This window comes from Bradysia coprophila, assembly GCF_014529535.1.
Source record: "Bradysia coprophila strain Holo2 chromosome X unlocalized genomic scaffold, BU_Bcop_v1 contig_35, whole genome shotgun sequence".
Classification (NCBI taxonomy): domain Eukaryota; kingdom Metazoa; phylum Arthropoda; class Insecta; order Diptera; family Sciaridae; genus Bradysia; species Bradysia coprophila.
The window spans coordinates 2,729,814-2,873,992 of NW_023503325.1; the positions used below are offsets into that span (position 1 = coordinate 2,729,814).

At 35.5% G+C, this 144,179-nt stretch overlaps 13 protein-coding genes and 1 long non-coding RNA gene across 20 annotated transcripts in view; 6 read left to right on the forward strand and 8 right to left on the reverse strand.

Annotated features, from left to right (window-relative positions):
* Positions 1-7,081: 7,081 nt before the first annotated feature.
* LOC119069543 lies at positions 7,082-7,721 on the forward strand. The gene is made up of 3 exons (XM_037173618.1): positions 7,082-7,329; positions 7,395-7,546; positions 7,637-7,721. The coding sequence occupies exons 1-3, from the start codon at positions 7,102-7,104 to the stop codon at positions 7,689-7,691; spliced, it is 435 nt and encodes a 144-aa protein (XP_037029513.1). The 5' UTR covers positions 7,082-7,101; the 3' UTR covers positions 7,692-7,721.
* A 4,792-nt stretch (positions 7,722-12,513) lies between these two features.
* LOC119069544 (protein PFF0380w) lies at positions 12,514-37,145 on the reverse strand. Of its 5 annotated transcripts, none has more exons than XM_037173620.1 (7): positions 36,966-37,145; positions 17,426-17,843; positions 16,949-17,346; positions 16,717-16,882; positions 14,403-16,607; positions 14,165-14,329; positions 12,514-12,786 (listed from the first exon to the last, which is right to left on the reverse strand). In XM_037173620.1, the coding sequence occupies exons 2-7, from the start codon at positions 17,821-17,823 to the stop codon at positions 12,762-12,764; spliced, it is 3,357 nt and encodes a 1,118-aa protein (XP_037029515.1). In that variant the 5' UTR covers positions 17,824-17,843; positions 36,966-37,145; the 3' UTR covers positions 12,514-12,761. The 5 variants fall into 5 exon arrangements, with proteins under 5 accessions (XP_037029515.1, XP_037029519.1, XP_037029518.1 ...); XM_037173624.1 differs by lacking the exon at positions 36,966-37,145 and adding an exon at positions 32,380-32,806; XM_037173623.1 differs by lacking the exon at positions 36,966-37,145 and adding an exon at positions 22,208-22,220.
* Positions 37,146-37,625: 480 nt separating this feature from the next.
* Positions 37,626-48,190, forward strand: LOC119069547. The gene is made up of 3 exons (XR_005086352.1): positions 37,626-37,637; positions 38,893-38,894; positions 48,056-48,190. It is a non-coding gene; the product is annotated as an uncharacterized LOC119069547 (long non-coding RNA).
* LOC119069546 lies at positions 39,279-39,927 on the forward strand. The gene is made up of 4 exons (XM_037173626.1): positions 39,279-39,438; positions 39,500-39,561; positions 39,632-39,746; positions 39,804-39,927. Exons 1-4 carry the CDS (start codon positions 39,404-39,406, stop codon positions 39,874-39,876), a joined length of 285 nt encoding a protein of 94 aa, XP_037029521.1. The 5' UTR covers positions 39,279-39,403; the 3' UTR covers positions 39,877-39,927.
* LOC119069545 (endoribonuclease Dicer) lies at positions 41,291-47,237 on the reverse strand. The gene is made up of 11 exons (XM_037173625.1): positions 47,058-47,237; positions 46,652-46,865; positions 46,418-46,595; positions 45,851-46,349; positions 45,664-45,774; positions 45,022-45,593; positions 44,689-44,961; positions 44,441-44,609; positions 42,683-44,379; positions 41,782-42,615; positions 41,291-41,713 (listed from the first exon to the last, which is right to left on the reverse strand). Exons 2-11 carry the CDS (start codon positions 46,846-46,848, stop codon positions 41,381-41,383), a joined length of 4,863 nt encoding a protein of 1,620 aa, XP_037029520.1. The 5' UTR covers positions 46,849-46,865; positions 47,058-47,237; the 3' UTR covers positions 41,291-41,380.
* Positions 48,191-51,011: 2,821 nt separating the features above from the next.
* Positions 51,012-54,317, forward strand: LOC119069549 (modular serine protease-like). The gene is made up of 6 exons (XM_037173628.1): positions 51,012-51,412; positions 52,187-52,253; positions 52,322-52,719; positions 52,781-53,344; positions 53,411-54,058; positions 54,124-54,317. The coding sequence occupies exons 1-6, from the start codon at positions 51,358-51,360 to the stop codon at positions 54,297-54,299; spliced, it is 1,908 nt and encodes a 635-aa protein (XP_037029523.1). The 5' UTR covers positions 51,012-51,357; the 3' UTR covers positions 54,300-54,317.
* A 1,500-nt stretch (positions 54,318-55,817) lies between these two features.
* LOC119069548 (peroxidase) lies at positions 55,818-84,816 on the reverse strand. Its single transcript, XM_037173627.1, has 11 exons — positions 84,542-84,816; positions 64,743-64,948; positions 58,876-59,052; positions 58,599-58,810; positions 58,157-58,539; positions 57,888-58,095; positions 57,674-57,827; positions 57,502-57,608; positions 57,015-57,434; positions 56,844-56,949; positions 55,818-56,782 (listed from the first exon to the last, which is right to left on the reverse strand). Exons 2-11 carry the CDS (start codon positions 64,946-64,948, stop codon positions 56,668-56,670), a joined length of 2,088 nt encoding a protein of 695 aa, XP_037029522.1. The 5' UTR covers positions 84,542-84,816; the 3' UTR covers positions 55,818-56,667.
* Positions 84,817-94,674: 9,858 nt separating this feature from the next.
* On the reverse strand, positions 94,675-103,213 carry LOC119069550 (peroxidase). Of its 2 annotated transcripts, none has more exons than XM_037173629.1 (14): positions 102,358-103,213; positions 102,149-102,271; positions 101,030-101,129; positions 100,783-100,947; positions 100,559-100,727; positions 100,116-100,487; positions 99,219-99,414; positions 96,377-96,673; positions 96,010-96,121; positions 95,782-95,920; positions 95,510-95,692; positions 95,272-95,368; positions 95,021-95,204; positions 94,675-94,823 (listed from the first exon to the last, which is right to left on the reverse strand). In XM_037173629.1, exons 2-14 carry the CDS (start codon positions 102,225-102,227, stop codon positions 94,778-94,780), a joined length of 2,139 nt encoding a protein of 712 aa, XP_037029524.1. In that variant the 5' UTR covers positions 102,228-102,271; positions 102,358-103,213; the 3' UTR covers positions 94,675-94,777. The 2 variants fall into 2 exon arrangements, with proteins under 2 accessions (XP_037029524.1, XP_037029525.1); XM_037173630.1 differs by having other exon boundaries at positions 100,779-100,947.
* Positions 103,214-106,764: 3,551 nt separating this feature from the next.
* LOC119069552 (solute carrier family 22 member 16-like) lies at positions 106,765-111,172 on the reverse strand. Of its 2 annotated transcripts, XM_037173632.1 has the most exons (11): positions 110,865-111,172; positions 110,647-110,800; positions 108,845-109,003; positions 108,598-108,775; positions 108,432-108,535; positions 108,201-108,355; positions 107,967-108,135; positions 107,750-107,891; positions 107,536-107,692; positions 107,172-107,354; positions 106,765-107,107 (listed from the first exon to the last, which is right to left on the reverse strand). In XM_037173632.1, exons 2-11 carry the CDS (start codon positions 110,754-110,756, stop codon positions 106,779-106,781), a joined length of 1,686 nt encoding a protein of 561 aa, XP_037029527.1. In that variant the 5' UTR covers positions 110,757-110,800; positions 110,865-111,172; the 3' UTR covers positions 106,765-106,778. The 2 variants fall into 2 exon arrangements, with proteins under 2 accessions (XP_037029527.1, XP_037029526.1); XM_037173631.1 differs by having other exon boundaries at positions 110,647-111,172.
* Positions 109,003-110,658, forward strand: LOC119069553 (probable flavin-containing monoamine oxidase A). The gene is made up of 3 exons (XM_037173633.1): positions 109,003-109,432; positions 109,518-109,703; positions 109,760-110,658. The coding sequence occupies exons 1-3, from the start codon at positions 109,056-109,058 to the stop codon at positions 110,637-110,639; spliced, it is 1,443 nt and encodes a 480-aa protein (XP_037029528.1). The 5' UTR covers positions 109,003-109,055; the 3' UTR covers positions 110,640-110,658.
* A 7,417-nt stretch (positions 111,173-118,589) lies between the features above and the next one.
* LOC119069556 (organic cation transporter protein) lies at positions 118,590-120,787 on the forward strand. The gene has a single exon (XM_037173637.1). The coding sequence runs from the start codon at positions 118,932-118,934 to the stop codon at positions 120,612-120,614; it is 1,683 nt and encodes a 560-aa protein (XP_037029532.1). The 5' UTR covers positions 118,590-118,931; the 3' UTR covers positions 120,615-120,787.
* A 6,977-nt stretch (positions 120,788-127,764) lies between these two features.
* On the reverse strand, positions 127,765-130,336 carry LOC119069555 (damage-control phosphatase ARMT1-like). Its single transcript, XM_037173636.1, has 7 exons — positions 129,932-130,336; positions 129,710-129,812; positions 129,123-129,219; positions 128,928-129,057; positions 128,701-128,863; positions 128,039-128,636; positions 127,765-127,969 (listed from the first exon to the last, which is right to left on the reverse strand). The coding sequence occupies exons 1-7, from the start codon at positions 130,009-130,011 to the stop codon at positions 127,815-127,817; spliced, it is 1,326 nt and encodes a 441-aa protein (XP_037029531.1). The 5' UTR covers positions 130,012-130,336; the 3' UTR covers positions 127,765-127,814.
* A 2,260-nt stretch (positions 130,337-132,596) lies between these two features.
* Positions 132,597-144,179, reverse strand: part of LOC119069554 — an 11,672-nt gene continuing 89 nt past the window's right edge. The window contains exons 2-5 of the mRNA XM_037173635.1: positions 141,056-141,064; positions 133,951-134,237; positions 132,863-133,880; positions 132,597-132,791 (exon numbers count right to left, since the gene is read on the reverse strand). Of these exons, the coding sequence (XP_037029530.1) occupies positions 132,743-132,791; positions 132,863-133,880; positions 133,951-134,218 (1,335 nt within the window). The 5' untranslated portion in view covers positions 134,219-134,237; positions 141,056-141,064 and the 3' untranslated portion in view covers positions 132,597-132,742. The remainder of the gene's footprint in view (positions 132,792-132,862; positions 133,881-133,950; positions 134,238-141,055; positions 141,065-144,179) is intronic.
* On the reverse strand, positions 135,532-140,516 carry LOC119069451 (ferrochelatase, mitochondrial-like). The gene is made up of 5 exons (XM_037173506.1): positions 140,415-140,516; positions 140,140-140,340; positions 139,924-140,070; positions 139,742-139,858; positions 135,532-135,540 (listed from the first exon to the last, which is right to left on the reverse strand). The coding sequence occupies exons 1-5, from the start codon at positions 140,514-140,516 to the stop codon at positions 135,532-135,534; spliced, it is 576 nt and encodes a 191-aa protein (XP_037029401.1).

Sequence of the window (144,179 nt, forward strand, 5' to 3'; positions counted from 1 at the left end):
TTTTTGTCGCATTTAAAATAAATGTATTTTCTAGTAAGAATCCCTTTAGTTAAGATCGTTGACCTCGGCTTCACCTCGGATCAACAAAACATCTCACGCACGTAGTTCATGTTGTCAAGATAAATACGGTGGAATGTTGTAAGTGTGTGCTTATGACTGTGATATGATTCCTTTCGGTTTGCCAGATATACGAAATTCAAGAGATGGACTAAAGATCTTGAAGAAATCGGATCGTATGTTTTCTTGCTCGTTTTTCTACCGTTTGGAGAAAAAGAGTTAACATTCATATGCTGACACTATTCGCAGTCCGCACTATTTCTTAAGCAACCAAAAAGTGGAATTTTGTCGAGACAACCGAATATTTCATTCGTCGAGAACAGGGTCAAACAACCTTCACTGATTCTAAATTCAAAGATTTTATTTCATTTATCAATCATTACATTTGAGCCGTGGATTATCGTTCGCTTCCATTTTCAGTGACTCTTTCGGTACGCCCTTTCAGCAGAAGTAAGCAATGGGGTACTGAAACAAATGATACAAAGACATAGTGTTAAAGCAGAGTACATCAACTGAAGTTATGCTAAAAAGTCGAAATAAATTACCCGCTGTATGCCTTGATGAAAGTTTCAAATTGTTGAACGTCTGTCAGGTCAGCTTCAGCGGTGTAGAGGCTACATCCGAACCAAGCACATCTGCAGTTCGTCGTACCAGCATAAGCAGCACATTGGCTACTAGTAACACATCCGCCACCACACTGTAACGTGATGGATTAATAGTCACAACAAAAAATAAATTTTCTCATTGAATTTACCGGGGCTCGTTCGTCGTTCTGGGCATATACTTGTTGGTTGGTTGTATCTGATTGTGTTACGATTGATGAAGTACGGTAGGCCTTTTCAGCAGAAGTAAACAATGGGGTACTGAAACGAGTAACACGAAGACACAGTGTAAAACAGTGTACTGAAGCACTGAAGTCATGATAAATTACCCGCTGTATTTCTTGACGAAAATTTCAAATTGCTTAACGTCTGTCAGGTCAGCTTCAGCGATGGTGAAGCTGCATCCAAACCAAGCACATCTGCAGTTCGTCGAACCAGCATTCGATGCACATTGGCTACTAGTGGTACATCCGCCACTACACTGTAACATGATGGATTATTAGTCACATTAAAAAAGTAGATTTTCTTATTGAAATCACCGAGGCTGTTTGGTCATTCTGGATCTCTACTTGCTGGTTGATTGTTTCTGATTGCAGTACGATTGGTGAGTTACGGTACGCCTTTTCAGCAGAAGTAAACAATGGGGTACTGAAACAAATGATGCGAAGACACAGTGTAAAACAGTGTACTCTTTTCGTGAAGTCAGAATGAATTACCCGCTGTATTTCTTGACGAAAATTTCAAATTGTTGAATGTCCGTGAGGTCACCTTTAGCAGTGGAAAGGCTACATGTGAACCAACCACATCTGCAATTTGTTGTACCAGCATAAGCAGCACATTGGCTACTACTGTTACATCCGCCACCACACTGTAATCAGTGATGGATTAATAGTCACAATGAAAAATTAAATTTTCTCATCGAATTTACTGGGGCTCGTTTAAGGCTCGGAACGGGTCGGGTTCGGTCAGACCGGAACCCGAACCTGATCTTGACCCGAACCGGAACTAAGACTTCGGGTTCAACCCGAACTTGACCCGAACCTAAATTTTCGATTTCGGGTTCCAACCGAACCCGACCCGAACCCGAAGTTATTCAACCCTTACTTGACCCGAACCCGAATTTCCATTTCGGGTTTGACCCGAACCTGACCTGAACCCGAGATCTTCAAATAAATCAGGTCCGGTTCGGGTTAACCCGAAATTTTTGGCATTTTTTAGTGTAAAATTTTCGGGTCACCCGAACCGGACCTGATCTATTTGAAAATTTCGGGTTCAGATCAGGTTCGGGTCAAACCCGAAATGAAAATTCGGGTTCGGGTCAAGTACGGGTTGAATAACTTCGGGTTCGGGTCGGGTTCGGTTTGAACCCGAAATCGAAAATTCTGGTTCGGGTCAAGTTCGGGTTGAACCCGAAGTCTTAGTTCCGGTTCGGGTCTAAGACCGGTTCGGGTCATAACCTGAACTGATCAGGTCAATCCGAACCCGTTCCGAGCCTTAGGCTCGTTGGTCATTCTGGATATCTACTTGCTGGTTGATTGTTTCTGATTGTGTTTCGTTTGGTAAGTCTTGCGGGGTTGATGGTGTTTCTGGTAACGTCGATCCGTTACAGCATGCAATCAAAAGTATTGCGGTGATTGAAACTTTGAACATCATTTCTAAGTAGTTTTGTTTTGACGATTGTAACTTGAGACTTTTGAAACGACAAGGTGCGTATGGTTGATGTGCAGATTCAACGAGTATTTATATCGACTCCGAAGATTTTTAGCCCCGTACGAAGTACTGGGGGCTTATAAGATTAATATGCCGTTTGTAACACGTCGAATTGGAAGCAGACAGTAAGGGCAAAGCTTTTGGTTATGTTCATAGATGACGAATCCGCAATAAAAAAAATGTCCGTCCGTCCGTCCGTCCGTGACCCCTCTAGCTTGAGCAAATCACAACCTTTTTTCAAAATTCTTTTTTCCCCGATTGGTATCGACAAAAGTAAGGTCAAGTTCGAAAATGGGCATGGTAGGGTCGGCCCTTCCAGAGCTAGGGCCCTATAGGTGTTTTTCAGTCTTTCGGACGATATCTACCGAAATACGCACGTAATAGCTGCTTGTGATATATCAAATGAAAGGTATTGACGAGTAGAACAAAGTTGCTGAACATTGTTTTTGTGTAGGATGCAACGCGAGCTTGTTGGGAGGGCTCAAAGGTCGTTACTCGGCCCTAAGTGTTTTTTCCACATAAATCGAGTAAATCTCATCAGATTTTGCCAGATTTAGTTTTTTATGGAAGGTAATTGAATACCGAAAAGAACGTGGCGAAAAAAGTTTCAAATTTGGGCCCTTGGACTAAGGCCGCTACTCGGCCCTAAGTGTTTTTTGCACATAAATCGAGTAAATCTCATCCGATTTTGCTAGATTTTGTTTTATTTGAGAGATAATTGAATGCCGAATAGAATGATGGCAAAAAAAGTTTCAAATTTGGGCCCTTGGACTAAGGCCGCTACTCGGCCCTAAGTGTTTTTTGCACATAAATCGAGTAAATCTCATCCGATTTTGCTAGATTTAGTTTTTTATGGAAGGTAATTGAATACCGAAAAGAACGTGGCGAAAAAAGTTTAAAATTTGGGCCCTTGGACTAAGGCCGCTAATCGGCCCTAAGTGTTTTTTGCACATAAATCGAGTAAATCTCATCCGATTTTGCTAGAGTTAGTTTTTTATGGAAGGTAATTGAATACCGAAAAGAACGTGGCGAAAATTTTTTCAAATTTGGGCCCTTGGACTAAGGCCGCTACTCGGCCCTAAGTGTTTTTTGCACATAAATCGAGTAAATCTCATCCGATTTTGCTAGTTTTTGTTTTATTTGAGAGGTAATTGAATACCCAATGGAAAGTTGGCAAAAAATGTTGGGTTTCTAAAATAATGTCGTAAATTGTTGGTTTTATTTGAAAGGTACTTCGTACGGGCTTTCGTAATTGCGCTATGCGCAATTTTAAAAATGAACAGTTTCAGTAAATTTGACAATGCCCAACTTGACTTGCATTTTGGTAACAGACGCATTAGAGGGTTGTAGACGTATTAGGGTTCCGGGCTTATTAGGGCTACGGACGTATTATGGTTGCGGACGAAATAGGATTACGGGTTGTACGGGGCTAAGTCGCAGCAAACGCTCCGACTGTTCTGATGCCTTGTTTTGTCGCAATTCATTGAAAAAAAAAAACGAAACAGAAAATGTGTCGGTTTTCAAAATTGCGAGAGTGTATCCAACTGCTTTTTGTTATGTGAATACAGTCGATCCGCTTAAATGGTTAAATTCATACAAATCAAAAATTTAATTTGAGTTTTATGGAGATAAGATAGTAACACCATTTCTTATTGTATCGAGCTGTTTCTTCAAAAACTTGGTGATAGTACATTTCGTACCTAGGACTAAAAGACTTTTAGTCCGTGGTACGAATAGTATTTTTCATATTGGACAGAGAAAAAGTGCGACTTCGTCCTAGATATGAAAATCAATTATTGTAAAATTTAGATGTTGTTACATTAGAGACGCGCCCTAATCGGGGTACACGATAGTCCTGTATGTGCTTGAGATTTAATCAGATAGGTGTCAGCCACGAAATAACAATTGGAGTAAATGTATCATCTTACCAAATCCGTTAAACGTCTTTTAGGCACCTAAGCACGGCCACCCTGAACAAAAATAAAGTTTTACCGAAAATGCACCCAAAACTTGATTGCTATTCTAAATAAAAAAACAGTTGAATGGGGTAGCATCTGATCCGAATTAATGGTTGCTAGGAATCTCGCGCCGCGTCATTCACAATTATTCACATTTTGACACATTTTGTATAAGGAAGATGTCACTTTGTGAATTATTGTGAATGACGCAGCGCGAGATTCCTTAACACCGACTTAATGGACCACTGCTTTTAACTCTCACTCTATTTAGAACAGCAATCAATTTTTGGGTGCATTTTCGGTAAAACTTTATTTTTGTTCAGGGGAACCGTGATAAGCATCATAATTTGCCAAATTTGCAAACTTTAGACGCATCTGTTGCATAAATAGTTTTATGAATCTCGGTGTAAAGTACTAACTAGGCGCCACTATTTGTGGGTCAGGTCCCTTGACTGCCTTTTTAAATTTAGGGAAATTAAAGTAAATTGATAGGTATTGAATTTTTTTTATTGAAATGAGGAAAGTTAGCAATGACCAGTGATAAACACACTGGATTCTTACTTGTACAATGCTAACTGTAGCACTGACAGCACCGATCAGTGATAAGCTCACAGAATGTTTACTTTTACAGTGGACTTTAGCACAGACTAGTACACTCTTACATTTACAATGCTCACTTTAGCACCGATGTTATAGGTTTCGCCCGAACAATATATTTTGTTTAACTACTGAAATCAATCAATTCATTAAAAATTATTGAAATGAAAAGCGTCTTTCGAATTTTTTAAATTGAAAGATAAGAATAATGCAAATGAAAAGTTGGTATGCGTTGTTTTTTTGTTACTTCACAAAAGTTAAAAGTTATAAAAAAATTGAATATTGTTAGAAATTATTAGTCCACCATTTTATATCAAGCAGTGTACGACATAAATTTTATTATTTTATTATTAGTTTTTGAAAGGCGTTCAAATTTTCCATATCTAGTTCAGGATTTTCGAGTTATCGTGCAATCAAAAACCAGATAAAATTACTTTTGGGAATTACTTCAAGATCATGAGTACTAAGCTGACCATCTATGAATTTGAACCCAAAAACGTTTTTCCTCGTCGAATAAAACCAAAGTTTCCAAATTTGGTTCAGGATTTCTCGAGTTATCGTGAAATTCGAAAGCCAGACAAAAATGTTTTTAGGAATTACTCAGAGCGCATGTGTCTAACATTGACCGTATTCGAAATTGATCACAAAAATGTTATTTCTTATCGCGGGTTTGACCGTTTGACCAAAATGATGGATACCGGGAAATTTTAGTCACAGCGAGCGGGAAGCGATTTCGGCTTACCGATGATGAGTCTATTTCCCGGTCGTATTTCGCCGTTTCCTGTTTAGACTAACATTTCTCAATGATATTTACCTGTTAGGTTTCAACATCCTGTTTAGATTACATTTCCCCATTCCAGACTCATTTCCTGGTCAAATTTCGGTTCCCTTATTAAAGTCTCATTTTTCGGTGAGCCTTTCATTTCCCAATTAATGTCATTTCCCGCTCAGATTTCGGCCTACCGTTTAGTTTTATGAATCTCGGTGCAAAGTACTTATAAACAAAATAGACTTGATTTTGAAGGTCAGAAAGGGTGAATCACTTTTTTACGAGTTTTTGCTGTAAAATGGCCATTTATTCCATTTAAATTAATTTTCTTTCTTTTCACTAGTGCCTAGACGCCATGCCATGGGGGTCATGCAAGTCTTATTTTCTTAAATAGTTTTCAAATTTTTAGCGATCAGGAAATTAAATTTCAAATTATCTGTCCTGTTCTAAAGCACGAAGAAAAGATCTAGGGCTTCAATATCATGAACTATTACCGTTTTAAGTTAAATAGAGATTAAATTGGTGCGAAAAAAACACATAGTTTCGTGTCGCCCGACATTTGTACCGTATAAGTCCCATATAACTTAAAACGGGAATAGCTCATAATCCTGACGTGATAGAATTTTTAATTTTCGTGATTTAGAATCAGGCAGGACCGAAACCTGCCTATGAGTTCTAAGACTCATAACTTACACATATTAAGCAAATATGGAATACTATACGTATAGCATTGCTTATTTCTTCCATGGGGAACTAGTTCCTGAAGCAAGTAAGAATACTTTAGGTACGAATTATCAAAAAAAATAATTGGTAATGTCGATAAAATTTCGAGTTTTCTATTTTTACCATCAAGTCTGGGTAGCCCGCTCACCTCTAGGATACACAAAACTGTAAATTTTCTTACACTTTTCTATTTAATCTTTTTGAAAGTTATTAATTTTCATTAAAAGTATTTGTAAAGTAAAGTGGTTTAAGAGAAACAATTGCGCATGTAGAGTGTTAGGTGAGCAAGGATTTCTATTTTAACTTTTGTTCTGATAGGAAAGAAATGCAAAGTTTTTTTTACACGAAATACTAAACATTACCCAATTTTAACCAGTCCAGTCCAGATCGAATAGATGGGTGTGTCAAGACGAAGTTATGTCATCGAGTATGTATATGGTTTAAAGAAACGTTTCTAAAAATATCTATGTGGGTTATTGCACCGATAAATGGATATCGACGAAAATAGAAAGGCAACCAAAAAAACTGCTAAAATATTCTAATCTATGCAATTCTATCTTATAAATGAAAATAAAGATTCTGATTGTTAATATACAATGCGGTCATTCCGAAAAAGTGCCAGGTGCAAAAAACTCATTAGAAAACTAAAAAAATTGAGAAAAAAAAAATATTAAAAAAATTAGAGATGAGTATAAATACTCCGCTAAATCTTGTTGCATCAAACATTGGTCTTCCGTCAGTGAATCTAAACTTACCTTCGTCGCTTACTTCCAGAAAAAGAAAGTATTCAAAAATGTCTTTCAAAGTTGCCATCGTAGTTTTCGCAATAGCTTTGATTGCTAACGCATCGACTGTACCAGAAACAGAGACAACCAGCCAGCAAGTGGAGGTCCAGAATGACCAACGAGCTCCGGTAAATTCAATGAGAAAATTTTCTTTTTTTTTTAATTTTTACTATGATTCCATAACTGATTACAGTGTGGTGGTGGATGCGTCACCAGTAGCCAATGTGCTGCTTATGCTGGTACGACAAATTGTAGATGTGCTTGGTTTGGATGTAACCTTTACACGGCTGAAGCCGATCTGACCGACGTTGAACAGTTCGATATTTTCATCAAGGAATACAGCGGGTAAGTTCTCTTCTCATAACTTTTTTTTGCAAGACATCAATGGAAGTGTTGCACTGTTTTACACTGTGTTTTCTTCTAATTCGTTTTCAGTACCGCAGTGCTTACTTCTGCTGAAAAGGCCTACCGTAAAAACCGAACCGCATAATTTGGAGATCAAGTGCTAATGTAATCTATTATAAATGAAATAAAATCTTTGAAATTCGAATTGGTAAATTTTAGTTACAAAATCAAAGTCCGCACCGTTTCATGACAAGACTGGGACAGGACAGGACTGGGATATATTCTCCAATTAACATCGAAGTACACACGCGGAATTCTGAAAACCGACACATTTTCAGTTTTGTGTATTTTCAGAGTTTTGTGGTTTTTGCATGTATTAAAGGGAGAAATCAAGGACTCGCGTAAAACACAAAAACCGAAAAAATGTCGGTTTTCAGAATTCCGCGTGTGTAGTTTTCATATCCGAAAACGGCCACTTATTACCTTCGCGACGGTCGTGGAACTTGAAGAAGTTGCAGAATCCTTCGATAGTTTCAACAAAATACAATTTTTCGGTGATTCAACTTATTTGTATTTTACAAAACTTATCTTTGCTCTAACTTACACATAAACTGACGGATCTTCAACATTCAGACAACGTGTACCATCGATAAACGCTTCCGAAAATGAGATTCTCATTGCCAGTTGTAAGAATTTATCCTTCAGAATATCCTTTCTATCATTCGATATTCGATCTACGGTACTGGTTGTCGAGGGAGGGCAGTTCATCATGAAACTGAATCTCAAATATGTCACTTCCAGTTCGGTGACAGCATCCCTATCGACACACACATTCGAATAAAAGAATATTTGAACAGTGTGAGGTAATATAAAGTCGTGTCCAACATGCTTGATTCTATTTTGTCCTAAATTAACAAATTTCAATGCTTTCAATCCAGCGAATAGGTCGCTGTCTAGTGATGTAATTAGATTACCGAAAAGGGCTAGAAACTCTAAATTGGGAAACGGTGATAAATGGCTATTTGTCACCGATGATATGGAATTGAGTGGAAAATTTAGGACTCTTATATCCGGAAAAAACGAATGAATATTTACGGGAAACGATTCCATATTCTGTGATCTTATTATTAAACCTTGAATGTTGACGTTCTCGTGCTCATGTAAATGCGTTCCATACACAGCCGTTATTTTGTCGTCATCATTGCCATCCAATGTAACATTTCCATCACACCGATAAATGACACCAACTATATGAAATGGGAAGATGTCAAACGAACACTTGATAGCTATCGCGTCTGTGAATGACCAATTGATGGTACACACCAGCAGCACAGCGACCACATAACCAATTGATTGCCTGTGTCGTAAATTCAGTTTAATTATTTGGTCAGTCTGGTTGATTGATTTCCTTACATGATTGTTGGTTGATGGTGATGCTACTCTATCCACGTCAACATTTAGTAAATAAATAAATTGAGTGGCGAATTCACAGAAGTTCGAATTTAATCTCAGTTCTATGGAGATAAGATAGTTGCACCATTTTCTTTTTCCATTATTATATATCGTCAAACATTTAATTAGTTATGTAGCGATGATATAAAAACCAATCCTCCGCACCGGTCGATAGCGAGGTAAATAGACTAGCACATGCATTTGTTTTTATTATGGTTAAGTAAAACTGTACTTGAAGATAATTGCGAGATAACATGCTAAGGGTGTCGAAAGCAATGAAAGTACAGGCAAATTCACCTTAAACGCATTAATAAATTATGTCAAAATAATATGAAAATGAGTGCGTTTGAGTGCGTAAATCAAATTTTTATGTCCTCCGGGCGAAAGAAGTGTTTGTATTATGTCATAAAGTTTTGTTTTCGACTCATGAAGCATGTTAAGTCGATCTGTCTCCCATGGTATAAAAACAACAAATAAAATTTATTAAATAGACAGATATTTTATTGGATTTAATTTTGGTTTTGTATACAATAAAAAGCGCATAAAAACAAAGAAACAAAAATGGATGTTTTTTTGATTCGTGAATATAATGAACCGAAAATGAATTTTAACTTATTCTTTTTGTTGATGTTGTTTGCTTCTATTTTGTACATTTTACTTAACATATTTATTGTATACATTTACTAATGCATTTTGGTAAGTATATCGTTACGAACTAGTCATGTCAATGTAAATGTGGGTATGCCAATTCGGTAGAAAACAATCGAAGTTTCTGTCAGTTATTTTTAAATATTTTCATTTTTTTCATTCACATTTTAAGTCTAACCGGAAAAAAAGTAAATTTTACGCTTAAGAATTACATTTCTTTTCTTCATTTTTATTAAATTTTACTTTTTATCATCCACTTTGATTATACAAATTTAATTATTTTTTTTTTATTTTAATTTATCATATCAATGCAATGGCAAAATATATATAAACAGAGATTAATATTGGGCAACAGATAATATAATTAACAGCATTTTTTACGTTAAATTTTTTATTTTAATTTCTTATGCATTCATTAATGGTATATTATATGTACAAAGGGTGTGTACATGATCATTCCATTATTCTTTTGTGGTTTTTTATGGTTTTCTTTCTTTTCATTTTTTTAATAGATAAATTTTTCCTCTTTCATTTAAATAGCTAAGTAAATTATTTCATTTTTTTTTGTATTGATATAGGCTAGCTATGCGTTGAGTTTTCTTTGTTTTTTTGTTCAGTTGTTTCTACTGAAGAATTTTAATTCCGTTTAATGAGTTATACTGATAGTAGATAGGTCAATTTGAAGGGATTGAGTATGATTGATTTTTATATGTATTCTGTCTGTCAGGAAGATAGTTCCTTTCTATTAAAAGGACATTTTAGAATGAAGAAAATAAGAGCGAAAACAATAATGATAGAAAAACGAAATTCTCAAACAAAACGTTTGATCAGATTAATTCTAAAAGAACAAACCAAAAAAATCTAAAGGACACTCAATTTCATTCCCCGAATTCAAGAAAGATCCAAGAAAAACGTTCTCAGCTCCCGTAGTTTCTCAGATACAGGCAGTATCATACAGCGACAGTATATCAGAACTATCGCTGGAATATATTCCTCAAATGGAAGAAAAAACAGTAAGGGTAACGAGAGATTGTAATAACTACAGAATAAAGAGAAGTCGAAGTGCTGGTGAATATTAGTTGAAATTGAATCCCGCTTGATGATGATCAATGGCTTATGAATTTTTACAAAATACTCAAGAGCTACAACTAAATAATTGTTATATGATTTTGAATGTTTTGTAAAAATCCATCTATCCTGTTGCTGTTAAGATTTTACTAGTCTGTTCTACTGTCACTAGATATAGATTCTCAGTTCATACTTACTTCGGTAGTATGGCATGTTGAACAAGATAGATAGATAGAATAAGTGGGTGGCTTTTACGCCTGCACCTAAGCCTCAGATGGGCCTGTTGTGCGTACCCACGGTCGTTTATATTCTTTTAGTCTTGTTTAGAAATTTGAGGATGTGTGATGGAGCGATACTCCATATCGAGGTGTACTTGGTTACGTATGAACCTAGATACTGTGATCGAGCCATAATGGCATGTTGAACAAAGTCTGCTAAGTCTGACTGAGGAGATTTGTCGACGATAAGATAAAATTATAAATCAACGAAATAGGCTAAATGAAGTCTGGTTCAAATGGCTTATTTAAATCAAGTCGAAGTAAACTGGATTATAGTTCCAGCACATTTCAGACGGCAATTACTCCCAATGTGGGAATCATGTCCAAATGCAACCTTAGAAGAAAAACACAATTGTCAAAGACTCAATACGATGTATCAAGAGCCCAAATATTCCATGAAACAGTAGCAACGAAACGCAATTTAATATTGTGATGACGAGAAGCTGCAGCTCAATTATTTCATTGAACTGTAACTGCTCGTCGATAAATTGCTTTCAATTACACTTCGAGACTATAAAACGAAATAATATGAGGGGAAAAAACACATCCAGTTGCGAGAAGGTTTTCAATTCATTTTCAATCGGAATTGCTGGATATATTGACGTAAATGTCAGACTTTAAACGGCTGATTCGTCTAAGGTGATCTCATTCGAGTCATCACATTTTATTTGTTCGAATTGTGGTCAAAATACAGATTCATGTACGAACAACGTAAGACAGATCAGATCTTTTGCGGAAGTTTTGAGCATTTGAATGAATTCTCACTGGCACTGGTTGCGTATTTTATCTTTGTATGTTTTTCTTTCCAAATTCTAATTAAAACTAACAGAGAATGGTGTCACGGTCCATAAAAAATAAATTCTATCCCTTTTGATCAATGTCGTTCGTTTGATACTTTTAATCATGCATCTCGTCACCTTTTCGCACGTCTTCACGAATGCAATTTCACGCGCATTCAAATAAACAATTTTCCTATTTTAAAAATAATAATTCTATGATATGATTGTTGCACTAAAATTCACTTTAACCAGAGTAAATTTTCGATTAAATAAAATTGGGATTAGCGAAGTCGTTATTTTATAACACAAATTGCAAATATTCTATATTTATGTGGTAGCTAAGAATCAAGTCAATAAGGAAATTGTCCGATAACTGAATGGTATCACGATCGTATCAGGGATCAGGAGACACTGGTTATTCACTTATTCTCGATTCTCGTAAAGTTTGTCGTTTTGTAATGCAAAGCGAAAATGTAAATTAAAGTTACGTTCCCATTATTGAAATTATATGTTTTGCTTTAAAGGGGTAAGATAATTCATTCTTTCATCAATTTTATTTTTTTTTAGTTTAGTTTTATAGATGGTTTTGTTTTCGTATTTTGTAGATATAACTTTTAAAGATACATTTTTGGTAGTAGCCATTTTTTATCCTTTTTTTTTAATTAAAACTAAAAGCAAGTCAATTTTGAGTTTTGTTTTTTTTAATTAAATCTTTATTCTTAAAATTAATTAATTTAAAATGAAACTTAAAACTTATGTTTAAAATTAATAAAAAAAAAAGAAATTATCATTTAGTAAGGACTGTAATATCAAATATTTTCGAGATATTTTTCTTACTTTTCTCTTTTTTTCTTCACTTATCTACTTCTTTTACTGCAATTTAAATGTTAAGTTACAGAATGTCGTCCCGTAGCAGTATAGTATGTATATAAATAAGGTCGACATCTTGCTAATAACTAAGTCTGCACTTTGATTCCGAGAATGAAGTTTCTATTTTGAACAGCGCGCTGTATTCCTGAAAATAGAAGTGCAAACCAAAATTTATCACCTCGTCTGTATTGTCTTAAACTGTTCAATAAATTGACAAAAAATGCGTCCATTGTACTGAGAATTACTGTTTTTAACTATTACTTGGTCGAGATGGAAATCGATTTCTTTTTGTAACATTAGATTACTGTCATGCCAACGCACACTTTTTTATTCTTTAAAATGTATCTATCTAGCTAATGATCTTAATTGCGTCATTGCACTGCCTTTGTCGGAGTGGTATTAATCGGTTCTGCCAAATGTATGATATTTTTAGCGCAGAACGGCAGTTCAATGGACTATCTGACTTATCTGCCTAACTATCTCGCGATAGTGCGATAGTTTAATGCGGTGTATACAGTGTGAACAGCTTGAAAATATTTTTTAAATTTTTTAGGTTTTACCCCGGGAAATATGGGGTGTGTACAACGTGACGGTGACAGAAGTTTTGTAAACAGGCTTCTGTTATCGACAATGGAGTCTAAGACTCATCTCAGACAAATATTTTCGCATACAGTGGAATGGAGGCGGAAGAAGCATCAGATTTAATGAGCCCATCTTGAGTCATTCGTCGTTTGTAAGGAGCTAATTATTAGGGTACATCAATGTCAATTGTTTTGTTAATTGATTCCGGATTCCGACCTGCTGCAACCATCAAAAATGAAACGATGCTGTCGTAAAATTTTCGCTCTGCGACAAGTCCAGTGGGTCCATTAAGACGTATAAAATTTGTAAAAAAAATTACAAAATATTCTTACAGATAGTTTTGGTGTGGCATCAGGTTACATCGAGGTCCAATTTTCAAGAATTTTATAAGCGGAAGTGGCACCTCTTATGCGTAATTTCTTTTTCAAACTTTTTAATGAAAAGTTTTCATGTGATGGCTCATTGTCGGGTATTTCAATAGCGCATCCAACAATAGAACAATTTCGAGACGTGAACTTAAATATACTGAGGTATCGCTGTTGGAAGGTCCAGCAAAAGCAACACCTTGTTGAATGTCCCCAAATACCACAGTTTTTATAGACTTTAATAAACTGCAACGTTTTTCTGGTTGACCGTGGTAGAACTACATCAATGGAAGCAGAAGCAGTATTTTGAAGTGAAGCACTTTAAGTAGTTTTGGCGAGACTATCAAAATCTCATCTAGAGATCGGAAATCGACAACGACGACACGAATGAGCGATAATTAGTGTTCAAAATCCATTTGTGAAATGCATTACACTAGTGAAACAATAATATTGAAGTAATAGATTTTGAAGATTTTTGGAAATACTTTGCACTTTGCTTACAAACGCATTCTTCTGATAGTAAATTTCTCAGAGTTTTGAACGATTGAATTGAAACGTTTTTTTTTGTTGACTTACCTTTGTACCGGAGCCGTCTTTTTTGGAGTATTGTAAAGTTTACTAGGAGTACGTGGTCGCGGTGACGCATTTGCAGCATTACTTGTGATCGAAATTCCATATTTTTTTGGTGGTACCAACTTACTGGGGGATTGAAGCGTCTTCGCAGCAGATTGTGGCGATACTCTGCAATAAAGAATGTTAACAGGTTAGCGGTTCGAATTTGAAAACAAATTTAATTTTCCCGAAATTGACTTACTTTGTCGTCGGATAGCTGACCGGTCTTGGAATTCGAGATCGTAAGCCACCAGCTGATGTTGGTGTTGAACCACCGCTACGCGTTTCTTTCACCAATTCTTTCTCCAATACACTAGCCTCTTTGCTCAGCAATTCCCATTGAATTTGCAATCGTTTGAATCGATTACTTTGGATTTTGTCTTGTTTTTCCTGATCGGATCGTCGGGTCTTTTGTTCCATACGTAGTGCGGCTATGGAAATATTCGGCGAATTCGGCGGCGTTGAGAATTCCTTTGTCGCACACAACAAATTTGGATTGTTGTTGTTGTTGTTGTTATTGTTCATCGAATTGTTTCGATTGAATGAAACCTTTTTCTGGGACAATGCTCGACTCACTTCATTTCTCAGCTTGTTTCGGTCGTAAGGCTCACTAGTATTTTCGATTGTTTCTAAAATGTTTGCGATTTCCGCGTAATATTTCAATTCAGACTTTGGTACGTTGCTTAAAAACTGTTTCGCTCTGCTACGAGCATCGACCGTTCCGCTTAACTTATTGGAAGTTTCAGTTTGATCGGGATAATACTGACGATACGACGAAACTCGACTGTTGTTGAGCCTTCGTTCCATATTTTCACCGGCATTCAATTCTGCTAGATAGTCCTCAATGATATTGTACGTGTCGCATGCATAGTACGGCTCTTGTAAGCTGCGTCGCTTATCATTAATTTCTTTAACGGTGTCGTTCTCCTCGAACATGCTGTTCCGTTTCGATTTTGTTTTCGTGCTGTTTCGCCGCAATATGCCACGCGGTGTAGATTTCCCGGTAGGAGGTCGTTCAACCGACTGAGAATCATCCGCTATCCGACCATTGTCGTACTGATAGACGTACAGATTTTTCAGCGGATCATTATTGCCGGTAGAACCGTCAAATTCGGAATCGGTTAGTAAAGTGGATGAGCCACGGAAACCGGAAGATGGTTGTTGACTAGAGCCCGAACTACTTGTACAATAACTGGCACAATCACATGAAGAGGGACGATGACGGCGTATCGGAGGCGACATACAAAACATTGGCCGTTGTGATGATATCGATTCTTTGTTGGTAGCATCAATTTCCGGAATGTGTTTTAGCATTTTCCTATATTCGAGTGGCAGCAATGGCCCCAGCGATTTCCAGTCTATTACATGCTTATATTGTTTCTTCTTCAAATCTTCAACATCGGCCAGAGAAACGGGACGCTGCTTTTTCGCAACGGCTTCTTTGTAGCCCATTGGAGATAGAATGATATCACTTTGGTGTGTTTTGACAAAGCCTAAATCGGGCAATGCATAGCTCGGATAGATGACATATACGGGTGCCCGGCGCTTTTCACCAATTTTGTTGTTTTGATTGAGCTGAGCCAAAAATGATGGAGGAACGATTTTCACGCTGTCCTTCAGCAGAACTGACGTTTGAATGGATCGAGTTATCATGTCCAACGGTATGCTCGTCTTCGTGAACACCTGAGTAATATTATCAGATGTTCGGCTAGCATCCGATAAGCTTTTGTTCGTCTCTTTCAAACTATCTTTGTCCATTGAGTTGTTGTTGTTCACACTGAAAATGTGTTTCGGATAGTTGCGTATGTTCAGATTGAACTCTTTGTAGTTTCTGTGCGAAGGCGAATCAAACACTTCACGATACAAGTCGTTTGATTTGTTGACAATATTCTTGCCATTGTCATGATTGTTGCTCGGTACGTCCAAACTGTCGTATTGGAAATCAGTTTCGATATCTTCGTCATGTCGGCTCAATGCGGAACCTTTACCCGAATCGTTCATGCTTTTCTTTCGCTGTCGTTGCTCAACGGACGAACTAGAATCACTCGGCCAACAGCCCGACGATACGTCCATGCATGTGTCGGTTGAACTACTTTTCTGCTTAATAAATAATTTGACTAGATTGAACGATGGTGGATTCAGTTGAGGTTCATTGCTGGAATTCGAATTTTGGATCGGTGCAGGACTTTCACTGTCTGATGTTGATATGGGCATCGGACACATCGGCAATAATGTACGCATTTTGCCGTACGAGTCAACGGTCGACGTACTGATTGCTTGAGATACGTGCAACGGATTATTCTGATCGACCTGCAGATTCGGTAGACTGGCACTTTTCCGAACGAAACAATGCGGAGCATGTCTTGGTACATGATTGATTGAGGTGTTGTTATTGCCGGATGGATACCTGAAAGTTGATGTAATTAAAACGATTGAATCGGTGGACAGACAGATTGATTCAATAGTGGAGAAACGAGTGCGAATGACTGACGGCACAGAATAGAATCATTTCTTACCTCTGAAGTTGTTGAGAACAACCTTTCTTCAATTTGCTCCATGTAGTAAAGCCGGTGTCTGACCTGGACATTGAAACTTCTAACGCTTTGCGCTTCACAACATCATCGATGTTGTTTACATTAATCGAATTTTGCTTCAATTTCTCTTGCACGTCATGCTGTCCATCTGAAGTTAAAAATAAAATTCGGTTGCAGACTGAGAATACATTTCGAATAACCAAACAAAATTTACCGTAAAAACTTTCATCTGAGTACACTGTGCTTCCTTCGAATGCGATTGTGTAATTGTTTTTGTTCGCTTGGCATGTCAGGATGATATCTCCGTCGTCTGGATAGCAGTCCAAGTCCAATGAATCGACACTCAGCATTGATTCTTTGACCGGGGAAAACAGTTGCTTTGATTTACATATCGAATTGTCGAGATCATTGTCCTGACGCTTTTTATTGTTCTCTTTGCGATACGTTAGCAGCGAATGGATATCTTCAGCTCGAAAGCTTTCCATGTCCACTTCCGCCAAATTGGCGTCGATGTTCTTTGCCAGATCTTCATAATATGATAATTCACCTATGCCATTGTACGATGCGGATAGCGAAGACAGTATGGACTGATGAGTTACCCCATCTCGATAACTGGGAACGAAAAACAAAACTTAGAACTTGGAACCGGATCTGAACGTCGAGAAACGGTATTTTCTATCCGACTACTCACCCATAATCCAAAAACCATTGATAATCCGAATTGTCGTGCGTAAAGTCTTGTGATGATGCTATCGAACATCCGAGCGGTGCACTGATGAAGCCACCGCCAATGTTACTATTACAATCAGACTCTGGACTGGACATTTTCTTATCCGAATTGTTATTTACTCTTTCATTAAAATAGTTCCGTAGAATGTTTTTGTTCAGATTCTTAAGCACAATCTGAACATTGCTCTTCAAATTGGACTCCGTCAATTCGGTGAATAGTTTCTGATCAAAGTTTGTTTGCTCATTGTCGGATAAGCCATTGTTTGGAAAATTTGATAAGGAATTGATATTTGTTAATGGTCGTTTATGTGGGGTATTAAGTTGAGGTATTTGTGATTTTTCGTATGGGTGTTCTGTCATGCCACGGATGAGTTTGGTTCCTGCAATTCGAAGAAATGGAAACGTTAATGGTAATTGAATTCAGCAGATCGTTAGGAATTAAAAACAAACAAACAAAAATTAATCGAAAAAAAAAATGAACAAACAACAGTAGTGTGTTGATTAATAGAAAACTTTGATTAATGTAGATTAACGCGCGGTGGATTTCAGTGTCGTATGGAGACGATATTTTAATTTGCTGAAAATACTATTGGATCAACATGGAATGTATAAGACAAAACGGTTTGAATAAATTCAAAGTGAAAATGCTAAACACATTTTATTTCTGGTTTGCATTTCGTTAGCATCACAACAACAACAACCACAATAGAGATAACATTAACTGACGAATTTTTTGAGTGTGGAATAGAGTGGAATGTTAAAAATTTTGCTGACAAACATTTCTGAACACATCATTCGGATCCATATGACTGTAACATTCAGTGGATTAACAATTTTGTTTATTTATTTAGTTTTTTGTTTATTGTGTAATGACTTTGTCTCCTGAGTTGTCTTCCGTTACACTCGAATATTGATCACTAAATTTGCAACCTATTTCAATCCGCTTCTATCGTCTTAGTATATGGATTTAGAAATCGCTTAATCACATTTTCGTGTACAGTACACTCATCACACGTATCGCTAGAGCTTCAATGAAACTATTTTTGACCGACAGTTAATAATTAATGTTTCATAATGCCAGTAAATAGTCATTGTACCTACTAGTGCCTAGTATTATAACAAAGCAATATAATCCAATTGCCACTGTCGAACAGTTCAGTTAATAAAACTGCTGAAAATACTTAAATCACACTGAACTGAACCCAATGATTTAACGATTTCAAATGAAATTATTTTTAATTTCTACCAACCCGAACATTTTTCTGTTCGAAAATGATAAATGAATCATGTGAATGGGTCGTCAAAACTATATGGAAAATGTTTTTGTTATCGGAAATGCACAAAACGAAGACTCATTTATTGTCTCAGCGAAATATGTGTCTAGATATATACTATGGGTTGCACAAGTCACACACATACAAGTGTCGGTTTTATCTTTTCTCTGTTTAAAATAAAATTTTATAAATCGGTTATGCTTTTACTATATGCATACTTTACACGACCGCTTAATATAATAGCAAAGGTTATATTTGTAAGAAATGGAAATTAAATTTTTGTTAAGATACCAATGGGAATGGCATGCAATGGCATTAATGGGTATATTAAGCGATACGGAATTTTTAGTCAAACATTTCATTTTATAAAATTGGATTTAGCCGGGCAAAGTTACCATTTCTACTTGGAAAGCAGTTCCTTAAATGTCCATTTAGGGCACGATTTTCTTTTTCGCCACAGCGTCGTATACGATTACTTGTCATTTTGATTAACTTCATCAAACATACAATCAATAAAAAAAACATTTAACAGATGAACTTCATAAATAAAATCAAATATCACACTCGGTCGACACGGTTTTATAATCACAATGTTTGTTTATCCACAGTAAACGGTTTATCATATTGTTCATGTACGACCTAACACTCTGGTATACCAATTTTAGCATCCGTCGTCAAAATGTATTCTATACGGATAAGATTGATTAACAACGATAATCCTAGGCCCATGTACAGTGTAGCTAGTGTGTGATTCATTGTTACGTTTATTTAATCATGGGTGCATTAGAAGGAGATGCTTCATTTGAACCGCAGACACGTAATAAAGATTAACCTCGTAAGCCTAAGTTTGTTTTCTTTTTTGGTTTAATTTTCATGATTCAGGTTCGGATAAAAGCGCAGCGGATAGCAACGGTTTTATTTCCGCGGAAAATATGAAACAATTTTTCTAAGAACCGAAAATCTTATCAATTTTATACATTGGTCGTAGGCTGGGATGAACATTGTTCACCGAACAATTTTTGTTTTTGCTCTATCCATATGAGGCTCTGTTAGCAGCGATTTTTAAAAGGAAACGTGCAACAAAAAAAGAACCGAGTTGATTAATTGAAAATCAAGACGTTTTTGCAATTCTCGGTTATGACGAGAAAAAAAACCCTAACATATGTCGGGCCTCTACAGCAACGACAATTTTTTTTTATGTGAACTAACCGCAGCCATCTGCCACAAAACATGATTAATATGCCAAAGCATATAATAACTTAACAAATAGTTTAATTTCTTCCAAATGTTCAAGCTACCGAAATGTGGCATTAGAGAGGGCTTAACATTAGTCATTGTATGTCAAAGTTTTCATGTAATGTTGCATGTAGCAACTTTCGTCAAATGTTACGCGAGCCATTCTGTATGTCTTTTGATGCGAAAATTTTAGGATTTAAAGTCACACACACACACTTCATTAATTCGATTCCGATATCCGGACGATTTTAAATCAATAGCAAAATGGGACATTCCGAAAAATTTTATGTTTTTATAACGGTCACTAGTTGGAACAGTTCGGCATAGCTTGGAAACTTTAACTGAAACTTTCAATGCAATCGAAAGAACTGAATATCGGAGACATATTCGTGCCTGAAGACACTTCTTATCAGTTCGTTACTAATTGAAATAACTTTTTTTTATCAGAACCACGTCTAATACAATCATGCAATTGTGATACTTTTATAAGTTCGGTTGTGTGACTGATTTTTTTTTTAATTAAATTAAATGTGTAATACATAGGTACACGTACACATCGAGTCTACGAAAAAGTTTTGCGAAGCACAATAGAAAACTCTTGTTGTAAGATTTTCCAATGAATTAAAAAATTTATTTAGAGATTCGATTGTGAAGGATAGTCAAGATACGGAAAAGTTGATAGGAAAGTTGATTTGACTAGGTGTGGTTTGTTTACCCCGTGCAAAGTGCGACTTTATTTATAGTTCTGATCAATGAAAAACATTTATATTTCTATAGTGTTCGATGTGGAAGTACTTTCTTCAGCCCTCTCCATCTCCATTGTAAAGAAATTAGAAAAATTTCGATATTTCGATTGTAACGTTAGATATTCACGGAAAAAAAGAAAATATTTGTAGCTTTCTTAGTAAACCTCTTCTCTCCGGATTACACTTTGACCCTTTAAAAAGTCATCATTAAGTTGCCATTTCTACATCAAAAGTTCATGACACAACGTTTTAAACGTATTTTTTTTTGTATGGCCGAACATTTAAACGTTCTCAATTGCCCACGAACGCACCGTAATATTCCTAGACGGTTTTTTTCTCTTTTGATGGGTAACACACCAACGTATGGTCGTATAGCCGAAAACGGTTTGGCATTATGCCCAAGTCTATTTAATTTAGAGAAAAATTTTCACAACAAAATTTTATAGATTTGTCCTTGATCCTATTCGTGAAAAACAAATTCATGAAAAAGGACTGAATATTCAACAATTGTCCGTTTGACTGTTAAATTTAAACACTATGAACATTGTGTCCGCATCCACCACAAACAAATCCTTTTAATTATATAACGGAAAAATGATCACACCCGGAAGATGATGTGAAAATGATCTCTTCGATTGATTTTATTCACAATGATGATTAAACTACTGAATTGTCTTTTATTTTAATGTTAAATGGAAACGTTGAATCTATTCTCTGTTAGTCGAGATTATTCCCTTTGAATGTTCGCACACATCCACGAAACCTTTGTTTTGAATTTCTTCACACAGAAAATGTTCTTTCTTTCTAACTGAAATGTATTTCATCTCAACCGAACGATATTATTTAACGCGACCGACGCATATACGCTACTGCGAAGTCGTTGAGATAAAATATTATAAACCCGCCATGATATTCTGCTAACATCCTCTAAAAACACACAGTATAGCGTAGAGTGCTTCCACATATATAGATTTTCACATCACTCTACATATTCGGTGCATATACAACACGAAACACACAAAAAAAAAAAACGTTACATATAATGTGTGGTATGCGTTTATCCAACTACATTGGAGGCAAACAGAAATGAGTTTGAATTAATGCCAATTGAAAACAATTTAAAATAGCACATAAGAGTTGTTATTAAAACGAAACGTGATCTCATGGAGATTTCATTGGAAAGTAGTGATGTATGTATAGCATTGTGCTGCAGCATTTTCAATTATAGGGACCATAGGAAAGGTTTTGTGTTTAGGATAGTCACTTTTCTAATGCACTTTTCCGATTTTATTTTCTGTCGTTCTTTTGCAGCAATTACGAAATTCTGATTCTGAACTAAGGACACTTCCCGACAATTTACTGATACGCAGAATGTGAATTGGAATTGGTTGTTTGCGATTAATCGTAATGGCTCTTTCCATATTAACAAACACAAAAGTAGTATTCCGTCGTCGTCGTCAGTAAGTTCATATTATTCGATTGTAGTACATTTATGCTCAACCGCTATGTACTTTCAATTTCGCGGTTTATACGGAAATCGACAAATGAAAATTGTTCATCAATTTGTCGTTGGTAAAAATATGATTTTGTTTTGAACAATAAAGCGTTCAGAAGTATTGCGTGCGGTTGCGTGGCCTATGATTTGAATATCAAACTTTTTCGATATTCAAGTCTTCGACTTTGATTATGACTAAGAACCGCTTTTGTTGTTGGATGGTTTTCAGTAGGTAAAGCGGTAACAATTACATTAATTTAACTTTCCCAATGTAATAAATGGGCAAAGTAGTAACGACTGCCGCGCATATAAATCTCCGTTTCCCGACTAAATAGAGGAGAACAATAGCATCACTTGCCATAAATAATATTGTAAGAGTCACCACTTATCTTTTAGTTGAATGAAATAAAATAAATGAAATAGTTGTAAACGAATCAAATTTATCAGACTAAACCAATAGTTCTCTGTTCGAACTTCCAAGAGCATCTAGTCATAGGTCTTAAAACGAAGTCATAGCACTGCTCCTAGCATCAACACTCGTATGTAGGACGTCAATAAGCCTCAGTATTTTGTTACTTGCATGCATATACACTTGTAAGTGTTGTGTATTTCAACTCAAATGAAGAAAGCATGACTACCGTCTGTTCGAAAGAAATGCAAAACCCATCATCAGCCTCAAAATATTTGTCTATGTTAATGCTAGAAGCAGTGCCCGGCCATGGGAAAATTGGGTTACCAGCAAATTGAGTAGTTGGAGAACCAACCCACCGAGAAAGGTATAACCGGGAAGTCAATATTACATTTTTGGTTACCGAGAAATACAGCCTCGGGAATAAAAAGTTGAAAATTTCATTTCGAGTGTGTTGTCACCCGAGGTCAACACAACATTTTTCACAACGAAAGCCCCCGAAGTTTCAGTTGAGGTAAGAAAATGACTATTTCCTAACCAGCTTTGTGAAAACATTATTTCTATGCCCGTGCAGTGCTATGACGAAGTGCATTAGTTTAGCGGACGTATAAACGTGCGACCCGAAAGGTAATAAATATGTCAAACATGTAAGGAAACACAAGCACATAATAACCCATTCACAGCCTACGTAATTAATTAACGAAACCATAAACAAATTTTCAAATGAAAATCTTCTGAGACCGACTGGTGGATATCGCATAGTATGTTTATCTAAAGATCATAATTAGTTCTAAGGGAAATACTTTCAAAACGATTTATGAACCCTTGGGAAATACACTTTCAATTTCGAGAAGAAGAAAAAAAGATCTGGCCGTACATATAACATGAACGTACAAAGTGTATTTATGTGTGTTCAGTAATTTTAATAAAGTGCTACTTAAGAAGGGTGTGAGTGTAAGCAGACAGCATGTTCTTTTGGTTTCTTTTTTTTTAAATTTTTTTAATTAACCAGAAATCCACACACATGTTTCAATGGTGTGTAAATAAGTATGTATTTACGATTTGTTTAAATTTTATAATGTGGGAAGGATTTCTGTTTCTTGACAGGCGCACCAGAATAAAAAATAAATAAAAATAAATAGAATTAATGACACATTCATTTATAATATGTTGGAGTATGTATAGATGGTATAAACAAGTTGAAAAGTTTGCAATTAATAAATTATTTTATCCGAACAGAACAAATGGTATACGTTTTGTGGACGTCGGTCTATTAATTTCTTTTCCTGAACTTTTTTTTTTACACTTTTCGATTTTATTACACTTTAACGAACAACAAAAATTTATCAAATCTGATTGAATGACATAATGTTAATCACAAATGTCGACACGGCGCTCATCGATACACTGAAATTTATGCCAGAAATAATGTTCTTACGCAGTCGTTTGAACAGAAAACAAAACCGAAAATTTTCACAACATATTTTCACTCTCACTGAAACGTAACCAGTGTAACCATCTACTCAATAAATTTTATTATATTCCCGAAATGACTCACACATGTGCACTTGTTTCAAATATAGAATATTGAAAAGAAAATCTTCAAAAACAATTTTTACATATTTTTTTTCGTTTCGGGCTCTTCTGGTTATATGTTCTCCCACAGCTAATATATTTTTGCTTTTTTAATTTTCAGTTTTTAAGTCTTATTTTCTTTGTGAAAATACCATGGACAATAAACAAGCTGAGGAGTTAATTCGGTTAAAAATGGAAAAAAAATTAATACGTCAAAACGAAGCGCTAGACGAAAAACGTCCACATCGTTGAATTTTACATTCGTACACCCTCACACACCGAACCACTAGTGGTATACCGAAGAAATAATTTTAAATTAAATTTAAAAGCCGCGACTTGCATGAATAAAACTATTGGATCCTTGCCGTATAATTGCTCGCAACATAGCAGCATATTAAATACAAAAGCGATAAGTGGCCATTCATAAATGACGTCCTATAATTATTTGGTGATTTCTGACTCCCCGGGAGCTAGTTTTCATTATTCTAGGTGATAATTCTCGGGCGATAATGGGTCATTCCCTTGACCTGCACTATAATTACACTGAGGGATTCTTTTGAATTTCGACTGACCGAAATCGGCGCTATTTTCTCCGTGACTTTTTTTATATATGCCTAGTGAGGCCTTGGTGCCTAGGCCCGAAAACCTGTCTCAGATATTTTTGATTTTCAATACCTGGTTGGATGTAAGTGGCCAAAAGTCGAAAAATGGGGTTTCGTAGTCCGGATTTCATTACCGTAAGGTGGCGAGGACACGGGCGTGTATGGGTTCGTTGGAAAACTAATATCGAGTACTATCGGGGCAATTTTTTACTTCAAAAAAATGATGATAAACGGCCGAAAATATGACATCTGGATAACTTCTCAGAATTGATGGAACCTCGATGAACTTTGATGAGAACTGTGACCTCACTAATGCAATTATTTGACTAAAATATTACTTATTATGAATGTGGAGGACCAGAGCTTTACACCGATACCCATATTTAGTAGTTTGGCACGTGACTACGTAACAGATGAAAACTGAAAACTGTGTGTTTCACTCCGCAAAACTACTAAATATCGTATCGCTGTAAAGCTGAGGTCCTCCACATTCAAAATAATTTATAATTTAATCAAATAATTGCATTAGTGAGATCACAGCACTCATCAAAGTTCACCGAGGTTACATCGATTTTGAGAAATTTTCCGGAAGTCATATTTTCTGCCGTTTATCATCAAATTTTAGAAAGGTAATATTTGCCCCAGTAGTACTCGTCCTCAGCTTTCCAACGAACCCACACACGCCCGTGTCCTCGCCACCTTACGGAAATGAAATCCGGACTACGAAACCTAATTTTTCGACTTTTGGCCACTTACAACCAGCCAGGTATGGAAGATCAAAAATATCTGAGACTGGTTTTGGGGCCTAGGCACCAAGGCCTAACTATGCATATATAAAAAAGTCCCGGAATAAATAGCTTCGATTTCGGTCAGTCGAAATTCAAAAGAATCCATCACTATGTTACAGCCAATATTATAAATCTTTCATATGTAAAGTGAGAATTTTAAGACGCTCGGTCGATGTGCTATTTGCAGTGAGTAAAACCCAGTAAAACCAGCCAATCGGGAAAAAAATATGAAAATCGGAAAATAGTATTACGGATCTTGTTGTGTTCTTCTCAAACTATTTACTCCACCTCTCGTCGCATTTTATGGTTCTAATAGCATAAATAGCTATCTCATATGCTGAGTAGCATAGGAACAGTTTGAAACATGAAAAGAAGGGTTTTTGACGCAAGTAGCATGTGAAAATTACGGTTTGATTTTCCTTTAAATTTAATACAAAAGGCAATGAGGTCGTGAAACTTCTATTTACTATTATTCTAATTTCTATTTAACGTACAAAATTGCGAATAAATTTTGGGAAAACAATTTTATTTGCATTAAACGAAAATAAATGCACACCGGGTTCATGTTAACAATCAATTCATTTTCATAGGTTAAAGTATTTACAAAGAAACAGAGTTTAGCGTTGAAAAAAATTAGTTCAGAATTTACAAATATATGAACCGCATACCGTAAAATGTGATATAATTGACAAGAAAAGAGGAGGTGAATATATTTGATTGGACAATAACAATGAACCAAGAATATACTTTAAATTTTATCAAATTGAACAAGAAAATTAGACGTAAGTTAGTATTATGTAACGTCGAATACTATAACCACAACGAGCGGGAAATAATTTGTTAATTATCATTTCAAAGAAGCGGCATTTATTAACACTAAACTAAAAATACCAATTTGAGCAATTTACTTGGAAAGGCTACAATTATTTCGTTATGCCGGTATAGTTGTTATGCCATGCTATTGAACACAACTTTCCAAATAAGAAAAAACAAATTGTTTTTGAATATTATATTCCACACTTAAATTCAATTTGAATACAAAAAAAAAAAACAAAATTTTGTGTGTCGAATACAAATTGCCAATATATTTACTCTAAATAGTAAAATGACATGATATTTTTCACGAAAAGAAAAACTAATGCGAAAATTCTGAATATGTAGGCAGTACGTTGCGAAACGTTACATAAATATCTATCTAACAATCAATCGGCTTTAGGCATATAAGAGTAAAAATAGATTCGTTCTTATAAGCCCAATCAGAATTTAGGGGTTGTTAGTCACACAATATACAAAGAGAGGGTGATATATATTATTATATGTATACGCATAAATCGGTTTTATGTATATCAAAACCGACCTAAGGGATAACCGAATAGAGAGAGAGAAATCGCATAGATGACTCATACGTTCATAGTTCGGAAAAAACCAGCAATTTATTTATGCAAAAAATTACGTGTACGTAAAGATTGAATTTCCGATACAGTTTGAATTTCATTTCGAGTTAATTAACAGCCCGATTCGCTTATCTCAATTTTTTACTATTCCATGGATAACAAACTATATATCTTTTGCTATTGCTGTTGTTGTTTTTAATAAACTAAAAATCTATTTCCAGAACATTTCACTTGCAGCGTCAATTTATTGCTTTAAAATAAACACAATAAAATGTAAGAAAATGAAATTAATGGATTTATCACAGAGAACAAATGCACGGTGCATCTAAATATCAGTATGTATATTGTGCACATAGGCATGCATATATGTATAACTGTTATGTTACACAAAACGTGAAGAGTTGAACTTGGAAATAAAATCAAATATTTAGAGTATGACCAACGTCAACTGGGAAATTATGGTGGAGAGTTTTCTTTTATGTGTGAAATATATGTGTGCCGGCCACGGCGAGCATTGTTTTTGTAGAAAACGGCATTTTGAAGTAAAATAATGGAGCGTTTAGGTGGTAAATAATCTCTGCATTACCGACATTTCGTACACATGGGGAAACGGAGATAGAATGTTGTTAACAGGAACATAAAATCATGGGCGGGTGCACGATGGCATGTTGGGTAATTAGACCCGTACGAAGTACACACATGTTTGTACCACGCCGAATTGGACTCCCTGAGTAAGGGGAAAATTAATATGGTTGTCCATAGATGCCAAATCAGCTAATTCAGATTTCTAAAATTCTTGGTTTGGTAACATCCCGTTTGGTAATGTCAAAAGAAAGGCTAAGCTCGAAGATGGGCGATTTTTTACAAGTGATACGTCAAATCAAAGGTATTTACAATACCAATCGACTAAAAAAAAGGTTTTTGGAAATTGGATGACCGACTCGTGAGTTAGACCCCTTGGTGTGAACCAGGCACAAGGCGGCAAGCAGTTTTTGCTTGTAGGTCGGCCAAAATTAAACATATTTCGTCTGTTTTCGCTTTAGTAGACAGATATTGACCGTACCAATCAGGAAAAAAAAGTTTATGAAATTATGTTCACCGGGGCGTGAGCTCTTATCTGGCTACTCGGCCGTACAGTGAACGTGGAGTATTTTGTCAATATCTCGAGTAAATTTTGACCGAATTTCATGAATTTTTTTTTGTTTGAAAGGTATTAACGAATGTAAAGCGTCGGTACTATTTCCGGTCTCCTAACAAAATGGCTGCCAGCGGCCATATTGTATTTTAGTAAAAGTGATATAAAGTGGGAAAAATTGTACTTAGAGAGTTTCTGTAAACAACATAGAAGTAATTGGTTATGTGTGTGGGGTGCTTCAGGCATTCCATATATGGACATCTATATATAACTATATACCGCTATATTGAGCTATATACAGGCATATATAGCTATATAATAGCATATTCATCTGTGAAATGTTTATTTATAGTAAAATATTTAAATGTTTAAATAGGAATTTATGAAAGTTGACTTCGCACGGGGCTGTCTATATTGCCTCTGGCAATTTATTTGTATATGATAAAAAGGCAAAGAGTGGATAATGTAAGTGATTTTAAAGTGCGAATAGCTTTTCAGTAGAGTAGAAAATGAAGTAAGAGAAATGAAGAGTTCCACATTAAAGGCTTTTGATACGAATAGGTGTTTGGTACAGGTCAACGTTAGCTATGTTTTTTCATTAAAAAATCGGGTCTTAAGCCGCCCGGGCACAAAGTTTTGGTTCGTCAGCTCACCTCTACTCCAATTCAATTCTAAACAATAATTCGGAGAAGCTCCAAATTCAATTCCAAACAGTTCTTAGGAGAAACTTTGACTGAATTTGGGTGGTCTGTTACTTCGAGTTTGGACGGTCTCACAACACCATCCAACCGAGCTCCAACTCAATTATTTTCGAATAAATAAAATGCTCAAAATTTCTGGAATTTTTTTTCGAACCCTCCGGTTATAAAATTCATTTTTAGAATTTCGAAAATGTACTGAGACTTTTCAAAAATTTTCGAGAACTTGTCATTGCCTTGAAAATATGCCCCTGTTAGGCAGGTTATATTTATTTTCGAATCAAATTATTTTAAGATAAAACACAAAAAATACGAAAATAATATCATCTCATCGTTGATCATATGCAACTTGTGCTTCTAATTACACCCTCCCAAATTCAAAATAGGTCATAAATACCAAAACGGATTCCAATAAATATATCTACTTACAAAGATGCCATTTATATTTTTACGATTCTTCAACAAAAGTCAATAAAACCTCGGGTAACATTATCTGATGTGTGTCCTTATTAGTTTTTCTTATTCGAGCCCATTAAACTGCATTTAAGGCAACGAAAATGTAAAATACTATTTTATATGAAATAGTAGACGAGCTAATGATTTATCATTAAGGCGACTAGTTATCTAAAGTACCATGCATTATAAATAAATGTTCCGTATGTATGAGCTCATGTAACTTATTAACCATATAAACGAGCCCAAAACATCGATAAATAAAAGATATTTTCGACATTATTTATGTACACTTTGTTGTGCTTTCATTGCGCTGCTATCTAGCGTTGCTTATTTAAGTGCCATCAAAAGAATTATATTTTCGTTAAATGAATGGTTTTAGAATGCAATTAAAAATGAAAATATTTTCGATTTCAAAACAATTTGTTTTTTTGATTTTCTGTATGCTGAGCATAAATGGTAACAGTTACTGTAACACTGTTCGTATTTCAATATTATTTGAAGCTTGTAATAAAAAACAAAATGACGCAAAATTCGAATAAATTGTCCGTATGCATATCGAGTACATTCAATTCCGAAATGTAAAATTTGGTTTTCAACACAAAAATGTTTAAACATTTGTTTTGATTTAATAAAATATGAATAGAAATAAATAGATCAATGATCCAAAATAAAGCGAACGGAGCAACGAGCAAATAAATAGATGTAAAATGTTTAGTCACCAGAAATTTGTTCGAATTTCGATTCATGTGAATCATTTCCAAATATTTCATATTCCGAACATTCAGCATAATTTAACAAACATTTCTTATTGTAAATTGGCATCATAGTTTATAATTTGAAGCAGATGTTGTAATAACAGCTCTGTTCGGTTGAATCATTCCAAATTTGAAAAAATAGATTCGATCGTCAGAACAAAAAAGTATGTATCTAGACTGAACGGTGTATCAGAGAAAATTGTAAACATTTATTTATGATAATAGCGTTTGAGTCGTGTGCCCACCATTGATTAATTCATTCGAATTTTTTGTTTCTAAAATTTTGATAGAGAGTCAAAATGATCGTAACCGGATTTATTTATGTGTTGTTAATTTGCAGTCGTGATACATTGTTTACTCACGAGATGGTCTGTGTCAAAATGAAATATTTAAGACGTTACTGTAAATGCTAGAACAAATTTGGGAATAGGAAATTTTTACTTTATGGTCAGGTTAAGGCGTTAAAGTTAATTGTTTAAATTTTAAAGTAAAGCACCTTAGTCTGGTCTAATTGCAAAATCGAAATCGTTTTGTTAGATTAAGGTTTTCGTTCTCGCAAAACCTATTAAGATCGAAATGATTGTCTCCAAAAATAAATAATTTTTTCAACGCAGGCGACAAAATAGTCATTTTCTCACTTCAGCTTTTGTGTTGAAAAACGTTGACCCTGTATAAAAAGTAGAAAATTTCATTTCCTATGGTGACTTGTGACACAAACAATTGAATTGAAACAATGAAATCGGACTTCATTTTCCCTTAGTGAACAAATTACAGTATTGGCAGTGAAACATTCAGCAAAACTAATCTTGCAATCGCACCGCGATATAATCATTAAATCTATTACTTCCTTTCTTCAAACAACCTTCCATTTGATATTGAATCTTTTACTTCAATAGTTTTAACACACATTTTACTATAAAAGACCACATTACCCGGATGTCAATACTTGTTTTTTCGTTAGAGATGACATGTGCGGCGTCAGATTTTCTTACATAAATGTAACCCTGAAACACTTTGTTCAAGCTAACGCTTGAAAAATGTCATTTAGTGTCCTACCGGCAGTGTCACTTATTTCTCCTCTGGTACTTGAGACATAATACTTGCTTTGTATACATCAAAGTTGGATGGTCTTCGGTTAATCAGCATGTATGTGGTACAATCTTTGTACTAACGAACAACAACGAACCTCCCAGAATGCATGGACCAAAAAATCAGTGGATGAATACATAATGAAAGACTCTCGGTTAAATGTTGTGCTTTGTTTGGAAAGTCCAAAATAATCAGAAAATTCTTCTAATGTTCCGATAATGATATACGATTGAGGCTTTGTAAATTTAGATTTTAACAGGGTGAGTTGATCGATTAGTGATCATGAAACACAGGTCTGGCGATCCTTTGTTTCTTTCCCGTCACCGACGCTTTGTAAAATGATATTGGCATATGTGGAAAAGGTACGATGAATCAGGAGCTGTTAGTGGTTGGAGGCCCTAATAATAGTAATATACGAACAGTGTAAGTCTAGCATTTCGTAAAGTTTAAAATTTGATTGCGTGAGTAATGCTCCAAGACGATTGATAGAAATCAAAGTAAAGTGCAGAGCAATACTTTAGAATGGTTTATCGGTTAGTCAACGTAATGCAACTAACACTCAAATACAGTGACTGTACTAGTTCACACGATTTCTTGAAAGAGAAAAAGAAAAAAATTGGAATGCTTTTCACACAGCTAAACGAGATTTTCTTTTATTGTTTTCACGGACTCATATAGAACATATTCATAGACCAAAAAAATAATCAATTTATTATCCTCAATATCTAAAAATAAAAAGAATTTTTCTTTTATGAAAATAGAGACTTGAGTAAACTTAGAATGAATTTATTTTTTTGCAGCAAATGGTTAACGTTAACTTTATTTATTTACATCAAGTAAATTCAATTAGGCAATACGCTTAAAAGTAATTGATACAGAAACGTACTAAGCAAATATTTACACAGTTTCTTGTCAATTGATCAAGAAAAAATAATCTGAATTCGATCGATAACACGTCATATAGTTATTCCTCCATCCAATTTCGAAAATGCAGAAATAAACGAAAAGCGCAATGCATTGGGTGGGTTGGGTATGGGTATAATATCTAACAAAACAAAGTTTCTTTTGTATTATCGAGTAAGAACTAACAACCGAAAAAAGAAAATATTTTGACGATTTTTCCCTGTTCGTAGTTATATATACACGAGAGACACTGTGTGTGGGTATGAATAAAATCGATTTTCCATTTATTTATTACGTCACCGAATGTTGTGTTTTAGGAAAGTTTTGGGTCTTTTTTTTGTTCTTTTATTTTAAGACTTACCGGATTGCAAGTATTACTAATCCAACGTTTGTAATGACGAAAATCAATTTTGTACTTCATTTAATTCACACAAAAGCAGCTTCAGTTGAACCATCACATTTAGAATCATAATTTTGCTTCAACACATACGGTCAATTTGTAAAAAAAATATCATTAGACCTGTTTCAGCATGTAATGAGACGCGGGCGGATTTCACATTTTACACTCGACTACAATAGGTTTAGTCATCACCACCAGCAAAACGATTTACAATTTACAATCGTATTCGATAAATTTGTATACAATTTCGGACAGGTAAACTACGTGCACAATAATTTGTTCCAAAAAAGAAATTGTTGGCCCGAATTTCACAAAAAATAGTACGAATAAACGAGCTTCTTATGAAATCTGAACAAAAAAAGCCACTGGAATGGTGGAGTAGTGGGTTTTGTCGAAGAGAGCGGAAAATGACAGAGATTCTCTATCAGGGTAGTTTTCTCACTGTCTGCGAACAATGGCAAGATTTTCGAGAGAATTGACTTGCACAGCAAAATAATTCGCTCTGGTGGTTGATTTTCTCCAGTTTTCATTGGCCTGTACGTTTTACGGGCTTATGAGTTTGAGTCGTTTGGGTGGATGTATTGCGACAATTTTAAGATCATGTGATCATCCAGGTAAATTGCTGTTTTAAGAAAATTTATCGATACAATCAGCAGCTAGCTGCATCTTTACATTAGTGTCTAAACGCTCGTTTTTCTTTGGAAGAATATTTGTGACAATAACGGATCTGATTCATTCGAACGATTTGAAGATCGGGACGTGATTAAATGCAGCTCTTAAAAAGACAATTAACCTCGCCAATTAGACAGCCGGGTAATTTGATTTCTCACGATTCTCTTAAAACAAAAATCAAAAACTGCAGACTTAAAAAAAATCAAATTAACTTCCTTACAAGCATTGCATGTAGGCAAACAATATTTAATCTCAACATCTCATATTTTATGATAACTGACAATTCATTTTAAAAAAAATAATATTAATTTTTGCCTAATGAATGAACAACAGTCCCACGACCACAATTCATATTCATATGTTAACCGATTTGAATAAAAAAATATAAATCAAAAGCTAATTCACACTCCACAATCCACTCCATATAAATTCATGGAGGAATGCGAAGAAAAAAGTCTCTAAATAAATTATAATTTAGCATTTGTTTTGACGATGATTTAATTTCAATGAACTTTTTATTATATCAAAAGAAACAAGCTCAACGACGCCTATGCAAAATCTAATGTTTTGATTACATTCAACGTCATAATGGCGGCAGATCAATAGAGAGTCGACCGTATAGTAGAAACGGAGAGAATTTTTCTTTAATATGCGGGTGAGCTTAAATTTTCATCGCGAAAAGTCGAAAATGTTCCCATTTTTCACTGGTGAGAACAAATGCAAGCCCATCGAACACGAAATAATTTTTGAATCAAACATGCGCACATGTCATTTTTTCCCTCATATCTCATCATCGTTAGAATATGAGAGAACAATATTTATGTTTTTATTCAGCTCATTTTAGATGTGGGGGTATATGGCGGAAATAGTGGCTCCATCTTCACATTATTGCATAGAAGCTCAAATGCTTATTACGATTTTTACCCATCGAACATGGAACTCCGATTGGGCGACATAGGGAAAGCGGATCATTATGAACATTATGTATGTGAATTGAATGAGTCATCTTCGGCATCTGGTGTATAGTACACATGCACAGAGTGTGTGTATTACTGTATTACACACAACAGTCACTAATATGAATGTTAGGATAGGTGGGCTTGTAGCCCCTTATTTTAAGATTTATTAATTATGCAGAGGCACGAACTTTTCCTATTCACTCGACGAATCGGACTGTGCAATTCTACTGCAATCCGTTTTGTTCTACACACAGATAAAATGGAAAATGTAGAAATTGAGCTTAGATAACGGACATATATTATTTGGAGAAGGTGCATGCAGTTGTGATAACTGTTTATTGCAGAGCCAGTGTACCAGATGAGTGGTATAAGGTTTTACGTCAAATGAGGCGAGTAGCGCAATAGCCAGGGATGTCAATTAGTTGTTCAAGATAAAATTTCAATCCGATATTATTATCAATTTAGAGCTACGTTGGTGTGGTGCACAATTTATCTACAAGTTGGGTTGATGAAGAATCATAAAACTTACTGACATATTTCTGGACAAGATATTCTTTAAATCAATTTTTCACCATGAAGCCATGATGGCTCATTTTTGGTCAAATGGAGAAAAATGTAGACCACGACCAGATCTACATTTCTCTCCATTTGGCCAAAATCGAGCCATCATGGCTTCATGGTGAAAAATCGATTTAAAGAATGTCTTGGCCAGAAATATGTCAGTAAGTTCTATGATTCTAGATGAAGGCGAGTACGAGGCAATATGTCATTGAGGGTCTAAGTTGTACGTTTAACAAGGACGTGACGATTTCTACAATCCGTACTTCGAAGAACATTGTCGCCAGTTCGTTTATTTACGATACAATCATACAATCAAACCAACAAGAACAGTGAGACTTATAGGGAAAAAAATTAGACAAAAGCATAGGGAAAAAGTGAAGTTTCTGGAAACCTGGTTGACAATTCGTAAGTATGACAGTATTCATATCATTTAATGCTCTTAATTAAGCCGTTTACCACTGAGATGAAAAAGTTGTGCAACGATAGGTATAATAGCCTTTTATCTGTCTACCTCAACATATCTCCGCAAGATTAGTGGACTGTATGAACCGCCGCACATTCTCCTAATTTTATTATTCCTTTACTTTATCGTCTCTTAGTACTCAAATGACTAAGAAAATAACAAATACTTAGCTCGGCAAACTGCAAAATCACATCAAGCTTTATGTGGATAAGCTATTCCTGTAAAAGACACAATATCGTTCCGAACAATCCAAGAACATTTTATCTCTAATGTGGGAGTTTTCGATGACATCTTTACAACTTTAACATTAAATTAAATGTTGTTTCTTCACTAGTTGGAGCACCATTGCAAAGCCATATACATTACGTTTATTTTCAATGACCAAAAGCTCCAATCATAATTAAATGTCTTTATTGCGTGCGCTTGAATACAAATTAGGCAGAGAGTCAACGTATATATTTCGTAATGCCTAGTCGTGATTCAAAATACAAAATGAAATAATTCGTTTTTTGGCTGTAGACAACAAGTTTAACTTACAATAAAGAGTTGATACTTTTTGGCTTCGATTTAATATTCTTTCTGGAGCATACAAATTAAGGTGCCCATAAAGAATTGTCACTCACGGAATCAATCATACAAAGAAAAAATCGAAATTTTCTTTTTCTTTTTGTTAAATGCAAAAACAATCATGTGACGCAATGGAAACTGACTGGCATAATATGCAAAGCAAGTTGGCAAAATATAAGAATTTTTTCGATTCTTTTGGAGTTGGACAGTTCTTAGTCAAGACTTAATTTCACGGATGGTACGAAGTGAAAACGAGGGGACATTGAGAGACCTAAATTATTTACGTTGAGTCGGTACGTGCGAAGGAATGGAATAATCGTCCCTGTGAAAAGTTCTTCAACTTCAACACTCTAAGCACTCAAATAAATACAAATTATTTTCGTCAACTATATTGTGACCATGTGAGATACACTAGTTTTCGTCGAACATTTTTCTCGTTTATGCAAATTAGGTGGTCGTGGCGATGTAATCAATTCCTTTCCCGATCTAAATTCTTATAATCTTGGTCGGATCGGTTCAGTTCTTAGCTAATAAATAAAATTCAAATTTTTCTCAATTCGTCTGACCTAATTGGATGAATGGAACTGGTATACGAGTGAGACCCTGACAGTCAATTCATATGTCATATGTTAAATTGGAGGTCACACAAAAGATTTCCTTTTCAAATAAAATCTATTCTCGAATTGAATCGATATGAGACGAACGCATTTGGTTCGATCGGAATGTTAAAAGCCTTTACACACACACACACCAAACTCTATTTAATTCACTCCCACGATTTGCATCAGAATGCATCTCGAATTTTGTGGTTTTGAAATCACTGGGTGAAACTGAAACCACAACTCTGTGTATTATGTATACCGACTGATTATATCAAAATAGATCGAGACATTTGAAAAATGTTTAGAAAATATTGTTGAAGGAAAAGTGTTCAGAGTGTAATTTCGCCTCGGAGGTATTTGTCCAGTTTATTATGTCATAATGTATACGGTCGTACGACTTGTTTTGAAAACAAAAAATTTATAGAAACGAAAGAAAAACATTGAGCGCACACACAAAGTCGCTGAACATTTGCATTTTAGTGTGAACGATTTAGGAAAAGCTTTCGACAATGGATTTAACTGAGGTGATTTAACTTGTTGAGTCATTATGCGTTCACAAAAAATGTTGATTGATGCAAATTTAAAACAAAAAATGTAAATTTATTTTGTGCTGCTCCACATATGCACTTTTTTTTTGTTAGTACAGCAAGGAAAAGTAAAATCAATAAAAGTCAACTGCGGTGGTTGGAATACAGTACAAAAAGTCATTGATTTACAACTTACATTTATGCCAACACTTTTATGCCATTCAAAACAATGCGTAATTCAATTCACTTTTATTGACTATGAATAGTCAATAATTGATTTGATCACATTAAAAATAAATTAACTTTTCATTCGTTTTGTGAGCGATGAGATATAACTATAAACCACTTCACAATATCGAAAAAGTAAAACTAAAAGGTGAACAGTGTTGCCATATTTTATTGACAATTGAAACAACCAAGCCACGACGCATATTATTACGCTGAAAACGTTTAAAGCGATGAATAATTTATCACTTGCGAATTCGACTTATCATTACTTACGATGAATATGTCACATTGTAAGACGCTTTACAATAAACGAAAGACACATTCTATTTTAGTTATTTATCGGTTATTTTAGTTATTGATAGATACAACGTTTTTCGCAATTTCGGGACATTACATAATCAACTTTCCAATGCAAAACATGTCTTACATTTTGTACCAAAATTCACGTTTATAAAGAAATTCATTTGAACGATAAAGAAGGCTGCAATATAAAACACATTGCAATGTGATGTAAAGAAACACGTTGAATGAAATCAAGTAGTCAATGTTTAATATACTTATACCACTTATACGCTTCAACAATAAATTCGGTATAATTGTGTGTCTGTTTAGCCGCTGCTTCGTGTTCAAAAAAGTTTTGGTTTTTGGTGTCGGGGGTTCGAAATCCGGTAATTGCAAGATTCAGTTGTCGTTGAAGGTGATAGGTTCTGTAGCGTGCGAAAAAAAAGTATTTCACTGAGTGCGAGAAAAAATGTCGTATGTCACTGTGTCTGGGAATACAGTGAAATAAATACCTTCAAAAACCTTCATTAAATGGATGCGTAGAAAGGTGATGATTATGGCCCGGAATTGCGAAAATGCTATTACAACATTGCTTATAGTACTGGTTTGAGACAAAACGAAGTCATGTCAATTTTCATTTTTTTTATTGTCTGAGATGTCAAGGTGGCGCTGTCATTATTTCAACATGTCTGGTTTCCCATATATTTTGATGGTTTCCTTTTATCGACAGCGCCACCATGTCACCTCTCGAGTATAAATCTACGGTCTTACCTTCTACGAAACCATCAAGGCTTTTCTTCAGAAAAAAAGTACCCTACTTTGGATGTTCAAAAAATAGTTTCTAGGGAGAAATGATTTATCTCTTCCTAATAATATAATTTCAAAGTTATGTACCGAGCCGAATATGAGGTTACATAATCCAAATCGTCAACATAATCTTTTGGGACAGATGTGCATACGCTATTTTTTCTGTCGAAGACAGATATTTATCGACATTACCAGTTTTGCACATGAGAGATAAATGTGAGATTATCGTTCTAGCAGGGCCTAATTAAATTCTTAAATTTTACAAGCGATTTTCGTTATATTCACTTCTAATATCGCTCAGATTTTCATTCTTTCTACAAAATGACGTCTTTTCTTGAAACATTTTCTCAGCGACCTTCCGACAGTATACAAGCCCCGATTTTTCAAAACAATTTGTTTTAGAGTAGTGATACAGTTACCCCATTGGAGTAATACCCCAACCAAATTTGTAACGCAATTTGCTTCATCTGTTTTTCAGCTGATCGACTCATACAATATCATTGTCTTAAACGTGTTTATACGAGATTACTATTCATACGAGCGTCGAACAGTGGTAAAACCGTATTAAACACGTATAAGACAGTGAGCTGAATCAAATTTCGTAACAAATTTGGTTGGGGTTAACTGTAGCGACTTTATACAGTTAATGATGTCAACCAAATGTGTGTCTAAGTTTGGTTCAGCTGTTTTACCAGATGCTTATTGCGGCTTTATACGAGTAATGTGGTAGTAGAACAACAAAATTTCAGCAGACATAATGTTTCAGCTTAAGATAGACCCATATATTCAAGATACGGTACTTTCAGACGTAGCCTAAGTTTCGTTAAATGTTTTGTTCATTCATTCATTTGAATGAGATTTTTTTTTAACGTGGATGGCATTTCTTTTCGTGGATGGCATGAAATGGCCTTGAAGATGATCTATATAGTATACCAACTACTGACACTAATTGTATTTTCTTCCCATCCTCCTTTAGTGTTTTCAATAGGTTTGTTCCAAGACTTGGAATCCAAGTAAATGTAAACACGAATTTTGACTGGCCGAACGAACACGATTTAATCCACAGCGATCGGTTGTCATATAAATATTGAAGAGGGTTATGTCACTAACGAAATTCGACAATTCGTAAGACCTTGGAACAGACGGAACAGACCTATATCATCAAGAAGCCGTCGACGCTCGTACACACACTCTAAAAATAATGTCAGCACTGATCCATACGAGCCATCTGCGCGATGAATTCCTTTTGACATTCGTTTGATGTAAAACAAAAACAAAAATAAAAAGGAAAACGAAAACATCAAATTATCACGCACGATGGAGCAAGATATTGATAATGTTTTAAAAAGACTGTGAGTATTTTGGGATTGATTTGATTGTCGAACGCATAATGACAATGATTTTAAATAACAGAATGTCATCACCAACTACTACAGGCTGTTTGGTTGCCAACAATCAGGGACTTTGCATTGAAAGTGAGTAACAAAAGAATTTTTCGACTGCACATTATCTTCTATTGTTTGCAATTTTCCTAATCCAATTTAGAACGTGGAGAAATCAGTCCCAATGCGGCCGGAATAGCAACAGCGATTTTATGTCAAGCAAGTAAATTAGAACCAAATTCAAATGCACCGATCGTGGCTCTTGAAACTGGCAAAAAGTACGTCGACAATGAATGAATGCCACTCAGTGACTAATGACTTTCCTTTGTTCACAGAACGTGTCTTATTCATAAGCATGGAATTACAGGAGTCGTTTATAAGGAAGTGATCAAACCAGGGACTAGATGATATGTTTTAAGTGGAAATATTCGAAAATATACATTCTGAATTACTAACATATGTGTGATCGTTGTGCATGCATTTGTACTACGCACATCTTGGACATTCAATTGGATGCATCAGTTTCGAAATGAATTTATTTTCGTTGCGGTCGAAATGATGAGTTCATTTTCGTTGCGGGTTTCTGTAAAGACATCCTTTGTATAAAAATTAATACTCCAGTCCGACTAGTCGCAGATACCTGGCCTTCGAAAGTCAAGCAATCACCTTTTTTAAAGAACGATATCACCAAGACGGAGTGATCAGGGAGGTGAGTAAGAAGCTATACTTGACGGATTTGATGACATGTTTGATATCATTGAAAAGCTTTGCCGCAGATATAGTATTGTTGCTAAATAAGCTGACCATTTGGGTAGAGAGTTGTTTAAAGCTCGCCGAGGTTCACTAAAATACCCGAAAATCAATTTTTTTAAGTGTGGTGGTTCCACACTAATTTTGAAATTTATTGCCAATATGTGACAAAGAAACCACTGCTCAGTGATTATCAATGAATCAGATTTTTTTAAATTCAGAATCCGTAACTAAAATTGGGAAAAGTAGGGGCAGAGTGTTACAGCATTGAACCAAAATAATTCTTTCAAATACTTTCCTACTGTGGACTGTAGTTCATGAGGGTTGCTTCTGATGATAAGTTACATCAGGGACTATTTTTGGGGAAATGTTTTTCCAATTTTTCCACTTTTTTCAAAAACGTTTTTCGAAAAAATAGGGAAAATTTTGAGAAATATCGGAAAAATTTAGACGAAATTGGTTTTGGAAAGGGCACCGGTTCAGCTGGTTCACTCATGCAAACAAAACTAGTTGTGTGATGTTCCACGAGTGATTCCACTGTCCGAATTGGAATCGATCAAGCAGCCTAATCAATGAATATGGTCAAAGAAGCAGTTGTGCTTGGCTTAAATACGAGGGGCTTGTAAACAAATGATTTAGAATAAACATGATCCTAGCTGTAGTCAATTAGAATTACGGTTTAATGCCGTAGCCATACCACCGTGGTAGCAATTTGTAACCGTGTTCAATACGGATTTAACAGCGTGTGGTAGTGGAATATAGCCCTAGACAGTTTTGTTTTTATCAGAAATCATGTGAAAAAAAATTTCGACTGAAATTTGTTTGCTCTTTACTGTAAAATGGGAAAACATTTTATCAAAAGTAGTCCCTGAGTACCTTGACACCATTATATCAACTGGTCATTTTCCAGTAAGCTTCAAAGTACTTTCTAAAACATGTTTGAACCTCTTGAAATCCTGCAATCTAACTGGAAAACGGCTTTGAGGAAGGCAGTTTTCTGTAAACGACGGAAATTTAAAATTGACGTTGCAAGGTCTTTTAAGGGAAAGAGTTGAAATTTCATGGATCTTAGTAAAAATTCTATAATAAAATCAAAAATCAAAAATAACTAATTTTTAACAATAAAACTGAACGAAAATATAATTACAAAACGAAAAAACGTTCACATTGTGAGCTTGTGCATTGCCACCTTAGCTGCAGCCTTCTTCGCACTAGTGGAATTCTTTCCGAAGCCGTGAACGCGAAGCACTTCATTCTTACAGGTGAATCGCACCGCGACCATAACCCTGTTCCCATTCAAAACGGCGTCCTCGAATTTCGGATTCGCACCCGGATATTCGTACAATTTTCGCACGATTTCGATCGGAACTCTGTTCATAAAAGCGGCAATTTCATTTTGCATCAGTTTGTAAATGACCTTCCACGTTTGTTCCAAACTATTGCCGGAATCCAAAAATACAGCACCGAATATTGCCTCGACCACATCGCCTAGTACCTGATCCGTAAATCGAATAAGAAGTCAATTACGAACTATTCACAGAACGCCTGCAAACAGAAACTTACCTTCGGCACGTCGATGAAATCTCCTAAGGGCTCAGTGCCGTATCTCTCCTGCTCGTCGATCAGTAATAGCACTTGGTCGGTAACGGCATGTTTCTGTTCGGCTTGGTATTTGTAGAAGGTGTTCATCTTTTCCAACAGCAGCGAATTTTGTGCCAATATGTTCTTGTGGAATTTATGTCTCACACAAATGCACGCCAGTGTAATGTTGTTCACTAACGCCGAACGTAAATCGGTTAATTGGCCCGGATCCATGTCCTTGCACCGTTCGAATATGTAGCTTGAGATTAGGAAATCCAATATTGCGTCGCCCAAAAATTCAAACTGTTGATAGCACTGGGTGTACCGATTATTTTGAAATGATGGATGCGTCAGTGCTTGTAGAAGGTACGCTCTGTCTTTGAATGCGTATCCCAATTCCTGTTCAATTCGATCGCAATTCAGCAACAGATCATCTATCTTTCGATTGGTCACATCGCTCTTCAGCCGCGGCTCCGCAAACGGTTCCCGCAACATTAAACTGTAATTTCGATGATTGTCGCCCGGCAATATGCCGATCATTTTCAGGAGAGGCAATGAGCGTTCGATTCCTAGTGAGACCACACACGCGCCCAGAATGGATTCAACGCAATCAGCAACCGACTTATCGGAAATTCGTTGTTCGCCGAAAAATTGCAGCATTGTGGACTCAACATTTTGATTTTCCGGCTCGTCCAAAAATCCCTGTACGTAGTCGAACAAAGTCTGCTGGCTCAACGCTCCGGATTTAATTTCTTCGGCATTCAGATTAAGTTTGTCGATGAGATTGGGAGACATGTTCATTTCTCGAGTGGTCAGCTGAAACATCAAGATGAGCATAAGGTCGAAATGTAAAGACATTTGAATGTTGCAATTCTAAACTTACTTTGACTTCTTCCGGCAAATTGAACAACGGTGGAGCCCAATCACTTTTCGGATTGAATTTGTTAATATTTATCATACCCGGAATAGTGTCCGCAATGGCTAGATAGCACAAATTCTGGTTGCTGACCATTCTGCCCTTGCATGATGTCAAATATCCTTCGTGCCAAGTGGGATGCTTTTGCAGTAAATAGAACGACACGGTAAATTTTAAGTACGAGTCGCCCATCAATTCAAATCGTTCCAAATCGAACACATCCCCGGCCGACGCAGACGTTAATGCTGCCAAAATATCACACTGTTCTGGTCCGTTAGTCGGCCCATCAACGCCAATTTGAAGAAGATGAATCTTTGCTTTTTCATCGATCGCTGCATCACAAATCGAAAGATTTCCCGCTGAAAGTGTGTACTGATTCGGTTGAATGCGCGCTTTCTGTTGTGACACATCCCTTAGCTTCTTGGTCACGAAGGCCTGGTAGTATTCCAGATCGATGGGATAAATTTCGGTTTGATTTCGTTCCAAATTCAGTGGCTCAAATACTTCCGGCCATGGATACAGCAGTACATCGTTCAGTGAAACAATTTCATTGCTGGACAGTTGACGTGCGGGTGTTTGGTTTGGATCTGGAATAATTATCGACCGCGACGAAATAACCTCATCATCAGCCACATTGTCAAATACCGGCCGACGGGTCATTTTCGTGATAACCGGTTTGGGTCGATATTCATCCACGTGCACATCCAAATATTTGAGGATTTTATTTCTCAACGTATTCGCGTGCAGCAAATAATGCAACCGGTGCAGTATGCTCGGAAGCAGTAAAGCCTTCAGGCACAAATCACCAGGAAAACTATAATTATGGCAGAGTTCCGGTACCAATAGTTCCGGCCCTTTAGTTATATATTTTCTAGCACCACCGTCAGCCTCACCTGGCGTCAAAAAGTTCAAACTTTGTGTCACCCCTTTCACTTCGATAAGAAATTGTTCAGCGTTCACAATGTTCTTGTTGTACTTCTCCTTGAAATAGTCAGCATACGACGAATGGTTGTCATTCGGAAATGGGGAATTGGGTGTCTTGTCGGTGTGAATTTTGGTGACAATATACCGTTGCTTCTGATCGACACGATAAACCGGACTCACAACTGAGAACTTGTAGTCGTCTTCCACAAACTTCATTGCTGCGCGTTTATTCGGCGATAATGTTTCGAATTCGGGCAATGATTGAAATTTATCGACGAGCTGCCAATTGATCTCGTTATTGGTCACCGGAACAACGAAGAACGAATTTGCTTCATTCCGATAATCGTACACCAGGAACGTTTGCTGTATTTGTAACACGTCCGTGAATAGGGTGGCATGAAAGTTTCGCAATCGACACAATTGGTCCGCATCGTCCAAGATGACTTTTTGTGGAGCCGACACTTCGACACCGATTTCACCGAGAGTTATAAAGAATTTCATTGAAGCTAAATCTGGCAGCTTTTTCGTCGTCAACAGTCCCAGATCGTGGCAACTTGACAGCAATTCAAAAAATTGACATCCCCCAAAGTCTCCCGATGAGGGTGTGAATTTTGGTGTTATGGAAAATCGGTGCAAGTAACAGGCCTTGTCAACTGTGGGTGCACAATTCATAAACCGTTCGGGATAGATGATTTTAAAGTCACGTTTGTGTTTTTTCGTGCCGGCCGTTTTTGCATCGCCTGAAAAAGAAACGAAGAGGAAATCATACAACTGAAGCAGTCAAGGACCTTGATGTTATACCTTCGAAACGTTCGTAATGTTTGAAATAAACGTCCTTAAGGGTTTCGAATTTCCTCTTCACGGTTATCGGCATGAGGTTGTCGTTGAGGTCATTATTCTCATACAACAAAATGCAGGCCTTATAGGCAGCTGATTGTTTGGCCAGTTTTAAGTTCGGCATTGGATCACCCTAAAAATGATCGATCGAAATTTTCACTTGTAACAGCCAGTAACTAAGCCGACAACTCGGTTACACTTCATCCACTCACCACAACAACATCCTTAATCACCGACTGAATCGGCAGCATCAGAGTGACAACAATACCCTCATCCGATTCAATCGTATCCCAAATAACTTGCGAGCTCGTAAACATATCGTTTGGCATCGTCTGGCAATAACGGTTCAGCAATTGGATGGCTGATGTTCTTTCTAAAACAGCACCTATGGATGTTCGGAATGGCGGTATCAATGCATCGTCAAACTCGTTCTGGATGTCTTCCTCCATCGGTTCGGGTCGATCAATGGTTTTGCCAATCAAATACTGGAAATTAACGAATATCGAGTTTGACATACGAATGCGAAGAGCTAACATTTGACTCACTGTCTTTAACCGAGCGTCCACTTCGTTCCATTCTTTCAGCTTCACCAGTAGGCCCGTATAATTCTCCTCCGGACACATTATTATGTAATTTGATTGGCGCATTCGAGCCCGTCCCTTACTCTGCACATACGATCGAAATTCCTTCGGCACATCGTACGAGATCACCAAATTGCACATTTGCAGATCGATGCCTTCCTCCAGCACACTGGTTGACACAATGACATTTATCTCGCTCTTCTTGAATCGCTCGATGACTTTCCGATTCCATTTATTCTCCAACACTTGTTCGATAGATTCGGGCACACTGCTGTTATTCCCAACCATAAAGTCGGATTTTATTGTGAAATTTTCGTCGACCTGACCAAATTTTTGGATGATGTGGTGGATGTTCTTGGCAGTGTGTCGCCGTGTCACGAAAATCAACGCCTTCATTTTCGGACCGTAGATTTGGAGCTTTTTCTTTAAAATGGATATTAAGTACACAACTTTTGTGGATGAATTGGACAATATTTGGCCAGCACTTTCGACGTCCTCCATTTCATCCACAAACAAACCTCGAATCTGTTCCACGTCTGGAATTTAGCAATGACAAAGTTTGGGTTACTCCAATCAATTCGAAACTTCGCTGCCATCAGTACTTACATGCAATGCACTGCCTAACGATCTGTTTTGTGCACTTCGAATCGGACGAATTTTTCAACAATTCCAATTCGATGAGAACGGATAGAATTGCAATCGATGAACCGTAGTTTCCTTTTAGAGAAAACAAAAAAGAAAACGAAAATTACTTCGTCGTCCCATGCATACTAACAAACTGGCTGCAACTCACCCAATTCCGCCTGTTGATGCAAAAAATCGTCCAGCATTTTTTTGATTTTAGAGCAGACAGAACTGCTTTTCGGCCAATTTTTCGCCTTTTCCTTTATCATTGTCACAATCGCTATGATGCGCTCTTGAAATTCGCTCAATGGGTGTGCTGCGTATTTTACAATATTTTCTTCTGGATTCGTTGAATACGACATCACTACTTCGTGCTCTTCAAACGATTCAACGGTTGCAATTGTGCCATGTAACGTCGCCTCAAGTTTTTCCAGGTGAGTGATAACCGAATGCGGCTTAACGTTACCGGTCAACAGCATACCGGTCAAGCCAATGACGCGAGGCCGCTCCGATTCGCTGGCCAGAGCGTATTGCTTCATCAGCTGATGCATGGGGCTATCCTTCATGGCATGGTGAGCTTCGTCGAAAATTAACACATTGATGTGCTTCATTTCGATGAAACCGTGTCGAACAATGTCCAAAATGATTTGGCATGTGGCAACCAAAACCTACAACAAATCAATTTGCGGTCAGTGAATTGCGTGTGCGATTCGATCGGCAAAAATCGCAAGCGTACCTGATACTTTTCAAATTCTTCGGTCCACTGATCGTTCGACCATACGTCGACATTCATGTCTCCGGTGTAAACAGCCGTTTTGAACGCGGTGCTTTCCTCAATGAATTTCTGTTGCTGATTAGCCAAAGCAACAGTATTGACCACAAATATGGAACGTTTACCGCCATCGGATAGTGGTCTGGTGAATAGAAAATTAATACAACTCTCCGAACGCTGCAGTCGTTCAATACTCACTTGTCTAAATCTTTAGCCAAATATTTCATCGCCAGCAATGCAATAAACGTCTTACCGGCGCCAGTTGGTAGGTAAATGATTGTGTTCTTCTTCAAACAGACATCCAAAATTAAGTGTTGGTAAGAACGTGGTTTTAATTTACCATGAGCGTCGACTTCAGCTTCCATTTTTTGTATGGGATTCTCACTATCATCCATTGACCGAATACGAATCACTGTAAAGTTGTTAGAAATTGTACGATTATTCACAAGGATTCGTGATTTAAACTGGGAATTCGAGAAATTTGTATTGTCAATCGACTGAACTGAAGTAAAGTTCCAAGTAAATTTATTGTTCTTCAACGTCCCCAGCTGTATCATCACTATGACGATTAAAATTCATATTTTGCCGGGACTGTAAAACTTACCGGAATTTCGCCTGGAAATTCCAACAACTTCTTGAACACTTTCACGAGTAAAACACACAACACGATATGAGTGACTAAACAGACGCGCTTTAATAGAGACAAAATTCGATTAGACCCTAATCGCTATCGTGAGTATCCGTGAATCAACTTTTTTTTTATCAAAACAAAGGACCTGTCACTTAAGTGGGGGATTCACAACTTAAACATGTCAAAATGACAGATCTGTCGGCATGTCCGCGGGTGCGTCTTATACCATTGGAATTGTGAATTATTGAAGTATTTGAATTAAAGTGGTGCTGATTTAAGTAGTCAATCACAGTAGTCCAAAAAATCGAAAAAAAAGAAGCAAATTGAACTTTAATTTTTTTTTGTGAATTGTGTTTTTTTTTGGGAGCTAATACGGTAGGTAGAGCTGACTGGTGTTGACTAATAGCAGAGAAAACCTATTAACAATGTCTGACACGGAAGTCAAACCCATGACATATAGGGCTTAACACGATAAGTTTGATGCTAATGCCCAAAGAATTAGCTTTGTAATGACACATTCTGTGACTATAATTTACTTGTGTTTCACAAAATGTGCCTAATGAAAATGTTTGTATCGAACCATTGCACATCTGATCATGCCCGCGCGTTAGTAAGCGGGCGTGACGCAAGTCCACTACCAAAACATAGAGTTACACTCGAGAGTTCGCGAGATGATGCTTTTCTATGAAAATGCTACTTCTAAGAGGAAACCAGCATTTTGGGTGCCGAAGCTCCTAATAATTGTATTCTTGTGGCCAGTAACTGTTGTTTTTACTGCTGTTACATGAGTACTGTCTGACATTTTGTGTCATTGAATTTGTGTTGTGATTGTTTGTTCTTAGAGTTGATTTAAATTTGTGAATTTTCGTTACAGTTGTTGAAATAATAAATTTTAGGAACAAATTTAACTAAAGTAAATCGTGAAAACTTATCGAATTATAGTGAAAAATTTTTTACTAAGAATTTCTTAGTAAGAAAGACGTTCAGTGAAAATATGAATTGGTGCAGTCAACGGTTTCACAGTAAAAACACCACAAATTTCATTCAAGAATACTAACAAATTAGTTGCAAAATAGTATTAAATTGTCGGTACAGGCGTATCCAATATTGCATATTCGAGAAATTGAACAATCAGATTTTATGAATCTTCAAAAGCAAAGAAGTGCAATGGTTTGTTTTGATATGAGTCAGCATAATTTTCGTTTTGACAGATCAACATATGACTTAGGGTTGATAAGTACTACAAAGATAGGGTTGTCCATGTAGTGGCCACATGGATAGATGATAAAACGACAAAACGCCATCACGCCAAGTATCGAGTGTAACTCTATGACCAAAAATGTTTTTAAAAAAATGGAGACGGCGGAGCATATTTACAGCAACTTTTTGACTTCTCCCCTTTGGCTGCAATGGGATATGTAGAATCTAGGATTCCATACGAGTTCAAAGAGCTATCACACGTTACTGCAGCTTCAAAATTGGCCGAAATATTGAACTTCGAAATATTGATGTTTGTATTGTTTGTTTGGAATTTTCAAAAATTGGAAAAAACACATATCTTAAGAGCTGGAGCTCTCCAAAGTCTCCATACAAATGCCATATAAAATCCAATTTGTATGTGTGTGACACACTGTAAGTGTGTGTGTTGTATATTTTGGTGCATAATATGGATGGTCAATGACCATTGGTCATGTGGTGAAAGGTGTGTGTTGTTTTGGGAAGTGTCTCTTGTTAGAAATTGTGTTGGTTCCAAAATTTTGGGATGACAACTGATTCCTCTGACACTTCCATCGGATTTTTTGACGGATTTCGGTTATTTTCGACATGAGTTAGGTATTTCAAGACTGGTTCCTAAATTTTGGTATGACAGATGATTCCTCTGGCACTTTCCAACTTCCATCAGATTTTTTGACGGATTTCGGTTATTTTCGACATGAGTGAGGTGTTCCAAGGCTGGTTCCTAAATTTTTGGATGACAGATGATTCCTCTGGCACTTCCGAACTTCAATCGGATTTTTCGATGGATTTGAGTTATTTCCGACATGAGTGAGGTATTCCAAGATTGGTTTTTTGATGTTGTCGAAATGACATACTTACAAAAGTGGTGATATCAGTCAAAAAACCCTTAAAGGATATATGTGACGCAAGTCCTTTACCTTACTTACAAAATAACTGATATCGCTGAGGGTGACGCAATTCAACAAAAAATTGATCCAAACAATTTGTGAAAGAAAATTTTACAAAAAGAAATTTGCGTCACAAGTAACAGATAATTCGGTTTTCTTACGTTTCAATTCTTTCAGTACACTTTTCACCCATTTTCCTAACAATAGTTTTCTTCAACATCTGCCACTTGTGACGCAATTTTTTTTTGTAAAAGTTTATTTCACAAATTTTTTGTTGAATGCGTCACCCTCAGCTATATCAGTTATTTTGTAAGTAAGATGAAGGACTTGCGTCAGGTTTTACCCTGTAAGGGTTTTTTGACTACTTCTTTTATATATGACATTACCTCCCCACTACATATATAACTCGGTTAAGACATCCACGAAGGCGAGTTGCACACAATTTTCTTGACCGCGCTCATAAATTGTGAACTTTCTAGAACCTTTTGTTTAAGACAACTCTCAGTGGATCAAGAAGGCAGTATCAAATAATTTCCGTGGCACCAACTAGATTTATTTCACAATTTCAACCTAACAAATAAAATTATTTTCTTCAAGTTGACTTTTCACACATTTTCATTTTGGGCCATCCGCCTTCGTGGGTATTCTAACGTGTTATTTCAGAACCTTGGTCTTTCGGCTCTTTAAGACTGGCATAAGGTTCACGATATTCTCATAATCAAAGGTCTCTGTCAAGACTGTAAACTTTGGGCTTACCTTGGTTTCTGTTTGAATTCATTTGCTCATCAACTGACTCGCTATAATCCACGAGTTTAGTGGTATGGTTTGTAACGCTGCATAAAAAACCGGTCGAATCCGATATTTTGAATTTTTGTATAGGAATTCACATTTAAACGTTGATATATCCGTTGTTTTTTGAAGAATAAGAGCCAGATTATGCTAAGTTTGCATCTTTTAATGAGTTTTATCGATAAATTTATACTCAGCATTTCACACAAATGAGTATGCCAATCGATAAAACTCCATAAAAGATGCAATCGTAGTAAAATCTGGCTCTTAATCTTTAAAAACAACGGGGATATCAACGCTTAAATGCGAATTCCCATACACGAATTCCGAATTCAAAATATCGGACTCGCGCTACAACGCTACAAGCCATACCACTAAACGCGTGGATTCAAATTCTGAAGCGCAATTTTGGCGTTAATAAAAAGTTGTAACTGCACACGCTCGAACCAAAAATGCATAAATAAATAACTTGCAAACAAGTATAAATAGAAAAGATCGAATCGAGTCGATATAATATTTCGTATAATCCATTTATGTCCTCTCAATTTTCATTCAAGAAGTTACAACATATCAATACAATACATTTCTAGAGCACAAAATGATGATTTCTTAAATAGTTATTGACCTCGTTTCCGGCTCTAATCAGCTAATTCCACATAAGAACCTTAATTTTGTTGTCTAATGTATATTCTGTTAAGAACAACTTATTTTGGAGTGTTAGGGTCAGGGTTCTTAACATCAAATTTTACATGACTTCTTCGATATTGTGAAGATGAATGGCAATGAAAAAGCAATTATGAAAAGCAAAACCATAAACAAGTTTTGACAAAGCTAAGTGAAGCAAAACGACATCGACGCTAATTCAGTTTAAATGCAAACGTCTTTTGTATTGATGACGAAGCCGCTTAACCAGTAACTGGTATACTAATTAGAGACGTCTTCAATCTTAAACATAAAAGTAATTACAAAATATCGCTCTCCCTCTCTGCGTTTCTCGGATGTTATTCAGTCTTTTATGCACTTTTAAACGTCATTTTAGTTTTAATATTGAGTAGCGTGTCGAGATCGTGAAAATCTGGTTGTGCCAGTGCAAAAGAGAATAAAATACGTTGGCAACAGTTTGTTGACATTATCACCACGAAGAAGCTATAAAATTTAATTGGTTGTTGTTGTTATTGTGGGCTTGGGTGAAGATATTTTTTTTGTGGTTTTGAAATGTGTTTTTGAATAAAATTCTAATTGATTTATATCAGACTCTGACGGTTGAATATTGCGTTGCAAACATTTTGTTATGATCGGATTTTCACTTAATTAGTAAAATCAAATAACCGAAGAGTTTTTGATTTTTGACAAAAATCATGAAACGGTTCATTCCATTGATAGTGTCGCTGATGGTTGCTAGCGCGTCTGCAGGTGAATATTAAAAATAACATTGATATAAGCATGTGACCGAGAACCGGACTTTAAGGTCAAAATTTACACTTATATATACAGTTCTTAACAGCAATTTACTAAAACTAAAATTCTAAATAGTTAAAATCTTGCTGAGCCGTTATATATAAGTATTTATTGCTGGAATGTGTCTCTATAAAATACAGCCTACACAAATACTCACAAAAGTTGTGCAAGTTACAAGTTGTGTAAACGATTAACAACTACTGTGCGCGAACTGAACCCTTTATCAATAAAATATGCGGCAAAAAAGGCTTGAAAACTCACGCGACGACAAACTATAAAGTGTATAAACACTGAAGGTGAAGCCTCAGGAGATCATAAAAAGGGACAACACATAAAGGGCATAGAAGTGATGACAGATGGCGTTGTGGGGCGCAAACAACATCAGTTTTTATCATTTCTCTGATAGAGATTTTCTCGAAATTTTTGAATTTTCATTACGGCAAGCATCTCCAACTACCTATTTCGATCCAAGGGGTTAATTCACGCCATAAGTGCGCCAAAAATTTAAATATTTTCAACTGACAGTTGCACAAAATAACGCTGACGTCATATAACAAATATCAAAAACTAAGCGTTAAAATCACTTCCTATGCGGTATGTTTTGAAATTGAAGGCGCACTTACGGCGTGAATGTCATTTAGTTTATTGCAATACATTTTAGACCTCTCATTATCAAAACTAATTTCTCGTCTCTGTTGATAACACTTTTTTGGTTTCTTTTCATAACAGCGACCTGCTCCCGTTATGAATGGAAATGTGCAGATGGCCGTCAATGCATCAAAACCGACGAACTTTGGTGCGTCATCATTATTTCAATATTAATGTCTGAGCATTCACATAAACCACTTTACTTTCTGTTATTAGCGACGGACAAACAAATTGTGATGACAATTCCGATGAGACGGCCCAAGCATGCATAGGCATTCGTTGCCCAAGCTATGCGTTCAGGTGTGCGTATGGAGCGTGTGTGGACAGTGACAGCGAATGTAATGGAGTCAAAGATTGTGCCGATAATTCGGATGAGCTTTCACTGAAATGTCCGGGAGTTTTGGAAAGTTATGATTTGAAAGGTGACTGCAAGGTCGGCAATTTCAAATGTAAAACAAGTGGCGAATGCATTCCGGATGATAAAGTGTGTGACGGTAGAGAGGACTGCACAGATAGGAGTGATGAAACGGTGGAACGTTGCTCAGCCTATTATTGTCCTTCGTACGGTTTTCGTTGCGGATACGGAGGATGCATAGATGGAGCTAGTAAATGCGGTAGGGATATTTTTTGACGTAGACAAAAGCTCGAATTGACAATACAAATTTCGTTTATCAGATGGAACAGTTGATTGTGCGGATAATTCCGATGAAAGTTCGACTCTGTGTGGATATTCCACGTCTGTTCCCCCAACGAGTAGACCAACAAGCCGGCCCGCCACTACAGCTCGTCCGGCAGATGAAGGATTTTGCTCCATTCCGGACGACCTTCCAAGCAATGTACAAGCTTTTTACGAAGCTGATCAAACGCATGAACTCCCCAAAGGCTCGTCTGCTGCCCCATTCAGCAACATAGTTTATAAATGCAAATCAAAGTACGTACTGCAAGGCAGTACCAACAACTTTTGCTTAAATGGCCAGTGGAGCAATAATCACCCGGAGTGTCGAAAATACTGTTCACCTTTGCCATTGTCGGGGGTTACTATCAAAGCGTCGTGTGAAATTTTCGGCGAGACCATTTCATGTCAACAACAACATCGGCCTCAGACTATAGCCCGTATAACCTGTGCAGTTGGCTATCGCAAACCCGTTGATCGAACTGTTATTGATGTGCTTCGTTGTGACGACGAAGGAGAATGGGACTATCATGCATTCCGGTGTGAACAGATATGTGGACTAGAAGGTAAGAGCTGGACTTCATTAAATCGATTTTCTTTTTGCTTCCAATTTCGATGTTTTGTTTTAACAGCGCCAGAAGTGGTTCCATATATTGTCGGTGGTGAAAGAGTAAACATTACTAAAGTTCCATGGCACACTGGAATCTTCACAGATATTTCCAGCAGATCGACTTTCAGTCAAATCTGTGGCGGCACAATAATCAACGCAAAATTGGTAATCAGTGCAGCACATTGCTTTTGGGACGCAATGGAGAATCGTCTCTACGAGGCATCGAATTTCAAAGTTGGCGCTGGAAAGTATTATCGTGATTTCTATGCCACTGAGCCGACGAAGCCACAACTGATCGATGTCGCTCAGATTATCGCTAAACAGGAATACAATGACTATGCCGGTTATTATGCTCTCGACATCGCCCTTCTGATATTGGTCGATCACTTTGAATTCAATTCGTACATCAAACCGATATGTTTGGAGACGAATCTAAATTTCAACGAAAAATCTGTGCAGCCTGGCCTGGTTGGAAAAGTGGCCGGCTGGGGACTGGAAGAGTCGGGCGGAAAAAGTAGTCCTGAACTGAAATACATTGACCTGCCGGCAATTGAATACAATGAATGTAAACAGAAATTGTCGGCTGAATTACAATTATTTATAACGGGCGATAAATTTTGCGCTGGCTACACTACAGGACAAGCGGTTTGTCGCGGTGATAGTGGCGGAGGTAAATTAAATTCACTTTTTCTTTGCAAAAATCGAATAAGCTCACGCCCAATCCCTGGCTTTTAGGTCTCGTTTTCCCGAAGGAAGTCGGCAGCAGCACAGTGTACTTTTTAAGAGGAATAGTCAGCACTGGCGGAAATAAGGGAGGTAGTTGTGATAATGACAAATACACATTGTTTACGAATGTTCAGTACCACATCGAAATGGTGCAGTACTATGAGACTCAAAATAGGCCGAAATAAATTATTTAAACGATCGAATACGATGCCTTCGAAATGCGTGATGGCTTCATGTTGCCAGTAATAAAATAAAATCCTATGTCGACCCAGAGTCGACATACTTACATAGCACTGAACCGTGAATTACGTGGAATCTATAGAAAATGGTTGAAAATATTCGAATTGTTATACGATCATTAACCCCGAACAACCCGAACAGGTTTGTAAAACTTTCTTTGCTTGTTTGATTGACTGATTTTATTAATCAATTCCGGCGATTGTTACAAAAATATCATAAAACTGAATTGCTTTCTCATGTCTTGCATTTGGTATAAAGGTGCCAAAATAACGCGCATTTTTAAACTATATGTGAACTTGCACGATTTCGTTACACAAATTTTTGTAAAAGAAGACATTAGGTTGATGTCAGGGTAAGATAATATTCGTAGCATTGACTTTACGAGATTGTGAAAATTCGATTTCGAAAATTTGATATTTTCTCTCTTCCAAGTACCAGATTCCTCGACACCTTTACATTTTCCAACGATCGTAAAAGTCATAGTGTTTGCTGTAAAAGGCGTTGAAACGATTCCTTGCTTATATCTTGAACGCAAATGATCCCAGTCATTTAATTTTTTTATAAAAACAACTACTACGAAATCACTGAAAAAAAAATCTTTTCGGAATATCTCCTAGATTATTACTCCGACACTTTCCATTAACGAACTTCATTCATTTCCTTGACGAATAAAAAAAAAGGTTTTGGAAATCTGTTGAGAATTAGTCAAGTTATCGTGTTGTAGCCTATCTTCGAACTAAACCTCAGGACTTTTATTCCTCATCGATGAAAAAAAAAAGTTTTTGGAAATCCGTTGAAAATTACTCAAGTTATCGAGTTAGGAATGAACAAATGAACAAATGTATGAAAGTTGCCTCTCTAAGGTTTTTATGCGGTAGAAAGTGTGACAAACATTTTCATGTACTTAAGGTTTTTGGTCATACGGTAGCACACATAATCCCCTAGTCCAACAACATCCACATCCACAGCAAAATATACCGTTCAGTTCAATAACATCCAGTTCAATTCCATACAGTCTAAGAATATCCACAATCAATTTTCATCCAGTCATGTAATATCCAGTTCAATTTCATCCAGTCCAATAATATCCAGCCATTTCAGAGATATTTTTCATTATACAAAATGATTCTCTTTATACAAAATGAGTGGATTTAATTGGACTCGATGAAAATGGACAGTGGATATTGTTGGACTGGATGGTGTTGGACTGTTGGATGTTGGATTATTCATGTCACCGAAAACTTCAGAGCAAACGACCAGCTGAAGCTGAAACAAAAAAGTGGAATCTCGATGTTGAATCTAATCCTTCTTTGAAATTTTCAACTTGAAAGTAACTTGTATGGACTATAAAAGTTACACAACGCATTGTGAAAAACGTTGTGGAAACAAATACTTACTTTTACTATTGCTGTCAACAGCAGGTGAACAGCCGCGTCTAAAAGTTAGTAATTTTAACAATTTTTTTCAATTAAAGTAAATGATTTTATTATCAAAATTTCCGCATATCAACATCCACGTTCCTCAAGAAACGTAACATTTGATCCCCATTTTTTTTTTGTTTAATACAATTTCACTATTTTACACTAAAAGATTAGGAATAATGGCAAGCTGTTTTCAGAGAGGGGTTTTTTTTACATAAAAATTGAAAGTTTTCCTAAACACTAAAGCATATAAATAAAGGAGAGCTGTACATTCAAAATGGATTGTCAAATCAACTCGGTTGAGCGTTGAGCCGATTGAAAATCAATACTTAAAGTAACTTAAAGAAAAATTGAAAATTTACAACTTACGTACAATAAGTCGAGGCATATTCAACAACTTGCTTTTTATCGACGTGAAACTTTATACTAAACAAAGGAAAATCTTCTATGGTGCGTCTAGGGTGCAACGATTTTTTCTTATAAAAACTTGATGCAAGGAATAAGATTTACGCGACAGCCTAACTTAATTCCTAAAAATTATTGAAAAATTCCCTAAAATTCTTAAACTCTGGAATTCTTAAATTTAGGAGGTTTTAGCACTTTTTAGGAATTAAATCACTGAAAATAGACCCACCTGACGGTGAAACACAGCCGCTGAACAGCGAAACGGTGGCTGGAGTTTAAGCACCATTTCCAAACGCTACACGAAATTTTCAGCGGCTGTACGAATTGAATTTTAGATCAAATTATTTGGACAAAGAAAGTGGCGCTGTTTCACTCTTTAGACGCATACCGGTTAGAATGATTTTTTGTTTTTGCTTTAGCATAACACATTTCACGTCCAATTTGTTGAAAAAACCAGGACTCATTGCATACGGTCGACAATTTCAACTTATTTCTTTAGGCCATAATCGTGATAGTGGTGGTATTGTATGTTCGGCACTGACAAATCTTTCCATTGAGATAGGTCAACAACTGGTATTTCCGCACAAGATACCAATTCGTTCCTGAAATGAAATGAACTCTTTGAATTTGAACGCTTTTGCTGTGCTGGAAATCAGAGCCTACGTTTTGGAAACTCGTAAAAATGCTTTCGGTTGAATTGATCCAATATGATTGCTGTTGTCACATATCAAACGAGCAATGCTAGCCTTTCGAATCTCGGACAATTGACCTGCAACAATTTTAAGTTTATGTTTTCAAATTTCGAATGATTTACGTAACTCATTCCGAACTCACTTCTCGAGAAAGCAACGTCTTTGTCGCCTTCTTCATAGAAATATCTATCTCCCACTCGAGTTCTGAAGAATTGTTCCGTCAAAATACATAAGAAAGTTGGACCAGCCAAAGCACCTTCCACATGGGATTCCAATGAGCCACCAACAGTCAAATCAACATCTTCGATTGTATTGTAGAGAGTCTGCAATTTGGAAACATGTTCCGGCGATATGAGATCCAAGAAATCGTTCCAGTCGTGAGCACGACGTAGACCGCAAAATTCTCTGAAATCGTTGTAACTGGCCAGACCATGGTCACGATTTCGTTGAATATCAATGGCGCGTAAGTCTCCGCCAAATGGTCGATTGCCACGGAACAAGAAATGTTTAATTTCAGCGTCGTAATTGTTGTCAGTCAATTCTTGCGGTTGGGTTGCATGTCCTAAGCGAAACAATTTTAATAGCCATAAAACTTCTGCGCTTAGAAGATTATCAATCACAGCACTAACCTCGAGTCAATGAATCGTAATTATCATTAGCCTCGATAATAGCAGGACGATTGAACCAATCACTAAGTCGAAGGGCTCCGGTGCTCGATCGAATTTCGGATATCAAGCTGAAAAGGTCGGAATAGAAATCTCATTTAACAGTTCGCAAGACTAAACAAAAATATTCACGTACTCTAGTCGACCCTCGATTTGAGAATGGAAATAGCGGAAGGCAGCTGTTGCATGTGCATTCAATACAGATGGATCAATGGTGGGATCATAATCATTCACATAACTGCCGGGCTTCGTTTTGTAGATCAATCGATTTTTCAACATATTTTCAGCGCCTTCAAACGATTATCGAGGTTGACTCAAAATTTTAAGATTTTTAGATGTTTCTGTCTTACCCAAAAATATTGGCAACCATTCGTAGTAACTGATGTGTTGATACTGGGCAGTGTTAATTCGTCTAGCCTCCTGGAATGTCAACTCATCATCCCAATGCGGATTCAAATGTTGCAACACATCGGCTATACGGTTATGTTCTCGCAATAAAATGATCTGTAAAATAGCTAGGCCCGGATTCTGATTCGTTCGCACGTCTCCAGTCATATACTTGAAACGAAAATGTCATTCAAACCACTGGCTCGTCTTCGAAAATATATTTTTCGCTTACGCAAATCTCATCACTGGATTGAACATCACAAGTGGCTGTCGCATTCCTTGCTTGTGGTGGCCATTCATACCCATCACGTTCAACAACGACCATACGGCCGCCTTGGAAGGCTCGAATAGGTTGATTCTGTTGTTCACTATTACCATACACCAACGACAAATCCAAATATGCCGTTACCACAGTCAACTGCTCAGCTTGGATGTGAGCTTTCGGACAGTTTTGATCTTGATCGGTTAATGTTCGCACAAAATTCATACATTCGGTTTGTGTCTGAGAGTGGGCCGGATCATTTTTCGGGACAATTAGCGGATAGCATGTTTTGTGCGCGTTGGTCTTAGCGATGAGTTTGCCATCATCGGTACAGCAACGTGTTGCATGTTTTTCTACAGATCATTGATTTGAGCGAAATGAAATTGAATTTAAGAGAAAATTGCAAAATTACTTGACTGTGTCGAACCGGCCAACATGCTCATGTCGTGGGTCATGATCTGACCCCATTGCATGTTGAACAATGTGTACTGTGGATCTGGGACATCTTGTTCGTCAAAAATGACAAGCGATACAAGTCGAGCAGCAGGTAGCTCCTCACCAGTCAGCGAAACAGATGGTGACGATACTCCATCTCCGTACTTCGGTGATATCAGCCGACCATATCTGGTAACAATATATATAGTGAGTTTGTGGTGGTGCATTTTGAAGGATTTCCTAATCAGATTTACCTGGTATTAGCAGCACCCAACAGTGGATTTCGCAAATTGTTACACGTGCCATCCAATGTTCGATATCTTGATTTAGCACAGGATGCCGGTTCGGCGGCACATGTAATACCTGCAGCGCTACCACTAAAATAAGCTGGACGAATTGGTCCGTACAAGTGTTGAGCTTGGGGATATGGTCTGGAATTGTAAATGCAAGAAAATAAACTAACAGCAAGATACATAACAGTTGAACGTTCTTAAGAGTGAATTCACCAAAACTTCGAACAGTCGGGATTCAAGCCGACGGCAATCCAATCGAGCTATGGCTCAAATGAATCGTCGTTCAATTCTGAGAATATCGTGGAACAACTTTTTTCCTGAAATTTTTTTGTTGGGCTGTCCACGATGATTAACAAAAATAAAGTTTTTCTGAAGGTTACCCAAAAAATGACTTCTGATCCGGACCTAAAAGGAGTTCAAAACCGCTTTGCCTAGTCTTCGGCTAGATCCTTCCCGTAGTCATGTGAAAATAGTGGCATTTACCACACATTTTCAAGATTCTTCAGAAAGTGATGAAACAGAGCTGTTGCCTACCGGCGTTTTTTTGATTTTTTATCGATAAACGACGTTATTCTGAGCAAAAAATTGTTCTACGACATGTCTCTAAAATTTCAATTTTTTTTACAAAGCTGCTTCAGGTGTATTTTTGGTGCAATTTGGTACATCAAATACACTTTGTAAAAAAAAAAAAATTGAGAACAATTTTTTGCTAGCCAAAGACTAAGCAAAGCGGTTTTGAACTCCTTTTAGGTCCTGGCACTCGAATCAGAAGTCATTTTTTGGGTAGCCTTCAGAAATAGTTATTTGTGTATCTGTTTTGGACGATTGTTTTTAGGCAATTTTGCGAGTTGTAGCCCGAACGAAGTGAGACATCCACAAGAACAGATATTTTTAACGGTCAAAAATCTACTTACTTTGGTCTCTGCAGTGGTATTATACCAACATAAAAAACTGAATTTATATGAAAAATTCTAACTACTGCGTCGAATAGACCACCTATTTTAATTCTGATCTTGTGCCTGTTTTGGAATGCGTTGGTGTATCAATTTGGATTATTTTTTGACTAATATGAAAACTCGAAAAATAACCTGACATTGTTGTGTCCCATGGATGGAGAGACTGTTACACAAATCATATAAATTTCGAAAGAAACGGATGGATACAGACTCTCACGGTTATAAAGTTTGTCACTAATGTAACCTACAATTTTCTAACCAATTTTGTTACAATTCTGAAGAAACTTTCATCATTAGCAGTGGTAAAATGTGTGTAATTTGTCACTTAAAACTTGAACGAATCGGGGATTCGGTGCATTATCTTCAGCATTTCCGTTTTATTATTTCGGCACAAAGTCTTGTTAAATTGCGAAGCTAATTTTCTTTGAATAAAGTTTTTCATGGTGAATTTACCAGGTGAATTATGGATATTAATTATCGCTTTTGAATCAAATCTTTGCAATGATCAGACCATGGTATAGAAGATGGAATGTATTATGGTTTATCTTTATTTCTTGAATTTTTATTTTAAATGTCGCAAGCTGAAAAAATATTTTCGTAAAACTTGTTTTCTTTATTCATGCTGAAGAACGGGCAATACCAAGTTATTCAGATCAGTTTTCTCAGAGTAATTTTGCAAAAGATCAAGCAAAGTAGACTCTTACCAAAGCACCTAGCAGGGTAATAGAGGTTTTTACACGTCAAATAGAGTAGTATTTTGATACCAATAATACCATTAGCAGCCTTAATGATAATTTTGCAATGACATTATGAAAAAAAGGTATGGAAATATTCGCATACTTCGATTAAAGTACTACTTTACTTTTTTCTATTACACTGCTAGATGCTTTGCTCTTACTAATCTCTTTTAAGAGTGATATCGCCAAAACTTGAACCAATTTGAAAACAATGGTTCGGCGATCCAGGCAAGCTATAGCTCGTTTGAATCGTCTTTCAATTCTAAGAAATAGGGATCTTTTACTTTTTCGGTTAGTTTCCCATTTTCGGGGTGAACACGTGAAACGTGATAGCATGTCAAGGGGTGGTGAAAACAGTTTTTTTGTCATAGCTCAAGATAGACATGTTTCTAAAAATTGAAAATTTGTAGGAATATAGGCCTTTGACAGTCCTTCATAAAGAGTATAATCATCGGTATGGGCCGCCACCCGTTCTGATAAGTCCAGACTCAAAATATGGTCAATGTTTGGACAGTCCTACTGGCTTGCAACAGAATTTATCCGCGGAACTGACTATAGGGTTTTGTAGCTGGACTTACCCTCTTTCGTTCCACATATAATAAACCTTAGATAAATTCTGTTGCAAGCCATAAAGTAAGTCGAAGTAAACTGTCGCTCCAGGAGACCCATATTTTTCAGTGTTTTCAACTTGTTTTTGGTCTAAAATGAAATGAAATAAACTAAATCAAAATTGGCTCTAGGACTTATTAACCCCGGACAAAATAACTCCGGACAAAATAACCCGGACAAAATAACCCCGGTCAAAATAACCCCGATCAGGTCAGGACAAAATAACCCCTGGACTAAATGATGACGACATTGAAGGGGGGATACTCCCCCCTTCACCCCCCTCTGCGGGGGCTGCCGCCCCTCGACCCCGCTTTTTTATTTTTTTTTTATTTTCCACGGCCTGCGGCGCAGCATATAATCTATTAAATTATATCAATTATATACTTGAGTATATTCGAACATATCGACTATATACTCAAGTACATTCTAATATATCGACTATTAATTTGAATATATTGACTCTATACTCGAATATGTCTACTATCATCGAATATATGGACTACAACTATGTACTCGACTATATTCGAATATGTTGACTATATACTAGACTATCGTCGAATATGTCGACTAAGAACTAGACTATACTCGAATATATCGACTACATACTAGACTATCATCGAACATATCGACTATATACTCGATTTCATTCGAATATACCGACTATATTCGCATATATCAAATATAAACGACTATATTCGAATATATCAACTAAGTACTCCACTCCACTATATTCAAATATATCGACTAAGAACTAGACTATATTCGAATATATCGACTACATACTAGACTATCATCGAACATATCGACTATATACCCGATTACATTCGAATATACCGACTATATTCGCATATATCAAATATAAACGACTATGTTCGAATATATCAACTAAGTACTCCACTCCACTATATTCAAATATATCGACTAAGATCTAGACTATATTCGAATATATCGACTACGTACTAGACTATCATCGAACATATCGACTATATACCCGATTACATTCGAATATACCGACTATATTCGCATATATCAAATATAAACGACTATATTCGAATATGTCAACTAAGTACTCCACTCCACTATATTCGAATATATCGACTAAGAACTAGACTATATTCGAATATATCGACTACATACTAGTATGTATGTATCGCCTATATTCGCATATAGCAAACATGATCGATTATATTCGAATATATCGACTATATTCGCATATATCAAATATATTCGACAAGATACTCGAATATATTCGAATACATCCACTATGTACTCGACTATATTCGAACATATCGACCATGTACTCATGAATATTCGAATATATTGAGTGTATTGAAAATATTCGAGTAACTATATCGTTTTTTTTATTTGGGAGTTATTCTGTCCGGAGTTATTTTGTCCGGGTTATTTTGTCCGGGGTTATTTTGTCCAGGGGACATTATGTCCGGATTTATTTCGTCCGGGGTTATTTTGTCCGAACGCCATCAAAATTACATGTTCAGTTCGAAATTGTCCTAAACCGAGCGATCATTGGTCTTGAAAATGTTGTTTTCCTCCTACTTCGTAGTAGGTGGAAAACCTCATTTCTTTGACTTCACAAAATGAATAGAAACTCAATTGCTTGCTACGAATATAGGTTTATAGTAAAGCAGAGATGCGCACTGTCCATTTACATATAAAAAAACTTGATTTTACACACATTTCCATATTGGGGAATGGTTGTGACCTCTTGTGAAGCACAAATTACATCTTGAGTGACCAAAGTGATAGTTGACTACCAAAGTGATAGTTGACTACCAAAGTGATAGTTGACTACCAAAGTGATAGTTGACTACCAAAGTGATGGTTGACTACCAAAGTGATAGTTGACTACCAAAGTGATAGTTGACTACCAAAGTGATAGTTGACTACCAAAGTGATAGTTGACTACCAAAGTGATAGTTGACTACCAAAGTGATAGTTGACTACCAAAGTGATAGTTGACTACCAAAGTGATAGTTGACTACCAAAGTGATAGTTGACTACCAAAGTGATAGTTGACTACCAAAGTGATAGTTGACTACCAAAGTTATAGTTGACTACCAAAGTTGTACGGTAGTTGACTACCAAAGTGGTACGGTAGTAAACTGAAATTGAAAAAAGACATCACTAAGAATCATCCGGTCTATTCTTGTTTGATATTTTGTAAGAAAAACGTCCGAAATTCGAAAGGATAAAAAATTGCGTTTTGCCTGTATGATGTTGACTACACTACACACTTGGAAGCGGATTCCTTGCGGATTCCGTTCCACACGCAATATAAATTTAAATATTAAATTATAATCGAAAACAAAATGCTTTGTATGTCGCTTAGAGTAGAAAAATGTTTTTTTTTTAATGAACTAACCGATTGCGATTACCTTAAATGTTGATACATCTTGTGACACTCTGTCTACGTCAAAATATCAATATGCAATTAAATGTACTATTGATTAGGTAAGTCACTCAACAAAGAACCATTTTATTTAATGTAACAAAAATATTATTTAATTGAATGGTGCGATCGTATAACCTAAAAAGAGGCCGACATAAACAACTCACTCATTTATCAGTAACATGGTTTAGTTACGTTATTTTAACACCAAATTAATGATTTTTAATTTTTTTTGTTATTTAACCAAACCTTCAGGGCAAAAGGCATTGGTTATTGGTATACCAAACGATTATTTTTTTCAAGTTGCCAAATGATTGATCAAGCAAATATGAAGTAATTAATTTCAAAAAAAGGAAAGGACACTTTTTCTTATTTTCTGTTGATATATTTTTTGTTATTTCTTCTCTTTTCGAAATGATATATTTTTGCCACTAGACATTCGATTGTAAAATTTGTCAACAAAGGCTATGCCAAATTAAAATTCTCGTTTTGCTTTTTTTCTTCGTTTTATTGAACGCCTGATCTGCATAACACTTTTTGTGCTGCTTGTGCAGTAATGCAGAATACATTTGTGACAAATCAAACGAGCAAAAACTTTTTTTTTATTTACTTTACGTCGAAGCAATGTGTTATTGAAGAAATTCAATAATTTCAAGACCAAATATCTTGATTTTTTTCCGCAATTTTATACAAATTGGACCGTTCAATTTTATCACTTTTACTCGGACTTGACCTCAATCAACAGTGCACAGACTGGGCGATTAGTTTTTTGTTTTTATTAAATCTTTATTTTATTAATATTTTCTTTATCAATAGCTGTAATCAAATTTTATAACAACTATACGAAGAATCGTTAGAATGTCGATTAATTGATGGATGATAATTAAAGACCAATTATTTTGTTGGAACGCTCATCCTTCATATTACATTTTTCCATCACATTCATCAAGTCAGTACCGATTTCGACTTTATAAAGGAATTCAAAATATTGGTAGATGGAAAATTATATTGTGGCAAACCGGGAAAAAAAAATCTCTCGAGTAAATACCATTTCCCGTTAAATTAAATACAAAGTCCAACATTAGAAATTATTTTTCAAAAAAAAAAATATCTTACGCATAATATTGACTGTGTGCGTCTGGAGTTCCGCCATATTTCCGAGCTGGTGCCGGCTCGGAATAGTGCGAATGGCTGACGAAAGGACTGTTGTACGAGGAATGGTGTTGTGGTTCATGATGATGCACGAAACTGTATGATTCAACTGCTATGGCTCCACTCAAAGTATTTATAATTGCCGTAGCAATTAATAAATACCTGGTCATCTGTAATGAAAAAGAGAGAGAGAACAAAGTTATTGCAAAGGTATATAGGATATAGTTGAGATCTGTTTGGAGTGTCACTGAAGCAACCCCATATCACTCAGCTTGATAATGTTGGTGAGCTGAGCAATAATCAAATAATTCAAAATTATTAAAATTTCATGTCATTCTCTTTCGAAACGATTGGATCCATGGGTCCTGATGAACACACTTCAAGCAAAAGTGATCATAATTGACAGCTGCCAAACGGAGTACCATATTGTATAAAATTGTTTTTACAGTGTGTCACAGTTGTGAGACCCACTGTCAAGTTTAGGTACCCTATTTAAAGTACCACTCATGCTTGAAGTGCGTTGGTCCCGATATGAAATATTTTTTTAATCAGTTAGGAAAATTAATGAGGATGGAGTGCCTGAAGTGTTGAGATATGTGAATTATTTCTTGCAAAGAATCTCAATTGTATACAACGTGTGTTTTTGGAACTTTGATAGATTCAAAAGGAGATAAATGTGAAGTAGTTATTTGTTCACCGAGGGAGAAAAATTTGAAATTTCATTTCGAGGGTGTTGTCTCAGAGAAAATACGATTTTTTATTTTTTTCCCCAAGTTGAACCCAACGCTTTTCACAACAGCGGCTCAGGTTTAACTGAGGTAAGAAATAGTTGTTTCTGCAACAAGTTGCGAAATCGGGTTGTTTTTGTCAATAGTTATCAAACGAGCGAAGCGAGATTCATAAAAATTCCTCCTTTTTATCGATCAATTTATTGGTTTCTGCATGTACTTCAACCAGTAAAGTCTCCAGTGGAACAGTGAAAAAGACCATTCTCATACGTCACTAAAAGAGTTCAATTTTCGAAGCTAATTTTCAGAAATTACTATTTTCTCGCCGTCGTTGTGAAAATAGATGTAATAGATCATTGTCAATGTCGTTTGAGATGTCAAATGAGCTGTCATTTTCACAAAGCTAACCAAAATGTTACAAAAATTTATATGGAGCTGTCATTGTTTGAGGTTAGCTTTGTGAAATTGACAACTCATTTGACACTATTTTGAGAGAAGAACAGTTATTTGACACTGATCTATTAAAAACAAGAAAAAATGAAAAGAAAAGTTAATGACAATCATATGACAATTTCAGCTTTCTTTACAGTATACAACCAAAGTTGAGACATTTTTTTTACATAAATATGCAGTTATTAGCTAACAAAATAATAGCGTCCGTCACTACGGAAAGCAAAGTTTGCGCATTCAAATTTTAATTTTAAAGTCATAAATACATAATGATAACAATATGCATGCGCATTATGTAGCTAAAAGAGTGAGTATTATTGCTGTGTATTATTAAAATGTAAAGTAGTTTTCCAGAAATTAAAATCTTATTCAATCGAAATGAAAAAAGCGCAGAAAAATGAATGAACTGTGAACAGGTATAAATATTTATTTTTTATTTCGAACAAAGTTATAAAAAAGAACATGAAGTTGGTCTGTTGCAACCGAATTGTTTTTTTCTTCAGACTGCATTTTATGCGACTTTGGTGCATTATTCAATAATAATTTAATAAATTGTACATAATTTAGCGAACATTAACTTAATATAAAAAAAGAGAAATATTTTAAGATTGTGTTACGTTTTAATTTAGATAAAGCGAAAGAAAAAGAATTATGTTTTTATTATAATTTAACCTTAAATGGCATTAGACATGATACATACGTTGGTGTTGAATTTTATTTGCAGATTAAATGCATTATAATAACATGACACAAAGGTAACATGACAGAGTTTAGCAACGGATGCAATTGAAGAAAAAACCCATACCGGCGCTGTGTTGCTAAATAAAAATTTAATTAATTTGGATTTTGTGGTTGGGTTTTTTTTCTTGATTTTTTTTTATGTTTAATATGAGGTGCAATCATTGATTTTCGTGTGAACTAAAGTTCTCCATATTATTATAGAATTCTCATTAATACGCCGTGGTTTACAGCTTTTTTAAGATTACGAAACGAGCAAATTTAAAGAAAATAAAATGTGAGTCAAAAGTTAATTGAACGAAACATGCGGCCGATTATTATTTAGCTGAAAGCGATATCTGGTGTATGTGTGCCGATAACGTGTTATGCCTTTTAGAGAAGTGTACTGATTGATTGTCAAATGGCAATCATTCTATACGGTGGACGATTGATAACGCGGAATGCTGTTCAATTTTAATTGTAATTAATTAACATTTATATCGCTCGAAATGTCTGCGGAGAAAATGGTCTGAGAAAAAAATAATTGAATTTATTGTATTGAATATGGGAAGTGTAATAAATTCGAATCGAGGGGGAAACTACGTTGGTAAATATGGGGAAATTTGCTATATTTGATATTTGTGACCAATAGAAGGAAATAGTACGCTAATGGATGAGTTAATAGACGCCTATGGAAGTATATGGGACATAGTTTGCTCCACTCGATTCGGATGCAAGTTCTTGCGCAATTCATGTCACCAACGAATACGACAATTATGAAATCATCATAAATGATCTAAGCGATCAAGAATTATATTTAACAACGGCAGAACAGTAGTACAAAGAATGAGAAGACGAAATTTCTCGATTGGTGCATCAAATCAGTCTATGTTTGTCAAAACACCCGACAAGCTAATCGTTGAAGAACTGGTGGCGAAAATTTACAAATATTTCATTAACCTGTCACATACGGTCGGTCATTCATCTGTTATCGATAATATACAGTAAAATGCATGTTAAAAAATGGAAGTACAAGATTTGAAATCAACAGATAGAAGTAATAGATCAGATAACAGGTTAAAGTGTACGAATACCGATCAACTCAGTTTTGTGCTTTAACGTTTTATGTCCCAGATTTATGTACCAACATTTGTTGTAATGAAATCTATTTTCTCGAATGTTGAATAGAACCACTAGAGTATAAAAGAGTGTAAATAATGGAACTAAGTCGGTCTATAACGATGGCTCTTGGCCGGCCAACATAAAACATAATAATGATTAGCAATGTGAAAGAACTATTAACATTATATCATTTTCATTCTGTTAATGTTTCCAAACGTGATGTGTCAATACCTTGGCTAACTGTGTAATGCATAGGCGCGGCAATTCGATTTATTTAATACAATAATAATTGTAACTTCAGAGTATATTTTCATTTTATCCACACTATGCGGTACCAAGAGGCACTGACCTACGGAACACAATCAGCTTGAGGTGAAGAAATAGCATAGCAGCAATCATGCAAAGTTTGACCTTATTTGAAATCATTATTCACGATCGAATCTTGTACATACACCCGAATCGAAACTTTACTAAAATTAATTTATTGAGCTGCGGTGGTTTTAGTCGGTCGCACAATGAGCGAACACGTCAATTTAGATTTTCTTTGTTAGTTGGATACTTAGTTTACGGATTTGTTTAATTTGATGTAATTTAGATAATCAAACCCAAGAGTGTTACATTGGGTTTGCCCTTTTGGCGTTAATTTACGAATATTAATGTACTGCTGTTGGGTGGTATTGAGTCGTTACTTTGATTCCATTTGCTTTGGATAATTTTTCCGGTACGCAGTAACTGACATCGTTCGAAAACTTTTAATTTTCTGAAAGCTCAGAATTTATTAATTTTAACAGAGTTCACAGCGTCACGATTAGCAAAAAGCTGTGGGTGGTCGAATAAATAAATTTAAAAAAAAATCCGATTACACGAAACAGTGTTTGTCTTTTAATGTTCTCACTCATTAATTCAGCTAGAGCATTTGAATGAAAACGTGATCTAATTTGGATTTTAGTAAATTATTGAGTCACAGCTTCCACCAGCCATAAAATGCTGTAACTGCAATATTTTTATGTGAATTGATTCAGGTTAAGAACCGATTTAATGTAAAATAATAATTAACAATAATTTGGTCTTTTCAACATCTGTTGTAGTGCAGAGCAACAGGTGGTAAGCGGACTTTTTCAAGGAAAAATAACTAAAAAGAAGTTGAAAAAAAGGTTTATTTCAAAAATACGTGTACGTGAACTATACCGGAAGTAAATTATTTTCATTTAGTAGGTGTAGTGATAATAATAAATGTGTTTAATGAATCAGGTTCTGCAAGAAAATCGTCAAGGAGAAATATTGATCCGGTTCAAACTTTTTCCCATACTATGGCAAAGGATATTGTTACAGGAATCTAGTTCCAAGATTCTTACAAAATTCCTTAATATTCCTAATTATGTTGAGAAATTTTAGGAATTAAATTTCTAAAAATTGGCCTTGTATTGAAATAAGACGTCTCATTCTCACCATTTTTCCTCCATAAAAACAATAAGTAGCGGAAAATCCCGATAAAAGTATCGGGAAATATTCGCTCGGTAGAAGCTGTTATAAACCACTGACTCTGAGAACAAACTTGCATTCTTTTGAGGGCAACTGTGTAATTTCTTTTCGATAGTGACGACTTTCGTTAGCGGTTGCGGTTTTTTTTCTGGAAGGTGCGGGAATTCAAAAGAAAAAGACATAAAAAATTGAATTGATTATTCAAATTCGTCAAATTAGTTAATCTTTTCAATGCCCAAAGACGAAGTCGCTGATTGTTTAATTATTACGAATTATTGCGATTTCTTTGGGCATTTACTTGCAAATGTAAAATTGTGTGTGCGTTCACTTCGTTTTGTCAGAAAGTAGCCATAATTGAGGGAGCTATTTTTTATTTTTATTTTTTACTTAAATAAGTTGAAAGGAAAGGAGACGTCTTTTCTTTATCATTTCCCGTTTCTTCCTGTCTATACTGTCCATAGAGATGGTAGTAATATTGCTTTCGGTAAAAAGCTCCTCCAGGTCAGAGCATGTGAATTAATGCACTATTGCTAATATAATTGTCAACTGTTTAGTAATATCTTTTGGTTGAGGCATTGTCGTGAGGCATTATGTCGCAGTGGCCCAAATGAAAAATACGTTTCAGTGGTCGAAATTACTGCAAAATTCACCGATAATTTTTCGATCAATTTTTCAGAAAATTTCGCGAATAGACCTCATCGTATTTGAGCCCATGCCATTGGGATATCTCACGACAATGAATCTAACAAAAAATATATTAAATACTAAACTATTAGCTAATAGTTATTAAATACTAAGCTATTAGCAATACTCAATAGTGCGTTGATTTCCATGCTCTGACCTACTCGTGCTAGATGCTGAAAATTTACCAAAGTCGGTAGATGTCATCTCAAAATGTACATAGCAAAATCCATGTGGAAGATCAAGAAATAAGAACTTTTGTTGCAATTGGTTGAAGATAATTTGAAGGACGTAATAAACCAGATAACTGTACTGATTAAATGATTGTCGTTTAGAATGTGAATATGATCATTTTGTGACAATGTAAAGTGAATTTGAATTAGGCTGAGAATATCTTAGCAGTTTTTCATGAACAGATTGATTTCTAGAACTTAAGCAAACAATAATAATCTTTAATTCCAATTTACCGAGTCATGTAACCAGCGTAAAGAAACAATTTTGAATGTGTTGGAAGGATATAACTATTTAATGACCTTGCTCTTATTCTGTGACTAAAATATACATTTTTTTAAGACCAAGTGACATGTTAAAATTTCAAGAAATGAATTTTCTTTAATCAAATATATAGTTGGACACACACACGCATATTGTCTGATTAAAGCTTGATTGAACAACCTTCACGAAGGAAACAAAAAATCGATCGAATTTTTTTCCAGTTAAAATTGTTTCTTGATAATGACCTTCTACAATTTTCTTTCATTTTTCATGAAGTTGTGTAGCACATTGCAATTTACCTTTAACATGTTTTCGGTTTGCTTAGAACATAAATATTATTCTTGTTTCATGTTAATTGATCTAGCGATTAGATTATGTCACATAAAAATAACCGAATCAGTTACCATGCTGTGTAAAATAGATTCTAACATAAACACTCAATTACACGAAACAGTTCCATGTGTTTTAGCTAACGATTTTTTTTTTCTTACATACCGCGGTAATATTTGGATATATCATGGGAACGACACAAGACGATAATAAATCACCAACGATACATTGTGTAACATTAGCATGTCATATACACCGAGCAAACCCATTAGACATTGTAAAGGCATCGTTAAACCTAATTTAATCCATATCAATCAAAAACTACTACCGGTAAGCATTTTTTGAATAGTTAATAGAGGCACACGCATTGGCCAGTTGGATTCGTTCAATCAATTTAAATTCAATTGAAATTTCCGTCAATATTCAAACGGTGGATTTATTGAGTGAGTTTTGTTGTGCGAAAATTTCTTTTCAAGTTTAAGAAAGTTATTGAGTAATAGCAGCCACTGCTCTGCCAATTACTGTATACATTTTGTTACGTATAGATCTTTGCTCGTTACTTTTGTTTATTAATCGTTTTTGTGTTATGTGATTTTTTGCCCCGTACAATAAAGAATGAATTTGCTGGCTGTAATGGTATAAATAATTGAACTGCTGTCTGCTGGAAATCGAACAGAATCATGATCTGTGAAATGAAGATTTAATTTATGTGCATCTGTAAATATAATTAATAAAAGTCAACAGCTATCGTAACTGGTAATGTCAGTCGTGCTCGGTTTTCATAATTGAATTGTTGCAAAATTAAAATTGAGCAACATAGTATGGTTTCCCATCCCTCACAATGCGAGTATTTAGTTAATTAAAAATTATTTGAATATCATTATCTAAAAGAGTAAAGAACTATAGGAGACGAAGGAGTTACGACAATATCGAAACAGGTCTTTCTCTCACGGCAGAGTAAAATAAACTTTACTCGGTCGTGCTTTCTCTATATCATAATTATCAGCGCTAATCTACTCTGTTTGAAGGAAATCATATTCTAGGTAAGGGCTAACATCTGTTGTCGAAATTGAATTCAGTAATAAACGACCAGCTCTGATCATATAGGTCTTATATTACTTACAAAAAGCACGCTAAAAAAGGAAATAAAAGACTTGAAATCAATCTTTTCAAAAAACTTAATTGAAATGAAGTCATAGATCCGACAGTTGATGTGCCTGCAGTCTGTGTCACAGACTCTGTGAGATGTTAGTGGCATTCACTTTCGATTGAAGTCTATCTGTTCGCCCTAAATAATCTTTACGTGTTACGGCATGTTTCATTTTCATTTACATTGCCTAATCACGTGAAGCATTGTACTTACGAGGTTCCAAGTTGTTATTTGACAAGTGGGGAATACAGCTCTCCCCTTCGGGTCACCCCACTTATCAAATACACAACTTGGAACCTCGGAAGTGATATACTATAAATATGTCATTCGGAAAAGAAAATTTACGATAAGGTAACCGCTTAGAACCTTTTTATATGGACAAACGCAAACGGACCGGGGGAAGATGGTGTCAAAAATGAATATGTACTTCATGGAATGTCTCTGGGGTATCACAGTATATATGAATCTATTCCTTCTGCTGCATGCATTTCATTGAGTTTGTAAAGAAATGCGTCGATTGTAGTAGATTGACTGCTCTTTAGGAACTATTTTTGGGAAAACATTTCTTACACCTTTCCAAACATATTTTGGCAAAATCAAGGAAAATGTGTTCAATCTAGGAAACCGCTTCTTCTTATTTGAACCTGACATCGGCGCAATGTGGATCTGCGGCTGACCAAGCTGAGCGAGCTAAGCACAATAATTACTTAGACCTCAAACAACACTACGAGTTCACGGCACTAGCTTTCGAAACTTTTGGCGCCGTTGGGCCCGAAACACAAATTTTCCTCAAGAAGTTGGATAACCTTATGAAGAAGAAGACAGGCGAGAATAGATCGCTCGATTTCCTCTTGCAGCGCATTTCAATAGCGATTCAGAGGGGCAACTCCTGCAGCATCCGTGATACTTTCGGTGATATTAACTTAGAAAACAATGTATTTATGTAAAATGTGATAAAAGAATAATGTAAAAATAAACAAAAAAAAAAAACAAACAAAAAAATGTAAGAAAATGTTTTTCCAAAAATAGTTCCAACGATTCTTCAAATGCATAGGCCATGCATTTGATGCTATCGCTAGTTTTTCTAGTGTGGTGCAGTTAAATTTCTAATGACATTGTTGTCTTACCCGCCGTTTAAATTGCGATTATTATAGTCTTTCAAACTAGCCACTAACAATTCTAAAAAAAAGGTTCCGACACCATCTCTTTGCACGATTTTTTTTCGATTATTATTTAATAATGAACTTGGCCATTAAAAATGAATTTATCGAATGGTATGTATGTATATACAAAACTGTAACTAATCTTTCTATTTTTTGCGGATTACATGCATACATAAAACCTATCCAGCTGAAACCGAATCACTTCTCACTTAACATAAAGCAACAAAAAAGTTGTGTGAGAATGCGAGCGAACAAAAAATTAATAGAAATTTTCATTAACATTTATATATATGTATAATATAGACAGACAATCGATGCATTGCACACGCTTTTGTGTCTAGTTAAGAAAATGCAGTCATAAAATATGTGAAGATAATTGAAGAAACGTAAACAAAAGTGGTAATATTATCGAATTAAATGTAATTAAGTAACATTGAAGAGAAATACGTTTTAGGTTTGAATTTACAAATTGGTAAAATGTTGGAAAATTGCACTTTTACTTTTCGGAACGTAAAAAAATCAACTTCGTTTTCCTTGCCGGCATTATGTTTCGTTGAATTTTAACACGAACGTCTAGAAGATCAACAAAACGCAGTTTTGCTAGAATATGAGTTGCTCATTGTTCAGTTTTCATTAATCAATAGTTTTTTGACCTACCTACCTACTGCAGACTATGCAATGTGAATTTGGAGTTGGTTTAGAATAAGAGACAAATTCTTGGTGTTTTTGAAAATATTTATTAGAAATACGAAATCGCGATGATATCCAACGAATATATTGGATTAAAGAGTGTCGTGGTCTAGTGACGTATAAGTATAAGAACTTATAAAAAAATACAAAGAAAAACAAATTAAACAAAACAAAGTAATAAACGACAAGAGCCCCAATCATCGAAAAAGAAAAACAGAAGAATAAAGTAAAAGAAAGAAAGATAAATTAATAAAACGAAAAAGATTACGAAAACGACGGAGTTTACGTACGCAAGAACGACTAAAAGACAACATATGATTTCCTCAACAAAACTAACGACCAATAAATGCTTGCATACTCAAACAGTGCTAACGGTATGGTCAGTGCCACTAGACCATCCACCTTGACGTCGACACCACGATTACGAAGACCGACTTGTTGTATTGACTCGAGGTGTGAACTGGACCGTCCATATATTTGAAAGTTGTCGTGCAAATATCTTGGTATCTTGTCTACAAGTAGTTTGAAGACGAGAACTATCGATCGATACGAAAGTAAAGCCAGCTAAATCCGTTTATTGTGATTCAAATTTAAAAATGTTGCACTAAAAATGGGTTGTGTGGAGACTGTAACTTACTGATGATGGTATTCACTCTACCACAATATCTTGTCGAGAAAGGTCAGACCGTCTCAACAAAGAAACATTGTAGGCGCAGTCAGTTGAAGGGTACATTCTCTAACAATTACATCTTAAATGCCTCTGTTGTGTGAATTTGAGGCTCACAAATTCTTGATTCAACGTATATCTCACTGGCTATTCAGAGTATATCAATATCATTTTCGCAATTTTAATTTTCTAGACGCACAGCTCAAGTTGATGGAGACAAAACTACCATCCCACAAAAAACGCAAATTTTTTCGAGTTTTGTGCGATTCTTTGAATTGAATAGAAATTTTTATTTATGAGTCTTCATGAAGTGCACGGCTGCCGAGGGGTAACTCACTTCTAGATTAAATGGATTAAATGGATTAAATGGTATTAAATGGATTAAATGGATTAAATGGATTAAATGGATTTAATGGATTTAATGGATTAAATGGAATAAAAATTGGATTAAATGGATTAAATAGGAAAAAAGTTCATTTTACCAAATACTGTAAAAGTCTTAAAAATTGTTGATTTTGATCGAATAACGTACTACAACTCATACTACAATGTTAAAAAGCGAAAAAATCCACTTTTATGAGTTTTTGGTGTAAAGTGGATTAAATGGATTAAATGGATTAAATAAATTTAATACCATTTTTCACAAAAAAATTTTTCCTATACCTCACGAGTACTTAAACGAGCTGGGGATCGTGCAAATCTATTTTTCGCAATTACTTTACAAATTTTTCAGGTCGGTAGCCTAATTATTTCGGTAAAACTAAAAAAAATTTTTTGGATTAAATGGATTAAATGGATTAAATGGATTTAATGGATTAAATGGATTAAATGGAAGTGCGTCACCCCTCGACGGCTGCACCATTACCATATTGATATTTCCGACTTCTGTTCGTATATCTTACGTACATGAATGATATATTTATATCAGTGTTTTGTACATATAGTTGTAATGTTTTAAGTTTACCTACCTATTAGGAGTGGAGTGGAATCTGTAATTTTCACACTTTGTCTATGCATCCCAAGTACATATCACAATTATAATAAATTTGAAATTTGACTTGCTGTACAACACAAAATTGTGCAACGAAATCCATTGAAAATGTCGTACATATTACAAAAGGAGGTGGTACGTTCATTAAATATGACATTGGCAATTCATTTTTCGATGTTAGATAGAGATCTAATGTACTTTCAGAATAATGTCTCCTCATTTTATGAGCTTGCCTTCTTGTCGAAATATTTCGTCAAAATATACAAGCCATGCTCCAAATAGCAAACACAGCAACAACATCGTAGAACAGAATATTTCACAAATTGTTATTGTTAGTTCACTTCAAAACTGAATGACATGGACATTGTGCCATCAAACTAGTGGAAAGTTTGTGAAAACCGAAATTATGCAGTGATTTCAATGGTAAAAGCGATATTAACTGTTGGTAAATACTATAGCGGTGAATCTCAAAACAGATAAAACGTAAGGAAATATTCCGCAGCTACTTGCAATCGGAGATCAACTTGACCTTAAGGTAACTTCGCAAAATCATGAGTTATCAACGGAAATGCCAAAAATAAACGCTAACATATCTTATGTATAATGTGAAAAGTGGGTCGAAACAAATGAAGTAAAAGATTTTGTATCAAACAGTGTGCAATACCTTGGACAATAGAAGAAACAGATTTAATGATTATGTGGCAATAAGCTTGCTGTTTCTAAAAGTGTATAAGCTCGAGCTTACGCTTTTCAGATAATAGACTAATACCAAGAGAAAATGATCAAAATCCACAATTGAACAAAAGATATATTACTCGCAGGGAAACAAAAAGACTAGCAACGGGTTGACACATACGTATAGGGAAATGCTGTTTTGTAACTAAAGCTCAACTGTAATAAACTTTTGTATAATTCTACTACATTTGTAGTACATTTCGTCATAAAATCACTAATGTCAGCGCTCTTTTTTTTAAGAGACAACATCACCGACATTTCATTGTTACTTTACCATAGTGAAGGCATATCACCTGAAAATAGATGTAGATACGAAGTGCAATGTATATCTTCATTTTTATCTACATATAATAGCTTCATCGCAGACCCGCCATGCCACGAGTCAGCAATTTTAGTGTTGAGTTGAAATTTCATTTTAACTATGATTCGCTAGAAATGTTTGTAAGTAAAGTCATATAGTGAGCGTTGTATCAAGTACCACTGTCGTCATGGCCTGACGAGAAATGATGTTTTTGAACTGTATATTAATGCAAAACGTCGAAAGGCGTTGATCTCTCAGATCAAAACATTGGTCGAATGTCTTGCTTCAGAAAGACTAATCAGCGAAATAATTTTTCCAGATTACATTTTATGATGTAAGAAAGTGAGAAGAGAATGTCTTGTCAGATATGTATATTAGTTCGAAGGTTAGTTACATGAATGCTGGATTTATTCAAAATTGGCATTTCTGTAATTAAATGTTTTTTTTTCTTATTAATTCAATCAGTCCCAGCAACAATGAATTCATTTTTGTTGAAGTGAATAAATAAAAATATTGCCCCGGATAAATTGTATTGTATACCAGACAAATGACTGAACTACAATATGACAATAAAAGGTTTTGTTGAACAATACCTTCTCAAGTAAATTCACTCGTTGGACATAAGAGTAAATAATATTCGTTGAACAGTTTAAGTTCAATAAATAATTGGTAAATGTATTTAATGCAAATGGTTTTTAAAATGGACACATAGAAGTGCATGTAACATATGTCCAGCGAATTGCTGATATCTAAACAGAAATTCAAGTATAATTGATTGAGCCATCAAAATAAGCTATTGTGCCATTTTAGCGGTAAGAATGTAAAGAACGTAATTCAGCCAGAGTGTACTTATTGTTGAAAAGAGACAATTAGCTATAAATAAAGCATTTTCTTTTTCACGATTTTTAGATTTATACCAATGAGTGGTCATTATTATTTAATAACCATAAATAAACTGATTGTCTTGCATCGGTATAATATCAGAATGAAAGAGGAATAAAAACACAAAATCTGTGTCAAAGTCAATAACAATATACCATACATAAAATGGCTTGAATGATTGGCAACGATTGATCGATAAACGGGTTTCATTTGAAAATAATGCAAGTAAAAGTTTTTTTTTCGCTTTTGTTTTAGCAAATTGAACAAAAAAAAACTGCTATTGTATAATGAGCATGAACTTCATAAATTTTTATTGATTAAATCAAGAGTAAATAACAAGAGAAAACTATCATCTACTAAGGTACATACGTGCATAGCATTTCGATTTTTCTTTTTTATTTACCATTTTTTCTGTCTCTTTGTTACACTTGCATGCAACAAGTAAGAAAGTCGAAATTATACCCGATTACATTATGCCAAAAAATTCAAATCTATGTACCTTGATATATAAAGCTTATGTAATTTAAGTTTTTGTGCTGAAAATGAAGGTGCAACAGCAAATGCGTAGATGTCCAGCTATAACGAATGATTTCGTTTTGTTTTACATAATAAAATGCTGGAGAAATAGTTCAGGTAACAGCATCGATACCAATCATTCCAATGTGGTGTATCGACACTGTTAGGTTAAGGAGCTTCACAAGTGTTTGATAAGATATGTGGCTGTTATTCATTTCAACAATATTTACGTTTTTTTGAACGGTTTCACTAAAATCAGGCTCACAATTTTACTGCTTGTAGCCTATGGTACTTCGTAATGACGCACTTCTTCAGTGTTTTCAGTGTTTTTCGTTCATATGATACACTATCCAGTTTTAGTACTCTATTTAAACTCTAAATTTTAGAGTCTACTCCTCCTTGAAGTGCGTTGACTGACGACAATTGAAACTTTCAAATTTTCGTCTTGTCTATCGGGGATGATTTTACTTTTTTTTACTTCAATCTTCATGTCGCAGAGCTAAAAAAGCTCAACCTCACCGGATTTGCCCTTTTACGAAATATTGCGATAAGAGAAGGCTCTCACCAGATTTGACTTTTAACAAAATGCAGCAGGAACGCAAAAATAGCTCGACCTCACCGGATTTACTTTTTTTTTTCAAATGTAGCAGAGACTTTAATTAGGCCAATTAAATGACATTGAGAATTTTTCCTTTCTTACAAAATATTCAATTTCTATAGATGAGCAGGAGGAATCTAAGAAAAGCTTATGCTTCATAGATTTGGTCGTACACAGGGGGAGAGGGTCTGATAATCATAATTTTTTGAGCGTGCATTTCTTCTCTACATTTCTTTAACGAGCAATTCTACCGCAGATTTGGCCACAAAGTTACAAATGTAACAATCGCAATTCCTAAATGAAACCTAGAGTAAGGCAGCTTGTGGACGCCAAAATAAACTAGTGTGGCAGTTGTTATACCAATATATCACTTATGCTTGTAGTGCGGTGTTGGTATGGTTGGTATTAACACTAGTGGTACGAATATGTCATCTTTTATCGTCAAATAGCAAAATACAAAGGAACCCTCTCTGAATCCGTGGAATTGCACTCTAGATATAGCATTGTGGCGCTGTTATTTTCAAACAAGACAAACAACTCAATGACCACCTAATTCAGCGGATAAATATAGACGTTTTCATACTTAGAACCCAAAACTCCATCGAATATGAAAAATATTATTCGTACCACGGATTAAAAGTCTTTTTTAGCGTATTCGATTCCAGACCCTCGCCTTCGGCTCTGTCTGGAAACCTTTCTCACGCTAAAAAAACACTTATAGTCCTAGGTACGAAATATACTATTTTGGAGAGCACAGGGCTAGTTTCAATGCATATTTATGCGACAATGTTGACCGAACAATCCATCTGAATTTTTATTGACAAGGTTAACGTCAAATACATGGGACGTCAGCAAAATTTAGACATGAATTTGCTTCACTTGTTTTCCAACTTGTTCATTCATTATACATCACTTTTGTTTGTATGAGTGTGGACCAGTTGAACAACATCTGAAGCAAATTCATGTCTAAATGTTACTGACGTCAACTGTGCGATCGTTTTGAACATGTATTACGTGAAAGTATGTACGATTAATAGATTGTGAGTCGAGTGCAATACCGGAGTGTGAAGGATGAAGTTCTCTATATCTATAACATAATGCCTGTGACCTGATTGTAATTGCAGTTGAACTTCGACAACAAATAAATTTATTTCGTTAGTAAATTTCAATTTTATTTAGAATTTGAATTTCAAAATTGAATTGAATTTTAAGACGTAAAATATTCTACAAAATATAATGCCACATTGCTTGCAAGCTCATGCAAAATTTTACCTGTAACTCGATTTCAATAAAATAAAAATCTGTTAACCTTAAGATTTAATTCTCGTGAGTACACGGTACAAGTATTGTATGTATCAAACCGAAAGAATTATTAATTTTATTGTATGCGGGTAAAAACCTTACATAAAATTCAATTGTTTTTTTTTTTAAAGAATTAATCCAATTACTCAAATTATTATTATGATTCGAATTACTGTTAATAATTCACACTATTTGGCAATATGCCAGCAGAAATTACAAGTTTCTAATAACATTTTTCTTCTCTATTATGACACAGCATCCAGCAGAATCAAATGTATGAGAATCACAATAGATCACATTGAGTATACCTATTATATTAATTATAACAAAGATAAAGAAGTATTTAAGTCTTAGTCCTCACATAGGTCCCATTGTCTATGCAAAGAAAATCGTGCAAATGTAATTGATAAAAAGTGTATTTTACAGTGACAAAATAGCCGTAATTGTATCGAAGCAAACGTTCCTATTCCAAGTAATAATTAAACAAGTTTATCCGTTTTAATTGCAGAACTTTCCATTTCAATTGTGAAACGTAGAATGAACTGGATCACATATTTTAGGAAAATAAAACCAGTCAACGAAATTTACTTTTCATCATCTGTATATCTCGTGTCATGGTACACGACAAAACAAAAAATGTAATAAAAAAAAATCCACACAGCAGAGCACACCATCAAATCCGACCATCAATATTCCGTTGCAACGAAGAAAGATGATGGCATTGACATTGAAAGTCATGTTAAAACATCTCCATAATACACATCTCTTTTCATGAAATAAAAAACTGGTTAATCATCTCATCGTAAATATACTGCAGAGATTGTTGCACCTTCGCTGCTTGCTGAATCTTTTTTTTTATATTTGTTACCATAATAACAGCTGAATATTGTGTATACATTGTACATATATACGTTTACGTATATACACGTTCACCGACTTATCAATTAGAAATATAATTTGTTGTGGAATAGATTTATGTAACTTTGACGTAACACTGTTCGTCTACAAGAATGAATTGTATGTGTCGGTTTGAAGAGTGTGCATTTTGCATGTCTGATGATTGACTAGCATAGTTTATTTATTAATTTACTTCCATTGATTCACTTTGATCCCACGCTATTAAAAAAAAGGCGAAAACTATTTTTTTTCCTTGTATGTAGGCTTTGTAACTTCAAATAATTTCGAACAATTTCCACAATTATAACTCATCAAGTTTCATTGTTTTCGTATATTGAAATTGATTTACTGGAAATTTACTCCCATCCAAAATGGACAACAAGATAAGAAACTTTCAATTTCTTCTTCCACTTTATAGAAAATAACTCATTGTAACAACGTTCCAATGGTGGTAATGTTATTTCAAAAAAAAGTCTTCTTGCAGTACACAATACACAACGACCTCCGAAATGTTATCGTATCACTCGGTAAACAAATAAATATCAAAGCATAGAAACTAAGAACTTTCGCAGATCATCTGTTATAAAAAACCATGACCAAAAAAAAATGAAGAATTACCGCCGGTTAATATATAGTCGCATATAGTGAAATGCACGTTGAAACAAATGAAGTAATAGATTTAGTGATTATATTCAACACGATGATAGCCGTTCCTTGCAAATTACGTTATTTTAGAGCAGTGACACAGTTTGGATAGATTCAAAATGTTAAATGTTTCGTCTGATTTATTAGAACTCACGAACAATTGTGTAACAATATTGAGCCACTAATCAACACAATAAATTTTTTAGACATTCATATGCCTAACTTAACTATCAAGTTCTTTTCTTGCAATAGAACAAACATCTGGTTAATTGTATTACGCTGATATCGCCTGACTATTGACTATTCATTACCCATTGCAATTACAGCTAAATAAACATTATGAGAATCTTATACGTAGAAAATGAACAACTAAAATAGATCATAACTCTCACGATTCTTGCATAAAAATAAAGAAAAAATCTTTCATCAACCGTTTGCATTTTGAGCATGACTAAATGTTGGTTAATTCAGAATTCATTAACGAAAGTTTCTTTTATTATTTATTTCCTTGTTTTAAAGTTCAACGTTTATGTGTGCGACGCTGAGACCTTTTGGTAATGGCTTGATGGAAAAACATTTCCGAAAAATTCTTCGTTAGGTTTTCCAAACCAACACGGATGGACCAAAGTGATTCTTCGGTTCTTATGAATAATGTAAGAGGATGAAGATTGTGTTTCACCTAAGGGTGTTTGGACGTTGTCACAGTAAGACTCCGTAGCCCATGGATTGATCAATTAAACCAAATTAAATGCAAAATTTTCTTACCGAATCATGTTTAAACAAACTATAAAGGTGAACGTGTGCCGAATCGAAATGGGAAAACAAATTGATTTCTCATAGTTCTTAATTGATCTTTCCAAGAATATTGTCAAAAATAAACTTCTCGGTTAGTAAAACATGTCTCAAACTCGTTGAACGTCTTAATCATTACAATTTCATGAATGTCTATCTATCTGACACTGATTACCGTCCATTTCAATTCGAAATTGGGTAAAAATAAAACAAATCAATTTACGCGCCGTAATTATCCAACTCAAGCACATTTAGCTAATGATGCGATAATTACCTATATCATCACCAACCCATTATTAAATTAAGTTATTATATTGTTGTCTTCCCATAAACACATTTGAAGAAAAATTGATTGGACTTATCCACGTAATAATAAAAACCCAAAGCTATAAATACTAGTTAGGCTTTACCACAAAAACGATGGTAAAAATATCGTTATGAAAAATAAAATTACTCCGAACCAATGAGTAATGTTCTGCGAACCGTGTAACAGCGTAAAATGCATGCAAAGCAAGGTACCAACGTTTTTCTGTTTTATTTGTTTATTTTCTTAGCACAAAAACTGATCATTAAATTTTTTTCCGTTGAACAAATACTCATATCGACTGACATAGACCTAGCTTTAAATTACCTGCACCTCGGGACCTGATTTGCAAAGGTGATATTTAGATGGAAAATGATTTTTTTTTTTGTTGAAAATTCAAAATTAAATATTTTTAAATCCTTTTCACCATAAAGGCTTTATCGCAATAACGTTTCGTTGGTGAATGTTCGGTTATATGAAGAGCAAAATTAAATGTCTCGATTTATTTGTTGTGCGTCTATTATATACTCGAATGTAGATCAAAAGATACACATCTTGAGAGCCGAGACTCGAGATACACAGTACCTTTCTTTCATTTAGAGCTTTTCGTAGATTTAAAATCGTCATAATATTTATAAATTAATTCAACTATTATTGTTAAAATAAATTCTGTTTATGATCAAAGCCATGATTTCACTTTCATGATAGAGTTCGCGCATTCGTTGTTGTTATTTAATTTCTTGAATTATGTCGATGAGATTCAAAATTGATACGAATTGTGTGCAGAACATGATGATTGATTAAGAAAGACTAGTAAAAAGGGAAATTGAAAAGTCCTTCCTTCCTGCTTTCGTCCTTTCTGCTTCGATGTTTCTTTTTAACCGACTTTATTCACCTAAGCTGTATTGTGCGAAATGATGACCCTATTATTTTAGGATGACAGGAGCGACATGAGTCGGAAGAGAATTGACCTCAGTGAAAGATCCTCGACAGAAATTCGCTTATTTTTAGGACGAATTAGTGTTATTAAGCAACTTACAGATACACAGCCAGGAGATTATTCTCAATGTTTAAATTCACTTTATATATGTAGCTGACTCCCTTAATAAAATTTCAAAATTTTCCCTTCATATTTCTGCGTACGTAGGGGGAGAATTTGTCCGAAATTCGTTTAGGGAATGACCCTCAAAATTACGGATGTAAATTTTAATATTTCAATAACACTGAAACATTGTTGACAATCTTCAGGAATTTGTAAACCATTACCGCATTTAAGTGGTACGAATTATTTAAAAAACAATGATTTCGTTGAAGTACACAAAATGTTACTTTCCCTTTATACCTCATAACGATAGTCATTTTAGCATGAATAGGTCACACGCATAATTTCTAACGGACCAACGAACTTAAAGCACTTCACGGTATTAATTCTCAATCTTCACGCAATTTGTAAATCAAATTTACAAGTCGAAAATCTGAAGCTGTAACATTCCTATTAACAAAAATTTATGTCCAAAGACGTCTGCGATGTCCAATAGAGTTTTTGGAGCAATCACACGGTACTTCCAACGAATTCAAGTTGTTGTTCAAAATTGTTCGAATAGAATTTCCAGAATTGAAATATGGCTTGAAAGATGCAAGAATATCCAATGCGGATCTATTACCAAAACACTCAACTTTGATACGATATTACTTGACCAACGTGTTCTTGCATGCTGATATTGGTCATAATAATTAATTGGGAAACATTTTTTTTTTCAATCAGCCTTGATAATTACACACAGCCTGATAATACACGGATGGTAATAGCGAATGATCGCATTACCACAGCAGAAAGTAATCAATATTAAACTAAGTGTAACGATAAAACAGAATTTCAAATCACCGAAAAAACTCAAATTTTTAGCATTTTCCCAATGAGTTATCGGAAAGTACCAGATCAATGCAATCTGGTTTCAAAATTTTGGTTTTTCAATTTTTTTTTGTTGAAATGTCGAAAGTATCTCAAAAAGTAGTTAAATATCGAATTAGCACGTGTTAGAAGACTGAACGGTTTTTCGATTTTTTTGTTTATATTTAGAACCATATCACTCAAACTTATCGTAATAATTATGCATTTATTTACCTTGTGAATTAATTGAGTTATCCGTTTCGGTGAAATATGTTGCAGTACAATAGCCGTACCGGACAATATTAAATTCAATTAAAAAATTTGTCACTAATTAACACTCGAAACGTTCTGATCATACAGTACACAATGAGTTTATTTCTGGGTGTTCGTTATTGTCGCAAGAAAATCCACTTGCACTTTTCTTGCCTGCACTAAAATTCGATCAAATAACCGTTATAACCAACATAAATTTTAAAAATCAAGTAGACGCGCCGATGTAACTACTCTCCATTTTATACCAAATTGAATTCCCTATAAAACAAATTTAATAATAAAAAAAAAAAACAAAATAGTGGGGCTATCCCCATTTTATACACCACATATTATTCATGAATCGAATCTTATCCATCATGCATTAAGTTTTACTGTATTATAAAACCGAATATTGTGGTTCATTGCAGACAATTTACAGGCTCTGTTGTACATTATCATTAGGCATATAACATCGCATTTTACAATTTATGTGGAAGAAGTTGAATGCAAGAATAAATTCGTTTCAGTCATCAATAATCGCTCTATAGAATCAATTTATATTGGTGAATTGAAACGTTTATGTCTGAGGGATTTTTTTTTCCATTCTGAGCTAATTGTATTATAGATATGGTTCATTATGTCCCATTGGTGTTCGACAATGAGATCGGATATATCTAGCGTGGCGATATGTATCCGTACTTATTTTTAACACTTATGGTAAATACACACGAGAGAGAAAGTCAAAACAAGATCACTGCAACAGGTGACCAAGTGGACGCATAAAGTCTTTTTTTTTCCTACGCTTTGGCCGCTGATTTGATTATTTCATTTCGAGTGACTGAATTAAAGGTATTTTTATTGTTATTCAACGATTTATAAATTCTCCGATTGATTTTTTTTTTCTCGTGGCTGTGAATTTGCAATTTTGAATTAATTTTGTCTCGTCTGATAGATTCAATATTTCGAATATATTTGGTAATTTTATTTCTTAATTAATTGGATTCGATGAACTTTTCACTTTACTGGGCATTTCCCCAGTGCCAGTTGGTGTGTTGTCGGTTTTTTCAAGTGTTAAATTGTCGTTTTTCATAAAATTAAGCAAGCCCAATCGCTATTTCGTATCGACATGTTCTCAAATATCTTATTTTACGAGTTCGACAGATGGAAAACCATTTCGCCGATATTTTATTAATTTTCTTAGACATTTTAACGACCCGATAATAAATGCATGGCCTGTCCAACACAACATTTTTTTTTCCTCAATGAGAAAATTCGAGCGCATGGAAAAATCTTTCGTAATTTTATGAATATTAAAATTTTGCAATGGAAAAAATTCCCCGTTAAAGTCCATTTAATCAAATGGATCATTTATTAACAAATTTGAAATCACGTGCCGTTTTCGAGGTTCGTGGCAATTATTATTTAATTACAATTCATGTGTTACTTATGTTACAAAGTGTAACACAAATTATCTAAAGAGAAAAAAAAACACATTCAATTAAAATGTGGCTGGCGTTCTAGTTGAAAAATATCAGGTTTGAATGAAGTAAACAGTTGCGCCCAAAGTTCTCATACTTACATTTTTCTTTTGGATTTCTTCGAACAATCTACCTCGTGACCAGTAAAATTATTCTGTGATCACAAAAATTTATTGCATTTCGCTTTCAGCAGTAAAATTATTCAATCACCAATCACGAGACAAAACTGTAACGAACTTTTCATTTTTCTCCTAGCCTGTGCAACGACAACATCATTAGACATGTTGCGCAAATGCATTATAATTTGCAAATCGATCGGAATAAAAATTAGAAGTTTGTCAATTGCATGTTTTAAGTAGGGGTGCTTAATAAACTGTAGGTTTTATAGATACTAGTTGTGATTGAATCGTAAAGAACATTCAATGAATTCCAGTTTTAATGTACTGTTGATATTTTTGCATAAGGTTTGTTACATAAAATCAGTGCATTCTAAAGCGCAATTCGTACAATAAAGAGACCATTGGGACGCTGATAGAAATTATATCCATTGGGCAATCACTTCTCAGAAGTGACTTCCGATTCCGAGTTAGGATATCGAGGGAATCACAGCAAAATAACAAACTATTATAATTTTACATCATCTTCAAGGCCGTCTGAAATGCCATCCACGTTAAGAACTGCCATCCACGTTAAAAACAATGTCATTTGAACGAAAGATTTTGAACCGCCGCCTGTTGTTCGTTCTTTTTTTACACAGGATTTCAAATTTAGTGCTCAAATGGCAGCTCTATTTTGACATAAAAGTTTGGGTTAAATCAAACCCAACGAAAATAATCTGAGGTTACGTTTGAAAGTACCGTAACTTGAAGATGATCTATACGTTTGTTTTCTTAAGGGTCGAAAGTAGCTTATTAAAACTTTATTTTCCAGTATTTTCTTGAACTTCCTTCGATTTTCGCATATTTTGTCCATGTTTTCCTTAAAGTATTTTTGGGAAAATTTAGAAAAAATATAGGGAAATTAATAATCAATAATAATAAACGACAAGCACTTACTAATTAGGTCTTATACAGTAAAAAAACATGTTCAAAACGAATGAAAGATTTCTGAAATCAATTTCTGAAAATTTTCGATCAAATGAAGTAATAGTTTGAATATGCTTGCCGTCTGCGACAGGTTAGTAGTTGTTTTATAACGACGCGACGCCTGCCTGGGATGCAAATGTTAACCACATAATCACCCATCAACAAGATCTAAGCAACACATCATAAATGACTGTGTACTCAAACTTTTGCCAGGTGATCTATCAATTTGCAGACACTCGAATGGAAGGTAAAGTTTATGGACTGTAGAATGGAAAAGGACTTTACTGTTATCGTTAGCTGAGGTAAAATTTGTGGAAAATTTCTGTTAAAATTTGTTGTGGAAAATAAGCTCTGTCTAGAACCGCAATATTTACAGTATAAATCAACGGAACAGTTCATATGAATTGCATTGATAAAACATTGATCGGGTCCATTTTTAGAGTAATAATCACAAAACGAATTTAACATGTTCCCATTGCAGGTTAAACACGTATTTGTTTTGTAGCGGTTGCTGTTTGTCGCTGGAAATCGCTGTGTAAAGTGAGTAGACTTTTTCAATGTCGTTTGCTACTCACAAATCAGATCTACGAATTTTAATTAATATTGGTCCAACCCCATTCTTGCAGTGATAATTACAAAATAGATAGAAATTTCATTCATATGCAATCACAATTGACGCTATTTTTTGACAGGGTATTATCGTTGGTTATAGCGTTAGCGGTGGAAATTAGGGCTAACCGTACCAATACTCTATGTCCCGTAGCATCAGCACAAATAAATTTAGCCTTATTCACACAAAAAAATCCATACATTTCGTCTCACGCTTCCATGCAACCTGGTTTTATACAAAGTTTATCGAGCCCTAGCTCTCAAGGTATGGATGATATCCAATTTTTGGCCCAATATTGAACTATATAGAAATGATTGGGAGACAGTGGATACCTTTTCCCATAGGAACTAAGTAAGTAAGTGACTAATTAACGTAGCCGATGTCAGTTATCTCAAAATACGAAATTTTGGATTTTTACATTAATCTCGGCCGATTCTTACGTGCGATAGCCCGTTGAACTCGTATTGATGCCTGATGCCTAAAATATGTATAGCTATTTTTGGGAAAGTTAAAAATTTACTTTAATATGTCAGGCTCCGTTAAAGAGACTTTTTTAATAAAGGCTTTACTCAACGCGCGCTAAGAAACGTGCGCTCATGATAGTCAGCGTTTTTGGCGTACTTTGAGTTTTTTTTTCAGAACTCAGAAATATCAGGAATTTTCGAAAAAAAATTGAGAAATTTGAGAAATTTTTGTAAAATTTTGAGAAACTTTTAAGAAATTTAAAAAGTTTGAGAAATTTTTGAGAAATCAATTTCTCAAAATAGTATCTGGGCTAACGTTCCCTATTTTATTATCACTTCCTATATTAACTTGGTAATTTCTAAAAATTATTCTGTAGACTACCAAATCAAAAAGAGGGAAGTCTCATCTACCTATTACAAAAACAATCCTATTTGTTGAAGATCTTCGAGTAAGATGCGAGAAATGTGATAATTTCGCTGAATAGGATAAGTTGAGAGGAGATACGGCTGACTGTTCCAATGAATCCATTTCAATCACACCGGTCCATCAGCATATTATTAATTATCTAACAGTATTAACAACACTGTCTTGTATATATTCATATTGTTTCTATTGTATACGCGTATTTTGGAATGGTTGAATGGCAAAAAAAAATTAATCTCGATAATAATATCAAAGCATACCAATAAACTAACGGTTTAACGCCAATTCGTGTGTTTGTCGTTGCGAGTAAGTGCTGAAGTTAAAAGAGATGTATAAAAAAATGACAATAGACGGTAAAATGGAAAGAGAAAAACTTTTATTTTTTGTTGTACGAAATAAAAGTGAATAAATTTTTTGTTTTTGATATTCAGAAGCAGAACAATGGTAGCGCATCTTACAATATTTTAACGCATGCATTGTATGTGGCTGTGAAATTGGTATACTAAAATTTGCGAATCTTAAAAATGCCATTTTCATTTTTATTTCGTCCGATCGCAATCGTTTTGGACTGACACATTTCTAAAATCATTGAGAATCGATGAAGACAGGAAAAAAAACGGAAAAAGTAATTTAGCTTTTTAGATTCATCACCAAAAGATTACAGGGTCATTGGTCATTCATATACGTATATTGGTCGGATCATTCAATCATCGCATAGTGAATGAATGACAGTAAATATATACGGAGAATTAATAAGTTTTTTTTTCTATAATAAACAAAATTATATGGTTCACAAAATGTGCCGAGCGGTATTTTTTTTTTGTACATGTGACACATTGCATAACATCAACTTGTTTAACTTGTACACATTTTTTTTGTGTTTACAATGTTTGTTTTTTTTTTCGTAAACGGTTTTTTTCTTGTCTTTAGAAAGAGCTTAAACTCAAAAGAAACTTGCACTTTCATTTAAGATTCAAATATTGAAATTAAAATTGCTTCATCCGATCGGGTCTGTTTATAAGTGGATTTTACTACTACACACCACTTACTTTTCTCTTGGATTATAAATTCGTATTTGGAACGAAAATATATTTAAACATTTTTCAGTCTAGTTTTCCAAACCGTTTGTCTTAAATTCATTTGATTTACCTGAAAAAGGTAGTTCGAGTCACGTGAAACCATGTTGAAGTGTTATGTGATTAAGTATTGTCTGGTGTCTTTCCTTCATCGGATTCCAATTTATTCAGAGTAATGTTGTTACTATATGCGTTCATAATATTATGTGTACTGCATTACCTATTCTTCCGTTTATGGTTCAGCGTTCAGCGAATATATAGGTGGGTGTTATTTTCGTGCGCTAATAATTTTTTGTTCTTCTATGTGACGGTGATTATTGCCGATATTTGTTTTGATTGGCTGTTTGGAAAGGAATGGAAACTGTGTGTGGTGTTATTCTCGAGACAGAATTCAATCAACAAAATACAAGAGCTCAGACTCAGTGTAGAAACTGTTGGTTTTGTTTTGACTAATTGGAGAGGAATTAAAATTGTGACCCGAAATTGATGCACATGCTCAAATATTCCTTATGTGGTGTTCATTTCAGGTAAAATTTTAGACTTTCAATTATCGATTATCGATTGAACTTTTTATCATCGACTGATAATATTTCTCAGTGAATATACCAAAGGTCACAGGCAGGCTCTGACTGGCTATATGGCCTGGGCGTTGGGTCGAACGGCGAACTTTATGTTCTGCAAGTTCTGCAAGTTTTAATTATTATTTTGAAGAACGAAGAGGTCTAACAAGTCATAAATTACTTCTTAACCTGATCAGACACATCAACAACAAAACACAACAATGAATAGTAAAGTCGACATGCGCATTAGAGCTGTTTACTCGCGGTAGACCTGCGGTTAAACCGTTCAAATGCACATGTCTAAGCTTTTATACTGTAATATTTTCTAATTGATTTCTTTGAAAACTACACACGGTTGGTTTGAAACGAGATTAAATAGGGACCGCCGACCACCAATAATTTTTTTTCATATTTATAATGAGTGATGGACAAGAACATCACACAGGAAAAAATTAGCCCGTAATATTACAATTGAATGTCTTTTCAAAAAAATCTTGTTGTGGATCAAGTATGGCATGTTTGGTATCGTTGAAAAGCTTATTCCTCAGATTATAATAATAGGGGCAAATAAGTTTGAAATAAGGCTACCAGAAAGGTACAGAAGTGGCCAAATTTCACCGAGGGTAGCGGAAAAATTAACTTCTCTGAAAATGTAACTTAAAAGAACATTTTCAATTTTGTTTTTCGCTATTTGAAAGAGCTTATTAACCGCGTCTAAAATCAATCTGGACTGGCTGGTTCGGTCACTTTGTCAAGGATACATACCTCTTCGAAAATGGTGAAATTTTGACTTTCAACTGTTATTGCTCCGAGAGCAAATGACCGAAAGCAATATTTTTTACACAGTATATCTTAGAATTGTTCCTTCTACCTATCCCCATTAAAGTTTGTGCTCAGGCTGTGCTTGACTGCTTGTGGCAGCGCATCCACTGGTTCTCAGAAACGGCTCAGGGGTTCGGGCTAATTTTTTCCTGTGTGATGTTCTTGTCCATCACTTAAATATGAAAAAAAAATTATTGGTGGTCGGCGGTCCCTATTTAATCTCGTTTCAAACCAACCGTATACAATTATTTAAAAGTGAATTAAATGAGTAGAATCGATCAAATTATAATGTTTCGACTTTAAAAATTATTAAAACGAACGAAATAAAATATTTTGTGTCAAACACTACGCGATACTTAGAATAAAAGGAAGTAGCAGATTAAATGATTTTATCTACCTAGGTGAAATAATAGCAGTGAAAAAGTAAAAAGTAAAGCTTATAAAATAGCGTATTCACCTCTGTCCAAATGTTTATTTAGACACTTGGGGTTATAACATTCGCCTTCGGCTCATGTAACAACTCCCCAAGTGTCTAAATAAACATGTGGACAGAGGTGAATAATCTGCTAATACGCCGTCAATAAGCTTGACCATTCTGATTAAGGATTTGAACAATTATTAAACGGACGAAAAATTTAAAAAATTCCTCACTATCGTCCAAGTAGCTTGGAATATTTATTTACATTTAGGAATATCAGTTTGGGACGATCAGTGAAGATCTCGAAACACAGATCTGTTGATCCTTTGTTTCCATTCACGGTCATCACGCAAATCATGGCAGCCTTATTGTTGCCGATAGTATGATAGTAGCCTGTCTAAGGTGTCAGGTCCTATTGCAGTAACTTCTGAAGGAACCACATCATAGTCTCCCAGCATCCTGCGTCTTAGTCGCAGAAATTTGGGGCAATCACATATCAGATGTATGCGCGTTTCTTCTTCTAAATCGCTGGAACATCTCATGTGTCGATTTCGCAATGTCCCGTAATCGCCCCTACCACTCTTCTAATGCGATTACGGTCCATTTTGAGCAAATCTTTTGTCCATTTTCCGTTGGGCTTAGGGAAGAAGCATTTCGTGTGATCGACTCCGTTGTATGCTTCCCAGCGTCCTGCGTGTTTACGCTTAACCCATACTTTTACTGCTCATTAAGCTCCGACTATGGAACCGGAAGGTACGTTTCTGGCCCGTTTGTCTGGGCTGCCGAGCCTAATCCAATTCCTCATTTACCTCCACGCCAGAATGTATATTTATTTAAATGACAAAAGGGAGTATTATCCCGATTTTTGTAATGTCCTTACCTGATTAGACACTGTAAATGGCACTTCACTCATACAGTGAACGACATCTCAAATGTCTCACTGTCATTTTTTTTCAGAGAATGTCATTGTGAATTTGCAATGACACAATAAAATTCTCAGAAAAATTTGACGGTGAGACATTTGAGATGTCGTTCACTGTACGTACATGCTTCTGCACCGAAAACGGTTCATTTTTTCAAGCAAACATTTTTTTTCGGTATTTTTTTTAGTATGTATAATGTATATAATATTGTATTCGGCTTCGCCTCGGATCAACAAACTTCACGCGAAAGGTCTCAACGTTTTTGTCCTTGTGACGTAAATATCTAGAACATGCTGTGATTTCCTATCTCAATTCTCTTGTTTTCTCTAGTAATGTAATTAGTTATTTATACAACCGAGTGATAAATGCTTTTTTAGGCACTAGATGTGTAGATTGTGTAGTATCGTGTACTTAAAAAGGATTTTTCATCGAGTTGTATACACCGTTTTTCGCAATAAAAAGGCAAAGGAAAGTCCTACTTTTCGTCACTTGTTGCGAAAAAACCATTTTCGACCGTAGCGAAATCAAAAGCATGCAAAAACCATTACGTCCACTTTACTCTTTTGGATTTTTCTGAATCTCGGAATGTTTGTTATAATGTGAATTGAATATAGACCAAACCTGTTCAATTACGTTATATGGATTGGGTTTGGATCGGTATCGTGTGCGTGTACCAATTTTTGCCGCCTAAACATTTTACACAAAACATGACACTCACAATAATATTACTTACCAAAACTTACCAAAATGGATTGCATAATCGTAAAGTGTTTTATTAATTCGAATCACCTGCCAGGTCATACCATTTTTATGATACTTATTATTTAAGTATAAATTCTATTTATTAAAATAATTAAATCAAACATAATTATTAACTGTATCGCACGCTCAAGACACTTAAATCCAAATTTCGTCTCAAATAATTAGAAGTAGAAATAAAAACCGACAAGGTCAAAGCAAACAACAACAAAATACTGCGACTTTATGGTAACACGGTTTACGAAAATAATGATTTTTGTTATTGGGTAGACACACGATAGTACAATGCTCTTTAAATGATTTTTTTTACGTTTTCTTTGCTTTGCTTTTTATGAAACATTTTCGTTTTCAGTCTGAATTTTTTTTTTTATTTGTATTGTTCATGAAATTCATTTCATTAAAGTTAATAATTAATTTAATGACACACACGAAGTGTGGATTTGTTGTATCCACCTTGCTTTCAGAAATTCTTTTTTTGTCGCCTGAAGGCATGTCTTTAAAGTCGCTTTGAAAAGAACGCCCCGTGCCCCGTCTTAGGTGCACAAAACATTAAAGACATGATCCAATGTCGAAGAGGGACTGTACTGGTTGATCGAATTAACTCATTTTACGCTAAACATCCGGTTCAGGTGTTTTGTTCTCGAAAAGAATTTACAGAAATTTTGTTCAAGCTAACGAACTCAGTGCAGCACGTTTGCTCTTTACTTAATTTAAACAATTACAAAACTGAAATCTAACATTTGAAACTTTAGAATTGATCAATCATACCAGCAGAATTCCGATGAACAGAAATAAGATCTCCGGCATGTCTGTTAAAGGTTGCGAAAAAAAAATCGTTTTCGCTAAAGTTCGTCACTTAAAGACCCTGATGTCTTTATCACCCGTTAATCATTCCAAAAACTTATTACTCAAACACCACCATATGTAGCAATTTGATCCATTAACCATTGAACAATTCAAACGAACCATTCTGTACTCATCGTCACGCCATGTTAGATGGGCTCTCAAGTTTACTAGGTAAAGTTTCTTAACCAAGTTGTTTTGGTGTGCACATACCAGCCGTCGTCGACTGTTGACATAATGAACAAAGTGTATTATTTGTTGACGACAGAAAAAAAAGAGTCGCAAAAATTGCATATCCACAGTATCCACAAATCAGAGCATCAAAATTATTCGACCGAAGTCGGCTTACGTAAAGAGTGGCTCAAGTTTGGACGTTATGCGAAAGACATACATAGAGAAACTAGAATATTGTGGAGAAGAGTAACAACAAGAAAACGAGTACTGGAAAGTGGCTAATATGTAAGGTACTGTAGGGCGGGCTGGTGTTTGTTAAATGCTGTCAAGCAATTTCTCAATCAAATTGTTTGCACCATTATTATATCGCCGTTACAGTAAATTTAATTTTAAATCGTCTTTTAACAAGTTACAGCACTTTGATCGCTTTAGCACGTTGAATGCATGTATGTCTTGCAATAAAGCATTATTCTCAACGATATTTTTGTAATTTAAATTAATTTTATTCGAGAAAATAACAAAAAAAAAGTTTTCTTAAATAAATCTTATTAGCAGCATAGCAGCAAAAATATTTCCACATAATTAATGCATGATGTTGCGATAGATTGAGCAATCCACCAAGGTGTTCCTTTAATCAATGAAACCAACAGAATAAAAATCAAATTGGCAATTTTCTTGCGAGGATATTGCAGGGTCTATTTTTTGGGAATCTTATTTCTGAAAAACTTCCGAAATTTTTCTTCGATTTTTTTCCTTTAAATTTTTTTGAATTTTTCCGGTTTAAAATTCCCAAAAAAATTATGTCTGTGATATTGCGGCACTCACGTTTTGGATGGAAGTTTGAAAATATTTTTTGGCACCGTGACCAGTTTTGTCGTTTCACACATCAAGCGGGCTGCATCATAGTTTGCGGTAAAGTCCTTCGCGAATCGGTTCGATATTGTAATTTCTGGCTCAGATCGTAGGGTCGTCTTTAGTTGTTCACCGATGATGCATGCAAACGTAGGTCCTATGTTTAGTGTCAGTAACGTGGCTTTTTAACACTATATCCGTAAGAAAAGTGTTTTTCGACTTACCAACGATAGCGTCTCTTAATGGTTTCTCTGATATGGCACCAACTATCAAATCAATTGTATCGACAGAGGTATATAATGATTTTAGTCGATTAAAGTTCTGTAGAAAAAAATGTTTTTGCTTAAAAGGACCCCTTCAGAGAAATATTTTTTGTTTTGTTTTGTTTTAAAGAAAACGCTCCGACGGAACAGGTCTACTTTAAAAAAATGCCCCTCGCTCAACAACCAACGCGTCGCTTACCATTTCTGTTATGTACGGTTTCAAGTCGTCCCAGGTATTAATAGCAACATTAGTGCACCCTTGCAAGTAACTTTTATAATCCGCCAATCCATGATCCCTTCCGCGGAGCAGATCCAACGCCAAAACATCTGTGCCCACCTCACTGTGTTGAGAATATTGGAATCGATACATGTACCTGGTGACCTTTGAAAATTAAACAAAAAATATTTCCATGATTTGACTGCCGGAGACAACACTTATGTATAAAATATCGTATGTGAACATATGCATACATCATCGACATAGGCTGAATCCATTGCCATGGAATTTTGGGTTAATATTGCGTCCATAATTACGTCTAATTCGTTGTTGGTTCCCAAACTACGCGGTTTGTAGTATTCGTTCTTTATTTCCATTATTTCGTTTTCAAATCTTTTTGTTTTAATGAAAAGAGGAGGTTAAAAATTACATCAAATAAATCACGCATTTGCGTTGTTCATTCTTGTATCAATAGCACTGACCTAATCTTGGCAATAATGTTATTTTCGTCTGACATTGAATCGTGATCAATGTTCCTTTTCAGCGTACACTCTCCCGGCATCATTGAATAGTAAAATCGAATTCCGGCCGTCGCTAATGTTTCGTCATGTTGATAAATCGAAAAATTAACAAAAAATTGTTTTTTTTTTTCTTAAGCTATAGGCTCAACAAAAACGCCCGTCTCTTTGAAATTTTTATTTTTCATTTCAACCATTAGTCAATCGAAATTCATTTACAATTAAACTTATTCTACGATTCTATAAGCGTCATTCATATCAAAAATTGGAAAATTCAAATTCATAATTCGTGCGCGCGATTTAATGGAATTTCATAAAATCATAAACTCACCGAACTCGTTACTAATGCCATTGGACAGTGGATCAGTGTGATCAGCAATGTGTGATGTCGACGATATTTCGTCAATCATTTGTTCGACGTTCTTTTCGCCCAGTACAATTTTCGACCATTCGTTCAAGACAATGTTTCGATAGATGACAGTATTCAGTTTGCGGGCTAATGTGAAAACACGTTGATCGTTCCATGATCTTTTTGCCGCCCTTATTTTCTTAGCTAGCCGGTTATGAGAACGTAGAAATATCGTGTACAATGGTGTTACGTATGGATTCACATTGACTCGGGTGTCTCCTGATTTAGAGAAAACGAATAAGAATAATGAAACAAATCTTATGAAACTGATGGCTGTGTTGTAAATGACGGATCATTGGTTGGCTTATTTTTAGGAATCTTATTTCTGGAAAATTCTAAAAAAAATCCAAAAAAAACTTCTGAAATTATAGCTCTACTATATAAGGTGTGCTACAGTCGATGTCGGTAAAATTTCAGCATAAATTTGTTTGAGATATTTTTGAGCTGGTGCACACATACAACAAAACTGCACTTATGGCTTTATCCGAGTGAAATAGTCAAACGTACACGAGTCGTAGGGGTAAAACCTCGTAAAGACGTATGATCAATGATCAGTATGACGTATGATCAGTATGACGTATGATCAGCATGACGTATGATCAGTATGACGTATGACGCAAATTATTGTAGAAACATAACCAGATCTACATTTTTCTATATTCGGCCAAAAATGAGCCATCATGGCTTCATGGTGACAAAATTGTTTTAAATCTGTCTTGGCCAGAAATATTTCACTAAGTTTTTTGATTCTTTCCCCGATATTTATTGTACACAAGAGAACTCTAGCTAAACATCATCATTATGAACACCGTTGTCAATAACAGACGATTCGTCCTTGACTCATTTCCTCAATTTGTAAGCAGAGGTTTTCAAAAAAAGAAATGTCTTTTCGTGGACAGTTGCTATCAAGAAAAATGTGGTTTGACATGAAGCAATGCAGCAATATAATTCGATATCAATTTGTGTCTAAACTGTGTAAATAACTCAAACAGATTCCTCACCATACTTAATTCAATCTAAATCCGTACACACGTCTTACCATTTGATTTAGAAAATTTAATTTAAAACAATTCGCCAAAACTAAAATATTCGATCGAGATTAATTTTTCATCGTACCTCAAAGAATTGAGTAATTATTTAATGACTTGACGACATAACTAATCGATTTTGATATTTATTAATAATTGCAAGCCATAAACGTTCAGTTGCACCGGATTTGTTATGTCGAATGCGATTTTTTTTTCGCTTAAATTCTTTGAATAAATTATTATAAGAAACGAATCACGTGTGCAAGATGAATAATAAATCAGTCTGTGGATTGGAAAAACTAGTTTTAAATATTCACAGAATAACATTAGTGGGTATTATCAGGAAATTCTACGAAAATGAACAATTTCCAAATAACCTAGTCATCTGTTATCGAAAAGACTAATCATCTGTTATGGATAGCAACGACAAAAAAATAAGCAATGACCTCCGGTTACGATTGTCGGATGTAGCGAAAGTAATAGATTTCACGATTATATCGACATACACTAACATTTGACCGAATTTCTTTTAGATTTTTTCGACATTTTGGAGGGACCTGCAAGTCAAAACCCCGTAGTTCACACAATTAAATGTTATTTTGCTCGTGTCATCGATGGAAAAACGTGTGTCTGGGGGTTGAAGCGAATAAAATATTTTATGTGCTTTATTTTGACGAGCAAGCTTTCTTCGGAATCGTCAAAATAAATTAGGAGCATGGAACGTAATCTTATATTACTTGCGACGCCCAGCAGAGTAAACATTACCGCTAATGTTATCATGTCCTTTCCTTTTTGTGGGTGCTGCGAGAAAGTCTGTTTAATGTCTACGCGATGGGAAGCTAAACTATTGCATAGCTATTTGCCAGCTGCAAAAATGATCCATAAATACTTCCGCTTCATTTTTCGTGAATACAGTCGCATGGGACAGGCTGGATGCTTAATTCATTAATTCGGAAACAATTTTATGATACTCGCAAGTTCACACAGTTCACAGTTTTTTTACAACTCGCTTTCGGCTTGGACACTCAAAAAACAGTTACCGAAACAAGTTGGCACAAAACACACGAGCATCATGAAATTATTTTCGATTTAATGAATTACTTTCGCAGCATCCAATGTAATCTACCATTAATTTAGCACTGGACCGCAAGCACTAGAATAAATTTTTGTAACGGAAAATCGCGGCCTCTATTTTCTCGACACAGAAGCATTATACCAACTTTACAAGCTTAATTTATATAAGAAATTTTGGTCAAGGCGTCGAGGAGGATCACTTTGAAAATTCTCTTCTCGTACTTAGATTCAGTGCTATGCCATTAAAACGAATTGATTTATTGAAAGTATTTTTCTGTGAACTTTTGTTAATTTCACTTAATTTCATATCACTTAGGACTTAATGTCCCGCAAACTACATTTTGACGAAATCTTTAGAAGAAACTTTGAAACTTTAAATAAAAGTGGGGCAAACCCACTTAATTGGAAACATAAAATTTACGAATTTTCATTGTACGTTGGAATTGGAAAGCATAACCGATATTTTTGTACATGAAAATCGTAAAATATGTCCACAAAATAGGTTCAGCCTTTCAACATTATACAATGGACATTGTAAGGAAAGAAAGCAAAAAAAAACTTTCGTCGATGCTCTCTCATAAAAAAATCTTTTCTTCACATCACATCCAACTAATCGAAAGTTTCGAGAAAAGACATTTTTTTTCGATCCAAAATCTACGAACCTGATTTAAAGCATGCCTTCCCATCACTGTTATGCATGCACAGTTTTTCGGAATCATCACTCGTGGGCAAACATGGATAATCTGGATCATTGGATGCCAACAGTTCACCATTTACAAATCGTCTTAAGGTACGCGTTACCTCATCGTTTATGCCATACAATTGCGATAAATCGAAATTATTTGTTGCTTGATTGATCTGAAAGAAAATGAAAATAAAAAAAAAAAATAAAAAAATTTTGTAATGTGATACCTACAGCGATGTTTATAAATATAATATAAACCCAATGGACAATACGAGAAACATTTCCTATAATTTTTTTTTTCATTTATAATAATCGAGACCGAGGCACGACATTCAAATTTGTAGAGTCAAAATAAACAAAAATTTTTGTTGATAATTTTTTTTTGACTTGGCTGGCTGTGTATACAGAATGTATATACATAAATACTCCGGAGACAATGCAAACCAATGAAATTTTTATAACATTCTTCAGCCAAATGTATATAGAAAAAGTGAATTTATTAATAAATATATTTTTGATGGAAAATTTTCTGTTAGTCATGCCCGATTAGATAACCTAAGAATCTGTGTATACAGAAAAAAGCACACAAACTTCGATTACCTTTCGCAACATAAAATTTATTATAAAACATCGATTCGAGTCATATGAATTAGTTTACAATATACAACAAATCATGGTCACATTTCCGATTGGATTGACTTTAATTACACACATATGACCACCAGAATTTATTTTTTATAATAAAGAGGAAAAAACAGTTCAACCAATAACTAAAACCAATATTAACCTGACAATGTGTAAATGACTATGACTAAACTGAAGACAGAGACAGAGAGAACAAAAAATGCCAATCAAAATTACATAGATTACATACCTGATTGGCTGCTCCGAAATGACAATTTGGATGCACACCGATGGCACTGCGTACGTAGCTTAAACACGTTATATACTTTCCAAAATTACCAGCCACTTTCAGCGGTGAACAGGACGGATGTGTGTAGCGTGGCGGTGCCGAGGACATATCCCGTTCACAACACTCGATCGGGCAATCATTACTCATCGTACGGACGACAGTTTTCACCAGATCATGTTCGATGAACTGCGCCCATTGCACAACGGCTATGTTGTGAATGGGATCCAAAATGCCGTCGACACTGTATTTGGTCTTATCGATGTCACTAGACAATGTGATTGAGTTGAACAGTGCGTCACTTATATTTTTCGGCTGTGGACGATGTAATGGCATCTAATTTGCGGATATGAACGGGTTAAAGAAGTTGTGACAAAAAAGATTACGTTCCGTCATATCACTTGTACCTTGTACAGGCCATCCTTATATGCTGCTGGTAGTAAGCGCCTGTATACGTTTGAGGTCATCGTTATATTATCGTCTTCCGCTATGTTATTGCATTGTCCTAAAACATCTGATTCTGGCAACGGAATCTTAGCAATCATCCGAGCACAGTCATGTGCTTTGTAACCATTTCTGAAACAGGAAGATTTAACAATACCGCGGAACGATGCACAGTGACTCAACTCACTTTGTACAATGAGCATTTAATATTTTGATGCTGGCTTCCAATATTATCTGACCGATCCGATCGTACTCTTTGCTGCGTTCATTGGGCAAACCCTCTAATAATTGAGCAAATGAAATACTTTTATCCGTAACATTGATTCTTGAATTGGATATTGAGTCCTCGAGGCTACGTTCATTTAATAGATAGATAAGATCGGTTACTTTAAAAGTGTAATTGCTATGATCTATGAAATATTAAAGTCACGTACCGTTTTAATCTCACCATCGATTCTTTGGCAAATGTTATGGCATTTACAAGTTTATGATGAAGAATTTCAATGTTCAGTTCATTGTCATGTCTGCGGATATCTAAAGCAAATACAACCGATATATTGTCAATTTAAGTTAGAAGTCTGTGGGCGCATGGATGGATATTACATTTTCTTTATCGAAACAGTAAATATACACCTATCATCATGAGGACGGTCCCCTCCGGTTTGGACATATGTATCAACATGCCAATTTATTTCTTTGATGCGCCGATTTGTTTAAATTAATTTTTATTTAACTTTAGCTTTCTTTACGCCGGTAGATTAAATAAATGTCGCGTGGTTCGTGCTAAAAATTTCCATGCAATATTTCAACATTGAAACGGAAAGAGCTTGTTTGTGGTATTGGCGAGGGTATTGTTCTCGGTTGAATGGTAAATACATTTTTCGGCAAAACATTTCCATTAGTCCTGTTTTATGTTTTCATCAATGTTCAATAGAATTACATTCAACAAAGCTTTTTGAAAATTTCGAAACGGTTAATCTGTTAATCATCATCTGTTATCAGCAACGACGACACAAATAAATCGGGAAACCTTTACTAGCCTTAATTTATGAAAAGAAAACGTAGTAAATCTAACGAAGTAAAAGATTTTGCATCAAACAGTAGACCATAACTTAATCGAAAGAAGTACTAGATTCAATGAATAGACTCACAGCACTTGCTGTTTGTAAAACGTTAAAAAAGAAGATTCAGAATGCTAATTACTTTTGAAAATGTAGAAACCATAGTTCCTCTGCTGTTAAGGCTATAAGAATGAGAGCGACAGTTCGTGAAATGAACCTTCCCAAAAACATTGTCAAACATTAAAAAAGTCGATAGCTCGCAAAACAATCAAACCGCGGTTCCTACGTTAATTTTTTCACAAAATATACGTGGAATTGGTAGGTTACGTATTTGATAGATTTTTCGGCTTAACTGTCGACTCGATCATTGGTAAGCGAAATGTGGCCAAGCTTTATCCATGCTGATCTTTGTCAAACAAAGTCTAAATCTGTTACATTATCCGATGTTTATTTACATTACAAATTATCGTACTTACGAATATAGACACTCACCTCCGTTAAATTCAAATATTCCGTCGCAAAAGTTCACCACAATCATTAAGAACACCAGCGATATTCGATTCGTATTCATTATGTTGTTGTTATTGTTAGGTTTCTGATGACCAAGTTGAACATCTGATCCATAAAAAAATCATTAAGATCTGCGTCACCATCGTCACCACCACTTTTAGTGATTATTTTTCTTTTTGTTTTTTACTTACAACAAAACTATAATGTCGTTTCGTTGAATGTGATTTTAAAATCATAAAAATATTACAGACCGCGCAGTGTTGAATTCGCCTTAAAAATGTTTGAGAATTTCCACTAAACGATTAGCAATTTTTGTTCTGTAAATCGAAATGTTTACGTTTTTATGACTTTGTTTACGAGAATAACTTGTATATATCGATTATTGTACGTATTATAATGACGGTATGTGCATGAATGAATTACATTTATATCTATATTGAATTCAAAACGTTAAGATCATCAATCAAAATGTGAGCTTTTTATTTCAATAAAATCAAAAACAAAAAAAAACAAAAAAAAAACAAATTTAATTTCAAGTTCAATATTATTAGGTAGCATATGCCATTGTTTCTCAACTAAGTATCCCAATTATCTCATTAGTACGAAAAAAAAACAACACAAAAAAATAATTTCATTATCAAAATTGATTGAGACTGGGTGACACTGGGGTCAATATCAGGGAAATAGAAAACAATACGCTTTGTTCAAATTCATTTGTTTCGAATAACACAAAATTTGATTCATAATTGGGATAAAGTGACCTTTAACTGTTCAACAAAAATTACAAATTTAATTACACAAAACTGTGGTTACGAAAAGCTAAATTGCTAACTGAACTGACCCACCACTTATTTATATATATGAGCTTTACCACGTCCCGAATTATCCGTGCAAAAACAAGTAACGTGTTACTATGTACGACTAATCGATCGAAACACACCGATTTTGCGAATATTTTAACTTAAAAAATTCTTTTTATAATGTCTGATTTGCAGCGAGAACATCACTTGTGGCTGTTGATGTTATTCAAAGCCTTATCAATTCTTAACTGAAAAATGGAAAAAAAAAGTTTGTGTGTCGTTGTGAGCGCTTTAATGATTATATTATATACGAGAAAAGTCATTGAATATGCTTCAATATCATATATGAGTAACTGATTTTATGTTTACGTTTTCGATGTACGATGTTCGTTACATTTTATTCAGAATTAATAGATTTGATACACACGTTGCCTTGTTTGACGATTCTAATGCATCCAAGAGATGGTTTGTAAATGAAGTTATATCTGTGACATACCCGCATATTAATTTGAACTTTAACTAGGTCATTTTCTTTGTTGGTTGATTTGTTTACTTTTGATGGTGTTGCATATGAAATAAAAGAATTCATAATTTACAGCTGGTCTCAGTCATTTTTGTGTCGACGTTTACTTCAGCTGAAAAAATAATCAGCTGGTACGATTTACTGTATATTGGCTTGTATGTAATTCGTACAGGCTTCTACCACTTTTACACGTGTTCGTATGACCATCACTATGAATTCGTAGCAGCTGGTGCATACAAACTCAGGCACAAATTTGAATGTCCTTCACTGTACTTCATAAAAAGTTTTCTTTCAACAAAACATAAAAAATTTCTCTTTATATTCTCTGACTGTATGAGATCAGTGGACCCATAAAATCCAATAAGTTTGATAGGTTTAACGTTTAACGTTCATCATTAAGAATTTGTAAACAGATGTATATCGACCTTAAATGATACCAAACTGTGGCTCAGTCATAAAAGTTTAAGAAGGAAAAGCTTTCTTTAAGGTCAAGATAGTTAGTACTAATCGCAGACACCGCCGATAATAGTAATTTCGAATGATTTGAAACTCCAAACATAGGGCATGGATATTGTTGACGTTTTCACCACTTGTCAGCAAATTCTCTTTCGCTGAATGTGGCGCTTTTGTATTTTTAGGTTAAAACTTCATGAAACAACCGTAAAGCGGATGGCGCTTTTGTAGTTTTCAGGGTAAACTAGTACGTCGTCCCATGCCCTATTGTTTAATCATTATACAAAATAGATCAGTTCCAGACAGCATTCCGATACAAAAAAGATTTGTTGTACGACTAATTTTTGCGGCCTAGGAGGGACTGATGAAGGTATGCCCAGTGTGTATCTCGACTGTCTCAACGGGATTTGAGCAGTATTTCACAGGACTCTTAATGATTGACGCAAGTCGGCAACTTGTGTCGCCTCACACGAACAATATTTTCATCGAAAATTTAAATTTCTTACCAAATGATTTTGGAGCTCAAAAGACCGACTCGTAGGCTGTGCCATCGTTGATATTTGCGATTGTGACGATAACAATTTCTACAATCTGTTGGCGTTAAAATGAAGGTATGCTAGCCACGAATGATGAATGCAATTTAAAAATTAACAATTAGTATGTTTTTCTAGCTGTGCTGAGGTGTAAATGCCAATCAAGAGAGATTTTTTTTTAAAGTAGAGCAGGCTCCGTTGGAACTATTTTTTTTTAGCAAGTTTAGCAAGGTTAGAAGCTGATGGCTATCTGGACATATAAACAAACCGTTGTTCTGACGAAGCCTGGTCCAATGAAAGTCTAGAACAGGTATGGTCGATCGGCGAATTCGTCTTAACACATTGAAATTAATTGCGGCTTGCCAAGTTTCGGCACCCTGGACTTTACTTAAATAGTCGAGGAATACCTCCAAATAAATTTCTAAAAATCCAAAACTGAATTCTAGATTTTTAGAAATTTATTTGGAGGTATTGCACGACTATTTAAGTAAAGACCAGGGTGCCGAAAGTTAACAAGCCGCAATTATTTTGAATGTGTTAAACACACTCACATTTTATGTCAAAATAATATGAAAATGAGTGCGTTTAAGTACGAAAATAAAATTTTATGTCCTCCTGGCGGACAATAGACCATACCTTTTTTACACTTTCATTGGCCTGGTCCACTTTCAAAAAGACCCTTCCATATCACTAATTTATTTGCAATAGTGTTTGTATGAGGGGACCAGTTGGAAAACGAATAATTGTTTTATCTAAACTTGTGTGACCCAATTCAATTGATTTTTTTTTTCCTCTCAAAATTTCAACTTTTGAATGAAAGAGTAACATTAAACGCACCCATTCGTTATAAAATTGTTTACGTTTTACAAACGGATAGATGGCGCCCACATTAAATATGCCATCTATGCCATTCAACGCATTCAACATGTTCAACATTCAAAGTTTTTAAAATAAATTCCGCTAGATGCGCATGGTAATAACTGTCATGTCACTTATCTTGATTATTAAACATTGTTTATGTTATTATGTGTTTTCCGACCGAAAAAAGATTTTCTGATATACCTGCTGTAGTTGAAGATGTTGGTGATCAACAACATGTGGATATCATGACCAGGCTCACTAATTTCGCCATGGGAACGGTAAATTGCTTTCAACTAAACCCGAAATCTGGGTCTGGGAAAAATGTTTTCGTCTACCATTACGTATTCTTTCGCCTTTTTTTAGTCATATTGTCAATTGAACCGCAAAATTCATTGCTAGTATGAACGGCAGTTTCTAACAAATTTAAACTGTCCCACCGAACGATTTGATAGGAAGGTTGCCACCTCAAGGTAATTCAATTGTACCAGGATCAGTGTTAGAGCAACTGACTCCTATCGATGATGAGCCTCTAATCAAATTGCTTCTTGACACTTCGTGGCCAAGAGGAACTTCTTGACAATACATAATTGACCGTTGGACCAGGTTCGAATTCCATCTGCATCTGCCTAACTAATATTCAGACTGTTGCTATAACGCTGTCATTAACAAGTGTACCACACTGAAACAGAAATTGCAAGGCGAAACTGACATCCCTGAACAAACAAAAAAATCGTTAGATGGGAAGCTCTTCAGGGAGATGGGAGAGTATAAGCGCATCAAATTCTATAATCTAAATGAGTGCAGATAAAAGGATGTGTTGTTTCCGAATGTAGAATTTTATCTTCCGTATCAAACTCATAACTTGGTCAAAATGTTGTCTCCTTTTGCGTGTTAAAAATGACTCCGAACTTGTATCAACCACTTGACCGATTTCTCCCATCTTCGATTTCGGTTATCTCTCAGAGATAAAAACAAAAAAGGCAAAAAACATCAAAAACGACGATTTCATGAAGATTTTACGTTTTATTTACTCTAGGACTCGAATTCACAACGTTACTAACGGCAAAGCCAATCTAATAGCACTCTGTACCCTCGTATCACGGGACTAAAACGAAAAGGAAAGGAATTTCGATAAAAATCACGAACTTTAAATTCGTTACCGGTTACTGTGGATATTATTATCATTTTTGTTCGTTAAACGTTACAGCCAAATTGAAAACAATTCGCACGATTTTCGTTATGCATTAACAATGAAATTCTATGAGAATATCGCAGTTACTGTACCGGTTGTCGAACAGTGCAATGTTTCGATTTTCATTTACGTTTAGGCTGTCAGGATGGGAATCACTAGATAATTTCTTCACCAAACATTTCAGAGGATTTTTTTTTGTTGATTCTCTCATTCAAAAAACTAAAAAATCTCAACAAAAATTCCTTAAAATTCATTTAATCTCCCTTGTCGTTTCCTCTTCAACCGTGTCATTCAGTTCTACGTGTTCCGTTTCTGGCAGACCCAAAACTAAAAGTCCAGCGATTACCGAGCATATACCACATATCGTGGACGGTATGAACCACTTCAATGATCCCAGACCGTCAACTATGTACGGAGCCGAAATTGAACCAATATGAGCCATTGTGGAGCTAGTTCCAATTGCCGAACTTCTGATAGTTGTTGGAAATAGTTCTGCTGTGTGTAAGATAACAACGACGAAAACGGCACTGATGCACGTTCTGCCGAATAAAGCCACACCAATGACGGCATCGGTGTAATCTGAACAGATTTGTAGACACTGGCTTTAGTGTATATACGGAAGATAAAACAACAATGTGATTACCCAGCGGTACTGCAAGGATGGATAGGAGAGCAGTTCCAGCTAGGAAGAATAGAATCAACGACACTCGTTTGCGTCCCATCCATTTGAACATTATGCACGGTACAATGTAACTGGGAACCTCTGTCAGACCGGTGACGGCTACATAAAAATACTGATTTGCGAGGAAGTTGTCACCGTTCAATGCTAGAAATTTGAAGAAAAAATTGAAAAGATTTTGTTCGTAGATTCTTGCCTCAGATGATATGGTGTTAGGAAATCTCGCGCCGCGTCATTCACAATAACTCACAAAGTGACATCGTCCTTATACAAAATGTGAATTATTGTGAATGACGCGGCGCGAGATTCCTAGCAACCGATGACATACCAATCACATAATAGGTCAACGATGACATGAAAAAGGTAAAATGGCATATCAGTAATCTGCGGCGAAGCAATTTGTTGCCGTACAAATCGATGAGTTCAGAGCTTCCAGTCTTGATTCCGTTAAATATGTTGGTCAAGACGTTGTTCCCTTTACGTGTCTGCGAACTTAGGATTTTCATTTGTTTAAAAATCGAATATCATCTCATAACAATCACCTTTGATCGATCAGCTTGAAGCTTTTTTAGTTTTTCCAACTCAAAATGCTCTTGTTCGGCCATCGGTTTACGGAAGACAATTTTGTGGGCTTCGCTAATTTTGCCCTTGCTCATCAGCCATCTGGGTGATTCTTCTAGTAAACTCAAAATGTATAGCTCACCGTTATTTCGTTGCATAAAGACAATGAACATCTCGAAATGTGGAGAAGCAACTTACAAGAAGTGAACGACTAAACATACGGCCGGTACTGACAGGGCTATCTGAAGTTGTCGCCATGGGTGTATGAAATATGCAAAAATTGCTAAGATCATCATACCAATGGGATAAGATACACTAAAGAAGATGCTTAGAGTTGATCGATATTTTATCGACGCGAATTCGGTAACTGAAATTGGAAATTCTTCTGCTGCAAAATGTCTGCACCGAAATTCGAATCTTAAAAAGACTTACGAATCGTGTAAGCTGAATGATAGACGCCAGATCCAGCTAAACCGAGACCAATTCGACATATCAAAAAAAGCCAATAAATGTCAACGAACGCTGATACAGGTCCACATACTATGTAAAGAATACTGGCAATTGTTACACTGGTTTTTCTCCCATACCTGGAATTAATGATAATTAAGTTAAAGTTAAAAAAAAATTGCAAAAAATTCTTTGAATAAAACGTTGTGTCTGTACTTGTCTGCTATTATGCCAAAAATGAATGCTCCCAAAAATTTTCCTACATAGAGAGCTACTTGCACCGTTGTTCTTAGAATTTCACGGTCGCAAATCAAATCCCACTGCAAAAATAATTGTTGATGGACCAATTAAATGGTGCTGGATCATATTGATACGAACATACCTCTGCTACGATTGACAATCCCTCATTGTCATAGGCGAAAAAGTTTTCTTCCGATTTTCTACAGGGTATTTCCGATGGTAAATCTGCAGCTGTAACGTACTGATAGGCACTTTCAAATGTCAACTCACTCAATAAGGTGTAATTCCAATTGCGAATTTTACATTTGTCCGACACCAGTCTATGAAACAAAACAAAAAAAAAAAACGTGAAAGTTTACGCCTACGGTGAAAGCTTCAACTCTCCGGACCTTGTGGAAATGTTTTTGATTTCTTCATGACTCCAGTAGGCCTCAGTTAGGGACGGAATGACACAAGTCAAGTTATTTGGCATATGACCCAAAAATACGTACGAAGAGACGTACAGTCCATTCAAAATTCCCGGTGTCATACATAGAACAAAAACTTTCCTGAAATTTATAGTCAAAATTTGATAATCAAGCTTGAAATTCAGAACTGAAAATGAATTTAGCAACGGATCTATATCCGAAATACGATATCATTGTGGTTGGAGGAGGTATTGCAGGACTGGTGGCCGCCTATGAAGTTTATAAACGAGACCCATCTTTAAGAGTCAAAATTCTAGAGGGTAAAAATCGCATAGGTGGACAGATTCTCTCTGATGTTATTGGAGAATTGGGCGCTCGATGGATAAGCACTGATCAACGACACATTCTAGCATTGTGCAATGAATTGAATGTTCAACTATTTACCAGCGCGCCTGAAAAGGACTATAGAAATATCTCGGATCTGGATAATGATTCATTGTGGTCGACATTGCCGAAATTCGAAGTGAATCGATTTTTTTCAATGTTGGATGTAATTTGTCAGGATAGCAGGTACTACATTGTCTCATATTTCATAGCCTTCGGTTTGAGACGCCTTCAATTCGCCGCATTATGGTCGAATTTCTATCGTTTCCAGACTTTCATCGAGTCACACAATTCCAATGGAGGACTTTCTATGTCAGCATTTGTTTTTCACGTCTAGCAGAAATAACGTTCGACTTCTTGTACGCTCCGTTTGTGGACTCGAATCCCATGAAATCACAGCGAGAGATTTTTTATCAGTCTGTAGGTCGTGGATGGGTTGTTCGGTCCTTTTTAAGAGGTACGGTTATCACACGCTGCCGAGATAAAATTAACAATCTCATTCCAAATTAACAGCCTCATTGGCGACATGAACAATAAGCGCATATTGATGCCAAATTTTTCCATTATCATCGAGCGATTAGAATCACAAATCGATCCAGAGACCATAATGAAAAATCAAATTGTAAAAAATGTTATCCAATACAACGGCTTCGCCAGGGTGCAAACGGAATGCAATCAAACATTTTTGACTCGTTTTGTGGTGTTCGCCATACCGGAACAATCCATTCCTCTTATCACCTTTATTCCAACGTTACCAGACCATTTCGCAGAGTATCGATCGCCACACTATGTCACAAGTTTTTGTGCCAACTATTCGGCACCCTTCTGGAAATTACTTGGATATTCTGGGTCGTCATTGTGTTCGAATCAGTACATAGTTACCTACGAGTCTAAAGAGAATACCATATCCGGATTGATGTATCACAAGGAGATATCGTCCAACTCAAAACTGGTCGTCAAGGACATTCTATTGAAATATTTATGTCAACGCTTTGGCGAAGTAATGAATGAACCAAGACTGTGGGTGCAGACGACATGGGAACAATCGCAAATTGTAAACGAACCCACTAGTTCCACATGGAATCGCATAATCTGGACCTCCACATACGATGAAGGAGCTTATAAGGGATACGCTAACGGTTCAGTTCAAAGTGGAAAAAAGGCCGCCTTGATAGCGCTACTCGGACTTCGTCCACAGATGGTCAGCTGGGAAGACATTGCCGATGTCAAGCCAGCGAATGTTGTGAAAACAAGGATTGGTTTGTGGCAACAGATTGCGGCATCGATCAATTTATACAATTCCGTTTACTATGCGATCGTTACGCCGATTTGTTATTTGGGTTTTGGTTATTTGTGGAAAAAATGTTTGGTAAAATTACACGATGTCCGATAATAATTACCACAATTTTGAAGTTCCATCTCCTTGCCTATTCACCTCACTTAAAATAGCTGCTTTCGTTGACTGCTCAATTTCACTAAATTTTCTACTTTGATGACTTTCGGTGTCCATTGTTTTGCACAGTTTACGTCACCTCTAATCTGCTCGAATCTCAACCAAAAAATAAAAAAATCGTTTGACTACAGTGGTGCGCTCCAACCAGTCCGATCACCGTATTACACTAATTCATTCAACTTGCTGCCGAAACGTTTCGATTATTTTCAGCTCACACTTCAGTCGAATCGAGTTTACCTATCACAGACATACCAACTCAATATATCATTGATTAACAAGCATTACATCTTATCTGAATTAATAGGTCGTAAAAGAAGCAATTAATTGATCTACCGTGTAGGTATATGAGTTTACATTACTTTAAATCTTCGACTTTGCACCCAATCTAATGACGAACTTATTTTAAACTTTTGTGAAATACTTTTGAATATTCTTACATTTTACAGTCTCGACGGACGGATGAACTTCGTACATTAGACGGTAACCTCGTTTTTTCTTAGTTTATATTTGATTAATCAAGAAATTGCACATTATTGGGAGGCATTGTTGGTGAATTATATCTAATCAATTCAATGGAATCGTTTGGGATAATGTGAGAGTGTACTAGTTTCGTGAAACGAGCCATGTAGATGTTTGTATTACATGTACAATTTGTTTATGCCATTTCGAAGTGATTCCCTCTGCCGATCTCTGATGTTATGATCATGTTTTACCGTTGGGAATTATACATCGAATTGTAATTATAAAATGTAACCAACTAATTTCTCTCATAGCCTTCACCGATTAAGTGATAGGGCATTGTAGTCGAATAGTAACGTATAGCGAAGCTATTTTTGAATGTACGGATATATATACTCGTGGGTTTTGTTGAATTATTGTTGAAATGTTTCGCGTGCATACTAAATTAAAAATGACCAGGTGAAATTACATTTTGTTTTCCTGTGATACTTTGTAACAATTATGAATCATTGAATCAACTAAGTTGATTCAGTATTCGAGATGATAGAATTGTGTTTCCTATACATTTTACTAGAGTCTGGATCTAGAATTTTTAAGATGGTTTCAGGCGAGTTTAACTCGGAGTAAGCACTGTGGAATTTTTAGAAATAAATGGAAATATTGGAATGCCGAATGGAATTTTGTGGAAATGTTCCGAGTGGAAATTATAGTGAATATTTAGGATTGTTGCGTTTACTTCGCTGACCTTGACTCCGCTTCAATTTAATTTTACTTCTGAAACCATGGCATTTTTGGTAATGAACTTTTGAATTTAGTGAAATTTTTTGAAATTTAAATTGAATATTTCGGATGGTTCCGTGGCCGAATACTTGACTGACCTAGACTCCGCTTCAATTTAATTCTTTATGTTTTACATATTTTAAAGTTGAATCTATTACTTCATTTTATCTAAGTATTTTAAAATAATTGATTTTATATCTTTTACTTCGTCTTTTCATAACTTTTGCTATATATAAGAGAGCATTTAGCAGAAATTGTCATTTACTCCTGAAGTCAATATCGATAAAAGATGTTAACTGTCTGTTGGAGGTTGTTACTTTAAAAATTGGATTTTTGGCGAGAATGGAACACAGAATCACAATATATAAATCGATAATGGCACCTCATTTCGAATACTGCGCATCAATCCTAGGGACATGCGACGTAGGTGAAGCCAGGAGACTCCAAAAGCTTCAAAACCGGGCAATGAGGATATTACTCCGATGCAAGTAAAGAAACGGACATTTAGCCTCTCTGATAAGATCTGCCACAAAATATAGTTTGTATGCTTGCTAAGAGGACCGAAAGTAAAGCTGTCAATTCGCGGGGCGAAAGCTTTCGCTTTCGCCCCTTGAATTGACATTTCTTTACTTTCGGTCCTCTTAGCAAGCATACAAAACTTAATACGTAACTCTTTCGGCCTCCTCAATCGATACGTAAATAACTAATATTACTATACAATTGAGTGAATTTGATGTTTCGTATCAAATTATTTCCCGAATGTAGTATGACGTTTTCCTTTACGAAGGAGGGAAAGATTTTTCCCTAGGGACGGAAAGAACCTTTTCCTTCCATAGTAAAGAAAAATAACATTTTTTGAACCGCCACAACTATAAATTTTATCACATACGCGCGGTGTTCGGATGTCAAAATTACTTAACTAGAAGTTTAATTCAAAAATTACACTTCAGGTCTATGTTGTTGTCTCGTTTTCGCTTATGTGATAAAATAGAGTACACACTTGTCACTATCAGTCTCGGCAAGCCTCGACTTCTTCGTGACAAGTGTGTAATATATAATGAGAGCCTCTATCAGATTTACAGAAATTCGCACAAATAATTGCCAAATATTATTCCTTAATGAAAATTTGTCAATAAACAATCAGATGTAAACATTTAATTATCGAAACCAAAATACTGTCAACAACTGGAGCATGTGTGTCCAAAATATCAAAGTTTTAAAAGAACAGGTTAAGACAACCACAAAGGCTGGTGACACCAAATTTTATAAACAGATAGTGCGTGAAATCAACTTTTCCATAAAAACTTCGCAGCCGTTGACGCAATTGTGTGTCACCGCCTTCGTGATCAACTCAGAGTTGACTTAACTTGTTCTTTCAGAACCTTGCACAATATAGTACACTGGCATCTCTCATCTTTTATAATGACCGCATAGTAGGGCTGCATACGCAGGCCCCTCTTGGAAAATCTGTTCTACTGCTTGGTTGCAGATGCTATGGCGATATTCGATTTCCAACAACGCACTTCAAACATAAGTGATACTCTAAATAGGGTACTGAAACTTGACAGTGCAAAACACTGTTAAAAACCATTTCATACAAATAGTATTTTATTTGGCAACTTACGACTATGATCACTTTTGCTTGAAGTGCACTGCTTCCAAACATGTCAGATGTGGGTCGACCCATTCTAATCCCTACCAAAATTTACCTTATTGATGTCTAGTTTAGTGGTTCTTGGCGATGTTTTGTTAGAATGTTGCATAGAAAGCAAATGAAGAAAAAATCATCTTGCCCAGCCGCGGATTTAAACACGGGACCTGTCGATTAGGAGTCGAGGGTTCTATCGCCAAAGCTACGGGTTCAGAACTTTGCAACTATACCACCGTCACAGGCTTTCTGAATAAGAGCTGAGAGATCGTTCTCATCATTTTTGCTATGCGATTATTCTTAATTATTCCTTTATTTGAAACATTGTGGATTTGTTGTTTTTTTTCCTACGATATGCTCGTTTGCGTCTTTTAAGTTCGGCGAGCTCAGGCTGATCAAATAATTTATTGAAAAACAAAATGTACGGCACCTGTCTGTTGCTGTTTACAAAATAATGATAAGAATGCTGGCATATTAACATTTGCATATTTTTTAAATATTTAATTATATTTATACCGAAGAATTTTTATTTGTTTTCGTTTTAAATGTCTCATAATCGAATTGGCAATTGCAAAATTTGTGTTTAAAATAATCGCAAAAATTATAAACGCAACTCCAGAATCGAATACGTAAGTATGGCGCACAAATGCAATATAACTGATAAGAAGGTTTTATTTATAATACAGAAATGTGCCCAAAAAAAATGTGTAAATAAGCCCAATATGCAAGAATTGACAGAATACCTAGCTGCATATATAACTTTGTCCCATCAATAAACAGTAGGATTGTTGAAATTCCTAGTCACCACAAAATCGTATATTTAATAGCGCTCACCCCTTGGCCAATTTCTAGCCTACATTTGTGCGCAACAATATTCGTTTTTTGATGATTTCTCTGAACCATTAGTAGATTACGTTGGATGCTGCTAAAGTAATTTATTACACAAGGACACAATTTTGTGATACGAGCAAACTCACGAGTAAGTTTTTGAGCAACAAGCTTCGGTAACTGTTTTCGAGGCAAGTGTAGAGTTTGCATATCCGAGCCGAAGTTCTACAAAATTGTGTCCGATAGCAATGAAATACGTCGGCTTCGCCTCAGATCAACAAAATTCACACGATAACTCTACTTTTTTTTATCCCGATATATGTAATGGATTTTACATGCTGAGGTCGTTGAAAGAAGTGCTTAAGACATGAAAAGTACGGTTTTCGACGCATGTAGCATGTAAAAGATTTTGGTTCAGAGAAATCATCAAAAACCGATTATTTTTGCGCACAAATGTAGGCTAAAAATTTGCCATGGGATGAGCGCTCTTAACTGGAATCGATGATTTGAAGGATATTTCGAAGCTTTTTATTGTTTACAAGTGACGCTAAAAACTAAAATTTATAATCATCAGAACATTGTAGTTTCGTGTTTCGGCGTTATTGAAACAATTGTTAATAGTGATGGTATCATCATTATTTTATTTAAACTATTGTTGATTGACTGAATATGATCATTTCCAACTGATTTAGAATTTTTTACAGAGAGAAATTAGGAAGGTGTTCATTCTCTACATTTCCGACATGCCGAAGACTATTGCGAGAAAGTTCCTATTCGCAGACGACCTGGCTCTAGCAGTGCAGTACGGCTACGACGGAATACCCGAGAAATTCGCAATAGCTGCCTTGAATGCAGACTTGAAGAGACTCGAACACTATTATCTGGCGAAAAGATTACGAGCTAACCCGGATAAAACTGAAGTTTCGACGTTCCACCTGTCCAGCAAACAAGCGAACCGAACTATCGAAGTGAATTTCTGCGGAAAACCCGTACGATACAACTTCACGCCAAAATATCTTGGTGTCGTGCTAGATCGCTCTCTGACGTTTAAACCACACCTATTGAAAGTTCGTGAAAAGTTGAAAAGCCGATGCAACTTAATCCAACGACTAGCTGGCTCAGACTGGGGCTCATCAGCGTCAACACTCAAAACATCAGCAATGGCGCTAGTGTATTCAACGGCAGAATACTGCTGCCCGGTATGGTCACATAGCACACACGTAAAAAAAGTCGACACGACGCTGAACTCATGCTTAAGAATCATTACCGGCGCAATTAAATCTACGCCGCTCCCATGGTTATCGGTACTAGCAAACATAGAGCCACCGGATATCAGAAGAAAAATCGCACTGGAACGAGAGTACACAAAAATCATCGAACACTCAGATCTGCCCATACACGATGACATCGCCAACAGAGCTGGGACGAGGCTGATCTCACGAAAACCGCTGTGGCTGAAAGTCAACGAACTGAACAACTTTCGGCCCGAAGACGAATGGAAACGTAAGTGGAACGAGGCACAGCTGGTGAATGCAGAACTTGTTGACGATCCAAACGACAAAGTGAAAGGACATGAAATGGACCGAAACACTTGGACTCAATTGAATCGTATCAGAACAAACCATGGCAGGTGCAACCATACGCTGAACAGATGGAACCAAGCAATCGATCCGAGGTGTGATTGCGGCCACCCTGACCAAACAATACACCACATCGTCAATGAGTGTCCGATCCGGAAATTTGATGGTGGGCTGCGTGAAATCAATGAACTAACTGACGAAGCAATCAGATGGATAAAGAATTTGGATGTGAGATTATGACGAAAAGCGAGATTCAGATGTTTTTGTTGTGAATTTTTTTTCTCTTTCTAAACTTGTTTTTCCGTTTCATTGCTGAATTTTCAATTTCAATTTAATGTGAATTTTTAATTTCTTTCCGATTATGTCAAACCTATACGAATAAATAAATAATAAAGGAAGGTGGCGCCATTTCTGTCACTCTGTTCCATATTTGTTCAATGTCATTCATTAAGACATTGTACCGCGCTAGCATTTATTCTAAAAAATCTCTAAGTGACCTAACATAGCGTAATTGTTTCTGCATATATAATTTGAAAGAGAAAACTCTTCAGATCTTTAAAAATTGTTCTCTGTTGTTCCCTGATTCCATCCGTTGCATAATTTTGCGGAAATATGCAAATTTTTACAATTTAAATGAGCCAGTTTTTCTTGTAGATGTATAACCGGATTTACCATATCACAATTGTACAACAAGACGCTTCCCCATTTGTTGCATATAAATTTTGCTTATATTCTAGAGCAGATTGGAGTGATTAACATGTCACATACGGCTATTCATCTGTTGTCGATAACTACGACAAAAATAATGGTACGTTCTGGGTAATATGGTCCTTTACATAGTGAAATGCATGTTAAAAATATTGAAGTACAAGATTTGAAATCAACCAATTATAAAAACTTTGATCGTCTGAAGTAGTAGAGCCGATAATAATACTGGTCATATGCTTGCCGTATATAACAGGTTAAAACAAATCGACGCCGTCCAACCTAGTCGTTAAAAAATCCTGATGACTCTAGTCGCTACATGAGCCATTGACCTATAAAGTTTATATTAAAACGCTGTAAGTTTGAGGACGAATTTGTATGGCATCGTAACCCGCTCGACCTCTGTTCAAATATCTTTTCCCTCTGCAATTACCTTGCTTATTTTGATAACTTTTAAAAGTTGCTTATAGTTTCTTGTCAGGCCGAGTGGCGTCGAAAATAATTTTTCATGTGTCGGAGCCGAAAATGAGGAAGTTTTGAGATTTTTCTCTGGTTTTCGACCCCTCACAATGTAAGGCCCTTACATGAATTTTTTTTTGAGTATCTGTTTTGGACGATTCGTTCGGTCTAAAACTCGCGAAATTGCCTAAAAACAATCGTCCAAAACAGATACACAAATAACTATTCTTTTCTGTTTTTAACATACATACGAGGCTCGCCAAAAATTACGAATTTTACAACCCCTCCTCCTGAGTACTCGAAAATGTATGTAGAAAATCTCGTAAATGTATAAAGCGTATGTGAGACTTCCCTTCACCTTTAGATCGTGCGTAATTTGTGAATGGCCTTTAAGTGGTGCAAAATTCGTAAAGGGAAAATGCTAGCGATTCGAAAATCCTTATTTTGTCCACTGTGAAAATTGCGTTTGGTTGTCATTCTGAGAGGCGCCAAAACACGCTATTCATTTTATTTTCTTCAAAGTGGACAAAAATACGGATATTCGCAAAACGCAAGCATGAAAAACGTTGTGTTCTCACCTTGGGGAGAAATAGGAAATTCCACGTTGAGCGAATTACTTTCGCTCTTAGTGAAATTTCCGATTTTCTCCTCTTGGTTAACAAACAACTATTGCAGCTACTTCAAAATGCTGTGGCTTGTTGGAGCCGCCTGAAGTTGTAAAGTTTATAAAGAAAAATAGCTCAAATCTTTCCTGACACGAAACAGTATCTCTTACGTCTCCTGCACATATCGTAGAAGATTCTTCTATTATCGTTTTTCAGAGCAATGTTTTATGTACTGGACTATTACTCTGTAGACTAGTATATACCATCTATATGTATACCACCAACCCTAGAATTATAACAAATATCCAGCAGGTAAAATATATGTTATGTGTATCTCCGTTTGACCTTATATTTGAATAAATGTGCGTTTTATGGCCCATACAAAAGTCTTTGTGTTAAATTCCAGTGACAAAATTTTTGTCTTACTCTCTTGCAAGGATTTGGACAAGCTATGTGCGTGTGTATACTATACAATATGTTTGGTGTTAAAGGGCGAGTAAAAAAGGGATACCAGTCGTCATCATCGTACGATGTTTTCGATCCATTCAGAACAAGCATATACTCATTATGTTGCCGCCTTTTATGTATGCACAGTGGAGTAAAATGTGTGGTATTATTTCTCAACATCTCTAATGTAATATTTGCTACGTTCGTGCTTTGCAGAGAGGTTATCGTACGATATTTTTACTACTATGAATGAATTTTTCTTTGCTAGACCGGCATGTGTGTATTGAATTCGTGTGATTTTCTATATACGCAAACTGCGCAAGTCTTTCTTTGGTATATAGTTCTTTTTCATGTAGGTTTCCGATATAAACTCTCATCGAAATTTGATGTGAAACACGAAAAGAACGGCGTTAGTATTATACGATGATTAATAGCACCCGGTAAGAAAATTCATTTTCGATTCGGTTTAATGTCTATTGTGTGTGTACGAATCAGTTAGTTATGACTTGATAATCGTTCGTCGCGGTTTATAACATATTTTCAATTTCAAATTCCAAAGATCCAACATGAACTGTGAAGTAAGTTAGCCGGACAAAGTAGATTTTTGTTTTACCTACCGAAATTCATCAATTTCCAACACCGAACTGAAGCACGTGTATATTGGATATAGTTGAAGAATTGATAATAAAAAAAAGTGAAATAAGAACGTATTCAACACACAATGGGCTACGACGACGTGTTCCCCTATTTGGGTGAATTTGGACGATACCAGCGACGGATTTACTTGTTGGTTTGTTTGCCTGCTATTTCTTGTGCCTTCCATAAACTGGCAGGTGTATTTCTGCTGAAAACTCCCTCGTTTCGTTGTCAATTGCCATTCGAACTATCAAATGCCAGCTACCAATTGCCGGACGATGTTTTCAATTTATCCTATCCAATCGATGGTTTCACCAAAAAACCGACAACCTGCCAATATTTTGATGCAAATTACACGGATGATTATTTTCAAGCGGGCATACCAGCCCCTCAAACCGTGTATTGTGAGCGATACATCTATAACTATTCAGAGACGTTTCAAAGCAGCACGGTTAGCGAATGGGATATGGTGTGCAACCGAGCATGGATGACGGCTACATCCGACTCACTGTTTATGGTTGGCGTGTTGTTGGGCAGCATAATATTTGGTCAAATGTCGGACAATTGGGGCAGAAAGCCGGTCTTTTTTGCATCACTTGTCCTACAACTCATATTTGGAATAACAGCTGGTATCGCTCCTGAGTACATTACATACACCATATCCCGAATAATTGTTGGAGCAACGACTAGTGGCGTCTTTTTGGTAGCATATGTAATAGCCATGGAAATGGTGGGACCGACTCGGCGATTATTTGCCGGTGTTGTTAGTATGATGTTCTTTTCATTGGGTTATATGTTGGTGGGAGCCTTTGCATATTTCATAACTGACTGGAGGTACCTTCAAATTGCGTTGACGCTGCCTGGCATTTTCTTTATGGCTTACTATTGGTTCATACCCGAATCGGCACGTTGGTTGCTATCCAAGAAGCGCAAAGATGAAGCTGTCATCATCATCCAAAAAGCAGCTAAAGAAAATGGAGTAACCATACCGCAAGAGGTTTATGACAATTTGATCGACGAATCCGCTACAGAAGTTAAGAAGAAACCAGCAAACGAACCATCCGTCTTGGACCTGTTTCGGTATCCGAATCTACGTAAGAAATCTCTCTTGATATTCTTCGATTGGTTCGTGAACAGCGGTACGTATTACGCACTGTCGTGGAATACTGGTAATTTGGGAGGAAATGAAATTGTAAATTTTGTGATCTCTGGAGCCGTCGAAATTCCCGCCTATCTGTTCTTGTTGTTTACTCTGAATCGATGGGGACGACGAAACATTCTCTGCGGGTGTATGTTAGTAGCTGGTACATTATTACTTTTAACAATGGCAGTGCCTGACGGTCACAATTGGATAGTTGTAACGTTGGCTATGTTGGGCAAAATGGCCATAACATCCAGCTATGGCACCGTTTACATATTTTCGGCCGAACAATTTCCAACTCCTGTACGGAATGTTGGATTGGGTGCATCATCTATGGTTGCCCGTTTCGGCGGCATTTTGGCACCGTACATTAATTTATTGGCTCTTATTTGGAAGCCATTCCCTCTGATTGTGCTGGGTGCGTGTGCATTTGTAGGAGGCCTTTTATCGTTGTTTTTGCCTGAAACGCTAAACAAAAAATTGCCAGAAACAATTGAAGAAGGTGAAAGTTTCGGGAAGAAGGTGACAAAAGGTGATGTTGAGGCTGATGCTGAAGAGCTTAAAGTGTTGACTGGCAAGAATGCGGAGAAAAAGTTAGCGAACGGCAATGATACAAATGATCAGTAGCTTAGAGTGACGAACATTTTCATACACGAAATCAATTTGTATTTTTTACGAAAGAAAATTAGTCTCTAAATGGAGATATATTTATATAACGTTTTATATCACTGATTCATCGATATGCCAAAAAAAACATCCTTTTTATCTACTTACCTACTTACTAAGTAATCGTAAAATTATATTAAGGTAAAAGCAAAATAAAATGATCGAGTCTGGTTTTTGACAATTGAAATTCGAATGTCAAAAACCAGACTCGATCATTTTATTTTGCTTTCATTTTATTCGAAGCAAACAGAAATGTCGTTGCACAAAACACAAAGTATTTTATATTCATGGACAGAGTGCATTTTTACACAGCATTAAATCTTAACCCGGAAAAGGGTTATGAAGCATGAAGGAATTCAATGTCGAGCCTTAACCAAATTATTTGAATAAATTGAATTTGATATCATTTATATAGACGTCAAAGATTTGCCTAAATATTTCAGCACAAAATAACCAATAATTTATCGTAGCTGACGCTCAAACTTACAGTAAATTGGATGCTGCAAAAGTAATTCATAACATGAGGTAGCCTTAATAATTCTGTAAAAAAAACAACCTCACCAGTGTGCTTCAAGAGTAAAAAGACTGCCTTCGGCTTGGATATACAAAATCTATACTTGTCGAAAAGACAGTTACGGCATTATGCTTGTTGCTCAAAAACACCAGAGTAAGTTCGCTTTTATCCAAAAATTGTTACCTCTTCTAATGAATTGCTGTCGCAGCATCCAGTGTAACCTACTATTCCGAATTAATGAATTGCCACATCTAATGTATTTTTGTTTATTGCCTATTCTATGCGAGAGTTGTTCATCACAAAAGAATTCAAGTGAAATGAACCGGAAGTAGTAATGGATCATTTTTTCAGGGGGGAAATTGACACGTAATGGTTAACTTTCGCATGGGGTAGGCAGTAAAGCAACTTTTCTGCACACGTTTACATTTATATTGGTCTTTTAATTAATTTTTTTAATCAATGCAAAATATTACCATTGATTTACCTCATAGCCATTCGCTGTTGTTGTCTTAATTCTTATCTAGCGTTATTTAGTAGTTTAGTGTCCCAAGAACTATCATAGAAATTGTTTGGTGTATGTGTACAGCGAGCTCTGTTTCGCTTTTATACAAATACAATTTGCAAGCTGTGGTTCACTGTATAACTCGTATCACTTTAAGTCTGACGCTTGTCATATAAGTGTAAATGCTTGGACCACTAAAGTGCTATTCTAAAACGTCTACGTCGTTTCGTTCTCCTAATCGTATACATTAATTTATAAATTAATTAAGCGTCCATTCCAAAGAAAGTAAACTTCACTATTCGATAAAAGAAAAAACGAAATTATGCCGATAAGCTTTTAGTAGTAGGAACATTTAGGGTAGGATACATTTCAAGAAATTATATTTTATAGATAAGTTATATGCGAAAGCTGGTGGCAATCGTACGGTCCATGTGTTATGGCTCTTTCAATTTTGTAATACCAAAATTTTTTTTACCACAAAAAAACGAAACATTGAATGAGTTCAGGGTCGGACTGGTTATCGAAAGACGTTCGAGGCGCCAAAACGCAAGTTTTTGTGGAAAACTGCTTTAATTTAGAAATTTTCGTCAAAAAGTGAAAGCGTTCAGGCTTGACCGACTTCAACATATGGCCAGTGCGACCCTGAACGAGTTGAATTGATATAGAATATTATTCGAAGCACTGGTTGGACTGATAGAGAGATCAATTTGTGTCCAAAACTCGCTATATTATTGGACGGCGAAACCTCTATAAAAAAGAAACAGTGTTGCTATTCATGAACTTTGTGTTCGAAATTCCGTTGTTATCAAGAACTCCCATATAACACAAACTCGTTCTAATAAAATGTCTGTACATTTAAGTCACAATGTTAAATTAACTAATTTATTTGTAACGCTACATATGCATGCAGAGCAGATACACATTTTTTATTGAATTGTGTTAATTGATTCGACCAAATGATTCAATTCAATTGGATCAATCTCACAGTAAGGCAGTGGAGTAAATATTTAAATTTATGTTGTAAAAGGCTATACTATTGAATGTCATGTTTCTGTTTCTGTTTTTTTTTTTTAATTAATTTTAAATAAATTCTAATTTCGAGAACGCATTGCTGTTTCATTCGTAAGAGATCATGGTTTGTTCCCAAACATGGGCTTGTTTATATTGGTAACTAATTTTTCTTGAAGACTTCTTTCCTAATAAGGAGGTGCATTTGCATCGTTTGTGAAGTGGTAAATAAATGAAATGTCTGGTACACTTTTTCGAGCAAAGTTTACAAATGGTAAGGTGTTTCGATCATGAAAATACATTCATAACCAGATTCGTCTAGGTATAAGCAACAACTCTGCAACTTGACACAAGAACCGGGATAGAGGTGGGCAGGACAAAGTTTTTCGGAACTTGAACCTACCCTAACCCGAACTGAGTTAAATTTTTGAAACCGAAGAACTTGAAGCCAGAGGGTACTGAAAAGCGACCCAAATCAAATTTTTGAAACCCGATAATCAGAAATCCCGTTTAATGTTAATAGGGTTGCGTGACGGCTCATCTCTTAACCAACTTCATATACTAGTGTATGAATGTCAGTTCTAGTTCTGGTTTGATTTGTTTTTGACGAAAAATTGACTATCCTGACCCTGAGTACTGAGTAGTCTTTGCTATAAAATCGTCTACTTCATTAATTTGTTACTAAGAGTATACATGAACTTACTGTTTCTACTCACTATACCTAATCTCAGTTTTTTTTTCAAGTTTTCTATTCAGATGGTTTAAGGTCGAGGTCAAATGGTTCGTTTTATTCAGATTTATTGGGTAAAGAAAATAATCGTAAATCCTAATCTAAATTAAAGTTCTAAAATTATTATTTTACTGCACCTTCCGAAAAACTCTTTAAGATGACTATCATTCCTAGACAACCAATCGCATATAATATACGACACAAGCTGCAATCAACAGATAAAATAAACAATTTGAAAATTATTGAACCGACGAACATTTTTCAACACATGCACGTTCCCACCCGCACCTTGAATATATCAAGACGAAGTGAAGCAGTAGATTTGTGATAATGAAGTCATGGGCACAAAAAATATTATTAAATATTTGAAATTAGTAAATCTTGTTAGACGGCACGAATTTATCACTTAACTCAAACATCAATATTAAACCAGACGATAAAAGTTGTGTATTTTCATTACAGTTAACTGATAAATCATTCGCATTTCATTTCAATGTAAGACGGAGAGCTGAGACTAAGACACATTATGTATTAGTGTACTGTACAACATTGACTTCTTCACTCCGTTGTGTAATTTTTACGTTAAGGAACTAGGTCCCACCGGTTGTGTGGGTCAGATCCCTTGACTGATTGTCTGAGCTTCTCAATAGTATTTTTATTGGCAATGATTTATTGATTTATTTCAATGAAGTGTAATTTTGTATGTTGATGCAGACCATACTGGCCATACTGGGCATTCGGGCGATTCCCGAAGGGCCTGTTGCTTCAGTCGGGCGAAGTCCCGACAGGGGTTTTTAAAATTTTAAACAAATGTAGCCAATTTCAGCGAACATAGGCAAAATCTTTAATTTCCAATCGAAATTTTTCTACTGAGGCCTTTCTCTCAATTTATTATTCGATTTCGTACTGAGTCAATTCTCTCAATATTTTCTTCGATTTCCTACTGAGGCCTTTCAGTTAATTTTTTATTCGATTTATGTATTCGAACCAAATTTTTACCATTAAATTTGGTTCGAATATAATTGTATTATTTTACTGCATCCTCCTTGACGATTCATTGGCTCATTTATTGTACAAATTGCCGAAAACACCGAAATTTTTTCCTCTCCTAATCAACACTTGTATACTTTCACACAGGGCTTATTGCTGAGAATTTTAATTCCAAAATTCCAAAAATTTTGAAACAATTCAGAATATTCTGAAAAAGATTCTCAATAATAAGCGTTGCAATAGAATAAATTCCTAGAAAATGTGCAAAAAATGGGAATTTTCAAGCGGCTTTAGATAAAATTCCCAGAAAATGTGCAAAAAAATGGGAATTTTCTACCGGCTGTAGATAAAATTCTTAGAAAATGTACAAAAAATGGGAATTTTCTAACGGTCATAGAACAGGGCTTATTGGGAACTTTAATTATTGGATAATTCCGAAAAAATTATGAAAAAACTCGGAAAATTCTGAAAAAAAATTCTCAATAATAAGCCCTGCTTTCACTAGCGAGCGAAGTGAGCGAAATTTTCTTAATAAATTTTTCGTTAGTTGTAACATTTTTATGTTCCACTAGCGAATATTTACCTGAGCTATTTCCAATTTTTCTTTTCAAATTTTGCGTCCCAGATCGTTGTGTCCTATGCAAATGTCGCAATTGTCCGTGTGATGTAGCGGCACTGTGTGATTCACGTATACTGTGTAAGTTACACAATTGTAATCAGTAATACGAATCGAGGGCCTAATTGGAAAGAGTCGCCCGAAAATAGGGGCCTTTTAACTTTTTCCCCGAAGGGCTTTTTTGAGCCAGTGCGGGCCTGTGTTGATGGCCACAAAAACGCATTTAGAAGAAGAACTACTAGAACGGTCTAATAAATCTCTCATTGATGATTTAATTCTGTTCAGTTTCACTGAAAATCGAAACTTCGAAACTTTGTATATAAATTGCCCTGGTAAAAAATGACGTATGTTTTCAATAAAATTTTAACTGTCGTGTGAATTGCGACCAGAGTGAAGCGACACTCTTTAATTTTGGTTCTGTTTATTCGGTTTTGTTAACAAGGCAAAATCAAATAACAAGACTTCAGATCGTTTTAGCAAAGAGGCGAAAAGGCTTCTTTTGAGAACTGCTCCCAGATGGTTAAGACACTTCTGACTTGATCACTAAGGCGGTGACACGCAGATGCTTTTTATTGAACAGACTCATTACAGATTGTTTGAAATGTCAACCTGATTAAAACTTTTTTTTTCAAGTTGACATTTCAAACAAACTGTAATGAATGTGTTCAACAAAATGTATATATTTGTCAAAATGACTCATGTTTTCAATGAAAATTAAACTAGTGTGATTTACGGCACTCGCTTCGCTTCACACTCGTTAATTTTTGTTTTACTTATTCGGTTTTGTTTACAAGGCAAAGTCACATAACAAGAAAAATACTATTGAAATAGATACAAAAATTCTGTTAGCAACATCAGCTTGTTCGTTAGACCAACATAATCTATCTTAAAACCTAACCTCAGGAATTAATTCAATTCTCCACCAAACACATTTTTTTAACATCGGTTAAGAATTACTCCAGTTGTCGTGTTAACAAAGAGCAGAGAAGGCTTCTTTTGAGAACTACTCCCAGATGGTTGAAGCTATGCCACCCATTTTCGACCTTGACCTGGGGATTTCAATACTTCGTCAAATAAAAAAAAGTTTTTGAATATCGGTTGAACTTTGCTCCAGTTATCGTGTTAACAAAGAGAAGAAAAGGCTTCTTTCGAGAACTACTACCAGATGGTTGAACCGATACCGCCCATTTTCGAACTTGACCTGAGGATTTCAATACTTCGTCGAATAAAAAAAAGTTTTTGAAAATTGGTTGAACTTTGCTCCAGTTATCGTATTAACAAAGGGCACAAAATTTTAACATTTGACTTTTTTTCATCACATTTCCATACATTTTTAAACATAGTGAACGGGTTACGTACGGTGTATTTTCTTTCGTAAAACCCATGACTTACAGTCAAGGACCAACGTTACAATAGTTCCACTTTTTTCGTTCCACTTTTCTGTAAAAAGGAAAAAGTGGAACTATCTTCCAAGGAAAGTAAAACTATTGTAACTTTCTATATATGCAACGTGATGATAGTTTCACTTATTTTGTAAAAGGAAAATATAAAAGGAAAAGTGGAACTCAAAAAGTGGAACTATTGTAACGTCGGTATATCATTTGAAAAGACAAATCGTAAAGCGTACGGTTCACCTCGGTTTCATATTTTCAAACTTTCGTTTCATAATGATAAGAAAAGTGATTCGTAAGACAAAAAGGGGGCATATGGTACAGTGGAGATGAGGTATATAGAAAATAGTACATCTGAGAGATAATATTTATTCAGAGATAGGAACGGATGTGAGCGAAAGAGCTAGCAAGTGGAAGCTGCACTTTCTCACATGTTCATTCTGATAACTAAAAATTTATAAATACGAGAGACTTCACCGTAAATAATCATCTAACTGACTTTATAAGAATTTCGCCAGTTAGGCACCTAATACAAATTCCTTACCGGAATCGCTGATGTTCAATGCCTAATATTGAGAAATATTTCACTAAATTTTACCAAATTTCACTGAGGAACTCAAATTCCAAATTTATTGATTTTTTTTTATTAAAATTTGGTGAAACTTAGGTGAAACAATTGTCAATATTTGCCCCTGCGTGATGTTATCACAAAAAAAAATCGAAGATGTATCACAAGGACCGTTCAATGAACGGCGTTCATAAAACCAGTTCTCACTTTTCTCAGGTTTTACACCTCTTACTTCTTGTTCTCACTTGTCCTATACCTTCCCTGTTGTCTTAATTTCGTCAGATCCTACTCTGCGCTGCAAAGATGACAAAATCTATGAATTATTATGTTGGCATTTCCCCGACAACTATTAACTTTACATCAATTGAAGCTGCATTGTGATGTAATGACTAAATCTAATACTTTATTTGTTAACCAAGCTATAGTGCTATGTACAACTGGTTACTTCTGTCGTTTTGACACACATTTCGCTATGTAAGACTCCATTTAAATGTTTGTTGTCAATAATAGACGGTTTTTCACATAAATATAATCATAGGCTCATGGGTGTCTTCACGTTTTAGAAACGGGTGACCATCTGTGATGGGCAACATTGACTAAAAATCAAAGATTAAGTGGGGCTAGTGTCCTTGTACATACAACAATTTATGTTAGAACAAATGAAGTAAAAGATTTTAATAGTAGTTATGGTAAACGGTAAATAATTCCTCAAAGCATACTCACAATGGGTTCCATATTATGTATCAATAAAGTCGATGGCTTACGTTAGGAGCATTCCCACACATCATAACATTTCCAAAAAAACCGATTTATTTCCGCAAACGTGAAATTTACAAACAACATCATGCTTTCGAGATAAAATTAATGCAGCCGTATTGACCCGTTTCCATCCACATAGGATCCTTTTTCGACAACTCGTTTGATACATTTAGGTCAACTTCGCACACAATGTCCGCCTTTACAGTTCTCAGTGCACACAAATTTGTTGGTCTGAACCCTAAAAGAGCGGTGGACAAAATTGTAGTTCCTGATCATTTCGACAGTTCATCCATTCATATACACAAACCTCGCAACACCGTTTCGAACGTCGAATCAAATGACCAATTAAAATCGCCCAGCAGTTTTCGATAGTTCAGGTCACCTTTGAAAATCAGCAAATCCGAACTGGACAGATCATCGTACAATTTGCGATCGGTCTCTTTCATTCGATAAAATTCATGCGGTCCTGTCCAGAAGTACTCATTTTCGATCAAAACAATTTTGCCAGCCATCCGGTATTCATCCAATTTTTTTCCGAAGCTCGATAAATGTAGATCGTCATGTTCAGCCATTGTCTTGAATGTCCAGTGAAAATCGAAGGCATTAACATCGGATATAAACCACGGAATCGCTTTGATGTGGAATCGAATCGTTGACGCAAGTTGATTGTCCAAAAGGAAGCTCGCTAACACTAAGTCCGTGAACAGTTCATAGCCAGCATTATCCAAAATAAAATCGATCGTCTGGCCGCTCTGGCCGTTGATAATGCAATTCCAAATGTCCTTGGATCGGTCGACCAGAATAAACGGATTCAATGCATCAATTTGAAGAAATGGATTGCCACTTTGTTTGATCTCCTTTCCCACCGATATGGACAGATCACATCGATTTCCCCAAAGATCTAACTAAAACACAATGTTGGATATGATGAGAGTGCGTAGTAGTATAAAACGGTGTGTCTGTTCAAACCTTTAATATGCGCGTAAAAGATTCTTCTAAATCGGATGGTGACTTCGAAGCTTTACTTTGAAATTCATTTACATGTTGAACAACTTGACTCATTGCACCAAATGAATTGATTAGGGCGTTCGTTTTCTGATGTCGAAAGTAGTCGAAATCTTTCAACGTTTCTCTGAAAAAAGGAGAACGTCATGAATTCACCACCGATCATTCACATTGTGCAGACTTTATCATACGTGTCCTCGAAAAACGACTTAAGTTTCCTGTACATATAACATTCCGCATACAACCAGGTTGTCTTGAAATACGAATTATTATCGTCGTTCAACGTAGATAAGAATTCGTTCCACTGTAATCGGTCGGTTCCTAGCGAGAGAAGTGTTTTTTTTTATAAGTTTCGCCTCTAAATTCTTCTATTTTAATTAACATACCGTCACCATCAAATTTTTCCATAACCTTATCAGTTTGAAGTTCATATTTGAGCTTAGACAGGTTTGATTGGACGATTTTGATATCATTTTTACTTTGCTGCAAAGAAAAAGGGAAAACAATTTTTAGTGACCACTTTAACCGTACTTAAGGTTCGGTTGTCTGTTCTCAATTGACCAGCCCAAATGACCAGCCGAATTATTTTTTTAAATGAGAAGATAAAATGAACGACAAATCAGCCAACAATCCAGACGCCAATAGTTATTTACGTATCTTTTGGATGGAGATTTTAGGCAATTTCACGAGTCTATCTGGGAGGTACTGGCTAACAATTCTGGAATTTTCAACATTCGGCTAGTACGGCCTTGAGGTATGTTACAACTAATGAAGTAAAAGATTTCGTTGAAAATATTTAGATCAAAATGAGCAACAGATCCCACCATATTACACTGCCGATATGCTAGCCGTCTGTGAAGGGCTAATTAAAATTTGCTTGTGAAATGCGATCACACACCCACAGACCTGCTTAAGGAGGCCATTACCGAATAGACAAAATATTGTTTCAAGAACTTAATTCACAATTTAATACCTCATTTCCGTCGGACAACACGTCTTTCTCCTTAGACAAATAATCCAGAATTTGTGTCAATATCACCGGCAGTCGTTCCTTAATTGTATAGTAGCCAAAGCTCCTGTAGTTATTGAAATGACATTGAAAATATTGCAGAACCAAAAAAAAATTAAATCTCACAAAATAGCAACAATAAATGTTGTGCCAATCAACAAATATTTTTCAACTTTTCTCACTTACTTTTTAAATCTTCCGGATAATGGGACATTGATCGGTGTCTCCGAATCAACAATTTGGTACTTTAGATCGAATTCGGTCATTTTATGCTGCTAACTATATTTTATGCTTTCTAGTATTTTATGCTAATTAAACATTAATTCTACAAAAGGGTTTCTTCGTTTGCGAAATATGTCTATATTTAATCGGTAAATAAACTCATATGGTTCGCAACATATGTCATCATTGAATTAGAACTAAAGTCACTATAGCACTTGCACTCGTTAATGCAGTTTTTGTTCAATGGCGGCTATTTTCAAATTTGTTTTTGATTTTGGTGTAGTGGGTTCTATGTTTTTGGTTTTTCGTCTAGAAAGTATCGATGAACACGTCATGTTAAAAACTCGAGTGAATTTTTCCTTTTGTACTAGCAGATGCCAAACAACTTTTATTCATAAGATAATGATGAATCTTGGGATAAATGTTATCACAGTTCAGATGTCGAAGTAACTGATTACAGCAACATTCTACTGTCATTTCTTTCCGTCTGTTGATTTCCTAACATAGATATAATAAATTTTCATTTCGTTCAGAGGGATTCTTCTGAAAAACAGAAGACCGAAATCGGACGCATTTTCTATTGGAACTTTTTATATGTGCCCATTAAGGTGTTCGACCCCAGAAGCCAAAACCACTTTCAAAAAATTCTTCGAAGCTTGTGTGGCTAGTGTGAGGTGATCAAAAACCGAAAACATGCACTTTTCTTACAAAAATTTCTCCAGTTACACGAGTCGTACAGGGTCGTCTGGGGTGGCATTAGAAAGGCAATTGCATGTACTTCCGGGGCAAATAGGGTCTTATTGGGTTTAAAATTGATCCACACTGAGATATGCACAGTTGAAGTTTTCAACCGAAAAAACACTGAAAACTTACACTTTTCTTACAGAAATTTCTCGAGGTACACGAAACGTACAGGGTCGTATGTGGTGTCATTAGAAAGGTAATTGCATATACAGTGGCAAGCTTCGAAGAATTTTTTTGAAAGTGGTTTTGGCTTCTAGGATCGAATACCTTAATGGGCACATATAAAAAATTCCAATAGAAAATGCGTCCGATTTCGGTCTTCTGTTTTTCATAAGAATCCCTCCCAACGTGATACGACAGCGATTCGAAGTGGTGAAACGAAGAAGTGTTCGGCGATACTATTTATTAACTAATTAATGTATCAATTTTATTAGTTGATATAAATGAGTGGTTATGACTCGTGATGACCACCCAACCTGGTCTTAAATGAATTTTCGTTCGAATATAAAAGAAATTAAAATATAATTTTTTCTTATGCAGGAATCGTTGGTAACTTTTCCGGAAATCTCTAAATCCTAAAGGGTTCATACAAGGAGAGAAAAATGAAATTCGATATGTTTACTAATTTGTGAGTTGTTGTGGTTTGTAATTGATTCCACAAGAATTTTGTTGATCAAATGAAGATCTAGATTTTTATTTTATGAATTAAAGTTAGACACGCGCTTGTAACAAGAAGGAAATAATAAAATAAAAAAATCTAGGTTTTCATTTGAACGAACCTTAGCACTTAAATGTCAATTTTGGCCTACGCATCCTTAAAATCGATTTTAGAAGACCCTTTGGCCAAAAATGTGCCATTGGCTTCACGGCTAAAAATCGATTTTAAGAATGTGTTTAGCCAAAAATTGACATTTAAGTGGTAAGGTGTAAAATCATATACAAACCACTACAACTCCCAATCACTTTGACTATTTTTGAGAAAACCTTTTCACATATTTTAAAAGGTTCTCTCTCGCTTTCACAAAAAAACATAGCTAACGCCGACCCGTACGAAACACCTATTCGTATCAAAAGCCTTTATTGTGAAACTCTTCATTTCTCTTACTTCATTTTCTTCTCTGCAGAAAAGCTATTCGTGCTTTAAAATCACTTGCATTATCCCCTCTTTGCCTTGTTATCATATACAAATAAATTGCCGGAGGCAATATAGACAGCCCCGTACGAAGTCAACTTTCATAAATTCCTATTTAAACAGCTATATACCGCTATATTTACCTATATTTCACTATAAATAAAAATTCCACAAATGAATTTGCTATTATGTAGCTCTACATGACTGTATATTGCTCAATATAGCTGTACATATATATATATAGAAGTCAACATATGGGATTCCTAAAACCCCCCACACAAAAGAAATTACTTCTCTGTTAAAAGAAACTCTCTAAGTACCATTTTTCCCAAGATATTTCCATTTTACTAAAATCCAATATGGCCGCCGGAAGCCATTTTGTTAGGAGACCTGAAATAGTACTGACGATTCACATTTATTTACCTTTCAAACAAAACAAAATCATGAAATTCGGTCAAAATTTACTCGAGATATTGACAAAATACTCCACGTTCACTGTACGGCCGAGTAGCCACATATAAGCTCACTCCAAGAGACCTAGCTCACGCTCCGGAGAACATAATTTCAAAAACTTTTTTTTTCCTGATTGGTACGGTCAATACCTATCCAATAAAGCTAAAACAGACGAAATATGTTCAAATGTGGCCGATCTAAAAGCAAACACTGCTTGCCGCCCTGTGCCTGTTTCACACCAAGGGCTCTAACTCACGAGTCGGTCTTGTAAATACCTTTTAGGTAAAATAAATAAAAAGAATTTGACTTCAATATATTTGATCCGCAAAGTACACAAATTAATAAGATTAAAAAATCATCAATTTGATGTATAATTTCAAGAAAGTAACGTATGTCAACGATTGATAAATGATTAGGACAGGCGGTTTAAACGACAACAGCTCCGTCTAGGACGAAATTTGTAATTTAGCCATCGTCTTTTTATTCAAATGTTGTCTGTAAGATACGCAAAAAATTTTATATAATTTTTTTTTTCGTCCATGAGTGTCTGATTTATGGCGACTTACGAAACTGTGCAACTTTTAACTTCATTGACTTTACAAGTAACATCTGAAGCTGAAGTAGTGGCAGCAGATAAAGTATTTCCATTTGAAGACACTTCAAGTTTTTTCAATTCTTTCTCGGTTAATATTACGGAAAGAATGTTCTCTGGTTGTTTGTCGACCAGGCTTTTGTTAATTTTATCTTTGATTTTCTTTAATTTATTGAACATATCAGTAATTTGGCTTTTTTCTAATTCGCCGAACATGTTGTACTCTTTGTGCCAAAAGGACATTAATTTGCCTTGCTCTAACGTTTTCAAGAGAATGTCAAACATTTCCGAAAATAAGACGCCAAGCGATTTTTTCCAATAGTCATTGTCTTGTTTCTTTCGTTGATGAAGGAATATAACTTTGATATAGTAGCTCTTCAAATTGGTTAAACTATGCGTGTCCCGAATTTTCTTAAATATCCTTATCAATTGCTTCAACGTCTGAGTATCACGAAGATACTCTCTTTCAATATCAGCATAGCTGCAAGTCCATTCTTGATTTTGTTTCTTGACGGTTTTACTCGGTTTCGCTATTGCGTTCCAGTTTTTTGATGTAAGGAACGGTGGCGTAAAGTCAGCAAACCATTTTTTCTGGAAATCAAACGCCAACGCTCCAACAAAGTCTATGGAAAAGTGACCAGTCGTACCATGCTCACATTTTGTAATTGTCAGGTCTAACGTTACGGCGGGACCATTCGACGAATGCTTTACGCTGTACTCGCTTTTACCGATTCGAAATACGCTGTTGCTGTTTTTCACAACGTCGTAGATTAAGTTCCGTAACCAGCCCAAAACTTTGTCTTGCAATAGGTACCCGTCATTGTCTATTAACGTCTTGTAATTCTTCTCCTCGATTGTTGACCATTTCAATTTAATTCCATCCCTGACGTTAATTTTAACAAAACCGGGTCTTGATTTCTCCACAATCGGATCCGGAAAATCCAATATCATGAGTGAATCATATTCATTTGGTTGACCGACTTTAATACGATCTGTTCAATACGAAAAGAGAACCTGCGTTCAAAACGGAATGAAATTCGTAGATAAATTTCATTGACTAACCTGCGTAGCTACCGGCTAATTGTTGTCGTTTGAAAACCTTCGTGAAAAACTCATCGATTCCACCCATAGACTCAGTGACATGTTTGTACACTTTAATAAAGTGTTCGGTGAACAGTCGTTTTTCATTGGCTTCCAGATTGATGAACAATTTATGGACCTTTTGGAATTGGAGCTCTAAAGGTTTCCAGTCAACTGTACCACTCATATTTTTATCAATACACGCCAAAATTATTACGATTAAATTAATATTCACTTGTGCCTTGTACATATGCGAAAATGCAACTAAACTTAGACCGCCGCGATACGACCGGCGATATGTATACCAATAAATATTTTTCTTCTGTCGAGCACAGCTGTTATTTGTGTGTATTGACGGTGAATGAGATACGAGTTTTCTTACATGAATGCTTGAAGAAGAAAGTATACTTATATGTATCCGAACCGGCGACTATAGGAATAGAGATATTTATAATGGCAGTTTGTGTGCGATAAAACTCAGTGGCGTTACGAAAAGTGCAAAAATGCAGAGAAGTTTTCGTACGTGCGCTTGCGGTGTGATCAGCCTTATTCTCTCCCCTCTACTCCACTGTTATAAAGCACTAATTGGATAAAAATATTGGTAAACTGATTTGTTTTTAACGATCAACCGAAACTAATAACGTTATTCCCATCCGTTTTTTACCGAAAATTTTAGATTAACACTCGAACAAACTAATTTTGTATTGAAATAGCCTTCAAGGTCAAGGTGGAGCTCAGTTTGCCCGTTTTTAATTTACTAAAAACTAAAACATCTTTTATCTTAGTACTTTTTGATTATCAATAATCGATACTCATCCGATTATCAAATATCGATATTTATCGATCATCGCCGAGCTTATCTAATTCGTAATTGGACTCAGGCTCGAGTTCTGATTCAGAAGACGAAAAGGTGGACAACAAAATTCAGACACATTAACAACCAGGGCCGAATTAAAAATTCCACATAATGTCACATAATAAAAGCATTGAACATCCCCATAGCACTAAACCAAGCCCTAGAACAGATTTTCTAAACGGATATTTAATCTCTCCGTCCACAAAAAATTCTTACCATCCCTAGATGTCTAAAAATGATTTTAAAAATTTTCTAAAATTCGTTAACAACTTGCGCCACAATTCCTGTTTTTGTTTGAGACTTAGATCTAGTATAATCACGCCAGAGTAAAGTAAACCAGGCAGGAGCTCATGATTTGCCGAGTGACCTGAATTATCCAGTAGCCTTATTTTTTTGCGAATAAAATTTTTCAATTTATGTCAGTGTTTATTTGAGTTCATTTTCATACAGTGTATTAGGTCTTTTATTTGACGTTTCAAAAATGAACCGTTCGTGCCTGGTTTATTTTACTCTGCCGTGAGTATAATAGTCCCATAAAATCGAGAAATCAATACTAACTGGCGACGATGTTCCGCTTATTTTTGTTAAATTAACTTTTTTTTGTGGAACGTTGCAAAATACCAAGGCTGTAAACTTTGTTGCAGCCTTGCAAAATACAGCAGATAATATTTCTCGAAGATTTATATTTTCGTCCAGTGCAGGCCTACCTATTTAATCTATCACGAAAATTAATTCAGAGATTAAAATTGAATCATGTTTCCTGCTTCGATGGCAATAATCACAGAGAATCATTAGAGATATGCCAAATGATCGTCTTATCATCTTGTTGAAAATGATAATGGAAAAAATTTCTCGGAAATTGAACACAAATCTTCAAATCTAAAAGACTTAAATGATTGGGAAAATGAACCGATAAGCCGCTAATGTAGTCTCGAATATTCGCGACCAGTTGTGGTCACTATCTAAGGTAAACAATATACCCTAGTACGGCGGCTTCTGTGCGCGTTCGGATACAATGTATTAATTCCTTTTTTTTAATCACACAGTTGTAATATGTAATTCTGCATTTGTACGTGTATAGTGCATGATTTTGCACATCGGCAGAGAACATACGCCTCACATTTTAATTTCTGAATATAAATATTTTATCTCGACAAATTTTCTCATGTTTATACATTAAGGGCATTCCCGTCACCATTGATCAGCTCTGATAAATTCACATCGTAGCGTTGAATCTACTCAAATCACGATATTCTCAATCAGGATTTTTCATAATATGGAAGCGTTGCACCTCCTTTAAGTCCCCGACAATTTTTGTGATGACAATTTTTGTGATGTCACAAATAATTTGTGACAACACAAAATATTTGTGACATCACAAAAATTGTCATCACAAAATATTTGTGATACGCAATATTTGTGATGTCACAAATATTTTGTGTTGTCACAAATTTTGAGAATCACAAATATTTTGTGATGCTCAATTTTTGTGATGTCACAAAATATTTGTGATAAAAACTTTTGTGATATTAGAAAACGGAAAAATATGGGTTATTCGTAAATTTTCATACAACAAAAACAAAGAAAACTTAAGTTTCGCGGCGAAAATCAAATTTAAACTCGTAGCTCATAATAAAAAGAGGACCATTAAAGTAGTGGCCAAAAGTTGTCGCCAAAAAAAGCTTGTAATCTCGCTACCTTTTTCAAATCTCATCAAATCCTTGGACTTATAGGAAAGTAAGTTTTGGTTATTATCACAGAAATACGCGTAAGTACAAAAAGTAAAAATTCTCTATATAGGAGAATTTCGTATTTTTTGGCGACTACTTTATCCTATTAGGCAAAAGTAGTCGCCCAAAATAAAAGCTAATAGAGATCGCTCTATTAGAGATCTCGTTACATTATGTAAAAGGGAAAATGCTATGGGTTCGTTCTATTAGAGTTTTCGTTACAATTTGTAAAAGGGGCAATCCTGTGAGGTCGAACTAAATGCCTTTCGTAATGTAACGTAATGTATCTCGTAAAAGGCGTCATGGAGAGCGGACGTGTTTCATCACAGCTCTCATAAACAAATTATTTCTTGTGCAACTTCATTTATTCTGTGACAATTTTCTTAATTTTAATAATTTTACATCCGTGATTAATAGTGAACAGTGATTCCACCTTGCAATTTTATAGATTTTTGACAAAATCAAAATTTATTTCTTTTCATTTTTCAACTCGCTATACAATTGTGTATGAATTTGGTCTTTTGTGTGTGACCTTTGTAATATTTTAATTGTTTGCGTACATGTGCTTCGAGTGAGTAAAAATCAGTGTTTCGAATTGGATCGCTAAATGCCATCATAATGCGATGAGTGATGCAATTGGTTCGAAAGAACTTTTGCCGGAAGGCGTAATGGTTGGTCTCTCATAAAGTCCGACTTTAATGTTCCTAGGAACTTTTTGGCCTTTGGGCTTTCGGTTCGAATGTGAACTTTTCTTTTGTTTTACAGATTTGGACATTCATTTATTTGTCTCTTCTACATGAAAAACAATGCAGCTTAAATTACATTTATGCTGTGTGTATGTATGTATGTGTCATTGTTGTTTTTAGTGTTCGGGAACACAATGACTTCGTTTTTATTGTCACGCTTTCATTACTAATAATATGAAAAAATATGTTGACAAAACCGAATGCTTTCTCAGGTGCGGCCTGGAGAAACAGATCTTTGCAACCGAAGGAAATTCCAAACTACTTAGCTAGCTTGGATGATCCCAAAAAACTTCAAATGTCTAACCAAAAAAATAGTGAGCACAATAGGCCCAACGGAGGCCTCCGTGCGCGTTCTGCACAGAAATGAGCAGAACAACACTACCCTTAATAAAAAAAAAAAAAATGCCTTTACGGCGTGAAGAGTTACACAGACTAATTATGAGACGATGCGAGAAAAAAAAATTAACTCCTAAGTTACCGACACCGTTCCGGCGCCCGGCTCGCATTGCGGCCCTCCGCTTCGCTCCGGGGCAATGGGCCGGATCGCTCGGCGTGTTAAAACGCCTTTTTATGTGCAATGAGAATTGGTATTCATTCGTAAAAAGATGAATTCTGTAGGAACGAACGAAACTCCTTTACGTTACATTTCGTAAAAGGATAAATTCCGTAGGAACGAACTAAACGCCCTTACGGCGAGAAGAATTACATAGGCTAATTATAATTATCTGAAAAATTATATTTTTTATTTGAAACATAAAATTTTTTAATAAAAATACAGAATTCATCTTTTTACGAAATGGATACCAATTTTCATTGCACATAAAAAAGCGTTTTAACACGCCGAGCGATCCGGCCCATTGCCCCGGAGCGAAGCGGAGGGCCGCAATGCGAGCCGGGCGCCGGAACGGTGTCGGTAACTTAGGAGTTAATTTTTTTTTCTCGCATCGTCTCGTAATTAGTCTGTGTAACTCTTCACGCCGTAAAGGCATTTAGTTCGACCTCACAGGATTGCCCTTTTACAAATTGTAACGAAAACTCTAATAGAACGAACCCATAGCATTTTTCCTTTTACATAATGTAAGGAGATCTCTAATAGAACGATCTCTATTAGCTTTTATTTTGGGCGACTACTTTTGTCTAATAGGATAAAGTAGTCGCCAAAAGTTGTCGCCGAAAAATACAAAATCCTCCTATATATAGAATTTTCACTTTTTCCACTTACGCCTATTTCTGTGATAATAACCGAAACTTACTTTCCTATAAGTCCAAGGATTTGATGAGATTTGAAAAAGGTAGTGAGATTACAAGTTTTTTTTTGGCGACAACTTTTGGCCACTACTTTAATAAGGTCCCCGGTACCTCTTTTTATTATGAGCTACGAGTTTAAATTTGATTTTAGCCGCGAAACCACCATCTATCCGCGCACTTATGCCGTTTAGCATTCCGTTTACGAACGAACAATGGAAGTTCCTCCAACTTTTTATTGTTATTAAAACGTAAACAAAGAACTAAACGGTGTAAATGCGATTGTGGCTTAAATTTTCTTTGTTTTCGTTGTATGAAAATTTACGAATAACCCATATTTTTCCGTTTTGTAATATCACAAAATTTTTTATCACAAATATTTGTGATGCTCAAAATTTGTGACAACACAAAATATTTGTGACATCACAAATATTGAGTATCACAAATATTTTGTGATGACAATTTTTGTGATGTCACAAATATTTTGTGTTGTCACAAATTATTTGTGACATCACAAGAATTGTCATCACAAAAATTGTCGGTGACTTAAAGGAGGTAGCGTTGCAACTTTTTTTTTCGGTTCAAGCTAAAACGCACTTCGGGCGTGAACTTCACTAATCTCACAGTGCGGACATCGCAATAAGAATTTAGGATTGACGGTGACCGAACTATTCAAATGATTGATTACGATATCGGATAAAGCGTTTATAAATATTTGATGATCATTCGGCGCCAATCTTTTAGAGTTATATTTCGATTAACGATCGTTGCGGATACTTGTTTTGTGCCACCGAGAATTGAAATACGACGGATTTCAATATCGATAACTAGATTGAAATGTCCAAAATTACAACACCCGTTTTCATGGCTTATTACAACACTCAAACCAGTGTTGAAATGAAATTCGTATGAGTTATTACAGCATTCGTTTAAAAAAAAATGCAAAGCAACGTGATCGATCAAATTCGAAGAGTGATTGTTTACAATGAAAATTCTGAATTTTTGTGCATTTGTCTATTTCAATTCTAGGTTGGCACAAAGCATGATGTGTTACACGTATTGTAATGAGATTTTTTCAGCACACGACCCAATTTTCCTTACTCGCTCCGCTCGTAAGGAAAACTTGGGTCTAGTGCTGAAAAAATCAACATTACAATACTTGTAACACAACATACTATTATGTGAACATCACTCACCTCTTTGGCTAATTCATCACAGTATTCAATGTCAAGTTCATGCAACGTTTCAATGTGCTCGTTCACGAACGCTATCGGTACGAGTATAAAATTTTTCTGACCTTGTTTCACATAGCCCTGTTTTGGTCAAAGATTCAATAATAAATCGAAAAACGGTTGAACGTCTGACGAAAAAGACATACCTTCAGGGCATCGGTAAATGGCCATGGTAATGGACCGACTTTCGATTGCCACGCCAAGCTATATGGATTGCAATGTTTCAATTCATTCATTACTAACTGAACGGAAGCACCAACTTCCGATGGATAAGCGTCTCCTCTGTTTACAGCCTGAAATTTAAAAAATTGTAGAATTAGGAAATAGAAAGTTTTCACCAGCTCCTCGGTCAGCGGATTTACATAACGAAAGCCAACATAATGTTTGTGTGGTGTTGTGTTCGGAGATAATTTATCTAGTTCCTTGCATAGCAGATCACCCTGCAGATTCCATTTCAATTGATTGACATCACGAATCGACAAGTAATACTTGTCCTTGTAGTATTGTCTAATAGAAGTGAGATAGCCAGGGCAGAGTTGCAACTGACGTTGAGGAATATCGACCTGATTTACGAAGAAAAGAAAAATGAATTGAAATGTAACTGAGCCGAATGGAGTGTTCCCACAAACGATCTTACTTTTGCAACTGCGTCAAAAAAGTTTCTGCCAACCAATTGCAGCTTCAATGCTTCCATACTTCGCCGCAATATCAAATTCGACTGAATGTTTTGCGTTTGCATAATACTGCCATTCCCGCCGTTGCCACCACCACAACCTTGGATATAAAAAAACCCGGTACATTAATTGGACGAAGTGTGGTTTTTTAAGTTAGCTTGATTATATAACAAAAGCTCACCTATAAATTCAATTATGGAACGATCGAAATCTATCCTTGAATAGACACTAATGCCGTTTTTGCATCGTTGTCATTGTGAAAAATAACAAGACAATAGTCGCCGAGGCAGAATGTTTTTTCACAATTGTTGACATCACACGCGTTTAAAAAATTATTCAACTCTAATAAAGTGCAATGACCGTACCGACTAATTATTATTTTATTTGAGGTCCTTTCAACTATCGCGTTCAATTCGGTTAACGGCATTGCAATCTGAACTCGAAATGAGCTTTATTACGAACATTATGAGTCTGTGGAAATTGTTATCGTCACTACCGCAAAAATCAGCGATAGCACTGCCTTCGAGTCGGTCTTTTGAGATACGAAATTTGAAAATCATTTGTTAGGAAATTAAATTTACTTTACTAGTGAGTGAATGTGGACTTTCGTTCACTAGTGAAAACCATAATATATATACCAGAATAAATTCAATTTCCTCTCCGTTTGCGTGACAGTTCTTTTGTTCTATTTTACAACTGTCATGTAGACGGAGGCTAAACGGAGTGCTCTTTTTAAGTGGAAACTATACTTTACTCATTGTGGAACGATAAAGTTAATCATTGTTCGAAAATTATACTGCCAACTTGAAGTATTATATACCTTTTCGATTTTTTTTAGATTGCAGAACTTCGTTGTGAATTATTTGACTGAACGTGAAAACGGCGATTTTTATATCCCAGTCCGGTCCAGTTGTTGTATCGCTCATATTTCCGTCTCAAAATTCAAAAAATTAAATTCATATTATAAAATCCGATATTCAACATTAGAAGAAAAGATTTACTTTTTGAACACAGCCAATAAACGAAGATTTTTTAAACAATATATTGCTGTAAATTTTGGGATTAACTACGCTCAATCTACGATAAATGGACGGCATGATTAAGTATAGAAATGACATATGTATGCATTGTTTACACAGATAAAAAAGGATTCAAATTGGAAGGTCCAAGGAGATTACTTCGAAAAAGTATTTCTTAATGTATTGTATTTTCAATTGCAGCCAGGAACTGAAGAATTAGAATTCCATCAGGTATTAAAATTGCAGCTAAGCGATGATACTAGGCCCCACCACTTGGGAGGGTCAGGTCCATTGACTGGCATTTTTTTCTATAATTCCAGTCTTAGTTTTCTAACCATTTTTAAATGAGGTGGTGTTTTTGAGATCACAAAATTAAAGTCACATGAAAAGGTGACGTCTCTTTTATTTAGAAAACAGCAGTCATCACATGCTTCATTTTACTCAAATTTCACGCAAACATTGTCGTATATCCCAGATTACCAGTCCAATAAAAATCCAATGTTCGAATTTAACCACATGAATTATGATACTGGTCGAAAACACTTAATATTTTCAAATCGGCGATTTTAGAAGTCTCTGAGAATTACTCGAGTTATCGTGTTATCAAGCAAGCAAGATTGTTCTAGACTTCTAGATTGTTGCAAAAATTTCGTGCCTAAAGTGCTCGGGCATTATCCCCTACGTGTTAAGTTATCACGATAACAAGGAAAAAGCGTGTTAGTATAATTTCTCCCATATCGTTGTTACAACATCACAAAATTATAGTCACATGAAAATTCAACGTCTCTTTTATTTAGAAAACAGCAGCCATCACATGCTTCATTTTACTCAAATTTAATTTAATTTTCTGCAAAAACAAAAAGAGCTATGAGTTGCTGGCCCAGCGAGCGATGTTTTACTCTTTTGCTCTATACTGTCTCCTAAGATGACATGAATAATCCCCCAGTCTAATAAGATCCACAAGCATCCATTAACATCCAGTCCAACATCATCAATTAGAAGTTTATTCATTCCAACAATATCCGCTGTCCAATAACATCCATTGGAAAAATTTCCAGGTGATTATGGCCGAGTGCAAAAGCGACGGTCTGAATATTGTGGAGTTCGATAGTATCCACTGTCGAATAGAATTCATTACAGTAATATCCATTTCAATTTCGTCTAGTTGAATATAAATTACTGTCCGTTAACATCCATTTGAATATTGCCCATTTGAACAGCGACCAGTCCAATAACATCCTCTGTCTATTTTCGTCCATTCAAATATCATCCAATGTCCAACAAAATCCATCTCAAAAGCTTGCGCTCCAATATCATTCAGTTCAACAAAATCCACTGTCCATTATTATCCGCTTTAAAAAAATCCACTCTAAAATCGTCCAGTCCAAAAAAATTCACTCCAGTCCAATAACATCCCACGTCCATTAACATCCACTTCAATAATGTCCATTCCAATATCAAGCAGCACAGCTTCTTATCGCACAATTTAACATTTTCCGCTGTTTTATTTACAACCACTCATCCCAATAATGATATCAGTTCATTTGGAAGTAATATTAGCACTACCATAAAATAGTTTGGTTTTTAGTTTGGAATAGCTATTTTGCTAACTAGTTAGTGATTTATCAGTGGTTGGACTAAGCCTAATCCGTCCTTTACTTCTATATACTCAGTGAAGAATATAACCTGAAGTGAATCACAGCGAGCTGGCGTTCCCCTTCTTCATTACACAGCTGAAATGCCTATCAAAATGGAGCTAAAAACAAAATAAAACAAAATAAAAACAAACAGAGTTTAGCACTCTTCCTTTACCCTGGACCCTGTGATTCACTTCAGGTTATATTCTTCACTGAGTATATAGAAGTAAAGGACGGATTAGGCTTAGTCCAACCACTGATAAATCACTAACAAAATAATTTTATCTACTGTAAGTTGAAAATATTCATAATTTTCAGCATGAATCTAGTTAGCAAAGACAGTCAATTTACGCACGAAAACTAGTTAGTAAATGGGCTTGTTTTGCGCACTCGTATCGGCAACACATCGTGTGCGCAAAACCCCATTTACTAACGTGTTAGCAACAAGGTTTTATCTACTGTTAGTTGAAATATTCATAATCTTCAAGCAAAACACATCAACACAAAATCCTACTACACATGATCGTAGTAGGATTCTGTCAATTGCGTGCGCATAAATTTATGTATTGGTTATATGCATAAGGTATATAACCAATATAGAAACTTATGCGCACGGAAATTTTCGTGCGTAAATTGACTGTCTTTGCTAACTAGATTCATGCTGAAAATTATGAATATTTTCAACTTACAGTAGATAAATTTAATTTAGACGTTCAATAAATATAGTTTTTCATTCATCAACAAAATAATTTGTTGAATTTCTAATGCGGAATATTTGATGTTACAGTTCTCCTAGGTGTATCCAAAAGTCTAAGCAATGTGTCTAAAAATCCATAATAAATATGACGAAATACAGTAGAAATAATAGAAATCTATTAGTTGTAATACAATGGGATTTTTTGATGTAAGGTCCCTGACCATGATGTGTGGTATTGTGACAATTTTTAACTTTGTACGTCGTTTTCTTGAAAGCCTTTGACATCCAGGAGTAATGGCTAACTTTATTGTGAAGATTGAACAGTTGGCTTCGCAATTAATCAAACATTAATCGATATTTAAAGAATTTCTTTAA

Bases quoted from the DNA above. Each gene is read 5' to 3' on its own strand.
- LOC119069543 (XM_037173618.1), top strand. From the start codon at position 7,102: ATGAGTATAAATACTCCGCTAAATCTTGTTGCATCAAACATTGGTCTT. The intron at 7,330-7,394 runs GTAAATTCAATG...AACTGATTACAG, and splicing joins AGAATGACCAACGAGCTCCG to TGTGGTGGTGGATGCGTCAC. The intron at 7,547-7,636 runs GTAAGTTCTCTT...ATTCGTTTTCAG, and splicing joins TTCATCAAGGAATACAGCGG to TACCGCAGTGCTTACTTCTG.
- LOC119069544 (XM_037173619.1), bottom strand. From the start codon at position 19,262: ATGTTTTTTTTATTGATTGTATGTTTGATGAAGTTAATCAAAATGACA. The intron at 17,844-19,132 runs GTAACTTTGCCC...TTCGAATTGCAG, and splicing joins CTGCTTTCCAAGTAGAAATG to GAACCAAACTCATCCGTGGC. The intron at 16,608-16,716 runs GTAAGAAATGAT...ATCAACTTTCAG, and splicing joins TGTTCTCAACAACTTCAGAG to GTATCCATCCGGCAATAACA.
- LOC119069546 (XM_037173626.1), top strand. From the start codon at position 39,404: ATGGAGCAAGATATTGATAATGTTTTAAAAAGACT. The intron at 39,562-39,631 runs GTGAGTAACAAA...AATCCAATTTAG, and splicing joins TCAGGGACTTTGCATTGAAA to AACGTGGAGAAATCAGTCCC. The intron at 39,747-39,803 runs GTACGTCGACAA...CTTTGTTCACAG, and splicing joins GCTCTTGAAACTGGCAAAAA to AACGTGTCTTATTCATAAGC.
- LOC119069545 (XM_037173625.1), bottom strand. From the start codon at position 46,848: ATGGATGATAGTGAGAATCCCATACAAAAAATGGAAGCTGAAGTCGAC. The intron at 46,350-46,417 runs GTACGCTTGCGA...GATTTGTTGTAG, and splicing joins AAGAATTTGAAAAGTATCAG to GTTTTGGTTGCCACATGCCA. The intron at 44,962-45,021 runs GTGAGTCAAATG...GTTAATTTCCAG, and splicing joins TGGACGCTCGGTTAAAGACA to TATTTGATTGGCAAAACCAT.
- LOC119069549 (XM_037173628.1), top strand. From the start codon at position 51,358: ATGAAACGGTTCATTCCATTGATAGTGTCGCTGATGGTTGCTAGCGCG. The intron at 52,254-52,321 runs GTGCGTCATCAT...TTCTGTTATTAG, and splicing joins ATCAAAACCGACGAACTTTG to CGACGGACAAACAAATTGTG. The intron at 54,059-54,123 runs GTAAATTAAATT...CCTGGCTTTTAG, and splicing joins TCGCGGTGATAGTGGCGGAG to GTCTCGTTTTCCCGAAGGAA.
- LOC119069548 (XM_037173627.1), bottom strand. From the start codon at position 64,948: ATGACCAGGTATTTATTAATTGCTACGGCAATTATAAATACTTTGAGT. The intron at 58,096-58,156 runs GTAAGCGAAAAA...TTTCGTTTCAAG, and splicing joins AATCCAGTGATGAGATTTGC to TATATGACTGGAGACGTGCG. The intron at 57,828-57,887 runs GTAAGACAGAAA...AATCGTTTGAAG, and splicing joins ATGGTTGCCAATATTTTTGG to GCGCTGAAAATATGTTGAAA.
- LOC119069550 (XM_037173629.1), bottom strand. From the start codon at position 102,227: ATGAATACGAATCGAATATCGCTGGTGTTCTTAATGATTGTGGTGAAC. The intron at 100,948-101,029 runs GTACGTGACTTT...AAATGAACGTAG, and splicing joins TCGATGGTGAGATTAAAACG to CCTCGAGGACTCAATATCCA. The intron at 94,824-95,020 runs GTGAGTGCCGCA...CATTGATTAAAG, and splicing joins TTCAAACTTCCATCCAAAAC to GAACACCTTGGTGGATTGCT.
- LOC119069553 (XM_037173633.1), top strand. From the start codon at position 109,056: ATGAATTTAGCAACGGATCTATATCCGAAATACGATATCATTGTGGTT. The intron at 109,433-109,517 runs GTACTACATTGT...TATCGTTTCCAG, and splicing joins GTAATTTGTCAGGATAGCAG to ACTTTCATCGAGTCACACAA. The intron at 109,704-109,759 runs GTACGGTTATCA...CCAAATTAACAG, and splicing joins TGTTCGGTCCTTTTTAAGAG to CCTCATTGGCGACATGAACA.
- LOC119069552 (XM_037173632.1), bottom strand. From the start codon at position 110,756: ATGGACACCGAAAGTCATCAAAGTAGAAAATTTAGTGAAATTGAGCAG. The intron at 107,355-107,535 runs GTATGTCATCGG...TCAAATTTCTAG, and splicing joins GTTGACCTATTATGTGATTG to CATTGAACGGTGACAACTTC. The intron at 107,108-107,171 runs GTAATCACATTG...AAATCTGTTCAG, and splicing joins CATCCTTGCAGTACCGCTGG to ATTACACCGATGCCGTCATT.
- LOC119069556 (XM_037173637.1), top strand. From the start codon at position 118,932: ATGGGCTACGACGACGTGTTCCCCTATTTGGGTGAATTTGGACGATAC.
- LOC119069555 (XM_037173636.1), bottom strand. From the start codon at position 130,011: ATGACCGAATTCGATCTAAAGTACCAAATTGTTGATTCGGAGACACCG. The intron at 129,813-129,931 runs GTAAGTGAGAAA...CAATAACTACAG, and splicing joins TTATCCGGAAGATTTAAAAA to GAGCTTTGGCTACTATACAA. The intron at 129,058-129,122 runs GTATGTTAATTA...TTCTCTCGCTAG, and splicing joins GGAAAAATTTGATGGTGACG to GAACCGACCGATTACAGTGG.
- LOC119069451 (XM_037173506.1), bottom strand. From the start codon at position 140,516: ATGCAAACGCAAAACATTCAGTCGAATTTGATATTGCGGCGAAGTATG. The intron at 140,341-140,414 runs GTAAGATCGTTT...TTCGTAAATCAG, and splicing joins TTTTTGACGCAGTTGCAAAA to GTCGATATTCCTCAACGTCA. The intron at 140,071-140,139 runs GTAAATCCGCTG...TTTAAATTTCAG, and splicing joins ATTATGTTGGCTTTCGTTAT to GCTGTAAACAGAGGAGACGC.